Raw genomic sequence first — 141,620 nt, forward strand, 5'->3', positions numbered from 1 at the left:
CGGAGGGTGCGGGATGAGTGAGCTCTAATCCCAGACACACTCCTCCTGCCTGGAGCCCTGGAGGCCAGTGCTGGGAGGAGTCTTTCCCAGTATGTGGGGCAGGCACGGGCCAGCCCCAGGTGTCTGGGCTGAACCCCGGCACCTGGCTAACATCTCGTGTCCTCTGACCCAGGCTGCCGCAGCGGGCCCAGGCCTCATCTCCTGGGTCTTGCCGAACCGCTGCCCCATCCTGTTGGTCTCAGCAGGGCATCCGCAGGACAGTGGCCTGGACACCCCTCCCTCCAGCGATGCTGCCGTCAGTGGCCCTGTGCCACGTGCCTCAGGATTCGTGCCATACTACCGAACCCCCGAGGAGGGGCTCCACACTAGCCCTGGGCCTCCTGCCTCTCTGTCAGGAGCCGAGAACCCACAGGGGAGCTGCCCAGGCCTAGTGCAGCCACACTGTGAGGAGGCAGAAGGTGGCAGTAGCAAGAGCCACCAGGGTTCGGGCCCCCAGCACCCACTGACCATTGAGGGTAGAGGGGGCTGGGCTAAGGTTCCCAGATCTCAGTTGGCCCTGGGACCAGAGCTGCAGGCCTTGAGCCCCGCGCCACAGTGCCCACAACCTGCAGAGCTGGCAGGAGGTGCCCAGTCCCTGGCAGGCTCTGCCATCCCCTCCCAGGGCACTGAGCGGGCCTGGCGAGGAGATCCTGTGCCCTGCTAGTGCGTGGCTCCACGCTGGCATCTGGCTCAGCAGGCCTGGGGTTGGCCTTCCTCCTCAAGGAACAGAGGGAAGCAGCCCAACCACGCCCCCCAGAAAGTGACCCCTCTGCCCTGGCCTGCTGGCTGGAAACCTGCGCAATGGGACGTGGAGAGCAGCAGCCCCCAAAGTGGCTCTGCAGAGGGGATCCTGCCTGGTCCGGCACTCACACCTTCTCCTGTTCTTGCTGCCGCTTGTCCCGAACCCAGAGGGAGGAAGCGGGGCCCGCCGAACACCTAAGGGGTGCAGAGACAGGTTCTGTAAATAAATCGTTTTACTAGGAAGTCGGATTGGTGCACTAATTCGATGCCTTGGAGTAATACTTGCAGCTTCCATTTACTGAGTACTCACTGCCTTCCAGGCGCCTCACGGGGACCATCTCCATAACCTACCCTTAGGGGCGGGCCCTGATGTCGCCCCACTCTACAGACAAGAAGCAGCTCAGAGAGGCGGAGCAGTGTACCTGGGCTCACACAGGGAGCCGGACTCGGGCCCAGATCTGTCTGGCCCAGCCTGAATGCTCCAGCACTTCCCCCTGGGCCTGGCCCACCTCCTCTTTCCCACGGGCCCCTCCGCCTGCTCCCCCCAACCCCCCTCTCCCCCCCCCCCCCCCCCCGCAGGCACCCTGCCACCGTGTGGAGCAGCAGGCTGAGGACAGTGGTGGGCACGGTCTGCCCCGGCCCCGATAGACTCCGTGGGCATGTTTCCTGGTGCCCCAGCCCGACCCCCAGCCTCAGGCCCACCCCGCCCCACCCTGAGGCAGACAGCTGAGGCTGAAGCACGGGGGATGGAGACGGAGCACATGAGTGCTGGCTCCTGTTTGAAGCCAGTGACCTTTAGGTACAGTTAACACCCCCACTTTACAGCTGGGAGTGTCCAGGCGCGGGCCGATTAAAGAGCTGACCCGGAAGACAGGAAAGCCAGGGTTTGGACCCGAGTTCCTCTAGAGCCCACGCTCTAACCATTAGGCTTAGATTATTAGTAAACGCGATGCTCACATTAGCTTATACTGGCTTTCTGTTTCTGTGTAATCAATTAGCTCAGAACCCAGTGGCTTAAAATAACACTTTTTTCTTATGGTTTGGGGGTCAGGAATCTGGGAGCAGCTTAGCTGGATGGTTCTGGCTTGAGGTCTCTCGCGAGGTTGCCGTCAAGGTCTTGGCCGGGGCTGCGGTCATCTGGAAGCTTTCCCCGGGCCGGAGGATCTGCTTTCTCGCTCACGTGGCCGGCCAACCGGTGCTGGCTGTGGGAGGAGGGCTCCGTTCCTCAGGGCGGGCCTCTCCCCAGGGCCGCCGGGGCAGCCTGGCAGCATGGCGCCTGGCTTCCCCCAGGGCAGCTGGTCCCAGAGACCAAGACAGGCCGCAATGCTTCTTACGGCTGAGCGTCCAGGTCACTCAGGTTAGCTGTTGGTCACACAGATTAGGCGCAATTCGACGTGGACAGAGGCCTCACAAGGGCATGAGTGGGGCGGCCGTGGGGACTGGCCACCGCAGTGATGACTGGCTACTGTGGAGTCTAACACAAGCCGGAGTGCTAGTCCCTGGTGATTCTCAGGGACGGAGAACTCACCCACCAAGGCAGGCCCCGGAGCTGGGGCGGGGAGGGGGGCGGCAGCATTAACACTATGCTGGGGAGGAGGACTGCGCCCCCACACCCAGCTCTATGCCTAGTCCATAGTAGGTGCTCCGGCATTTATGGTTGGATGAACGTATGAGGCATCCATGAGGGCAGAAAAGGGGGAACATTCTGGTGATACGGAGCCTACAGTGAGGAAGGAGTGGGGGAAGGAGGATGAGGGGACAGTGAGCAAGCCTTGGTCACTGTGGAGACTCGAAGGAAGGGGCAAGCCTGGCTGGCAGGAGGGAGAAGGTGCGGCTGCCTCAGGCCATGTCCCTGGTACAGAGCAGCATCGGGAAGAAGTGACAGGCCAAGTAGAGCCGGAGCCTGCTGCTTTGCTGGGCTCCGACCGTGAGCGGCTTCTCCCTCACCGCGGGCTGGGGCCCCTGCGCCTCCTGCCCCACACGGCTGTTGTCACTTGGTAAACCTCTGCCTGTCTGGGAGAAAAGTGAATTCATATGGTTTGGGAATTTTGTTCTTTTACGTTTTTTTGTTGTTCTTGTATCAAAAGTGAGGTGTCTTTGAAGTCCTTTGGAATCTCCTGTCTCTTAAAAACAGGATGTTTGTTCTTTGCCATGTTCACACTGACCCCGAGCAGAGAGCAGTGGGGTTCAAGGGGTTCAGAGCTGAGGATCTGATCACACCCAGTCTCTTCTCAAGGTGCAGGGTCTTGGTCTGGCCTTTCTTTTAAAAGAAGGAGAAACTGAGGCCCAGAAGGGACAGTGTATCCGAAGACCCACGGCAAGTGGGAAGACCGGGGCTGCCCCTTGGAACAGAATGGATAGTTCCAGTCACCACCCCTACCCCGTGTCCCAGCCCATCCCCCACCCGCCCCCATAGGGCATTCAGAGACCATTGAGTGCGCGAGTGTGGGCTGCGGGTGGACTGCCCGTCCTCGGGCAGGTGCGGGGAGGGACATCACAGCCCTTCTGAGAGGCTGGACCAGCATGGGCCTAGGCTTCTCCTGAGGTCCCCACACAGTGCAAAGGCCTGTTTGCAAAGAGCCCAAGCCCACTGCAGTGGTCTAGGGAGGTGCATCCAGGTGAGACGTAGTTGGCCCTGGATGGCGCCCTGTCCACTCCCAGGGAGCAGCAGGAGGCTGAGGACCCCTACGACCAGCAGTAGCACTGCCCACAGAGTCATGTCCTAGCCGTCCCCCATGGGCCAAGGCCTCTGCCCCCAGACTCCCAGTCCCCGCATCCGCTCCCACAGCAGGGGCTTGGGTGGGGTGAAGCCCCTAGGCTCCCTTGCATTCTCATGCCAGGCGTCACTCAGCCCATGCCCTCCGTCCACCTGGCCCCCACCACCTCCACGGCCAAAATCCAGCTTGTCTTTTTAGGGTCAGTCCAAGGGCCACCTCCTTCCCCAGGCTGCCTCCAGCCTTTCTCTCTGCTGCCCCTTCTGGCCTCTGTTCTCTTCAGACCCGGAAGGTGTGAGGGCTCCTGGTCTCCCGCAGAGCCCTGCAGCTGACGCCCAATGAACACAAGGCGGAGGAGACCCGCCACAGGGCCAAGCCAGGCAGGGGTTCCGCACAAACTCCCCTCGCGCCGGCATCAGCCTGGCAGCTCTCTGCATCCCAGGCCGCTCAGGCCCACAGCAGGCTAAACTTAGCAGGGCCTTCTAGAAGTGACCTCAACAGCTGCAGTGGCTCCCCCCACTCCTCCACACCCCTCAGATCTCCGCAGCGCAGTCCCCTGACCTGCATGGCCTCCACTTGTCCTCAGCGCTGGCCGTTTTTGTCTGTCGGCTGAGAAGAAAAGGCTGAGGAGGGCCAGGCTCCCTTGTTCGCAGATGTGCCCAGAGCCAGCCTGGCCCACGGGAGCCGGCCAGAAAAGAGGACAGAAGCCATCCCGGGGCACTCCCCCTGACTACTGGGGCGTCGACTCCAGAAGACCTAAGAGTATGAGTGTAGGCCCTGGCTGGGTGGCTCAGCTGGTTGGGGCATCGTCCCATACACCAAAAGGCTGCAGGTCCGATTCCCAGGCAGGGCACATGCCTGGGTTGCGGGTTCAATCCCTGGTTGGGGTGCACATGTGAGGCAAGTGATCGATGTTTCTCTCTCTCGCTCAAATCAATAAACATGTCCTCAGCTGAGGATTAAAAATTAAAGTAAAAAGGATATGAGTGTAGTTGGCAAAGGTTAATACCATCTCACTGATGGTGGAGAGAGGGAGGCAAAGAAGTTAGGGCTTTTACACAGAGGGGTGGGGACAAGGGCTTTGGGGAAAGTCGCTTCTACTTCCTGAGTCTTGGCCAGGAGGCAGCGTCTTGGTTATGAGCTGGGCCCTAGAGTCAAGCAGCAGGTGGAAATGTGTAATCCTCCCTTTACTGGCTGTGTGGCTTTGGAGAAATTGCTTAACTTCCCTGAGCCTCATTCTTCTCATCTGTAAAATGGGGAATGGCCTCACAGAACATAATGAGTTGGTGTAGGTAGGGCACGTAGCACTGGGCCAGCTTGGTGCCCTGAAGTGGAAAAGAGCCTGGTGCATTGGAGGCCTTGATGAATCAAGGCAGATGAAGAGTTGGGGTGATACCTCTCTTTCCTGGGGGTGCTCTCCCTCTAAATACACAGCTCCCCAGAAGCTTCAGAGGGGCTCTCATCAAGCCTCTCAGAGGCCACTCTCTGGCACCCTCAGATTCCTAAGTCTCAGGTCAGCATTGCTTTCATAGCCCAAGTATATACTGGGTCTGACTCTGCCAGGCCAATGCTGGGGAACTGGGCCAGAAAACTCTCCCCACCACCGGGGCAGCCGTTCTGGCCTTTACTCCGGAGGGCCCCTTGCTCTGTGCAGCAGCGCCCTCTGCTGGTATGTTTTGACAAAACACCCACAGCAGGTGTCCATGGCCCTGAATTTCAGATTTCTTTGACACTGCCTAAGAGAGGACCCATATCTACCTTCCAAAAGACATAGGGGGAAACGGAGTCACGGACCTGCCCAAGGTGCCCAGTGACTCCGCAGCAGCACCAAAACCAGAGCCCAGGCAGCCCGGCCTCCCGGCAGCTGCTTTGCCCCCTTACTTCAACATCACTGGCCTTTGGCTGTTTCTTGACTCGGAGTGTCAAATCCAACGGGGGCTGGAACAGAACAATCTGCAAATAGGCTTTCTCAAGGAATTCTCAGTAAATAAAGGAGTCCTGCCCCAACAAGAGGCTTGAATAGCACCTTGAAAATCACCATAGGCTTTCCTTCCCGGGGGACTCAGGGAAGGGACCTCAGAGCTCCCTCTGTCTGTGGTCAGTGCAGGTGTGGTGCAGCAGGTACAAATGCCCGAAGAAGGAGGACAGCACGTGCCTGCGTCCCCCCTCATCCATCCATCTGCACTAGATCACCAGTAATCAGCATTGTCTGCTGTGTGGACCGGGCTGAGAATGCCGAGGGGCGGACAAGTCGGGCAGACCTACCCACCCTCCCGGGCCTCTTGGGCATTGCACAAGGACTGACCCACACAGCTAGGGCTGGAAGAAAAGGAGGGATGCCTTGACGGGGCCAAGGAGGTCTTAACCTTGACCAAGGGGATCTGGAGAAGCCTCTTTGCAAAGGCTTTGGCCTGAAGGGGGTAGAACAGGCCCTGAGAAAGGCAAGAGAGGGAGCCTCCCCTGGGTGATGTGCCTCCCGAGCAGAGTCATTTGAGAATGGAGCACAGTGGTTCATTCTGGAACGGCGCCCACGACCTCCTCTCGGTTCCAGCTCATTAGCAGTACAAGCAGCAGCTTTCTGGGCCCAGGATTCCACCCTGGGGTTGCCAGGACCACTGACTGCCAACTCAGGACCTTCCCAATTGGTCCCATGGTGACACGGGACTCAGGGAATGGCAATCCGCCTGGCACCCGTTAGGTGGTCCTTCAAAAGAGTGGGCCATGGAGAGCTGGCAAGCTTTCCACCAGTGGCCCTGCTCCAACAGTGAACTCACAAAAGGCCACTCTTTGGAGCCCTTTCATTTCTCCTAACTGTCCCAGCACATGCCCCAGCATGCAGGCAGGACAGAGCCTGGGCGTCAATGATGGTGATGACCGCTGCCCCCGTCACCTGCCAGCAGGCCTCTCAGCCCTTTTAGGATCAAGCCTCAGAGATCAGACCCCGCCTCGCTTTGGACGGAGGAAGCCTGGCTGGCTGCTGCTGCATGAGGCCTAGATGACGTGACGTGGACGTGACGGTGGGAGAAGAGCAGGCCCAGAAGAGGCCCTGGCTCCAGACCACACTGCTCACCATTCTCTACCATCCTGAGTGTCAGGGCGGGTCCCTGCTGGGGATGAGCAGGACACTGGAGGAATCCAGTCATCTTCCTTCTCAGAGGGAATCCAGGGAGCTCCCGGGGGCCCCAAAGTGCCTTCCCCCAGCCAGGCCACATCCCCGCAGTGAGCATGGACCTCCAGCTGGGGCCTGGCTGGGTGCCACGCAGAACCACCCCTCTTCCAGGCTGGCCCAGGGCAGACCATGTGGGCTGGGCTGGGCCAAGAGGAAGCTGGGCCCCTGGAGAACTGTACCTGAAAGTTAGACATGACCCTGCCCACCCCCACCCCAGGTGCTTGCCCTGGACCCAGAGCCCTGAGGGGGACATGGCTGGAGTGGCAATAAGCATCACCGCCTGAGGTTTGCGTGGGGAAGAGCGCCCCCGGCTCACTGGGGTCAGCAGCAACAGCACAGGCCCAGGGGAATGGGAGCACCCCTGCAGGTGCCCCTCCAGCAGGGGGAGCTGGTCCGGGGAGTGGGGGGAGGAGGAGGCGTGTGTGGGGAGAGATCAGAGGCCACAAGACGGAGCTCTAGGTTGTCCCCAGAACTCCTCCCCACGACACAGCTGCAGGGCTGATTCTTCTGATGGGTCGGAGCTCATCTGACCCCACTGAGCCTTGGGCTCCTCATAGCTGTTTCACAGCCGAACACAGTCAGGGTTCTGCCAGAGAAAGCGGACCTGGGGAGACAGAGGCACACCTCCTTTACTGCACTACTGCACAGGTGTTGCAGGGTGTATGTGTGTGGTGGGTACTGGCTGGGCAGGTCACTACAGTCCACAGGGGAGTTTCTCCTTTCTCAGGGAAATCTCCATGTGGCTCTTAAGGCCTTTCAGTGGATGGGATGAAGCCCAGGCAGAGTATCAGGGAGACGCTCCCTTACTTAACATCAGCTGGTTGTAGCTGTAAATCACATCTACAAACACCTTCACCGCAACACCTAGACTGCTGTTTGACTAAGTCACCAGGACTGTCACCCAGACAAGTGGACTCAGAAAAGTGACCGTCAGTGGGGTGACCCCAGTGCTTGCTCACAGCCACTGTGAGGGGGAGTGGGACAGTGTGAGGGGGAGTGGGACAGTGTGAGGGGGAGTGGGAGAGTATGGGGGGGCGTGGGAGAGTGTGAGGGGGAGTGGGACAATGTGGGGGGGGAGTGGGAGAGTGTGGGGGGAGTGGGAGAGTGTGGGGGGGAGTGGGAGAGTGTGGGGGGGAGTGGGAGAGTGTGAGGGGGAGTGGGAGAGTGTGGGGGGGAGTGGGAGAATGGGGGGGAGTGGGAGAGTGTGGGGGGGAGTGGGAGAGTGTGGGGGGGAGTGGGAGAGTGTGGGGGGGAGTGGGAGAGTGTGGGGGGGAGTGGGAGAGTGTGGGGGGAGTGGGAGAGTGTGGGGGGGAGTGGGAGAGTGTGGGGGGAGTGGGAGAGTGTGAGGGGGAGTGGGAGAGTGTGGGGGGGAGTGGGAGAATGGGGGGGAGTGGGAGAGTGTGGGGGGGAGTGGGAGAGTGTGGGGGGGAGTGGGAGAGTGTGGGGGGAGTGGGAGAGTGTGGGGGAGTGGGAGAGTGTGGGGGGGAGTGGGAGAGTGTGGGGGGGAGTGGGAGAGTGTGGGGGGAGTGGGAGAGTGTGCGGGGGGAGTGAGACAGTGTGGGGGGGAGTGGGACAGTGTCAGGGGGAGTGGGACAGTGTGTAAAGCCCTCAGCACAGATTTGGCTTGAAAACATCATCAGGGCGAGGCAGCTCCCGAGTTCATTTGCTGGTCTGGGTCATGCAGATAGAGGGGGGTGTTTGAGGTGGGTAAGAGGAGTTTCAGACGAGGTGGCAGAGCAGGTTTGGGGCCTGCTTGTCTGCAGGGGCAGGGGCTGACCCACAGAGCCCTAGGTCTCGGGGAGGGCATCTGTGGATTCTGGGACCTGCACGGCAGGCACTGGCAGAGGCACAGTGTGCTGTCTGGCCCCCCAGGATTCATGCCCAGGGGGCTACCACAGGGAAATTTTCAGCCCAGCCTCACCCTCCTGAAGGCCTGGCCAGGGTGAAACTGGGCAATTGTAGCAGTGAGGACTTCTAAGTCACCTCGCCGTTGTACTGACGCTGTTGCTGTGAGCGCTCACTCCGCTACGTGGCTTGTAGATGAACGGCATGTTTGTGTAAGATCCTAGGAGCCAGCTTCAAAGGATACTGACTCCGACCTTCAGGCGGTCCCTTTCCAGGGGATTTGCTGACCTTCAACCGTGGGTCAGGACGACGTGAGGCGAGGATGGTGTGAGGCCAGGATGCTGCACACTGGACCGTCACTTGCATGATCGGAATGGACGGTGCTGGTCTGCATGTAGAGAACTTTGCAACCCCCTCCCTTGGTTCCCCTCTCCCTCCTTATAAAAACCTCTGCCTCCAATGAGATGTGGAGATGGGCTTTGAGATGTGAGTCCCCCGTCTTCCCAGGAGATGGGCTTTAGACAAGTCCCCCATCTTCCAGGGTGCTGGCACCTGAAAACAAACCACTTTCCTTTACATCAGCACCTGCCTCTCGAGTACTGGCTTTCGTAGCGGCAGGTTACAAGGGACGGGCTGAGAGCTCTGGAAATTCCCACCTGTCAGTGTGCCCTTGGCAGGGGGTCGTGTACCCTGGGCAGGGGCTGCCACGGGACCTTCGGCTCTGGGGGTGGGTTCCCCTGGACTCTCTGCTGGGACAGCTGGGTGTTCGGGAAGAAGCTCAAAACTGTTCTTACACAGCTAAGCCTACAGCGCGGCTGGACGACTTTCCCCTCCTAATTTGCGTGTTGTCTGAGAGACTCAAATCTATATCACACATACGTTAAATACACTGAACACATGGGCATCTTCCTCACCTAGGAATAGCACCCACATCCCAGGCTGGGTGAGGACAGGAGAGGTGCAGTGAGTGGGGCGGGATTTAAATGCTCAGGAACTGCTGGACGTTCTTCACAGCTAATGCTTATTCAGAGCTGACGTGGAGACTCCACCTGGACTGGGTGCTTTCTGCATATTATTTCAGTTTTGCGTAAACAGATAGGCTTCTAAAACCTGGGAGCTATGGGGAGGTGCGGGGAGCAGGCAGGGGTAGAGTCCCTCACCTCTAAAAAGGCCTGGAGACCTGCATTTCCTGTCTATTTTGTAGCGAAACTGCCCGTAGCTTTCCAACAACTCCTAGAGAAGTAAGCACTTCTGGCTCAGTTGGACATTTAGTCAGAATTATTTCAGTGCTGTTTTAGCTGAAAAGAGAATGTGTCTTCACAGGTAAATAATCTACTTCCTGACCTTGGATAAAGCACCCTTCCCTCCCCTTTGTAAGGTACTTTGCAAAAATGTCCCCGAAATCATTTCCAGTGTCAGACGCTGTGTGAACAGTGACAGGCCCCAGCAGGCACTATCGCCTCAAGGCGTCGAGGTTCCACAGTTGGCAAGGGAGAGGGCGACGAGGTCAGGCTCAGGGAATCTCCCTGGTGGCCGTGGCATCTTCCAGCCTGCGGAGCGCGGCGGCGCGGGGCGCACCGTGGCCCCGCCTGCCTGCTGCTCCTTTAAGGTCCGCTGGGGGCGTGCTATCCTCTCGGCAGGGGACGGGAGACGAGGCTGGGCGTCGGACCCGCGGGCGCTCAGAGGATCTGGCAGTCCGCCCTCGCGTGCCCCTCCCGTGGACCACGCCCCGCACACGCTAAATGGGCACCCACCCGGACCCGGGCGGGCGCGGCGCCGCAGCCCCGGCCATGGGCAGCTTCCAGCTGGAAGACTTCGCGGCTGGCTGGATCGGAGGTGAGCTCACCCTGGAGGAGCGGGACCCCCAGAGGCGGGTGTGCTTTAGGGAGACCGCGGGGTCGGAGAGACTGAGGGGTGGGCCAGGCGCCGCGTGGGCCGAGTTCACGTCCCCAGCTGGGGACACGGCACTCAGTGCCGGCGCTTCTCGCCTGCGCCCGGGTAGAGCCCGCCGCCCGGCGCCTGGGGTCTTGCGGGTCCCCGGCGGCTGCCCGCGAGAACTCCGCGAGCCTCACAGAGGTTCACCCGAGCTCCGGATTTACCTCCAAGTTCGGAGACACCTAACCTGGGGCTCGGTCGGGTAATGATTAAGCCGCTGGTGCAAGCCTACAGCCAATGGAGCGCCCCGGCGCGTACACACCTTTCGGTGACCCGGTGCGCACTTTAATTTGGGGACGTGGCTCGCGGCTCGCAGGAACTTGTAGGTGAGGGTGGCGCTTGGTCGCTGGCCCCAGGAGCGGGATGCGGAGCCCGACTTCGTGATCAGACTGGTCTTAGAGGGCGCCCCGGGTGGAGGGAGCAGATAATAGGCACCCCTCCCGTCTTCAGCCGCTGTCAACTGCTCAGGACCCTGCTTCCCGCACTGTGGTCCCCTCGTAGCGCCCCGGCAGCCTCTCACTCTCTGCTGGCCCTGAGATGGGTTTGCTTGGTCAGGAGTTTCATACATTTCCTTGTCCATTCTTCTCTTTCCGATAGGTCTGTGCCTCCTCTGCTTAGATATAGGTGGGGGCATGGGGGGCGGGGTCAGAGGAACTTCACTTCCTGTCAAATAATATCTTTCTTTTGGCCCCATCTAAGAGGCTGTCAGCCAAGGGATGTTGGCAATGCAGCTCCTCCCCGAAGACCAGATAAAATAGTACTGAGGTGCTGAGGCAGAGGCTCTGGGGGGGCAGGGGGGAGGAGCAACAGGGCAGATCCAGGTCCTTCCCCTCTGGCATCCCCCTCCCAGCTGGCAGGAGTATGCTTCTGTCTCCCACAGATGGCTGCAGGGCACTGCCCTGCTTCCCCCTGTCCTGGGCAGAGGTCATTCCTTTCATGGTGGGCAAGTCTGTTGACACAGGCTCTTTTGGGTTTGGCTGGGGCATCCCCTCCTAATTTTCCTGCTCAGGGGCTGCACCTGGAGGCCCACCGTGCACACCCCCCTTCAGCCATTCCAAGGGAAAGCGTTCTCTCAGCTGCTTCCTTAAGTAGCCAGGCGACTTCAGCAGGGCTGTGGGTGGCTGGGTTTAGACCCCGAGTCGCCCCAGCACGGAGACCTTCCCCTGCCCAACAGTTCGTGGTGGGCTGTCCCTTATTCGGGAACCGTCTGTGCTTTGGGGACGTGAACATGTCCTTTTTTTGCTTCCGTGAAATGGTGGTGAGTGTAGCAACAGTGAGTGCGTAGTAGGTACCAGGTGCTGTTGAAGTGCTTTGTGCATATTTTAAAAACAACTCTATTAAGGTTATTTTACATGTTGTAAAATTCACCCATTTCCAGCGTACAGTCCCGTGATATTTTTAGTAACTTTGCCAAGTTGTGAAACCATTACCCTAAACTGTCGCTTCTCGGCCTTTGGGCTGAGATCAAGCATAGTGTCTGTTCTTACCAGCCCGTTACACTGCACTCGTTTTGGACCGTCTTCATCCCGCAGGACGATCCCTGTTAACCACCCCCCTCCCTCCTGGCAAACACCACGCACCCGCAATGTGGCTCTGTCTGGAGAGCCTCTTCTGGACAGTTTATGTAAATGGAACCATAAAACATGGGGTCTCTCGTATCTGTTTATTTATTTCTTTATGATTCCAGTGAGGTAGCTGCTGTGATTCCATCCCCCCTTTACAGGTGCGGAAGAGGACGCGCCGGAGGTGCCCTGTGCACCGTGAGCCCAGGCCGGCCAGCCTGGGCAGCCTGGCTCTGGGGGCACCCAGACCCCTGTACTTGGCTATAGCTGTTTTCTTTCTTTTTCCTTTCTTTTAAAAAAAGATTTTATTTATTTATTTATAGAGAGAGGGGAAGGGAGGGAGAAAGAGAGGGAGAGAAACATCGACCAGTTGCCTCTTGTAGGCACCCTGACTGGGGACTGAACCTGCAACCCAGGCATGTGCCCTGACCAGGAATCGAACCGGTAACCTTCCGCTTCATGGAAGAATGCCCAACCAACTGAGCTAGATCAGTTGGGGCTAGCTGTTTTCTCTCTTAATGACCTTGCATGATACAATTTTGCCATTATATCCCTCAAGTTTTGTTTGAAATTTCACTGGCCTGTGAAGTCCCAAGGCCTGGAAACCGGCTGACGTGATGGTCTGAGTTGCATCCCTGCTTTCTGATGGGGGGGCTAAAGGAGCGGGAGATGCTGGCCCAGGGCTGGACCCAGGGGGCTTCCCTGGGCTGAGGGATGCCCACAGTGAGGGATGCACTCACTGGGGGGCGGCAGCTGTAGCCTGAGGACCAGACTCCTTTGTTCCCCTGATGAGAGGGCTTCATGTGGAACGCATATGCCAGCTCCCCGCTGCCCATGACCTTCTGCCTCTGCCCAGTTCTGTGGGAGGGAGAGGCTGAGCAGGGTCTGGAGGTTCTGGACCCAGGAAATGTTTGCTCTGGGATTAGCTGGGTTCTCTTCCCCTGTAAAGATCTGAAATTTCAGGATCCCTTCCCCACCTTACCTGGTGAGCGGAGACACTGTGTTCCTCTCACTGTGATGGGGAACTTGTCTTAGAAGGATGGCCCTGCTCGAAGTCACTGACTTCCGGGGCCAGGGCTGCTTCCCCAGGTGGCCTCAGGGTGGCCTTCTCAACTCCAGAATGGTTCAGGTCTCCTGAATGTGTGCGGATGGGCATTCTTCTGTGGAAAGACCCAGAGTATTCATCACCTATTCAAAGAGGTGATGGATCACCTTCTTTTAAAAAATTAAAAAAAAAAAATCAGCCCTGGTTGGTGTGGCTCAGTGGACTGAGCACCAGCCTGAGAACCGAAAGGTTGCTGGTTCGATTCCCAGTCAGGGCACATGCCTGGGTTGTGGTCCAGGTCCCCAGGTGGGGGCGTGAGAGAGGCAGTCAGTCCAGGTATCTCTCACACATTGATGTTTCTCTCCCTCTCTTTCTCCCTCCCTTCCCCTCTCTCTAAAAGTAAATAAATAAATAAAAATCGATAGCAACAGCATCTCTTTCTGAATGTCCTTGAAGTGCCAGGCTCCCTCCTGGTACCTTACGTTCAGTTCCTCATGTACTCCTACCCTCAGGTGGGTGCTAAGATTACTCCCACCTACGCATGCTAACTGTGAGGTGTAGGAGAGTGAAGTAGCCTGCAGGCAACTGAAAAGTTTCTGGGTCTTCTCTTCACACCCTCCCCCTTTTTGGAGACGAAATTTACATAACACGGAATTAACCATTTTAAAGCGCACTTGCGTGACATTTGGGACATTCCCAATGTTGGGCATCCCTCGCCTCTGTCTAGTTCCGAAGCATTTTCCTTGTGCCCAGAAGAGTCCCTGGTCCCCTGCAGGCGCTCCACGGCCCCTGCCCAAGCCCTGGCGATCACTCGCCTGCTTCCTGTCCCTGAGGGGTTCTGCATTCTGGGTAAGTCATGTAAAAGGAATCAAATGGTATGAGACCTTTGGGGTCTGGCCTCCCTCATTTTCAGAATGTTTCCAACATTCATCCACACGGTGGCCCATAACCAGCCCTTCAACTCCTGGTATGTCTGATAATGCCCCGCCGCATGGAGAGGCCGCTCTTTGTTTATCCCTTAGTCCAGGGACGCGCCCGCCGCTGGGCTGTCCCCGCCGCCCGGCCTCGAGGGCAGTGCGGCTGCGCACATGCGTGTACGCGCACTAGTTTGAGTGCCTCTGTTCCCTTCTTTTGAATATTTACCTAGGAGTGGAATTCCTGGGTCATATGGTAATTCAACGCTTAACTTTTTGAGGAACCGCCAAACTGTTTTCCGCAGTGGCTGTACCATTTTACATTTCCACCAGCAGGGTCTGAGGGGTTCAGTTTCTCCGTATCCTCTCCAACACTTACTTTCCTCTTGTTTGGTTCACGATACAGCTGTCCTAGGGTGTGCAGGGAATCTCACGTGTTTTCATTGGCATTTCCCTAATGACTAATGATGCTGGGCATCTTTTCATGTACTTGTTTGGCCATTTGCGTATCTTCTTTGGCGAAATGTCTGTTCAAGTCCTTTCCCCACATTAAAAAAAGTTTTTTAGGTGTAAGAGTTTATATGTTCTGGATACTAGGTTTTCATCAAATATACGATTTGCAAGTATTTCCCCCCATCCTGCAGGTGGGCTTCACGTTCTCGATCATATCGTCTGGTGCGCAAAGGTTTAAAATTTGTGTGACGTTCGATTTGTCTGTGTTTTCATTTGTTACTTGTGCTTTTGGTCTCTTATCTAAGAATCTGTAGAAAATCTCAGATCAGGAAGGTTCCCCTGTGTTTTACTGTATGATTTTCATAGTTTTGGTGTTTCCATTTAGGTCTTTGTTCTACTTGGAACTGATTGTTTTATAAGGTATGAGGTGGGGGGGGGGGGTTGTCTAGCTCACTCCTTTGCAGGTAAATACCCAGTTGTCCCAGCACCTTCACCCCCCTTTCTTTGGGAGGAGGGGCTTGTTTCTTGATGCAGAGCCGGGGTTACTCCATTTTCTCTGCCGTCCTCCTTGCCGGGGCCGGGGCCGGGGCCAGGCACGCGGCAGATCCTCTCTGGTGACCGGGCTTTGACCAAATAGGCGAATGCCAGAGCCCAAGCCCTCTGTCCTGTGCCCAAGAGCCAGCAAGTGCAAGCGAGGAGTCCAGGGGCTAAGTGACCAGGTCATCTTTTTCAACCCACAGGCGCAGCCAGTGTCATTGTCGGCCACCCTCTGGACACGGTCAAGGTACAGTAGCTGTGTTTGTCATGTCCTCTTGCCTCAGGGCCTGGCGTGAGTCTGCCTCTAGGACCGGGCCGGCCGTGTCTGTGCCCCAGAGAGTCCCCAGCCCAGGGCAGGTCCTCTGCGCCAGCCAGTGGGCGTGTGGTGCCGGGGGGCCTGGTTTGGAATGGCTCTGCCCCCCTTACTTGGCAGTGATTTTGTTTTGGCGGATGTCTCATTCTGTCTCCAGGTTCTCATGAACTGTGGGGAGGGGGGGACACTGGTGAGCGACTTGTAGGCCCCCGTGGAGCTAAGGAGCCAGGAAAGGCTTCAAATGAGCCCAAAATTGAAGGCTGGGTTTCAGGTGATTAGAAAAGACACTTCAGGCACAGAGAACAGCTTGGGCAAAGGCACTGAGACAGGGCCGCTCTGCGGGGCCTCTGTGGAAAGGCCTGTGTGGGCAGCGTGTTGGCGCACCAGGCTTCTGACAGCAGCCGCGGGTCCGAATCCAGGAAGGGGAGGTCAGCACCCAGTGCTCGGAGGCCTTGGGTGTCAGATCAGGACTCTGGACCTGGGTCAGGAACAGGAAGCCTTTACAAGTCAAGGAAGCTCCCAGGTGTGAGGACTCTGAAGCCATCGGGGCCACCTGGCATGGGGTCATTAAGCCCCTCGGTCTGCAGGTATAGAAGCTGGCTCAGAACGGGGAAGGGGCTTGCTCAGGGCACACAACAAGTGAGAGCGTGAAGGAGTGAGATGCTACAAAGGGGCATTCTTGGGCTCCACTCCGCCCCTGCCACCGGTCCCCATGGTGAGCAGGACGCAGAGCCGTGCCCTGAGAGTGCGGCCTCCGGTAGGGACGCCCAGGTCTGCGTCTAAGGCTCTGCTGGGTTCGCACCCAGAGCAGCCTCGCAGGCCCTTCTCCTGCGGCTGCTGCCGTCTCCTCTCTCCCTTTCTTGCCCCCTGCGTGGCAGTGGCCCTGCCTGGGTCAGAGCCAGGCCTGCTCTCTGTGTGATGGGGAGGTCAGCCTACTTGTCTTAAATAGTTAGAGATATTTCCTGGCTCCTCTTGTCCCTCATACGGGCACTGCCTTTTGCTCACGCATCAACCGCTTACTGGACACTTTGGGGGGCGCAGTGGGTCTGGCAAGGCATTGGTGGTGAACCAAGCAGGTGCCATCCCTGTGCTACGGGCCTTGCAGCCACACTCCTAATGCAGGTGAGCTGCCACCACCTCCTCGCACAGGCAAGCCTGGCCACCCTGGGCCTGGCCACATGTTACCTAAAAACGCTGGAGCTCCCCTCCTTGTCTCCCCTCCGTCCCGGAGCCTCTGGAGGGAACCCTTGGTGACACATAAAATCCAGCCTCTGCTCAGCCTGAGAGCCTCCCTGCTGAGGCTCTGGGTCCTTGTGTCTCCCCAGAACATGCCCCTCCTTCCTTCCTCCTGGCTGACATTTTCTCTAGAGTCCCTGCCCACTGCAAAAGGTCCGGGCAAGAGCTTCAGATAACCTGGAGTGCAGGCCCAGGCTCCCCGCCTGCTCTCCCGTGGCCGGGACACAGCACTCCACCTCCCTGAGCCTGCAGGTCCGTGAAGCAGGCAAAGAGCACCTCCCCGGCGGGGCGGCCATGAGGATGCTCCTGTGACTCTGAGGACAGAGCCCTGAGCAGGCCGCTCTCGCCCTGATGCACTGGGGCGTGTCTGAGGCCCCAGGACTGGCCTGTGGGGGGGCCAAGCTAGGAGGAGCTGCCTGGACTGCTGAGGTGGGTCCAAGTTTCCTTCCCCAGCCCGCAGCTGCCTCGTCACAGGTGGGAGAGCAGCCCCTGGCTGCGTGGTGGCAGTGGGGCTGGGGTCAGGATTCTTCCCTGGCCTGAGGCACTGTGACCAGGGTTTCCAGTCAGGGCCTGGCTGCCTTTCCACCACCTAGCCAAGTAGGAGAGAAGAGATTTGCACTGTTTTAAGCCACTAAGTCCTTTATTATAGGCAGTTAGTTGCATCAGACAACTAATACACGGAGTCATCTTTCTTCATCTGTAAAACGGGCATAGTATCGATGCCGCATAGCGTTTCTGGGGTTCAGTGAAATACGTTCGGGGAGGTGCCCAGTGTCTCCCCAAGCATGCAGTTGGTGCACATTAAATGGCAGCTCCGGATATGATTGGAAATCCCAGAGGCTTGAGCGGTGAGGCTGGCCTCCGTGGGCGGCAGCCTCCCACGTGCTCCGCACGGCTGGCAGACCTTTGCTCTGTGGCCGTGATCTGGGTCTGGCTCTTTGCTTGAGTGACTTGACCACTCAGCCTTCCTAGTGGGGCCTTGACCCTGCTGCGGCCCGACCATTTTTGTGGACTCACCCCCCGGGCCGGCCCTGCGTGCTGGGGCCAGCGGGAAGAGCGGTCAGCCGCAAGCCAGCCCTACACGGGGCAGAGAGCGGCCTGCTCCCCCACATGCCCTGGCCTGCGTCCATGCCCCGGCTGGGGACACCCCAGCCCAAGGGGGACCTCTGTAGTTCTGTTTAACCAGAGGACGTGAAGACCCAGTTCTCACCTCGCGGCACCTTCCAGCGCTCTTCCCCACCACCCAGCCCTCCGACCCCCGGTCTATGTCCCGCATGGCACGTGTCCTCTGGCATATGTATTTACTTGGGAATTACTTTTTATCGACTGTCCCTTCCAGCCCCATTCGGTCTAAGTCCCACGAGGGTGGGAGTTTGTTTTCTCCACCGTTCCGTTCCCTGAGATCGGCCGGTGCCGGCTATAAAATAGGCGAATATTGGTGGAGTGAGTCAATCAGTGCATTTCTCTGATTGTGAAAGTAACATTTTTGAACGGCGTGACACCAGCAATGGATCACACCCATGGGAGTGCTGCGAGTTCCCTCCAGCCACCTGTCCGTGGAACTGTTCACACAGAGGCCTGTCTAACTCAGCCCGGCCGTCAGCCCGGCCTACTTGCTCGGGGTTGGGGGGGGGGGGGGCGGGATGAGTTGGAGGGGTGGGCCAAAGCAGACTTCAGCTTTGTATGTAACGCTGAAATTTTTTTTATTAAGAGAATGTAGTCCCATATAAGCTTTGTACTTAAAATTATTTTGTAATTACATACGCTAGAAATAACCAAAGTAACCCCTGCTTATTGTGGGAAAGTTGGGAAATGAAGCGAAGTTCAACGCAGCAAAACAGGACCCACAGTCTCCACCTCAGAGACTTCACTTCCAGGACTCTGTTCTCCCGGGGTCTCCTCCACTTGCCCACGTGTTGGGCTCAGGCTGTTAGTGTGCAGCGTCAGCGGCACCCTGGGCCTTAGCTCCTCCTGGGACTCTGGGTTCGGGGGCGGGGGCAGGGTCCGGATCTCCTCCTCTGTGGTTCTCACGGTCCCTTCCTCCCGGGCACAGCACGTGTGGGTGCTAAGGAAGTGCTTTGATGGAGAATGATAGGCCACACATCCTCAAAGAAGCGGATCCCTCCAAGGCCAGGGTAAAGGGCCCCTGGGCTCTTTCATGGACTTACTCAGACCCTCTGTGCCCTCATGGTGCCCCTGGCCACCACAGCCAGCCTTCATGGAGGACACCACAGTACAAAGGGGCTACATGAGCGTCCCATGTGGCTCCAGGGACAAGAGGGAAGTAGGAGACAGCCCTGCTTCCCTTGGAGGGGTACCCAAGGAAACCCTGAGTAAACAGGCAAACATGACACCATCGCAACATTTAAGATCAGACCAAAAAGATGAGCAGGTCCTGGAGGAAGAGCCCCCCAGGGGGAAGAGCAGAGGTGGAAAGTTCTGGAGGCTAGAAAGAACAGATGCTCCAGGGAATGTGCTGTGCGTGGGGGGAGGCTGAGAGGCAGGTGTGGACGCTCACGCAGGGCCTCCTGCGAGCGAGCTGGTGGAGGGTGTGGAGTGTATTCTGAGTTGATAGGACACTGGAGCGTTTCGCACAGCGGCGACTCAATTCATCAGACCATCGAAAGGCAGTCTTGGTCAGGGAGTGGGGCGGAAGCAGGAGGCCGTCGAGGAGGCCAGGCCGCTGCCCAGGTGAGAGGTGAAGGGGCTCTGCAGGCTAGGCAAGCAGGTCACCCCAGGGGGCATTTAGGAGGGCACAGCGACAGGCAAGATGGGACGGAACCACGCCACCAGTGAATTTTTTGTATGCAAGAGGCAGGGATCAGGCGTTCCCAGACCAGCATCGTTTTTGCTCAACAAACTGACCTTTGTTCTTCTTTGGGACCAAGAGGGCTCCTGCTGCATTTAGGAAGGACTGAATGGGAGACTGAGGGACGCGGTGCAGGTAGGGGACAGAGGGCCAGCCTGTCCAGGACTGAAGCCCAGGCCTCCCCCCTGCCTGGGTCCCTTCCGGCAGGGCCTCCCCTGCTCAGCGCCTCAGTGCAGGACGCTCCGCGTCTTGGGGACAGTGGGGATGTGAGTCACCTCCGGGCCTCATGCCCTTGCCTCTCTCCACAGACTCGTCTGCAGGCCGGCGTTGGCTACGGGAACACCCTCAGCTGCATCCGCATGGTGTACAGGAAGGAGAGCGTAAGTGCCCCTCGGGCAGGCTGCTGGAGCTCTACCCACCGGGGCCTCCCACAACACGGGGCGAAGCCCACCCAGGCACGTCGGGCAGGAGGCCAGGTTGTGCCCCATCACACTTGGCTCAGTTTCCCTGCTCACCCCGCACCGTGCCCCAGACAGCATGTGCTACCCGAGCCCCTAGTGCAGTGTTGTTGGAGAAAGAAACAGGTTTTGTGTAACCTCTCTGCAGAAATTCTGAGGAATTTAGAGCCACAGTGGAAAACTACTGCAAAAAAACAGGGTGACTTGTCAGGTTTTTCAAAACCAAGTGAGTGGCCAGGACCGCATGCCCACAGGCGTCCCTTCATCCCGGCGTGGCCAGGGCCAGGCACTCCGACGTCACGCGCCCACAGCCAGCTTGTACCACAGGTCGCTGGAGACCGTGGGACCCAAGGCTTTTCTTTGCAAAGGCGAAACCTGAGTGATATTTTATAGAAGATGCATCGGGGCCCTTCTCGAGCGTTGCCGTGTGCTTTAGAGGCCTCCCAAGGCCCCTTTTCGGGGAAGTTAAAACAAACTTTAAAATTTAGGATGACAAGACCTGTTGATTAAAACGATGCTCAGGTGCCAGCCCCATGGCAGTCCACGGCTTTGCGTGAGTCCCGGGGAACGTGGCCCCATTGTGGACCTGGAGCTCAGGAGCCTCCCGCCCGCACCTGGAGTTTCCCTGCAGACCCAGCCTGTCTGGTGTCGGGGTGTTGCCCTAACTGGGATCAGCTGCTTTAAACTCGGGGCCCACCGAGTCTGCCCACCCGCACTCGCTGTTCCGGGCTCGTGAACGCTTCCTCGGTGCCCTGAAAAGCTACTGTTGATTCTCCCGGTTGGCACACGTCCCCCAGTGTCTGCCAGCCGGTGGCGACCGTGGGCGTTCGTCTGAGACACAGAAGCTCAGGACTCTGCGATGTCCCAGGTTACCTGAGGGAGAGGCTGAAGCGGGGGGTGCGTGCGTGTCTCTGCTGCACGTGTGCGTGGTAACGAGCCCACGTGAGCTGCCCTGTCTCTGGCAGGTCAGGGTTAGCCTGTTTGCGTCTAGCCTGGGGTTTGTGCGGCAGCTTCTGGTGCCTTTTCCCCTTTGGCAAGGGGCTCGTGCACACCGCCCTGACTCCTCCGGGCCTGTGGAATTTTCCGGTGTCAGCACAGCCGCTGTGGTGTCCACTGGGAGTGCAGCGTGGACGGGACCCTGACCTCAGCCTCAGCGCCCTCTCCTCGGCCTCTTTTGCCCTCTGTGTGTGCAGAAGCCTCTAGCTGCTGTGTGTCGAGGGGTTCCTCCCTTGAGCTGTTCTTCCAAGACACTCATGCTCAGGGCACCCCTGGGGGGCGCTGTGGGACCCTCTTCTTAGCCCCTCACCACAAGCTTAGCGCATTATATATATTTTTAAATTTGTTATTTATTTATTTTGAGACACACACACACACAGAGAAACATCAACTTGTTCCCCTTGTTTATGCATTCATTTTATGTCCCCTGACTGGGGATCGAACCCACAACCTTGGTTTATTGGGACTATGCTCCAACCAGCTGAGCTCCCCCAGTGGGGCTCTTAGCAGGTTGTACTTTAATTTGTCCATCCAGGTTCACCCCTCCCCCACTCCGCCCCCAGACCGTGAACTTGGTGGAGGCTTTTCTTCCTTCCTGTTGTCCCCCAGGGCCGGGCACATGGCAAGTGCCCGGAGAATGCGTTTGTTGGAGTGGCCAATGAGGAGGGTGTGTGTGATGCTTGGCAAGCTTGCCACCCACGAGGGCTCCGCAGGCCCCCCTGGGCCACAGCCCAGGGGCACTGCCACTCTGTGACAAAAACACGCTCCAGGCCCAGGACACCACCTGGTCCAACAAGACTTCCCGCAGAAGCCGGTTCCTCCTTAGGGCAGGAAAGTCCCCACCCGCCCCTGTCTCTCCTTTCACAGCAGCACCCTGTTGTGTCCTCTTGGCTGGCACCTCGGTTTATTTTTGTGCTGTCTCCCCCTGGCCCGTAGGACCCAGCCCTCGGGAGGGCAGGGTCTGTGCCCAGGACTGCGAGGGGGGCTTGGCATGGGCCTGCAGTTCTCACGCTGCCTCCCCCGGGGTTCCCCACAGGTGTTCGGCTTCTTCAAGGGCATGTCCTTCCCTCTGGCCAGCATCGCCGTCTACAACTCCGTGGTGTTTGGGGTCTTCAGTAACACGCAGAGGTTCCTCAGCCAGCACCAGAGCAGGGAGCCCGAGGCCAGCCCGCCCCACACCCTGTCGAACCTGCTCCTGGCCAGCGTGGTGGCTGGTGTGGTGTCCGTCGGACTGGGCACGCCCGTGGACCTCATCAAGATCCGCCTGCAGATGCAAACACAGCCGTTTCAGGAAAGTAAGAGGCCGGGAAGGGCCTGGTGCCTGGGCGCCTGTGACCCTCTCTTGATTCACCACATCTGGGGTGTGGCTGTTAGCATCCTTCTTGCTGAGCGGGGCCTCCACTGGGTCACAGAGCAATCCTTACTTTATCTAGAGTGGTCATCTCATTGGTCAGTATGACTACGTGCCGGGCACCTGCTAAGACGTCTGCTTGTGTTCTTTTCCTTCGTCTTCTTAGCCGTTCTGTGAGGCAGGTGCTGTTATCCTCTCCATTTACAGAGGAGGAAACTGAGGCTCCCAGAGGTTAGGATAGTAATTCAGGGACACTCGGTGAATGACTGGTGAGTGAGGACCAGCTATGTAATTTGCAGCACCCAGTGAAAAATGAAAATGTGGGACTCTTGTTAAAAAATTATTAAGAATGTTAAAAGGGTAGAACATTAAGCCGGGCATGGGGACACAGGTCTCAAAGCCGTACCTGCCCCGGGTACCAGGGAGTGCGGCCAGGGAGGCCCTGCACCCACGCGGGCTGCAGGGCATGGAGGGGGCACTCCTCTCCTCGCCCTTGCTGCTCTGATTAAAGCTTCGTTTCTGGGTCCTCGGGGTGTTTTGCGGCCACTCCTGCACCACAGCTGGATCCATGATCCTCCCTGTCACCTCAGGTGGCCAATCGGGGCTGACTGCTCACGTGGATAAGACCCCTCTCCCCGGCCAGACTTCTGCATGTGACCCCTGAGTCCACAGAGGCGGGGGCTCCACTGTGCCCACAGGTGGAACTCGGAGAGTTCGCTCGGGGCCACCCTGGCCCAGCACTTCTCCTGCCGCAGCCCCGGTGCCTTGATTCAGTCCAGGACGGGCCTGCACACCCTCTCAGCCTGATGCCGGTGCTGCCCACGGGGGCGCGTGCAGGGCCTGGGGTCTCGCTGCCCGGAGGAGGCAGGTCACACCCACTGGACGCCAGTGCCCCAGGGCCCACGTCACTGTCAGCATCTTGGGGATGCAGGGCAGCAAACACGCTGGCTCATCTGTGGGGTCACCGAGCATAGCCCCACGGGGGCCAGCCCGGAATATACAGAGGGGGGGGCCCTACCTCCACCACTCAGCATACTGAGTCCTGTTCCAGGACAGTTTCATTTGACCAGAGGGTGGCCCCTCTGAGCAGTGTCGGAGGCTTGCCGATCTGGTCCCACCCCAGGTGAAAGCTGAGAGGTGGGGGAACGAAGGGCATCGTGACAGGCGTGGCCTCCACGCTGGCCTTCTGCTCTGTCCTGTCCACCTCAGAAAAGCTTCAGTTGTTCTCGGATGCAGAGCAAATCCCTCCATACATCTTAAAACTCTTTGAGGACCAGGTGTTGGAAAAGTCTCAGTGAGGAGGCTCCTTAGCTCCTGGGAGCCGCCCTGCTCCTTCACAGCCTGGGCGCCTCATTTCTGGAAGTGGAGGAAATAGGGGGAGGCATATGGGGGGGCAGCCGGCCTGGAGCCTGGGGGAGATGTTTCTCGGGTAACGCCTTCCTTCAGAAAGCCTGGGACATGTGGAGGGAGGTTAGTTGGTGAGTGTTCTTCTCCTCCTCCTTCTCCATTTAGCAAGAGGAAATAACCAAATTTAATGCACACATGTGTACGTGAGCCCCGCATACACGAGAGTCAGAGGCCCCACGTGCAGGAGCGATTCAGATACAGGAAGGAAGCATGGAGAGATGTGGAGGACATTCCGAGCCAGGGATGAGGTGAGGTGCCTTGGATGCTTCAAAAGGTCACTGCCGGATGACAAGAGCAGACCTTTACTAAAGAGAGGTTCGCCCTGCCCTAGTGATGGGTCAAAAGGGGTTGTCTCTGACCATCTCTTCTGGGCAAGACCTCTAATAATTGCTGAGCTTTCTCGACAGTGTTTGGATCTGTCCTCTGTCTGCCCTCACCCCCTGCACCTTCACTGAGGAAGGTGCTAGAACAGTGGATGACTTTACAAGCCAAGGCCTGAGCTATGTTGGTCCTGAGGCCAAGCTAGAAGCCTCTAGAGAGTGGAGGAAGAACGGGAGGCAGACAGCAAATAGCAGGGCCCAAGCAAGGCCCCAGAGCTGGGTGTGCAGTGCCTGAGTTTGAGGGAGCTGAGCAGCCGCTGCCAGCAGCTGCCGAATGGCCCGTGGTGTGTCTGACGCTGTGCCAAGTGCGGTGGTATTTGCATCATCTCATTGAGTATCCACCCTGACAGTGAGAGGTCAGTACGACTCTGCTCATTTACCCAGCACGCAATGGTTATGCACCTGCTGTATGCTGGGCACAGGGCTAGGTGATGGGAACACAGTGGTGAGCAAAAGAACCCGCCCTGCCCCTCTCGCAGTGCTCTGCCCACATCAAAAACACAGCGGGCGGAGGGAGCGGGTCAGGCTCTCAGCTGACTGGGGGTCAGGAAGGGCCCGGAGCAGCTGGTAGGAGGGGCAGCAGGAGAGGCTGGAGGTTGGGACTGTGCCCCTGGCCAGGGCAGCCCCGAAGGTCACCCATGCCTGCTCGCCTGGGGGTGGCCCAGCTGGGCTGGGACCATCCAGAGCTGCCCATCCTCAAAGTCGGGACTCTTCTTGAGCCTGGCTTCCTGGAGACGCCCGGGGAACAGTGAGAACATGGGGACCTCCCCGTGCCTCTCCACCGAAGGAGGCACTGACAGCATCTCCAAAGGATGGGGTTCCCTGACCCTGCCCTTGACCTCAGCTTGCCAGTTCATTGTGGTGCCAGAGGAGACTGGTTCTCCTAAGTAAACACCTCAAGGCAGTGACGGAGAATGCACACGCGTTTGTTCAGTCCTCCCGGTGTGCCAGAAACTGGCCTTTGGGAGCTCAGGGACGTTGTAGGCGGCCAAGAAGGTTCCCGCAGGCAAACATTTCTCAGCTCTGCACAGCTCTAAGTCATTAGTGCCTGGCCCCAGGGGCTGAGCTGTCGGTGCAAAGAGGAAGACAGTTTAGCTGAGTGGGTGGAGGAAAAGTAGAAACCAAGATTGGAGGGTCCACCTCTGCTGTGCCCCTCACCCCTCCGATCTGGGCCAAGCCAGACTGGGCAGAGCAGTGGGGGCTGGGGGTCCGGCGTTTCCTGAGCCCTGATCCTGTGCTGAGAGCCTGGCGTGTGTTCAGTCTTCACAACCCAACCCCTAGACAATTACAGAGGGGGACAGAGGCCCAGAGAGGTTCCACGGCTGCCTGAGGTCACTGCCCTAGTGGAGGTGGTGCCGGGAGGGGACCCAGGCCTGACTCGGAGCCCCTGCTGCTGTTTCTGCCTCTGGCCCAGGTCTTTGTAGAAGCTGAGGCGACCCTTTGCACAGAGTCGCCAAACCAGCTTTTAGCTTTAGGGAGGGATGTGGGCTGGGAACATGTCTCCAAAATGACACTGTTCAAGTAAATGGCACAGCTCATGGATTCCCAGGGGTGGGTCTGAGTTCTGTGGCTTTGGGCAGCTCCTCTCTGCATGGTGCAGTCTCCTCACTTCCCACCCCCGCTGCTTGGGCGAAGGGCTTGGTGGCCACAGGTGCTGAGGAGAGTCAACAATGGGGGGTGGAGCAGGGGAGACAGGTGAAGTGTCACTGGGCCATACTTTCTGCCAGGACTTGCTCCAGAACAGGAGGACGGAGGCTGTTTCCTTCCTTGTACTTGTTCCTCGGGACCGTCCAGGCCCGAGGAGAAAACTCAAAGACTCATTAGGACCAGGGAGGTGAAGAAGTGAGCAGAAGTGACTGGCCAGCGAAGCCTCTCGCACTTTTTGAGACCCTCAGGCCTCCCAGCCCACGTCCCGTTTTCCTCTGTTCCCTGAGACGTGGCCACAGAACAAATTTCACCTTCCGCATCACGGCGCTGTTAGAGACGCAGGAGTTCAAGCATGTGCGTCAGCGCTGGCGTCCGTCCGGGAGGCAGCAGGGAGTGGTGGGCCCACGTCCTGTCTGCGGGGGCCTCGACAGCCCCGCTCCTGCTCACTGTTGCCACATGGCCTGGACCTCCGGATTTTTAAGAGAAGGCAGAAAGCTAGATTTTTCTGTGGGGCCTTTCAATTGGAAATGATTAGATAATGCATTTAAAAATAAAGGCAAACAGAACCAAACCAACATAGCACTGCGCAGCCCAAAGCACCGTGTGGACTGCGCGGCGTGAGGCCGGGGAGGGAGGCAAGCTGTGGCCTCCGCTCTGGGTCCACCCTCGCTGCGCCGTGGCTCCGCCGACAGGGGCATTTCCATCAGCCTGGCTCTACCCCAGAACTGCCCGCCCATTCCCTGGGTGGTGACCATGAGCCACGAGAGATGACGCCCATGTGGCAGAGCCCCGTGCCAGACGCCTCTGGCTTCTCTGCTTTGGGACATTGACAGGTGGCTGGCAGGTCGAGCCCAGGTCCTGTGGTTGGCAGGTGTGCAAGTATGAAGCCTGGTTGTCCATCAGTGGTGACCTTGGTTGAAAGTGGGCAAAATACAGAACATTGACTCTCGAGGGAGAAAACACCCGTCCGCCCAAATGCAATCACTGTTAGTACGTAAATGTGTTTCCTTTTCTTCTTTATACACATAGATTAAACATCTTAGCAGATTGTACTCGTTATAGAGACAGCTTCATATCCTATTTTAACTCAACATTGTAACGGAAACATGTTTATGTTATTAAAATTGTGTATAAAATCACTTCAAATCGATGGGTAATATTTTTAAAAGACGTGCAGTGTTCCATCGAATTGCATCGAATGCGCACACACACACACACACACACACACACGCACACTGAGCGGGACGATGTTGTGTGGTCAGAATTCAGTTTCTGGAGTGAGACCACCCGCTTCTAATCCTCATCCGGTGCCAGGACACTGTGGACGGCTCACCTGACGTGGCCCAGCCGCAGTTTACTCATCTGCAAAGCAGGCACCTGGCACGCTGAAAACACGAAATCAGTGTTAGCTAGAATTCAGTAAACTTATTACCTACTTTTTTAGATCCTCATCTGAGGGTCTGTGTTTATTGATTTTTAGAGAGAAGGGAAGGGGGAGAGAGAGAGAAATATTTACGTGAGAAATGTTCATCGGCTGCCTCCTGTACACACCCTGACCAGGAATCAAACCCACAACCTAGGTGTGTGCCCTGACTGGGGATCGAACCCATGACCTTTTTTGGTGTACGGGATGATACTCCAACCAAGTGAGCCACCCAGCCAGGGCAGGAAACATCGTTTAACAGTTGCCCTAGTGATGAACAATATAGGTTGTTTACAGTTCCTCCTTTTTAAAAAATAGTGATATGATCAGCAAATTTGTCCATACAGAACCGCCTTCATTTAGGATTATTTCCCTAAATGTGTGGTCTCTTTGACTTGTGAGTGGGTCAGAGGCTACGGCCATTTTTAAGATTCTTGGTACAAATGTGAAATTGGTATACGGAAGGGCTTTACCCAATGATGTTGACAGCGGCTGGAGTTTAGAGGGAATTTCCGTTTGGCCTTGACCACGGTCACTTCCCCATGGCGGTCCCCCCTCCTATGCACGCTTCCACCTCGACTGAGGCTTTCTCCTGGGGCCTCTCCCACTTGGCAGACAGAGAGGAGTTGCCCTGAGTCCAGTTGGCTGTGGACTTGACAGTGAGGCCCCTGGAGAGAGACCCTCCCTTTTAAGGCTGTCATCACCCTCTGCCCAGGCATGCGCCTCACTGGGTGCCCTGGTAGGCCTGCGCTGCAAGCCCTGGCCCCTCCACTGCCCAGGGCAAGTCACATCCTGGAGGCTGCGGCCGATGCCACTCATCCTCCCCTACCCGGGGGCTCTCAGGTCTGGGTTTTCATGAAGAGCCTAACTACCGTGCGGAGCCAGCAGAGGGCAGAGTCTGAGGGCGCAGAGGAGCAGGCGCACTAACTCTGTGCTGGCCACCCTGGTGACTTCCCAGGCCCCGCAGGAGGCACAGGGCTGACCCGCACGCCTGTCAGAATTCGCTCTTGGACTCACTCAGACACGAGCGTTTCCAGAGCTCTGCTCCGAGTCCGACACGGCAGGCACATCAGAGGTTTCAAACCACAGCCCGTCTTCAGGCAGCACACAGTCTGGCAGGAATTCAGATGTGGAGGATGCGAAGGGCCCGTGGAAGGCTCCGGAACCTCAGAACCTGGCTCTGCAGATCGAAAGGTCTCCAAAAGGGGTGGAGAAGGGAAAAGTCTTTTCCAAGTTGGGAGAGGAGAAGGAAAGAGACAATTCAGAGAGCATTTTGAGGGCAAAGAGGAAGGAAATGTGGGAGCTTTTTGGCTCGCCCCTGTTCAAGATAAACTAAATAGAATAAGGGGGATAGGGAGAGGCCAGGATTGGAGGAGGAAAGGTCCTCTGGGCATGACGAGAGGAGACACACTGGGCTGGAGGGTCACAGCAGAGAGGTGGGTCTGGGCAGGCGAGGTCACCAGCTGTGCACCAGGACACAGAGCCTGTCTGAGCCCAGGAACCCCCGTGCTGGCAGCTGGAGTGAGACCATTTCTCCAGCTGCCCTGAATCTGTGAAAATGTCTGTCTGCAGATATCACCTACTCTGCCCTGGGGGCCTCCATCTATCAGTTGGTCTCCTTGGCAACAGTTTTATTGCTACTATAAAGATGTGTGACAGCCAAGTCTGGCCTTGGGGAGGAGCACCCTTCTGACTCAATGGATTGTCCAACAGTTCCCTAGTGCGGGGCAGGACTTTATCCTGGATGCCAACTTCCTGGAGGGAAGCCTGCACGGGAAGGCAAGAACCCTTGGAGCATGCCAAGGGGCACAGAGAACTGGAGACCAGCCAGGACCATACGGCCAGGGCCTTCTTCTACAGCAGGCTCTGGGCTGCTAAAGGAAGTGAGGGCTGGAGCAATGGCAGCCCAGAAGTGGAGGGAGAAGGTTTGTGGAGAGGCCAGGCATTCAGCCATGTAGTTCCAGAGGAGTCCTTGAATTCTGGACGGTGTAACTGAGTCATTTCCAAACGGTGGCCCCACACAGCTACCAGAGATTGATAAAGGTGCAACAGAACACACCGCTGTGAAGCTATGCCCACTGGGGACACATCTGTTTGTTCTTTGAATCAATGGACAAGAGCAAGTATTGTCCTGATTGGTGGACTTGACACCAGTGTTGGGATTCACTGTCTCCCACAGTACGCTTGGCAGCGGGCCACCACAGCCTCAGGTTGGCAGGCCCAGCACTTCAGGAATCCAGGATCCGGGGTCCGGGATCCGGGTCATCGCAGGACAGGACAATAAAATTAGGAATGATCACTATTTGCCTCGAGGAGAGAACATTTGCCCACTGTGCATTTTAGGAGAGTAACTTTGCCAACATTCTCACTTAGTTTTCACAAAAGCCAAATGAGGCGCACGGGCCACTACCCCTTCCCCTTGCACTGGGTCGTACACAAAATCACACTGAGCAGCAAAGCAAATCTCGGCTGCTCCTAACCCAGGGTTCTTTCTACAAAACTGTCTGGATACCTTGCACCCTGCAGGTCATGAGGAAACTGCTGGACTCGGCAAACAGGAGCTGGGCAAGAGTCTCCCAGTTGGTAATATGCTGGGGAAGCGAACTGAGGGGTTACACCAGCCTGCTCCAACCCAGGCCACTGAGATCACACCCAGCCTGTCTGCCGGAGGAGGCCTGCCCGTGCCTGGGTGTTCCATAGCACCTGAGACCAGTGCGGTAGCTGGGGCCACGGTTTGGAAGTTCCTTTTAGTATCTGCAGCCTCTGGCACAAGGACCAGACAGGGCCAGGCTTGGATGAACAAGGAGATGGGAGGTGGAAACTTGGGTGGCCCCAGTTCTGAGATCTGCCCGATCAGATGCTCCCGTGTTCATTGAATGGATGTTGAAGCACATATATGGGGCACAGTATCAGGCAAGCACAGGGCCACAGTGCTCTGGGACACACCACCGTGTGTGCTTCCTGCCATCCGGAAGTTCACCGATGGCAGGAAATACCAGTTCGGGCAAAATAGCAGCAATCAGGACAGACCATCATAGGGGTACAGCCTCTGGCCTGGGCTGGGGGCTCCCAGCTCCTTCTAAGAGTCCCTTTTCAATGTATAAAATGGGGTCCAGCCCACAGGGTGCCAGCCATCCTTCCAGCATTCGTGGGTTAAGAAAACCCATATGTCAAGAGACTATTATTAGTAATAACGTTTAATATTACTAACTATTATTATTAGAATATTCCGGGCTGGGACTGCCTTCTGGGTGGAGTTCGCATGTTCTTCCCATGCTTGTGTGGGTGTTCTCTGGGTGCTCAGATTTCCTTCCACACGTTAAAGATGTGCACGGGAGGTGAACTGGCGTGTCTAAGGTGTTTCAGTGTGAGCGAGTCTGTGCGTGTCCCTGCCACGGAGGGCATCCTGTCCGGGGTGGGTCCTGTCATACCCTGAGCTGCCGGGACAGGCTCCAGCCCCCCAAGACCCTGAACTGGAATAAGAGGGCTGGAAAATAATTCTCGTTCTTGTTTCTTATCATTGTTTCTTAAATGGGTGTGTAGCTCACATTTATTTTACTGTTTGATCTTAGAAGTGTTTGGGGTCTTTATTTAGAAGTTTGGTGGTGCTTTTGTGACCAGAAATATGCCACAGGAACCTAACTCTTGTTTCTATCAATTAGCTTGTGGTGAAAGTGGTTCCTTGACACGTCGTTTCACTTAAAGTCACAGGGTCCAGGAATCTACCTACGACGTTAAGTGGGGATGCACCATCCTGACCCGGCACCTGGGCTCCTTCCTGAGGGTCCTTGAGCGAACGACATGCAAAGCCGTGGATTTCAGTTGTTCGCATTTCCAAGAGCTGCTTGCCCGCAACCTCCCAAGCCAGTTTTTAGGGTACAACAAAATTTGTTTTTCGCAAACTAAAATTGGCCCGCTGCTGGAGTTGCCAGGAATCCTGATTCAATGCTTTTCTCAGTCCCCTGTCCTGGCTCCCAGGCCACACCTCTCAGGGCCACGCCCCCCAGCTGAGCCACGCCCCCGGCTGAGCCACGCCTCCTGGCTGAGCCACCCAGCCTCTGAACGGCTGAGAGCGCTTTCTGCTGTTTTCTGCTTTCGGGTCCCAGATGACTCGTCCATACCCCCATTGCTAAAGCAGATGGTAACAGCCATTGCATGAAAGAAAGATTTGCGTCTCATTGAGTGACCCATGATGTCGCAGTCCTTCACCCTGAAAAGCAGGGGGAGGTAGGTGGGCTTGAAACCTTCGCTCTGCCTGAGTGGTCTGGGACCAAAACGGTTTGCTTCAGGCATAAGATGTCGTTTTCTCCGTAGGGTGTGCTGAGGGTTGTCAGCACTCACCTGTTGCGCACTTGCTACCTGTATCTTTTATTGAAGGTAAATTCTACCCCAATTTAAAAAAAGCAAACTGAAAACAACAACAACAACAACGGCAGGTCTAGGAGGCCAGAGAAGGCTCTTGAGAGAGTGATGAGTCTTCGCGGGCAAAGAGGCGAGAACGGGGAGCAGGTCGCGCCAAGAGCGTGTAAGCTGAGTGCATCAAACACACCCCGGTGAGGAAAGTCCTGTTTGCTAGAAGGGGGGCAGCGCACCCTTAAAAATGTCAGAGTCATAACAGAACAAAGAGGCTGTGGAAAGGCTCCGGATTAGAGGAAGCTAAAGAGAGAGGACAACTAGAGACAAAACCGGCCTGGCCTGGATGCTGTCGGGAGAGGGGAGGAGCTCTGGAAAGGTCATCATGAGACCGGCGGCAGTGGGAGAATAGATGGCAGGTTAGAGTCCCTGTCTTCAGTGTGGGGTGAGTAACCGCTGAGTGCACGGAGGCAGGCAAGACGGCAAGGCGGGGCCCTGTTCTTAGCAAACACTCACCCTGATGTACTTCGGGGTGAACGGCCATGGTGCATGAAACTCCCCCTGAACTGGTGCAGAAAATAAAGTCATACATGTATTCACATGCACAAGAATGTCCTCACTGTTAACCTTGGAGGAAAAAAGAAGTACGGGGTTGGATCTGGTTCACACTGCTGGTTCAAGTTCGGCCGATTTTCTTTTTGCAGCAGTGAGACCTCCCACAAGGCGGGCCTTGCCCACACCGCCCTGTGGTGTGGAATTCCTGAAACGCACATCGCACCCACTGCCGGTGCTGGCTCGTGCAAACCCAGACTCCAGGCTGGGGCTCGCTTACCTGGAGAGGAACACAGCCTGGGGAGTGTGCGGGAGCGTTTCCTTATTGCTCACTCTAGAAAGAAAAGGAAGCAAACTCAGGTTCTTTGTTGTTGAACAGGACCAGTTGGAGGTTGGGCAAGTACTTTTTCAACCTCTGTGCCTTCAACAAGCAGAACGTTCCCAGGGACCCTCCTCCGTCAGTAACTCCTGGAAGCCACATCATCCCTGTAGGCGGCTCATGAATCTTTGACTCCTGGGTCAGATCACTGCACTTGGACAGGAGCCCGGCCCAGGCGAAGTTTGTCTGTTGGGGCATCTGTTTTGTCTAGTGCCAGAATTCCCCAGGATGGCCCCCGCAGTATCGTGGTAGATTTGGGAGAGGAAGGGGTGGCCAGCGACGTGTCACTAGGCTTTCAAGGACCACAGTGTCTGATCTCGCTCTGAGCTCAGGGGGCCCTGTGCGCCCTGCCCCAAACGCGGCTCACTTCCTGTGGGATCTGCTGTAGAATTGAATGGGACACAGTCTCCTGTCCACACAGCGCGGCTGTGATTACTCTCCCCTGCCACACACAGAGGGGAAATACAGGATTAATTTGTTCAATGATATTTCCTGGGAAAAGAGAAACCGCCTCCTTGACCCCACCTACTCCGGGATACGTGAAAGGTTGCACTTGACTCCCAAATCTCCAGTTTGGGCTGTGGCTTCACGAAGCTGAATAGTTTGTCCTCACCTTCCCTCTGATAAAGGTAAAACTACTTGGGGGCCTTGGAAGTTCAACTCTGTAATCAAGCTGATTTGCCAGCATGTATAAAACCAAACGGAGGTGGTGCATACTGGGAAGTAAAGCCCAGTGGCAGAATAGGTGCATGGTCGCAGCCAAACTTCTTCCTTGGGCATGTCGTGCTAGCTCTACAAGGAGGGAACAAGTTGAGAATAAGTGTCTTCTCTGTCTGCATGGGGACTGGGCCATTTCCCTGGCCATAGGTCGAAGCCGAGTGAAAGGGTCCACAGCAGGAGAGGTGAGCATTTGTGGTGCAGACGGGGGAGCAGGTGGCCGGGTTAAATCTGAGAGAGTCACTGCTTGCTGGCTACGCACACCCCTAGAAGAAGCTACAGACAGAGCAACCTGTGATCTGCCAGCAGAGTCCCAGCAGGTCAGACAAGGGGACAGCAGCCCTGTGCTCCTGGACTTCGAGAGGCCAGTGGCACCAGGGCTGGAGTGAGTCAGTGAGTGCAAGTCCAGCCCTCCAGCCCACTCATCCTGCACCCGATTTGTGCTGGCCAACCTGGGCCTTAGAACTAACCTCCGGATAGCGTGGTGCGTCTCTGAAGCATCCCTGGCTGAGCACGCTGCAGGTATTGCTTCTTTGTGCGCACAACAGACTGTTCTCTTATATTTTCAACATGTACTTTTTCAGCCTCGTTGAGACATAACTGACATAGAACACTGTGCACACTTAAGGTGTTCAGCGTGAGGATATATGTGTATACTGCGAAATGATTGCCAAGTCTGGGTTGGTTAACACATCCATCACCTCACACAGTTACCATCTTCTGGGTGCGTAAGTGGTGAGAACTTTTCAGCTCTACTCCCTTAGCAGCTTTCAAGTATACGATACAGTACTGGCCTGTGTTCTTCACAAAAATAAGGAAACAACGGCTGCAAAAGGTGGCCCGCCAAGGACAAAGTATTTGTAAGTGGGGGCCGGGGAGTGGAGCTGGGTCCAAAGCTCCTGGATTATGCTGTTCTACCACAAATGCACACACACGTGGAGTGTGCTGGATTGCATCTCTGCCTCAGGAAAGAGTTTGGTGTGGCTTTTCATATTAGATCCTAGGAGTTCCACAGCCGCACCCGCTTAGGAAGACACAGTGATGGTGGGCCAGGAGCCCCTGGGCATTCTCAGGCAACCGGCGCTTCGTCGCCTGGATGGGATTGTCTCCAGCCTGGCTGTACCTGTTGGCAGGGCCTCTCTGCTGGGACTCCAGAGCCCTGGTTCCAGCTGCCAAGGAGGTCATAAGATTTGGTAAAAACCAATGGGCCACGTGAGCAGGAACTGTCCATGGGCGAGCTGGCTCCAGTGCCAGAGAATGGCCAGTCTCTTGTCCCCTGGGTCACTTGTCATCTTCTGCCCCCTGTCTTTGCAGCCAACCTCAGCTTGAAGCCCAGGACTCTGGCTCTTGGGGAGCGGCCGGCCTACCAGGGGCCTGTGCATTGCATCGCCACCATCGTGCGGACGGAGGGCCTGGCCGGGCTGTACCGGGGCGCAGGCGCCATGCTGCTGAGGGACGTCCCGGGCTATTGCCTCTACTTTATCCCCTACGTGTTCGTGAGCAACTGGATCACACCCGAGGCCTGTGTGGACCCCAGCCCCTGTGCCGTGTGGCTGGCAGGTGGCATGGCAGGTAAGGCAGCAGCATCGATCCCCGTTTCTGTGCCGGCCACCGCAGTGGGACAGCTGGGGAGCTGACCATGCCCTGCTCAGCCCCGGGGCCAAGGGCAGGATTCACCCGGCACTCATCCAACAATCCATGTTAAATACCTTCCATGTGCCAGAGAAGGGGCTAGGAACGGGAACGGTCCTCCCTTTCTCCACTGGACCTGTGGGGGTAACGAGGACCTCTGAGCTCATTCAACTTTTTCAATCAGAAGATACACTTGGAGCACTTCCTCTGTGTCAGGTGTTTCTGAGCTTTGCAAAGGAAACCGGTCGCTGCGGCTCACCGCTTGGCATATGGGCACACTGTAAGCTTTTCTCACGTGAGCGTTTCATTGCCTCTAGCAGGTAGGCATCAGGCTCCCCATGTTTCAGAGGAGGAAGCTCATGTTCAGAGAGATTAGGTGACCAACCCGAGGTCACACAGCCAGTGCAGACAGTATAGCAGGGACTCTGCATCAGAAAGATCCAAGTTCAAATTCACACTTACTCATTTTGTGACCATGGACCCATTATGTAACCTCCCTGCTCAGAGCTCACACCGCATCCCCATGCCTCATAGGATCCGAGTCAGTGCCCTTGCAGGGGTGGTTCAGGCCCTCTGCAACCCAGCTGCCCGTTACCCACCTGCACTCACTTTCTGTTCCTGTGCCGACGGCTGAGCGGCAGCCCCACCACTCTCTCTGCTGCAGGCTGCCCATGCAGGGCTCTCTCCCCTCCCTGGGGCCTCTGTTGTAGCTGGAGGTCATCAGGGACTTTGACAAGACTCACTTTGGTCAAGAGAAGGTGTGATAACCTGATTGAAGTGGGACTGAGAGAGAGTAGGGTAAAGGAAATTGGAGAACCCTGGGGACGCCGGCTGCGCTGTGCTGGGGCAGAGAGAAACGCAGCAGTGGCGGGAGCGGCGCGACAGTCCAGAGAGGGTTGCTGTTTAAGGAGCTGGATACTGAGAGAAGACAATTGTCTTTCCTCCTCCTCCTTCTCCTCCTCCTCATCATCATTAGCTATGCTTGAAACTCAGCCAACACAGAATAAAGCTCACGTCTTAGCCTCAAAACACCAGTGTTTTCTCTCGCCCCCACCAGGCTGAGGCCTGGCCCATACTGGCTCCTAGTGCGTGCTCAGTAAGTGCTTGTGGGCTAAGAGGACAAACAACCCCCTCCCCCCCACACCCCCACAGCCCCACGCTCATCTCTCGTGAGAGCAGGTGTGAGTGGCACGGCGGGCCAACCTCCACCTGTGGTGCCCACGCCAAGGGCCGAGGGACGGGGCGTGTGCCTGTCATCCATCCCTACAGGAGGCAGAGGGAGGAGAGGCCCAGAGGGCTCCCGGGGGGCCACAGGCAGGGGGGCGCAGGGACTGGGTGCCGGGGTGGGCAGAGGGCTTGGGGCAGCAGACACCTCTCCGGGGAGTCTCCGGGCGGCAGTTACAAAACCTGGCAAACCAGCTGCCTTGAACTTTGGCATCGGTTTGTTTTTCTCTCCCTACCCGAGAGTGTGCCAGTTTTTGTGTTTACACAATAACCCAGAATTGCTTTCCTAGAGCCTCTTAAAGTCACAAAAGTGGTCAAACCAGGACACCTGAACTTACCCAACGAGGATGACCCAGGGGCACAGGGTCCTAAGGCCTCTGTTCCATGTATCTGGAAAAGATAAGAGGTTTTTAAAGACCTGCTCCTGCTCTTCTTTGTGAACCCCAGGCTGGCCCCTCCTTTCTGCAGGTGTTTGTTCAGGGTGAATCCTGCCTCTGGGAGCTGCCAGCCTTCAGCCTCAGGCCTCACCCTGGGCCCTCCCCTGCCCCCGGAAAGGCACTGCAGAGGACTGGCGGGGCCTCTTCTTATTTCTCCGCAAAAGCTGCCATTAAAGGCTCCCGCCTGTAAAGCACTGGCTGGGGGCCTGGCACTGGGCTGAACGCTTCACGTGCATCCGTTCATCCATCCTCACAGCAACCCCGTGAGGACTGGGACCGCGGCCCCATTTTACAGATGGCAGAGCTAAGGCCCACAAGGGGCCCCATGGCAAGTGGCAGGGGAGGCTCAGGAACAGCCTTTACAGGCCCTAACCCTGAGCGTCTTCACTTCCCTCGGCAGCTTATTAAACCTCTGAGGGGGGAAATTGCAAGGTCCCCTCCAGGCCCCAACCAGCCAGCCCCTGACACCGGTTTGTCTCTCTCTTCACAGGAGCAATTTCTTGGGGGACAGCGACTCCTATGGATGTTGTCAAAAGTCGACTCCAGGCAGACGGGGTTTATTTAAACAAATACAAAGGTGTCCTGGACTGTATTTCCCAGAGTTACCAGAAGGACGGTCTTAAAGTAAGCTCACAGCAGCCGTGCGGGGTCAGTGTCAGTCCCTGGAAGGTGGGTCAGACATTTGGGGGAACATGAGATCATAGAGAAGGGAAACTGAGGTGCCTGTGGTTACCGCTTAGCAAGCACTGTGAGAGGAACTTGTCTCGTCTCGTCCCTGCCCCCAGCTGGTGGAGGGGTGGGTGTGCCCCCCTGCCAGAGCCTCAGAGAGGACTGGTACCCACCTGAGGTCCAACAGCGGCGGCGTGGCAGAGCCAGGACCTGGGTCCACAGCTGTGTGTCACTGATGCTTGCCCTGTCGTTGAGACAGGCCCGGAGGTCCTTCCTCACTCCCTGCTCATGCCTCCCCTCCCCCTCCTCCACGTGGGAAGGCCCAGAACCACCTCAGTCATCACATCTCGCAGGTTCCAGCTCCCCGATCTGTCTCCTACTCTCCTGCCCACGTGAGTCCAGAGCCCGACACCTCTGGTCTCTGCTATTGAGGCAGCCTCCAACCAGGCTCACCTCCCTCCTCCTCTTTTCTCCTCCCTGCACCCAGGGATCTGGTCCTAAACCCAAGTTCCTTCTTGCCTCTACACTGTCCCGGAGTGAAGACCAGACTCCCATGCCTGGTTCCAGGGTTATAAATGAATTCATCCTTGTCTATCTTGCTTCCCATGACACCCTGAGCACCTTCCAGAGAAACCCTTGTTTGTTCTTCCTCGAGTAGGCCCCTGGTTTTCTTGCTATGCCTCTCAGAATTAGCAGGCCTGAGTTCAAGGCCAGGCCTGGCTAGTTGTGAGCTGGAGGAATCCAGACAAGTTGCTTCACCTCTCTGGGGCTCAGTTTGCCAAGGATAACCATGAACGACAGGGATATTCATGGGTTAAATTGAACTATGCATATAAAAAGTACCTACCTGACTGCATCGCACACAGAGAACGTTTAGGAAGAGTTATTCATTTGTCACTGGTACTAGTATCCATTTTACTCGTCTTAATGTTACTACTGATCTCTGGGCCCCCTCTCACTTGGCTGCCTTGTTCCAAGTCCTCCAATATTTATTAACTACCCATTCCAATGCCCCCAAAGTTGTATTTTTTTTTCTCCATTGGAGTGCTGGAACTTCTCCTCGGGAAATCTGGACTTCCACAAAGGCTCTGTCACCTGTGGGTGACTGCCCCAGTCAGTGTTCTCCAGGTGCTTGTGGACCATGGCCAAGAGGGGCTAAGGCCAGTTCTGCTGCCGTTGTGGAGGTCTGTCTGCCTGATAGATGGGAGACACTCCTGTTGGGTCCCTTGGCGTATGGTGCTGGATCCCACGACTCCCACAGGGGCACTTCCGTTTGGGGATGGATGCCAACTTTTTGTTGTGGAGGTGGGGACAACACAAGGAACATCTTGCGTTGCTGTGATGCTGGCATCATTCTCCCGATGAATTTGCCTTTACTGAGTCTTTAGTTCATCGCACAGCTGCAAGTTACTGCCCAGTGTCACTTCCCGTCACCCTGAAGGGTGCCCCTGAGCATTTCCTGCAGAGTAGGTCTAGTGGTTGTGAACTCCCTCAGCCTGTGTTTATCTGGGAATGTTTTAATGTCTCCCTCACTCTTGAAGGATAGTTTTGCTGGATATAGAACTCCTAATTGACTATTTTTTTCTTTCAGCACTTTGAATGGATTGTCCCCTTGTCTTCTGGCCTCTAAGGTATCTTACTGAGGATCCTTCGTGCAATGAGTTGCTTCTCTTTTGATACTTTCAAGGTTATTTCCTTGTCTTCATCTCTGAAAAGTTAATTGTGTGTCTTGGTGTGGTTTCTTTGAGTTCATCATACTTTGAATTTGTTAAGCTCCTTCAATGTTTATATTCATGTCTTTCATCAAATTTGGGAAGTGTTCAGCTTTGTTTCTTCAAATATTCTCTTTGCCCCATTTTCTCTTCTCCTCTGGGACTCCCACAGTGCGTATCGATCAGCTTGAGAGTTTCCCACAGGTCCCTTAGACTCTCTTCTCTTTTCTTCAATCTTGTTTCTTCCAATAACTTTTGGCCTGAATCATTTTCATTGTCTTATCTTCAAGTTTGCTGATTCTTTCTTCTGCCTGTTGAAATATGCCATTGAATCCTTCTAGAGAATTTCTCATTTCAGTTGTTATACTTCTCAGTTCCAGAATTCCTGTTCGGTTTCTTTCTGGGTTTTCTGTCTTCACCGATATATTCGTGTTGTTCATATGTCATTTTCCTGATCGTTGCACATCTTCCTTTAGTTCTTCAAGCATCTGTAAGACAGTTGTTTTAAGTCTTTGCTATCAGGTCTTCTTGGGGGACAGTTTCTGTTGATTTATTTATTTTTGAAAGGACCATACTTTCCTGTTTCTTTGTATGCCTTATGATTTTGTTGTTGAAAACTAGACATTTGAATCTACTAACGTGGTTACTTTGGAGATCAGGTTATTTTCTTTCCCAAGGGTCTCGTGCTTCTGGTTATTGCTTTTGTTCATTGTTTTCTTTTTCCAGTTGTTGCAGACCGTCTGTGTGCCAGGGATCAGGTGTGAGCTGGAGGTCATTTCAGGTCTTTTCTGAGACTTCGCCTTTCCCTGGGCATGTTCAGTCACTCCCTAGTTTCCCCCAAACACGCAGTCGCTTTTCAATGTCCTGGTCCTAAATGTCTGCCTCCCAAAGAGGAGAAAGAGAAAAACACAGGGAGAGGGGCATGAGGCCTTTAAATCCCCCGGAAGTCACTGCAGCCCAAGGGGGAGGGGCCTGAATCAATGGGAGTGGGGTGTGTGGAAAACAACGGCACCTCCGTGATCAGAAGCAGGTCTTCAGTGCTGGGAGGCAGGGTCCCGGTTGCCGATCCTGGCTCCCACACGCTGCGCGCACATGGCTCCGGGAACACGTGCGCAGCTCCCCGCCCTGCCATGGCCCAGGCAGAGGGTGGATGGCTGCCACTGCGCTAAGAACCGAAGTTCATCACAACTGACCCCCCGACCCTTTCCCTGGCAGTTGCAGGCCTTCAGTAAGCCCCAGAATTCCAAAACCAGACAGATTCTGCTCCTATAGTTGTCGTCTAGAGGGGAAGGCAGATTCCTGGTAGTTCCTGCTCGGCCATCTTCCCAGAATTCTCAACTCAACTGCCTTTTTTTTTTTTTTTGGCAGAGGCACAGTTTGTGACTGATGGATAAACACAGAGGGGCACACAGGAGAGATTCAAATGGGATGCTCCGTTTTTATTTGAGATATTTCTGTCTGTTATCTGGAATACTAATGCCATAATCTAAAAGTGCCTGTAGAGGGAGAATATATTGCTGATTTATTTCCTCCAAAAATTACAGTGCTCTGTGAAAAAAAAAGTCCTAGAGGGCAACAAGGCCAGATGAGAAATTTTTTAATCTCAATGGCATTTGTCCACGGTTTGTAGTCAGAGACAGGTTTTAAGCAGAGAGAGCAATATTCAGCCTGATGAATCAGCTCATGGAGATTAATTTTTAAATTCTTTTATTAGAAGATTAAAGATAGATTTTGTACAAACATAGGAAGCTTCAAAAGGTATAAGAGGATACACTGTCTAAATACCCCTCCTGTGGGTCTTCTCTCAGAGGCAGTCATTTCTGTGATATATTCCAAAAATATTCCAGCCTGTGCAAGCATATATGTGTGTATTTATTACTTTGCATGTGTGTTTGCATATAAATAACATATAGTAACAAAGAAACCCCCCACAGTCCTGGAAAGCTGGGCTGTCTCACGGTCTAGTTCTTGGCGGTACGCCTTGGAGGAACACCTTTTCCCAGGCCCGAGGGGCGGCTCAGCCACAGGCTTTGTGGGGCACCCGTTCTGAAGCACTTTTACTGCCACTCACTGAGGCAGGGCGCAAAGCCCCAGGCTGTTCCCACCATCCCATGGAGAAAGAGCTCAGTGGTAAGAGAGAATCGAAAAGCAGGGAAGTGATGGTAGTGGTGCCCAATTTCAGCAGCCCTTTTGGTAGTTCACGTAGCGAGTGCCTGTCAGGCAGCCTTCGTGATAGAAGCCCATGGGCTTTCAGGGCACTCCCAAGCCAGGAGAGAAGAAAGGCCTGGTCCATTCTCTGCGGGCTGGGAGGATCGCTGTGGGCCGCATGGGCCGCGGCTCCTACCTGGAGAGCTGTCTCCGAAATAAGGATGCTGGGGGAGTGACGAGGTGTCCTTTAGCTCCACAGGGGTGGCTGTTATGAAAGGGGTGGGGACAGCTGGATGAGACTGGATAACTCGAAGGAGAGCCAGGGAGGAACGTTTGTGGCAGACAAGCTTCCCCAGGCACCAGGGCTGCTTGCTCTTTGGTTCTGCACCTTGGGGGTTCAGGAGCCTTTTGTCACCACTGGGGCTGTTCCAGCTCGGAGGCCATTCTGTTTCGTATCACAGAGTTTTTCATTCATTTGTTCATTTGTTCATTCATCCATTCGTTTTTTCTTCCATCCATCCATCCGTCTCTCCATCCGTCCACTGGCTCGTTTCAGAAGACTTACCGAGGGTCCTCTAGGCCAAGCACAGTGCAGGTGCTGGGGACTCAGCGCAAAGCGCACACGCTGCCCTGCGCTCCCTACCCTTGCTGGGAATATTAGTGCGAGGACACACGAGCCATGGGCAGTCGGAAGATGGTGGGAGACGCGCTGTGTCGGCAGAGATTCTGAGTGCGCAGAAGGCAATGGGCCCGATTCCAAGCTGGGGTGGCCCTGGGAGGACTACTCAAGGGTGCAGCCAGGTCTGGGGGACATTCCAGCAGGGGCCCAGTGGTGGGGGGAGGTGGCCTGGTAGAGGAATGACAGGCTGTTAGCCTGCCCACAGTGACGGGAGTAAGGGGCAGCCAGAGAAAGTGCAGGACAGGGGGCGTAGATCCTGACAGGCCAGGGAAGGGTGTGCACTTGACCCTGGGCAGTGGGGAGCCATTGAGGCTTCATGAGGAACAACTCAGTCCAGTGTTCTGTGTTCTGGAAGCTGCAGCAAAAGCCAGAAGGTCTGCACTTTGTTCGCCACCTTTCGGCCTCATAGAGCAGAGGCCAAGCAGTCACGGCTACTGGGGGGCGGTCACATCTATCTCTCTGAAGTGCTGCCTGGCTCCTGCAGGGCCCAGTGCTGTGGGACAGGAGGATCACACTCCACGCTGGGTCCTGCTGGCTTCTTACCTCGCAGAGCCCAGCTCAGTTCCACAGGGGACCTCTGCGGGCACCTAGCAAGAAATTTTCCTCCAGGAGCCCAACCCAGTTCCTTGGGTGTGCCTGTGGAATTCCAGAAAGGTTGGACATGGGGTGGAGTGCTAACGGTACAAGAGTCCCGCTTGCCCCTCCAAATTCCTCCAGGGTTTGGAGGGGCCCACCTCTGGGATCCTGGTCCATCGGCCCCCTTCTCTGAGGCCAAGGCTTCCCCCAGTCCACAAGGCCCTTCTCTCCCCGTCCCAGTCAAGCTATGTCTCCCAGGCTGCCAATGTCAAGGTGCAGGCACCTCTCCTGAAGGAAGGTTGCCCAATGTCCTGGCCAATGACAGTGGCCTGTACCTACTCTGACATCACAGCACCCAACTACCAAGAAGAAAAGGGGAAATGCAAAGGGCTGGATTTCTGCTTTCTTAAAATTACAACACCAGCTCTATTTTATGAACTCAGCAAATCATACAGGGGTCAGTTCACAGATGCACCTCTGATGCCTGACTGTCACTGGTCATTTATGCTTGGGTAGAAGCTTGCCTTTACATGGTGTGTCCAGAGAGGGCCCTTAAGGACAGTTCCTCTCCACCCCACTGCTCACCAAAGCCCTTATCTGTTTTCAGCATGTTCTACGTGACATTTAGTTATTCCTGAATGGGGCTCAGCTCCGCTCGCAGGGTTAAACTTTCAAGGGCTGGAATTAGATTGCATTGATGAGTGTGTTCTTGTACCAGGCGAGAAGATCCAGGCAGGAAGGGAAGCATCTTATCATGTTCCCCAGGGGTGGGAGATACAGCCAGTGTCCTTGTATCAAAGGCCGAGGCTAGCAGCTCGTCCACACGGGCCCCGCAGATGATCCACGTTGATGCTCCTCTGTACGAAGCGTTGGCTTGGTGATCAGGATGGCGGTGTGACAGTCAGCGACAAGGAGCGCTCACGCGTGGCAGGCACCGTCAGGGCTTCCCAGCGTCGTCTCGTTTATTCCCTCAGCAGCTGCATCAGGCCGGCGATACGCTTCCCCCACGGCACAGCTGAAAAATCTGAGCGTGCCCACGTAGCACGGCTCCTAAATGGCACATCCGTGCCTCCACTCTGTGTCCGCCACCTCCAGCACAGCCTGGGTGCTCCCCGACCCGACCCCTCGGGGGATGTCCTGGGAAGCACCTGTCACAGTGGTAGCCGTGGCTGGGCACTCTGTCTGCCGTTGCCCAGTGGAGAGCTCTCACTCCCAGACTCCTGAGACCTGCGTGTGTGCACACGTATGCGTGTGCATCTTCACAAGAGAGAGCAGCGATTAAGCAAGTGTGCGTGGGTGTTCCCATGGCATTCAGTGCTTGTGGACCAGGGCCTGGAAGGAAAAGTGCCATCAGATGTCACCTGGGTCCGGGCAGGGGCATGGCTGGGGCATCCCGGGTGGTCCTCACCGGCACGGGTCCTTTGGGCTCTGTGGGCTCCAGCCTGAAAGGGGCCTGAGTGGGCATCACCACCAGCCCTCTCTCTGCGCTTCAGCGGTGGCCCCGCAGAAGGTGCGGGCCAGTCCCCTGTGGTAACACTGTCTCCTGTCGAAGGTGTTTTTCAGAGGCATCACTGTGAATGCAGTGCGGGGCTTCCCCATGAGTGCGGCCATGTTCCTGGGCTACGAGCTCTCGCTGCGAGCCATCCGCGGGGACCACACAGTGACCAGCCCCTGAGCTCCAGGTCAGTGTGCTTCCTCCCCAGCCAACGCTCCTCTCAGAGCTTCGACTCTCTTTGCCTTGAAAATGTCTCTCTGGCATTCATCTGCTCTCCAGCCTGTGTTAGTCCTGGGGCTGGGTCTGCCACCCTGCTCGTCATCCAAAAGCCCTTCTCAAATGCCTCCCTGAGACCGGTGGTGAGCGGGGAGCTCAGGACTTACCTCTGCAGAGTCAGCTCACCTGTCTGGCTTTCCACACAGAGAGAAGTGTGGCTTTACTGTACACCGTAATGACCTGGGCTCGGAAGTGAGGCCTCAAACCGGGGCGCCCACCCCCTGTCACACGGGCACCATCCCCCCATCTTCCTGCTGACTCAGAGCCCGAATCTGAGAGCCACCAGCAGGCTCCCAAAGCTCTAGGGGAGAACCTCTGCCCCATTTCCTTCCCCCCACACCCTTTCCTTCTCCCTGTCTCATTGCAGAAAGATCACGGTGGCCCAAAGGATCTAAAAACAGAAATCTGAGCTAGAGACCCCCTTGCTCAGATGCCTTCAATGGCTCCCCATTGCCCTCTAGGTAACACAGCCATCCTTGCCCACTTGTGCTCACCACCCTCCTAAGCCTACCACCCTCACTGTCATCTCTGGGTCTTTCTACATGTTGTCCCTGCCTGGCCTGCTGTCCCCACCCTGTTTTCACACCTTCCCCCTTGTCCTTGGCTTTATCAACTCCTCTTTGTCATCCAGGCCTTGGTCTAGAAGTCTCTTCCTCCAGGAAGCCTACTCTGATGCCTCTGACAGCAGGAGTTGTGTCTGCTGTAGGCTCCCTCCCACAGCCCCTGCTCAGTCCGTACCACATCTGCCTGCATTATAACTGCCTCTTGCTCCCCAGCCAGCGTGCAAGTCCCAGGAGAGCTGCAACTATTTCACTTCTGTGTGGCCTGTGCCTCTCCCAGAGCTTGGCACAAAAATAGCCAGAAACATCACGGAGTGGCTGGATGACCCACCTCCAGTGTCTCCTCAGCTCTCCCTCTTGCTGTCCTCTCTTGTTCCTCCCCTCACCCCAAACTGGTCACTCGCAGGGCCAGAACACAGAGTGGAGTGTGTCACTGCATTTTCTAGTTACCCAAAAACCATTTTGCTTGGCCATGGTGACTGCAAATTCTCCCAGGAAGGATGATTTTCATCAGCAAGGTTGAGCAAACCCCTGCTGCCTCCCTGAGGGAGCTGAGCCAGGACAGCCACCGCGGCCAGAGCCTGGAGCCGCAGCCAGGGGCAGGCCGGGCCAGGCTGGCTAGAGCAAGCCCAGGCTCGGCCCCAGACGTGGCTCTAAGTCAAATGCTGTTAGCTCTTTACTAAAGCACCCACATGCGCAGCTTTCCTGGCTTGCCGCCCTCTCGCATAGAAGGAAAGGGGTAGCAACACCGTGTGCATAGTCAAACACCTCGTGTGGCTAGTGACTGTGCGGGGTTACGTCCAGGGCAGGGAGGAGAGGATGGTTCTGAAAGCCGTGCGCAGATATTGGCCACTCCCCACTTTGAAGAGATAAAAAAAATCCTATAATGAAACCAATGCATTTTTATTGTAGAAAAATGGAAAAAAGAAATAAACTGAAAGAACGGGAACAAAAAATACCTGGAATTCCAAGACCTTCCTATTATTCCTCCAAGCGCTTTTCTATGTGCAGCCCCAGCGCGGGGTCCTGCTTCCCACGACATTGTGTAAGGCTCTGCTGCTTAGCAGTCCAGGACCGCTCTTCCCTGTCCTTAAGTCTTCAGCCACAAGGGGGTTTTAACGCCAAGACCTGGCAGATCCAGAGTGGCTGGACGCTGGCCGAGCGGCTGCACTCTGCCACTTGTGACCACCCTGGTGATTGGCTCCTGCTGGAGGAAGGAAGACGTTTCGAGCCAGCCAAGTGCTGATTGTTTTGGATTTGGCCATTCAGAACAGTGACCACCCCAACTGGAAGCTTTTCTTTCTGAAAGTGCTCTGAACGTACAAGGGCACAGATGTCTGTCTGTCTGGTTTGGCTGGCTTTCCTCTGCTGGCATGGGGAAGAGGCTGGTGCCTCTCAGCTGGGATGAGGGGGTTGCTGTGACTTTGGGGGACCCCTCATCTTAAACCAGCCTCACCCAAGGAGTTCAACTTCCTGCCCTAACCCAAGAACACCAAGGACCTCTAGCAAGTCCTGGATTTGAACCTGCTGCGGAGCTCCGAGGTGCTCGGGCAGGTCACCGTCCAGACCAGGGTAATAGCCACACTGTGACCACAGGGAAACCATGCCTCCCTTGTAGTCCAAACTGAGGACGGTGAGATGATGTCATTAGAGGACATCGGGAAGTGGTGGGGTGGTGCCCGTCGGCGGGAAGGACAGGGAACTGCATTCAGGTGCCTGCAGCAAACGGCCCTGCTCCAAGCAGCTGCAGCCTCCGTCCAACAACCAGACACAGAGCCTCCTGGCTCTCTTAAAGTCCCGGGAAGAAGAACACTTCCTTGTCATCTGCTTGCTCAGTTTTTTCTCTCCAGGTCAACATATGAGTGCCCCCCAGGACCATTTGTACCTGAGTGAACACAGCATAAGGTGGTGGTTTTGTGATGAGGTTAGTTTCCTCTGTTCAATGGAGGATCCAGAGTCAGACAATGCAAGGAAGGTGACCTTTGGTAATAGAAAGGGGGGTCACGACCAGTGGCCAGCAGTCAGTCGTTGGGCTTGTCTGAGGCCCGTGAATCCACGGCACGCATTCCTGCCTGTCCACCCGGGTCCCCTGCCTCCAGAACCTTCCTGGAATAATGCTGTCCTGCCCCCCCCGCCCTGACTTTCGTGCTCCAAACCTCATTGGCCTACTTTCAATTTCAGGAAAATCCATTTTCAAGGAAAGAAGATAGGTTCTTCCTGCATTTACAACTAACCTAGACAGCCTCGTGGCCTTTCCCCAGCCTGGTCTCACGGTGACACTTGGCCCATTGCTGCTTCACTGAAATAGCTCCAAATGGGTGGACTGCCAGATCTTGCTGACTGATAAGCCCAGAGAGATGAAAGCCTGATCTTTCCTCCTTTTTCCCCCAGGGCCAGGGCCAGTATCACCTGACCAGGGCCGTATTCCCGAGGCTGCAGGGAGGTGTGGCCACTCCAGAAGCTGTAAACCTCAAATCCCTGCTCTATGCCAAGCCCTCTGCTGTGGCCCTCCGGGCAGGACCCACAGAGCTGCTGCCTTGGAAGGACCAGTGCTCGATCACCGTCTCTTTCAGATCTGCCCTGGCATCTGGTAAAAAGTGGGGCGACATGGACCCTACTCCCCACAACTGCTGTAAACTCCCTGGGAATTCACAGAAGAGCTGGAGTTGTCTCTAAGTTTCCAAATAAAAACATTGAAAACTTCTCCAGGTCCTTTCTGTATCAGATGCTTCTGCCTGGAGAGAGACACCAGCCACTCTCGTTCCTCCCTCTGTTTAGATCCCCGTAGATGTCACCCAGAGAAGAGGCCGCTCCATGCAGGTGAGAAGTCTCACTTCGCTTTTCCCAGCTGCCCAAGGCGGACAGGGAGGGTGCAGTGGTGGAAAGCGCCCCGGAGGGAAAGGAAGCCCTGGAGGCGCTCTCCCCACCCTGCCAGCACCCATAGTGATCCAGCAGTAGTGAGGCCCTGAGTGCAGGTGGTGTGGGCGTCCTTTGGGCCTTATTCTCACTGGCACCGTGCAGGGAGGCCATTGCTCCCCTGCGGCCATGTGGCATGGGCCCCACTGTAGAGCCCACTACAGGCATCTTTACTCAGGCAGAGAGCCCTCTCCTGTAGAGCTGAGTGCAGTTTCAGAATCCTCCTCAGCACAGTGCCCTGAACAGCCACCACCAGCCAGTCACAAGGGACATACATACGAATCTCTTTGCCATTCCTGGCTTAAATCCCAGTGGGGAAAATACCCTTAAATTTCTTTTCTCTTTTTCCCCCCTAGATTTCCCCCACACCCTCCCATCTCCTGTGAGTGATTCAGAGCATGTCTCTGGAAATCCCCTGCCCTAACAGACCCAGCACCAGGACAAAGCATTGCTGGGCACAGAGAAATTGAAAGTGTCTGGTCTCATCAGTGTATCCTGATGTTTTAGCAAAGGGTTCCCTCCTTGAATAAAAGCCTCAGTATGTCCGCCTTGATCTCTCTGCTTCACGGCCCCTGGCAATGGGCGGGGGGGGCGGTTCCTGGACACATCTGCAGTCTAAACTCTCTATCCCTCACCCTGGCCGATGTAGCTCAGTTGGTCGGGATGTCCAGTAACTGAAAGGTTGCGGTCCAATCCCTGGTCTGGGCACAGACGATCCCCATCTGGCCGCATACAGGTGGCAACAATCAATGTTTCTCTCTCTCCCTTCCTCTGTCTCTCTCTCTAAAAGCAATGGGAAAACCATGTCCTTGGGTGAGGACTTAAAAAAATAAATAAGTGAACTTTCCCTCCCCCCAGCTGTGGGGCATTCTTTCATTTCTTCAGTCATCAAACATGTGTTGAGCGCCTGTTACATGCAGACACTGTCCTCTGGGTTGGGGATAGCAGTCCTTCCATTCTGGTGTATGGTCCTGTCCACAGGAGAAGTGGGTCTCCCTGCCCACCCCAGTGTCGCTGGTCCTGGGCGGGCACTGTGGATACCGGGAAAGAGAGGTTCACAGACATCGAGCCCATTCCTGGTGAACCTGGGGTCTTTTCTCTGACACGTCCTAGAATGTGTTATGGCTGCCTCGACTAGACCTTCTCCCGGTGCTGGTGCTGGTTGCCCAGTTAGTTTGGAAGTGGTGGTGTATTCACAAGGTCTGCGGGACGCCCCCGATAAGGCTGAGACCCAATGAACGACCTTCTGCAGGTGTCAGGACCCCTCCCAGTTTCTCCCGATCATCTCATGATCCACTCCACGATAGGAGGAGGCAAGCAAAAAGAAGCATTGCTGACAGTTTACAGATGGAGAAACTGAGGCTCCAGGGTACCTGCGCTCCAGCAAGCGCTTGGACTGCCATTTCTGGTTGATAATTTTCTTGAGGCTACACTGCCCCCTGCTGTTCAGCCCAAGGAGCAGTTTTTTCATGGTGTTCTAAAGAAAGTTGTTCAGAGATATAGTGTACAAAGTCCCTAACTGCCACTGAAGACCTTTGGGATTTCCCATCGTAGCTGCTTTTCCAGACTCACCTCCTATTTTTCTATTCCAGGTTCCCTGTACTACAACCAGTTTTTCCATCCTATCCAGTGCCAGGGGCGTAATGGGCATTTAAATGTTTGTTGAAGGAATGACTGAATGATCCAAGCATCGCAGGGGACCAGCTCCTATCTGCCCAGCACCTTCCCAGCTTTCCTGCTCTGTGCTTTTCTTTAGCCTGGATACCCTGATCTCTATGAACAGGGAACACTCCTGTTACTGGTGGGGGGAGGGGGGGAATTACCGTTACTCTTGTGAACCCTGAAAGTGGGAGGGGCAACACCTACTAAGAGGGGCTCCTGATGGCTAATTGGGCTTAATTAAAAAAAAAAAAAGTAAACAGAGCCCAGCAGCCATTTCTGTAAGGGGCCTCTCATGCAAACTGCACTTCCCAGAGAAGCCTGTGCTGAATTACTTACCTGCACTGTTTCTGCCAGCTGAACCAGCCCTTATAAAGGTTTCCTGGAACCCTATTTCAACCAAAAGAACTGAGACTTTCCCCATCCAATCACAGCTGTGTAGCTCTGATCAGAGTCTCTCTATTCTGACCAATCAGGACAGTGCCTTTTGGGCCCATCAAACTGTGAGGATTTTTGAGTTCTCATTTGCATGAGGACAGACCAATCAGGGATCAGGGGCAGGGACTTCTGACCATATAAGCCAGCTCCCCTCTGGCTTGAGGAGCACATTTTCCCTTTATGCCAAGGAGTGAAGCTGGGTCTCCCTAGTGGGTTGAAACTCTGAAGATGGGTGTGGAGTGGAGCTGAGCTGTGGGGCTGGAGAGGGGCGTGACCCCAAGGCTGTTCTACAGCTGCACTATTTTCACAACCCGCGCTGTGCCACAACTGAGCTGTTTGTCACTGAATAGCTTCCTTCTTCACCACACCCCAAAAGGGAGATTTTTGCTGGCGTTGAACGGGCCCCCAACAACCATTAGTTGACACTCTGTAAAAGCAGTTCTCAACAGCAGTCCCTCTCATTCTGCAAAGTTGCCAAGGGCCTCAAAGAACGTTTGTTTTTGTAGATTAGAACATTTACCAGAAATTAAAGCAGAATTTTAAAAATATTTACAGTATAATAACCCCACTACATGTTAACATAATAACATTTTAATGAAAATAGCTCTTCTTTCCAAAAATGAATAATGAAAGAATTGCACTGTTACGTTTTCGCAAATCTTCCCTGACCTCTGGCTTTCACAGCGGACGCGTGGATCCCCACAGGCTCCTGCTTTCACTCTGTCGTGCCGCCCTTGCCGAGCAGCCTTTGTAAAACTCCACTGTGCATTCCTGAGAAAATGAAAAGGGCAGGTACTATCTCAGTGTCCTCTGAAAACACTTTTGACCCAAGGGCCCCCTTTGAGACCACTGCTCTGCTCTACAGAACAATCTGCCACTCATAGGCTTTCCTGGCTGTTAAGCTGCAGGATCGCCACTTGGTGGCAGCAGAGGTGAACAACTCCGCAGGTGTCAGCTTCTGGTAGCTTGTGCCCTTGGCCTCTGTGGTGACAGCATCTGGGCCCTGTGACACTACTCTTCCTGTTTTCTGGGTCTGCTATCTCCCTTGTTATTGTCCTTTAACTTCTCTGCGATGGAAAGAGCCTCAGGCGAGGGAGACCTTCGCCTTGGGCTCTGGTTCCAGGCCTGTCACCAGCTACCTGCCTGACCTCAGCAAGCTCTGCCTCCGTTTCCTCATCTGTAAAATGGCCACGCGGCTGTCCCTTATTTACCTTCCAGGGCTTCGGTAAGAATCAAGGGCAAAAATGGTTTTGTAAACTGTAAGTGCAAAACAGAGGGGTTGGAGGAAGGCGGGGCGGGGACGGGGCGGGGGCGGGATGGGGGGGAGGGCTAGGTCGGTCACTGTGATTGTTTTGTTTCCGGTTTCAGCCTGCCTTCCTCTCTGAGTCTGGGTTGTTTGCATTTCTCCGCGGGCACGTGGGATGGCTGCAGCGGAGTCTCCTGGGACTTGTCCCTGCAGCTGAAACTCAGAGAGCTCCAGACACCTGACTCCTAGGCCTTTGGACCTGTAAGTGAGCATCTGAAACGCGTTCTGTGGTTGGAGTTGCTGCAGATGCTGAGGTGGCCCTTCCGTGGCCAGGGTGTCTGACAAGCCATTGATTTGAGCCCTTCAGGGTTCTGGCCCCTCCCTGCCAGGCTGACATCAGAGAAGTTTCCAGGAAACACTTGGTCCAGCAGAGGAGTCCAGCCCCACCAACACCTGGGAGCCGGAAAAGCCACCCAGAGAATCACTGCTTCCCTCCTCTGGCTGAGAGTGGCAGTCGGCCCTGCCAGCATAAGACCCACCCCCAGTGCCTGGCCCCTCCTAACTCCCCGGCAACATAGAGCAGGCCTCTCGGCTCCACACCTGCAGACCCTGAAGACGCTGCTGCCTGGTGTTGTCCTTCGGAGCTCCACACCTGGCACTCAGTGTGTGCTTTATTGGTTTGCTGAGTGATTCAACCACTTCCTCAGGTGTACACAAACAAATGAAGCTTTCTCTACATTAACTAACTTTTTTTCAAGCATCCGTTCTACCGGATGGCACAAAAAGTAATTTTGCCATTTCAGGGTGTGCCCCGGGCAAGTAATGTAACCTTTCTGGGCCTCGGTTTCCTCTTCTGTGCACTAGGAATGATTATATACAATATTACTTATCTATCTCAAAGGGTGGTTTTAAAGATCCAGCTAGATACTTAGCAAAACGTGCAGAGCCCAGGGCTTGGTGAGCGTAAACACTTGGTAAATGGGAGTTCTCTCTCACAGGTGCCTTCTGGATAAATCCCAGCTGCCCTGGCTCACAGAGGAGAGTGGTCATGGGGAGCCTCCCCCAGGCCCTGACAATCCCACCTTGAGCTTGCCTGTAGGGGTGTGTCCTGTGGGTTTCACGACCTTTGCAGAGAAGCTGTGGGAAACCACCCAGCTATGCTGGCGATGAGTCTGTGACAATGGGTTGCAGCTCCTTGTTCTGCCCGTCTCCTCTGGCAGCGATTGTGTCCCCAGGTTGTGTTCTGAAACCAGTCACCAGCATCTGCCCTCGCGATGATCTCCATGCAGGGTAAGCCTTGCTGAGCTGGCAGCTCTGAGGGTAAACCACATTGTATAACTCGACACAGTTGTGTCTGGGCACAGTCATCCAGAAAGCCCAGGCGGAGGAGAGGAGAAGAGAAGGCCCTGCAGCTGCGACCTGGGACCCCACGTGGCTGGCCATCCGGGTTGCTACAGAAACCTGTGTCCTTCCTGGAGACACCCGCCCAGCCCCAGGTAAGCCCTCGGGAGAGACAGCCCCCTCTGCCAGGGGGCTGGAGCTGGAGAAATGCTCCTGGGTCCCTCATCATAACCCTGAATTACAAACAGCTCCCAAAGCCCAAGATTTGTTGAGACTCATTTGGCCGCCAAACCTGATCACCTCATGTGACAGCTCATGCGTTTTGCTGCAGAATATTAATGTGTTTAATTACAAAGCCCTGCCCCAGGCCCTGCTGTGGGTGTTATGTAATTTATGGTGCCCGAACTGTGTGTATTTCCTCCCTAAAAGCTAAATGTTTTGAGTGCTGGAGACAATCTGGCCCCAGATGTCTGATACGGGAGTGTGGGGGCTGTTTCACCCTCAGCCCGCACTCAGTAAACACAACATCCGCGCTTGATATCCACAGATAAGAGCAGAAAAGGGTTTGGAGTCAGGGACAGTGGGGCTGGGAGCCCTGCTCTAACCCTCACCAGCTGTGGGCTTTGGGAAGTCTTTTAACCTTCCCGAGCCTCGATTTCCCTCTCTGCAAAACAGAAACAACCAGCCCTGGCTGGAGTATCTAGTGGGTTGAGCACGGGCCTGAGAGCCAAAGGGTCTCTGGTTCAACTCCCAGTCAGGGCACATACCTGGGTTGTGGGCCAGGTCCCCAGTTGGGGGCGCATGACAGGCAACCACAATTTGGTGTTTCTCTCCCTCTCTTTCTCCTCCTCTCTCTAAAAATAAATAAAATCTTTTTTTAAAAAAAGGGCAGAAGTAATCAGACCCTCCCTCTCTGCTTATAAGCAGATTAAATGAGATGATGATGCTTAGTACATAACAGAGCACGTGCATCAGCATTATGTGCTTAATATTAATACATAACAACAAATGTATTATTTGATAGATTTTTTTTCTCTGGGCTTTGTCCATGGGAATCCACAGACCAGCTGGGGAGACGGGCAGGACAGCCGCTGCCAGGCACGTGTTCAGTGCCCTGGTCAGGGCCCACTGTGCGTGAGGAGGGAGGGCACTGAGGATGCTCAACTCTCAGAGCTTCGAGTCTCAGGGAAGACACCATAGAGGAGGTGCTGGGAGAGCCTAGTGAACACAGCTGGGGAACGCACGGTCATGGGAGGTCCTCAGGGACTCTTGAGAGAACTTGGGTCGCACCGCCACCGCCCACCACTGCCACACAGAGTTCTCACTTGTCGAGAGAAGCAGAAGGGTCTCCAACTGTGACTATGGCCTATTTGTCTTAAGGTCTGTGTTCCCTGGAAGATGCTTGGTGGCCCTTAGCACTGAGGGAGGGCAAAGGTTAAATCAGGGGTCCCCTTCTGAAAGCCTCTAGACTTAGAATTCAATTTGTTACCTTTTTATATACACACCCCTATAAATAATTCACTGAGAAATTTGTCTCTTTCAGTCCAAACTAAGATTTAAAAAGTTGTGATCGAATATCATGGACCCACCACTCCTGTACCCAGCAAATGATAAAACACACCCCAGACATGGGCCCCGTTGGCTAAAACTCCTTCTCCATCTCTCCTATGTGGGAGGGGCATGGCTGCAGGTGGGGCCAAACCTGCGCCCACCCCCTTGCTAAGTGCTGCACAGCTCCGGGGACAGGGCTGCTTAGTGCCTTTGGCCAAGGGCTGTTTGCAGTGCTGGTCACATGGGACGTTGCTTGATGTTGTACTTGATCAAGAATAAAAGCCAAGCAAAGTCCTTTGAGAAATTCTGTCTCTCAGTGCTCTGGACTTTCCGTAATACTGGGATCGAAAGTACCCAAGGATGGCCCTGGCCTGGTGGCTCAGTTGGTTGGAGCGTCGTACCCTACACCAGACCGGTGCGAGTTCCATCCCCAGTCAGGGCACACATCTAGGTTAAGGGTTCAGTCCTCCGTCAGGGTGCATGAGGGAGGCAACCAATCAATGTTTCTCACATTGATGTTTCTTTCTCTCTCTCTCCTTTTCTCTCTTTCTAAAAATCAATAAAAACATTATCCTCGGGTGAAGACTAAAAAAAAAAAAATAATAATAATAATAATAATGTACCCAAGGATGGTCTAGGCCAATGGGGAAGGGAAGCTCCCCATTTCCCTAAGCCTTCAGGCAGCAGGAGAGAGGACCAACCTGATGGTCAGACCATCTAATGCCAAGACACTCACCTTCACTTGCCTCCACCCCACCCATCACAGAGAGTCAGGGCCGCCCACTCCCACAGGGCCAGGTCCTGTGAACCCCAGGCTTGGGGCCTGCCTGGAGGTGTTCGAAGGGACTTCACCTTTCTGAACATGTGTAGCATGTTCTGAGTACCATCCCTTCTCCAGGTGAGCACATTCCTGACCTACACACCAGTTTATACTTTGCTTTGGCATCTCACAGGGCTTTCATGCACTCGGTCAGTATTTATAGAGGGTCTGCTCTGGAACAGCAGCAGTGTGGGCTCAGGAGAGCATTTGGGATACAACAAAGCAACGTTCTTGGGTTGCCGGCATCTGAGCCAAAAGGGACGGCAGTGGACAACAAACATCGCGAGTTAACGGATGTGAGAGCGTCTCAGAAGGCCGCCCGTGAAGTGGGACAGAGGCCAAGAAACCCTGCCCCAAGGTGGGTGCTCGCCGAAGGTCGTTCTGGTGAACCAGTGACTGGATCCCAGGTGTCTCTGCTTTGTGCGCTGACCCAGAGCATCTGCCCCAGGCCCTGCGGCTGACTCAGTTCAAGCAATTTCCAAAGCATGAACACGCCCACATTCTTGAGTCATCTGCCACCTCCGGGGCTTGCCCAGCTGCTGCCCCCGCCCCCATTTCAGGTACAGGACATCCAAATCCTGGGCAGGGCCCTGGGCCCCCCCACCCCCCCCGCCCCCGCTGCAGCAGCCATGGCTAGGGCGTCTCAGGCATGCCCTTGATCTCCCCTAGTAGCAACCCTCAGACTCCCCACACCCTCATAACTGCACCCCCTTCCGCCCTTCAGCCCTTCCATGGAGTTTGTGGCTCTTTGTTCTGAGCGAGCAAGGTGGGAAATAAGCCTCTAGAGCCCGAATTTGTTCTCTTTTTCCCATCTAAATGTTTATTCCAAAATATATTTATTCCAAAATAAAGACAAAATTTTAAACAATTTTTTTTCAATTTTAAACAAATATTACAACTGACTTTGATTTAGCATGGCTTGCTTGATTTTTAAATGGCAACAACTTAAAGAAGAGGCTTTTAAAATACAATAAATAGAATAAATACTTCTTTATCTTCATACGCGGCCTCCATTCCTTTCTTTCTGGAAAACCCCCAGGAGACTGGTCAGAAACGTCAGTGTGTTGCCTGCGGTGGTCTGGTTGCATAGAGGGTCGCAGGAAAAGTGCTGTGGGGATACAAGTTAGCAAAGACAGGGTGGCTGAAACCATTTTGAGCCCAGCAGCCCCAAGAACCACCCGGCCCACAGCCCAGTGAGGGGTGGGGGTGCCGTGGTGGTGGTGGGGGGCGGGGTGTAGGCAGCAGGGGACTCAAGACGTAGAGCGCATGGGTGGGGAGGCCCAGGGCGAGCGTTTTGTGTAGGCACGAAGCTGGCTGGCTTTTTGGCAGGCTTTCAGGGAACACACACACTTAGACACCTGTCAAATGGTCCTAAATCTCCTCGTTAGAGGAAACCTTCCCTTGGAACTCTTTGAGGCCAAACATTTTGTTATTATCTATTTTGGTTGTCCTTTCAGAGTCATTTTATAGCACGACAGTGAGGAGCAGGGCTCTGAGGTCACATAAACCAGAATTCATATCTCAGCTTTGTCGCTTCAGCCCCAGGAAAAATGGGTTACCCTCGCTGAGCCTCAGTTTCCCCTTCTATAACGCGAGGGTGATACAGCTGCACTTGTCTGCAAGGCAGGTACGCAATGAAACGGTGCCTATGAAGCACTTGGAACTACACGCGGTGGACGACAGAAACGCGCGCAGTGAAGCCGCTGAGTGAGAGGCCCTCAGCCATCTGTGAACTCGGGTGGAGGCGCTCACATACCAGAAGCATGAGCTCCCCGGCCCTTCCCTCAGGGACAGCGCCTAGGCCAGAGAGGTAATGTGCTGCCGATGGGCGTTTGGGGCAAATGACAAGCTTTCACCTGCATCTGGGGGAGTTTTCCTTTAAACACCTCCTTAGGCGATCAAAAAAAAAAATCTTTAACTTGCAGGTCACAACTCCCACTCAGCAAGTTGAATCTCTAGGATAATTTAGTGTCCTGTGGGCGATAGCCCCAGTTCTCTAGATTTTAGCTTCTAATAACAATCAGATGAATTTGTTCCTTACTCAGTAGGTGAGAGAAGTCAGTGGCAGCCTTGGTGGGGGTGTTTTTTTAAAGCCAGGGAACATTGGGCTATCCGACGCAGATCTCACGTTAATTCTATTGTTCTGATTAATTTTCTGAGATGTCTCTCATCGACCTTGGACTACCAGTTCCAATGGTATCACCCATTTACGCTGAGGCAGACTCGGCATCACACGCACACAGAAAGAGCTAAGCAGAGTAGATGGCAGAGAAAAAACAAACTCACCGGACACTTGTTGTCCATCAGGATTCGAACCGTCCTCTTGACCCGGGTGAAAATCAGGGGGAAACTTGCTTTCACTGTGGTGTTGGCCATCTGCGCCAGACCCTCCTGGAAGCATGGTGTGGTGCAGTTGTCCTGGAGAGTAATAAGGGTTTATGAAGAGAACCACTCAGAGGACCACTTTGAGATGAAATAAGAAAAAGAACGCTTTTAGAGACTATTCTCATTTAACCAACATGACCAAAAGTGACATTGTTTTTAGACAGGTCCCTTTCCAGTCTAGGAAATGATCAGCATGTCAAGGTGAGGCCCTTTGTCCACAGTGATGCTCCCTGGAGGTCTTCGGCATGTCTCACCCAGGGACCCTGAGGCCCACGGCCCTGGAGCACAGCCAGTTCTGAGTCCCCTTTTCAAACAATGCTCCCCTGTTCCAAGTCTTGAAATAGTGAGTTCAAAAGTACAGAGAAGAAAAAGTCTTTTCACACCAGACCGATGGGATGTGCCAGTCAAATACAGCCAGGGTTTCTGTAGTAGCTAAAATCGCCGGCTGTAACCGAGGGGGCGGGGTGGGGCGTAACCGTGTGGTGCCGCCCCATCCTGCTCTCAGCTAATGGATGGGTCACGGTGGGGTGGGAGGTCCGACCTCAGCCAGGGCGGGAAGCTCAGATGCTCCCAGACTTTGCTTCAGAGAAGACAAAGCAGGGCCCCTTGGATAAGCTCTTCCTCCTCACCTTAGCCAGAAGAGTCCTGCCACACTACCTCTCAGCCCTAGTGGGTAATGGGCTTCCCCTCCTCCTCCTCCTCGGCCCGGAGGCCACCCGAAATCAGCTAAACAGACCAGAAGGGAGAGGGGAGGGAGTTGTCAACTTATTTTCATCGCTTCGCTTGGCAACCTTAGAGTTATCATCAAATGGATTAGAAAGGAACGCACTATGGGCTGATCCTTTGTTGTGATCTCAGTTCCAGTCTGATTTAACTGTGCACATGAACAACTAATCTAAAAAGACAATCGAGATTCTTTTTTAAATATTGGAAGTGGTCAAACTTCTCAAGTGGCATAGAGCTGACCAAAGGCAAAGAAATCTGTGTGATACAGAATTTCAAGAGCCTGGTGGTAAAAGGAAATGCCGATCTGTAACAATTAAAATTAAGTAGCACTTGCTTCTCTAAAATATCAAGTAAAGCAATTATTTTTCCTTAAACATTTAAAAAGCACAGGATCAAGATTATATTCTTTTATACTCACAGAAGGAATGGGCAGACACAAACAGTCAGTCACCTGCAAAAGAGAAATTTCAAAGTGAAGATTCCAGATGTGAGAGTTAAAATTCGTTTGGAAAGCTGGTCAGAAAGCATTTACTCACGTTGCCGCTACAGCTGCATTTTGACAGGGGGTCTTTCTAAAGTAGAGAGAGAGACAAAAGCCCGTAATGGGTGGTGTGGTTTTCGTCCTCCTAAAAAAATTCCCTTAGATTTTCAGTGGCTGCCTTTCCCACTGGCACCCGCCTCCACAGCTTACCTGCAGGTTGTCAATGAGGTACCTGATGTCCTTGATCCCTCCCAAGGTCAAGCACCCCTGGCCAGCCACGGAGCAGAGAAGGGCAGAGGCGAGGACCACAGTCGGGAGCATCTTGACACAGGGCTGGAGCTTGGCCTGTGGACACCTTCGCATCGAATTGTATTTAAAGGTCCCTTGCAAATGTGGAAAAACCCTGACATCAAACTGATACCAAGTGCCCACTTTTTCTCTGTAAATTCAGGCAATGTGATACTGAAAAAAAACAAAAGATAGGCATATTATATCAAACTGAGTCACTTGGCAAACACTGTTACATCATCTTCGGAAACATCATTCCTTAGAAAAGATGCTTTTGAAAAGGTGGGGTGCTGAGATGCTGCAGGAAAAGTTAAAGATCTCACACACACACTTACATAAGGTGCAGATGTATTTTTTAAGGCAGAGGTTCTGGTTGGGAGAGTTAAAACTCTTTCCATGAAAGCACAGGTCTGTATTTTCCCTTTTTCACTTCACTGGAAATGCTGATATATAACAGCTAGCCGCATGCGTTCCAGTGAAGGAGGGGCGGGGCAGGGCGGGGTGGGGACGAGGAGGTAGGACAGGGGCAGGGGAGTAAGAGATAGTGCAGTTTCCTGAGCTGCTCTGTCTGTAGGGTTTCTGTAACCTCAGTCTTCGCAGGCTCAGTCTAGTCATTTCCACCTCAATCTCACCTCAATCTTACTCTGCTTTATTTCCAAATCTTACCGACGTCTTTTATGCCTGGGACCAGATCTGCACGTCATACAAATGCCTCTTCATGCAAGAATTCCTTTGAACGAGGGTCACAAGAGGAACTCTTCAACTCTAAGAGCAAGAATGCAGCAAACTGCCCATTAGCACTTCCTTGAAGATTCCTTACTATTTTTAGAGAACTTACATAGCACTGTGCAACACAAGGTAAAAACTCCGTGCTTGAAATGGGATAGTAGCTACGATTTATTGAGCACTAACTACCTACCAGTCACAATTCTAAGCACTTCATGAGATCTAAGCCATGGAACACGTAAAGCCAACCAAATGAGGTGGCTGCGAATTTGTCATTCCATGGTTTACCTTTTAAGACACCGCCTGGACCTTGGCTTCCCAGCCCTTTGATGGGGCTGTTCTTACCACCAGGAGCGCAAAAGCAGTTTCACTGGGGCCCTATGAGCGAAGTATTATGATTAGCCCCATTATTTTGTAGGTGGGGAAACTGAGGCACCAAAAGCAAGTCATTTGCCCAAAGCCACACAGCCAGGAAGCAACCAAATGTGTATTTAAGGCCTGAAGCCCGGCTCCCGGAGGGGCTCTCGCCCCTCCAGCCATCAGCATCCCTGCTCCTCAGCTGTGCTTCTGGCCCACCCCTCCCACCAGGGTGCACACTGCGCAGGCCTGGGGGCCTGGTCCACCGCTGCGTCCTCCGCCCTTGGGAAGGCATCCAGGGAACAGTGGGCTATATGCATGGGAACTAAAGGAGTGTTTAATAAAAACTTCATTTTGAAAAATAGCTTTTGAAATTCTAAGAAAGGTACACATAAACAGATTTTAAAATAAGGTTTTAAATCTAGTTTCTAGGGTACGTGTTTGGAGGAATGTGCATTTACAAAGATGTTTGCTTTCCACACTAGAGACTGAAAAGGTAGGCTTCTTTCGTTTAGCACTCTGAGCTGTAGGAGCCAATGGGGACAAGCCCACAGGGTTTTTCTCACCACTACCGTAGCAGAGCGAGGCAACATTGCTTTTCTCACTGCATATTGTTCCTTAGGCGTGGTGAGGGGTCTCTGCGCTTTGGTTGCACTATGGGGAGAGGGGTATCTTGGTTCCAAACAAGGTAAAAGAAGCCACCCTTGGCTAAGTTCCCTAAATCCTCCTATCGTTCTGACTTCCGGGCCTGTGCTCTGCAGGCACCAAGAAGAAGGTCCCAAGGCTTCCCAGCCTATGACCGATACTTTAATCTGTAAATAAAGTACTACACCCTTTTCCTGCTGAGGGAACCCTGACTGGTTTAGGGTGACAACATGAGCAGTGCCCAGCAGTAATGTAGTTAGTGCTTAACACCCACTTTTTCAGCCTCTCTTGCTGCTACAGGTGGCCATGTGACATGTTCAGATCAAGGCAACATCTGTAGAGTTCTTTTCATTTCCTGGGCATAGGAGACGAAAGTAGCTGAAACCTGCCCTGACCCTTGATTTCGATTGGGCCATGAATGTGATGGCAGGAGCTTCAGCAGCAATCTTACATGTGTGAAGGAACAGACAAGAGAATTGCAGCAACAGCAACACCAACACTTTGCACAAATAGAAAATCATAACAAACAACACAAATAAAGCCATGAATGCAACAATGGAAAGTATGCTAAATTCTAGCTAGATTTCAGTGCCTACTAAAGACCCTGGGCCTTGAAGCTCAGTAAAAATGGAAAGCGCTTATAAAAATAAGTTAACAGGTACTGGAAAGATGTTAAAGATATGCTAATATCAGATTGGAACTTTTGCCCTGACATCGTTGGAAGGCTTGTCAGAGACCTGAAAAGGTGATCATCTTCTCGCCCTATGAATCAATGTAACTTAATGCTGTTTGTGTGAACCATGGGAATGGTTTCACATGCCACCAGGTATGCCTCTTACTGTACCAATGGGGGCCACACCCAGGAAGAAAACTGGGCTTGTCCAAGGCCGTATCTCTGGTTGCTAGTGGGGGATAATATAGGGCACTGGTGAAGAGCGGTGGCCCTGGAGTCAGACGGCCTGGGTTCAAATTTTCCTTCTATCACTTGTCCACCTCATGAACTTGGGCAGTTTGCGTGACCTCTCCAGGCTTCCATATCCTGACTATTGAACAAGAATGAGGGTGTAGAAATCAGGGGTGGGGGTGGGGGGATGCAGTATAAGGCCTACCTCGGAGGATTCTCGTAAATATTAAAGGAAATGTTCACTCGGTGCTTCACATGGATTAGGTAGCCTCAGTCGGAAGTGCGGCAGGGCAAAGGAGTCTCGTTTGGGGATCAAAAAATCATAACTTACTTGGCCAGATCCAGTCAAGGCCTGCAAGCTAAGAATAGTCGTTCATCTTTTTGAAGGGTTATAAAAAATAATTAGCAAATAAAAACAAAGGAGAATGTGTGACAGAGACTGTAGGTAGCCTGAGAAATCTACTATCTGGTCCCGTATAGAGGGCGTCTGCCCACGTCTGGTCCGGTTCCCACACTGCCTTCCTCATCTTCAGAAGACATCATCCCTTGTCTCACCCTCCTGGGAAGGGCAGAGCTAGGAGACCGTGGCCCAAGTGGCCCTGCTCCCATTGCCATTCTGGTTACTCAGCTCAGGCCTCTGTGTGGAGGGGAGGGGCACTGCAATCCCGGGCTGCCAGGCTCTCAGAAGTGCTGGAGGCCCTCATTTCCCGCAGCTGTCTGCGGAGTGAGCTTGCTGGCTGTGTGAGCCAAAGGTCTGGTCTTGCAGTAGCCAGGGGCCTGGCATCAGCGGTACCTTGGGTAGGCCCTGGGCTGCTAGGAAGAGCCCCACATATTAAAGTCAGAAACAGTGGGCAAACTGACATATTTTTCTCCCCGGGCCATACACTGGCCTAACCAGCTGGGCTTGGGTCACCCAGCCTCCTACCTACCCCCAAGACCACCTTCTACGCACCTCCATTGGACACTGGAGCTCCTTGGACAGGTTCCCCAGCCTTTCCAAGCATCAATGCAGCAGCAGCCCTCACCCACACAGGAACCCGGGGTGGATCACCCAGCCCTACCTGGGGGAAGGACTGAAGCATTCCATTTGGGATGCTTCCTCAGGAATGAACCAAGTTCCCACTTGGAAATGTGGTCTGGTCCATCCCGTGCTCTGTTCGTGCTCTGCTCCCTGCCCCCCTTACCTCCCACCCTCCAGTCACGTTGGTTTCTTCCTATTTCCAGCCTCCAGGCCTTTGTTCTTGCTAAGCTCCGAGTGGAGTGTTCTTCCTCAATTCTTCCATGTGCAGCCCATACTCATCCTTGAGGTCTCAACCCAAATGCCTCCTCCTCCATGAAGCCCTCCCTGACCATAGTAATCATTGGAATCTGCATGATCCTGTCTCAGTATCTGTTCCCCCTAGTGGGGTGTAAGGTCTGTGAGAGTCGACCCGACAGCCGATTCTTCTTCATCACCGTATTCCCAGGGCTTGATCTACAGTAAATGCTCAGGAATTACTCTTTCAATGAATAAATGACAGATTTCATTTTGTAAAATATTCTGAAATTTATATGATTTATGAAATGACCAATATGCAATGTTCCCAGTGGATCAGTAACAAAGAGTAGATATAACATTTTAAAAACCTGAGTCAAGCGCCCTAACTGTGTGGCTCAGTGGTTGAGCATCATCCTGCAAACCGAAAGGCTCCTGGTTTGCTCCCGGTCAGGGCACACGCCTGGGTTGTGTGCCAGGTCCCTGGCTGGTTGTGCGCCAGAGGCAACAGATGGATGTTTCTCCTACACATCGGTGTTTCTCTCCCTCCCTTCCCATCTCTCTAAAAATAAGTAAAATCTTTTTTTAAAAAATACCTGAGTAAGGAAGGCATTTCACACATCAGTAAGCAGTGAGCAACATATACCCACTTGCTTGTTGTGTAGACTTTTGAGAATTTTAAAGGGCTTTTCAACCTCTTCCCCCTTTCAATTCTTATAGTAACTGTGAGGAAGGCATGAGTGTGTGAGAACTCCAGCTCTGCAAAGGATGAGAGAGAGAGTTGGGTCACTACGCTTTGTTGGCCAATTCCCCACCCACTAGTTATAAAAAAAAAAAAAAGAAAAGAATTAAGAATATTTAAATGGCAGTTCAGCAGTTCAAAACACCATTAGAACAGCAGATGTTTATCTAGGCAGCCAACAACTTCTGAGGGTTAGCTTCTAGGGTTTCTTTCAATATCATGTAAGTATGCAAATGATCTCCTGCAGAAAAAATACGCCAAGCTCAGAAATTAATTACTCACTACTTTAAATATCAAGAAGATTGGAGAGTGGGATGCTCACCAAGATTTTGTGTAGATAACATAGTTTACAATAAATGACAATACTCAACCATTTATTTCGTTCCAAAGATAAAGTGTGACATTTTTATTTTGTGATAAAAGAAACCACATGTCATGAATTATTTCTCTAGGAATAAAACAAAATAGTTCTTTGTTCTGGGAAGCCACGGCATAAATGGAATGCACAAAATGGCACTAAATTTCTAAGTAAAACCCATTCTGCCTTTTTCTCTAAACAGCCAAGAGACAACTAATTATGAGAATCCTCAAGCACTAATTTCTTCATCAAATAGTTGTTTCTAGGTCGGTATTTCCCACCCAAGTGGGATGGGGCAAGCTCTATCGGATGTACGGTCCTCCCTACAGGTTCTTCTTCCCCAGGGAGCGTGGCTTCCAGCTGGGGGTCCTGCGCCTCCCTCCTGGCAGCCCTCCTAAGCAAACTCGGGCTCCGCTTGGCTCCCATGCCGTTTCTAGAGCTCCAGACCTAGGACCCTGTCCTCTTCCCATCCCAGTCCCCCTACTCCTCGTGTTGTGAATACCAACCCAGGCCATTCTTGTAAGTGGATTTTTTTATCTTCACTGGAGGACATGCTTACTGACTTAAGAGAGAGGGAGAGAGAAGCATCGACGTGAGAAAGAAACATCCATCTGCCGGAGTTCTCTGACCCCAGAGCCTGTGCTCTTGTCTGCTGTGCCATACATCTACCTCCACTGCTGCTGGCTCAACTGCAGAGCCTGGAGTCCAAGTCCACTGAACACCGGCAGATAGTCAAACTACAGTTGGGGCTGGGGGAGGCAGATTCTAGAGGTCAGCTGTATTAAACTGGCTTAAACAATGAGGAAATTTACAATGTCATGAGACACTGAATCTGCGGATCAAGTGGCCCCTGGGGGCCGGGGGGACCAGGACTCTGGCTCCTCTGTCTCTCTGTGTGTTGGCTTTGCCCCCAGGTTGCTCCTCTGGTGGCTGCAAGATGACTTGTCTCAGGTCCAGGTCTTACATCCAGACATGGTGTAAATTCTAGATTTCAAATTGATGTCAAGCAATTTTAACGTTTTCACTTTAAACATACATTACTTAACTGTCCCCTAGAAAGTTGTTCTAACGTATAACTATATAGTTTATATCCATAATAATCTTAGTGGTCAGGTCTAAGAATGTCCCTTTCTGCCACCCCTGCCAGCAAGGTTTCATTAACTTTGGCCAGTGTGCTTGGCATACGAAAGATGCTAATATATATTTGTTGAAGTAATGAATTATTGTTCATTCATATTTCTTCATTTGTGAATTACCTGTCTGGGCTCGCTTTTCTCTTGGTGTCTTGATTTTTTTTTACTCCCTGGGTTCTAAGAGCTCCTTACAGATCTTTGTTTTTCAGATATATTATTTTCCTCTACTTGGTCTGCTTATAGTATTTTTGGCTGTGTAGATATTTTTATATGTAATAGTTTATAACATATTTATCTCTATTTTTCTAGACTTAATTATTCCATTTCAAGCAATTAAATCTGCAGAATTGGAGTTTAATTGAGGTCATACAAGAAATCCAATTTTTTTCTTTGCTAAGTGTGGCGAATGCCATTATTGGTTAAATATTTCTTTTACCTACTGATCTGAAGTACCGATTCCTGGGGCAACAATGCAAGGCAGTGGAGGTCTGCCTTTACTGAGTACCAAATTTCTGTTCTAACAGGTATGTTTCTGACTCTCTGATTGGTCTCAGCGAGCTGTCTCTTTATATCGGGGCCATGGTATGGTGATCTTCAGTTTCTATAGCTCTTTTGTATGTCTAACTATATATGGCTGGGCATGACTTCCTGCCTCTTATTACTTGTCATTTGCAAAAGTGGGTAATTTCAAACATTCGTAGGTCTAGATTGTCTCTAGAATCCTTTTGATAAGTCCCCCCCCCAAAAAAAAACCTTATTGGAATTTTAGTTGTGATTATGTTTGACTGAAATTGAATTTGGGAAAAATTGATACTTTAAAAAATTGAATCTCTCCATCCAAGATAATAACATGGCTCTATATAGTCAAGCCTTTTTTATTTCTCTCAATTCAATTTTATAGTTTTTTTTTGTCATACAGGTTTTGCATAGTTGTGTGCAGCTTATTCCTAGGTTTAACTATTTCTTCAACAATATTTACTGAGGATTTATTGTAGCCTGGCCATTGTTCTAGGCTTTGGGGATGAAGCAGTGAACATAACGAAGTCCCGGGGCTTGTGAAGCCTACATTCTAGAGAGCAGAGAAAGACAATAAACCAATAAATATGTTGGTATTGTGTCATGTGGTAACAAGTGCCATAAAAACCAAAAGCATGTAGGAAACAGTGAGGGGGGGTTGTTCTTTAAGGTGGCCAATGAAGGCCTCTCTGATACAGTGATTTGAGTAGAGCCCCAAAGAACGTAAGTGAGTCAGGAAGATATCTTGGGGAAGAACATTTCAGGCAGAGGGAAAGAAAGTGCAAAGGCCCTGTGTGTGACTAGAGTATGTTCTCCATGCAGAAGGAGCAGCATGGAGGTTAGCCTTTCTACAGCAGAGTGACTGAAGAAAAGAAGGAAAACGGGGGCCAGAGAAGGGGCAAGAAGGCAAATCATATAGAGCCTTCTAGGCAGTGAGGAGGACTTAAGATTTTATTAGGTGGGGTGGGAGCTGTCGGGGGACTTTGAGCAGAGGAATAACATGAGTAATGAGAAGGATTGCTTTGGCGGCATGGACAATAGCTGGGGCACAAGAGTGGGCGATTTGATCCCTCTTTACATTTAGGAGATCAGTTAGGGTTCTGCTGAGACAGTCTGTGTAAGAGCTGATTGGACCAAGGTGGTGTCAATAATGGTAGTAAGATTATCGGAATCAAGATATATATTTAAGGTAGAGCCAATAAATATGCTGATGGGCTGGATAAATGATGTGAGAGAATGACAGGAGCCAAAGATGACTCAAGGGGTTGGGCCCAGGCAGCTGGTAGAACAGAGTGGTCATTAACTGAGATAGGGAGATCGCAGGAGAAGCAGGTGTTGATGAGAAGGAGTTGGGGCCGCTGCATTTTGTTTTGGGACATGTTTGGTTTGAGCATCCATGGGACATGTTGAGCAGACAGTGGGATATAAAAATGTACAGTGAAAAAAGAGGGGAGGTGTTACCTATTTTGATAGCTATTGTGTACAGGTTGTATTTTCTAACTGGTTATTACTGGTGTACAGATAAAATACACCAGTGAGCTTCTGCTGTGTAACCAGTAATCACAACTCCTTAGAGGCATGCCACGATAGTCACTAATCTGCCGGCCTGCGCGCCCCAGAGAGGGCCCGTGGGGCGCTGTTCTGGATTCCTGTTGTAACTTAAAGGGAAACTTTCATGGTGCCTGGAGCCCTTGATGTCCCACAGATGAAGGAGGAGGATATCCTCAAACTCCTTGCAGCAGAAACCCACTAAGGTGGCACCAACCTTGACTTCCAAATGGAGCAGTACATCTACAAAAGGGAGCGTGATGGCACCTACGTCATAAATCTGAAGAGAACCTGGGAGAAGCTTCCAACGCCTGCTCATGCCATTGTTGCCTTTGAAAATCTGGCTGCTGCGAGTGCCGTACCTTCCAGGAGCACTGGCCAGCGGGCTGTGCTGAAGTTCGCTGCTGCCACTGGAGCCAGTCCTGTTGCCGGCAGCCTCACTCTCAGAGCCTTCACTGACCAGATGCAGGCCACCTTCCAGGAGCCACGATGTCTGGTGGTTACTGACCCCAGGGCTGACCACCAGCCTCTCACAGGGGCGTCTTGTGTGGACCTGCCGACCACTGTTCTGTGTATCGGACTCCCCTCTGTGCCACATGGACGTTGCCATCTGGCACAACAAGGGAGCTCATTCTGCGGGTCAGTGTTTTGGATGCACCATGTGCTGGACGCACAAATCCCGGGAAGTACTGCGCACGCGCGGCACGATCCTCTGTGAGCATGCGCAGAAAGCAGGCTCTGTACTTCTACAGAGACCCTGAAGGAGGAACCACTGCTGGTGAGAAGGCATCGACCCGGAAGGAATTTCACGGTGGATGGGCTGCTTCAACTCCCCAGTTTACTGCTATTCAGCCTGAGGTCACAGGCTGGCCTGAAGGTGCAGGTGCCCGCCGAGCCCTTTCAGCGGTTTTCCCCACTGAAGGCTCTGCGTCTGAACTGGCCCGCAGCTAGCGCTAGGAACGACCCGCTTGGTCTCCGGCTGTGCCCGCATAGCCTGTTACGCAGAAAGCGGCAAGCAGGCTGACATAAAGTCCCTTTAAAAATGTGTTGCTAAATGAAATAAGTTCTGACAGAACTTGTGCGTGCAGTCTGGGTCTGATGACTTTCGGAGGTTAATTGCTTGGCATTTTCTGTTTAGAAGAAACAGGCTTCGTAAGAAGTCTTTGTAGCACAGCGGTTAGGAGCACAGACGCAAACTGGACAGATCCTGCCATCTGTAATCCGACCTTGTGCCAGTGACCTCTCTGATCTTTGGTTTCCTTGTCTGTGAAATGGGAAAATCATATAATCTACATCAGGGGGCTGTTATGGGAAATAAATAAACCCAGCACACACTAAGCCCCTCGAACAGTGGCTGGTGCATAATTAGACCATGAACGTAGTTGCTGTTATCATTATTTAAAGATGAGAACTCGAAGCTTTAAAAAATTAAATGTCTTGCCCAGGATCACAGCAATTTATTAGTAGGTAGGGAGCCATTTTCCTCTTAACACAGCCTGGACAGCATCGCGTGGATTTTGGTATGTAGTTTGCTCACTCATAATTTCTTAATAGTCTGTAATTTCAGCTTTGGTTTCTTCTTTGATGAAGTTCCTGTTGTTTTTGCCTTTGTGGGAAACCTATTTGTTTCTTCCTATCTGCACGGTCTTTATCCTTGAAACTTGGGAACTTTTTCATAATTTGTCTGGTTGTGGTTATTCTTTCTTTATGCTCACACATGGCCCGTGTGACCTTAACATACTCTTCCTCCAGGACAAAGCTTTCCTAGTCATTCTTTGATTTTCCACTCTTCTTTTTCCCCTTCCATGATTCCTATGGCACATATTTCAAATCTACTAAACTTATTTTTCATACCTTTGCTTTTCCCTTAAACTTCTTATTGCTTTATTTCTGATTTCTGGGGGACCTTCTGGACTGGATTTTTTTTATCCTCACCTGAAGACATGCTTATTGATTTGAGAGAGAGGGAAAGGGAGAGGGAGAGGAGAGGGAGAGAAATATCAATGTGAGAGAGATACAGTAATTGGTTGCCTCTCACATATGCCCCAACTGGGGACTGAAACCACCACCTAGGTGTGTGCCCTGACTGGGAATCGAACCCGTGATCTTTCAGAGTATGGGATGATGCTCCAACCAACTGAGCCACACTGGCCTGGGTTGGACTGGATCTTTTAGTTCCTGATTCAATTATCTGAAGAATTCAATCTATTGTTTCACTGTTCCTATTGAGGTATTTTTTTCACCCATGAATATTGTAATTTTAATGTTTTTTTAAGTTTAATATGCATTCCAAAAAGTATAAACAAGCTTATAAAGCCCACCTTACACTATTTTTATAAAAATGAGGAAGAAAGATAATAGACAAATGACAAAGCCACATCAAAAGGCCTTTAAATTTTCTACTAAAATTAAATTAATTAAAAATTCCACTAACACTTTTATTTCCATCAACGTTCTACCCTAGATAAAGTCATCTAGTACTTCTTTCTCCAGAATCTGATACCCACCGGCAAACCCTAAAACCAATTGTTTTGTTCTGGCCTATTCTCCTCACACTTCACCTCAGCATCTTTCCATTTTTTAAAATTTTTGATAAAGCTTTTATTTAAACAGTTTAAGATTTACAAAACAATTGTAACTATAGTACAGTAAGTTCTCATATACCTCACATTTAATTTCCCCTATTATTAACATCTTAACATTTGTTACAATACATCTATGCTTCGTGTGTTACAATTAATAACCCAGTATTGGTACCGTATTATTAGCTAAAGTCATTATTTTGTTCTGATTTCCTTAGTTTTTCCTTATTGTGCTCATTCTGTTCCCGGATCCCATCCAGGACAGCACACCGCGTTCAAGTGGTCGTGTCTCATCAGGCACCTCTGGGCTGTGACAGTTTCTCAGACTCTCTTGGTTTCTGACGACCTCGACGGTTTCGAGGCACGCCGGTCAGGTATTTCATAGAATGTTTCTCGGTTGAGATTTGCCTGGTGTTTTTCTCAAGAACAGACTGGGGTTTTGTGTTTGGGGAGGAAGACCACAGAAATAAAGTGCTGGTTTCATCGTAAAATGCCAAAGGTACGTACGTCAGTGTAACTTATCCCTGTTGATGGTGACCTTGAAAGCTGAGGTCGTGTTTGTCCGGGGTCTACACTGTCGAGTTCCTCTTTTCCCCTCCATCCACACTGTGCTCTTTGGCTGGGAGTCCCCATACACAGCGCACACATAAGAAGCAGAGAGTTATGTCCCATTTCTTCAAGTGCTGAGTGTCTACAGGAGTCTGCAAGTCTGCACTTGTCTTCCCGTTTACTCACTTACATTAACATGGACTCACAGATACTTATCACATACTTTGGGTTGCAATCCAGTCCTGCTGTATTTATTTTATTGCTCAAATTATTCCAATTTTGGCCATATGGAAACTGTTTCCATTGTCCCCTCTGTCCCTTTTGATCTCATCGTTGTGGCTTCTTTGTTTTTGTTTTTTGAGCACTGAATTACTTTCTGGCACTCTAAGGTGCTCTAGGCTCATCTTGCCTACTTCCTGTGCCGGTCCTAGAACCAGCCATTTCTCCAAAGCGTGCTGATTCCTTTTATTGGAGAATGGCATTAGACGGCAAGATTAAAGCTGGTTGTGCTTATTGTTAGTGGGGTTCTGTTTTCTTTCAGTTTTGCAATTACATTTTTATCTTCAAGAATTGTTCAATATTGCTTCCTTTCCATGACAACCTGCTCTTACTGTATCAATGCAATGTAAGTATAAGAATTATAAGGTATATTGTATATCATATGTACAGATACACACACATACCTACATACAGGAAACAAGTGAGGGAGAAGCTCTTTTGTTAAGTGCTCTTTCACTCAAGGCTATTTGCCCTGAATTTTCCATTTAAACTGCTGAGAATTCGTCTGGTAATTTTTTGCTCCGCTGATGTGTAGGAATAGTTGTTCAGAAAGATAATCAGGACTGGTAGCAGAGATGGGTCCCAACAGAGACTTGTTTTAGCCAATACAATTTCTTTCCATTCTTAACAAAAGTAGAAGCCAAATTAAGATGTATACTTTTTCTTTAGCAGCTTAGAGATCCCATAGTTGGCTCACAGGGACCTGGGAGCTACGTGGGTGGAATTTCACCTTAGCTCAGTTACGGTCTCTACATCAAAGGGGCCAGGGCCCCCTGGACCAGCAGTTTAGAACGGTAGTGGGATCCACTTCCTGTGCACCCACTCAGATCTGTTAACTTTCATTGGTCCCAAATGCAAACTCTTGGCCTGTGTCTCAGTGTCCACCTCTCTGCCCTGTTCCTCTGGAGGGAATGCATTCAAAGGACTCTTTCCTTAGTTCCTGGCTCAGTCTTCTCCCAACCACGGCAAATGCTACTCCTCCTCAATGCCCAACGACAGGTCCTAGAAACCCAACCGAACTTAGAGACCAGATTTCTCACTACCCACGTTCCGGTGTACCAGATTACTTAGATCCCCGAGGACACTCAGCTAGAGGCACTCGGTGAGAGGCAGAGCCAGGATTCAACCTATTCTGTTCATATTATCTCATTCTGCCTCACAGGTTGACCATTAGTGTAAACGGATAATTCAAACTCTGAACCACACTATTCACCAACTATTATTTCTAGTCTAGATACTATCAATTTGGTTAAATAGGTAAAGTGGAACAGAGAAAATGAGTAATGTAAAGGTCGGGGGGGTAGTAGGCACCCAGAGCTCAGAGGAATGGTGAGGGGAGGCAGCAGGACATGGCGCTGTGCATATCCCAAGCATCGGTTCCCCTGCTCCTTTTGGTGTAAAAGGAGACACCCGCTCTGGGTACGTGTCTACCATCTCCAGAACACCCGGGACACCAAGCCTAGGGTCCCTGCAGAGGCCTCCCCCACAAAACCATGTGCTTTAGTATCTGCCCGAAAGAGTGAAAGACTAATGTGTTTCCCAAGTTGATTTCAGAAAAAGATAAGCAAAGAAGAGAAAGAAACAGTCATGATGCTTCGTGCGAGGCGGGCTGGGAGGCCTGAGGAGTACCTCTAAAAGTTCCCAGTAACGACGGGGGATCTCCAGTGGCCGGTGCTCACTACTTCAGTCACCCCAGTGGGGTTTCAGTTTGGCTCAAAGAGCACAGCATTCCCTGAATGGAGCATCATCTTAATTAAAAATGGTGACATGACTTTATGAAGTTTTGTTACCAACGGTCCTTTTAGATAAGGTATTATTTTATTCATTTCAACTTGTCCTCATCCTTCTAAGGAAGAATTGAGGGCCAGGGTCAGGGTCAGGGTCGGCGTGTGGGTTAAGATCCTTTTATAGGCTTGACTCTTGAGAACATTTGATCAAGTGATCCCTTCCTCTGGAAACTAGCTCCTCTTGTGGCCCCAGTGATACCACACTTGCTCTTAACTTTGTTTTTACCACACACACGATGTCTCAGTGTCCCTTGCTGGCTCCTTGTCCCCTGTCCGGCCTCTCCATACAGGATCACCCCAGTACTCTGTTCTGGGCTCCCAGATTTCTCTGTCATAAGTTAGATGTTCTTACTCAGTCCTGGCTTTGCCCCATCCACTTGCTGATCACCCGCAAGTTGTATCTCCAGCCATGACAGCGTCACTGAGCTACAAACTCACATTATCACTGTAAAATATTTAAATATGTCCCGATTTTGTTTCTCTCATGAATAATCATAGCAGCATTTCCCATACTCCCTCAGCCATCAAGGTGTGGCAGTGAGACAGAAAAGAATTTTTACATCCTTCAGTATCCTGAGATCCAGTAGGTAAGGAAAAGATTGCCCTCCAGACTCTGCTGCCTGAGCTGTGATAGTTGCTGCCCCAGGCAGAATGAAGGTAGGAAGCCCATCTCTTCTGATACCAAGGAACCGTGGGGGACAGAAAGTGGGGCAGAAGCAGAGGGAGACATGTGGTGTGATCTTCCCTCTCTGAACTTCCATCCAGGCAGGGCACGTGTGTTACAGCTCTTGGGGGCAATGTTGAGAGTTTTTGCCCAGTTTCCCTAGGAGCCTTTGAAAGGAGATCATCACCCAGCTGGCCGCCATGCCAGCCAGGGCAGCGAGGAGGATGCAGTGGACATATCAGAGTTAAAGCAGTGGTACAGCACGGTCAGGCAGAGACAGGGCTGGATGGCAGTTCTCTGAAGCTGTCGCCAGTGCCCAGGTAGTAATGGTGGGACTCAGAAATTCCCACACGTGCCCGAAGTGACCGTGGGCAAGGCTGGGTAGAAAGCTGATAAACATCCACAGGACCGAGGGAGGTCTGTGGGCCGGGAGCTGGGTGGAGAGTGTGGCAGGTAAGGTACCCACGGGGGTACAGGGACAGCTGGCATGAGGCTGAGTACCCAGGGAGTCCCAGAGCCTTTACCAAGCTTTCACCAAGCCACACTAGATGCCAGCATCAGCAGTGAACAGCAGCAGGGCAGGCGGTGACCAGAGACCGGTGAATAAGATGCATTGCTGTAGAGCACAGAGGAGGTAACAGACACCAAAATGTAAGAACTCCTCCTGGTACTGTGAGGAGGGCACCCTGAGCTCCTACCACCTTGGGGGAGAGGGGAGTGATGGGGTGGAGATCTGGAAGACTGCAAACCTGTTTAAATTCTTCCTTCAGATAAAGAATACCAGCCTGGACTCATTTTAGTTCCCTCCCTCCACCTGCCCCCATCCCCCAGGGTGGATCAGGAATCATGAGGAAGACCTAAGAGGCTATGATTTCTTTGTACGTCTAAGCTATATCAAATAGCATCATAAATTTCCTCAGTCCATAAACCCATTGGACATTTAACCTATACCTTAGGCTAAACCTAGCCACACTGAATTCTTGACCCTCTCCTAAAAAAAAAATAAATAAATATATATATAGAGAGAGAGAGAGAAAGAGAGAAAGAAACCTGGTCCCCTCCCAACTTTCCTCACCTCAGTCAGTGACAGCACCACACCCTGTGGATTTAAGGGTCACCCCTTACATCTAATCGATCATTAAGTCCTGTCAGCTCTACCTCTAGATGTCTCCTGAACCCACTTCTCGCCTTCTGCACCAAGTTATTGCCATGTCCTCCCCCTCCCCCGAGGCTGCTTCCTGCCCATATGGCACATCGTGTGTGCTGGGAAAAGATGCCGCTCGCTGCAGGTGAGCGCAGGTCCATGCTGGTGAACAGCACAAAGGCTGGAGTTCCATCCCCGCTCACCCATTCTGCCTGGCACCCTGGTGTGGGATCCAACCTACAAAAACACAGCCAGCAGCCCTCCTCGCGCTGTGCTTCTCCCCATGATCCATTATCCACCAGAAGCCAGAGTGACCTTTATAAACCATGAATCATATATCACTGCCCCTCTCAGAGACCCTCAATGCCTTGCCTACATCCTACGAAGTTTCAACCTCCGGCCACGGCCTGCGGTGCTCTGCATGCTGGGACCCTGCCTCCTTCTCTGGCCTCATCACACTCCCTCACAACCCCTTTCTCTCTTGACCTCCTGCACGGTGGCAGTCCGTTCTTTGTGCTCTTGCCGGTCTCTCGGACCGCCAGATGCACACTGGCTCCTTTTTGTCATTGGGTTTGGGGTCAAATGTTACCTCCTCACTCAGGATTTCTTTAAATGACCCCATTCATATTGCCCTCCTCCCACACCCTCTATCATATTATCTATTTTGTTTTCTTGATAGCATTTTTCCATGTCTAAAATCATCTTTTTCATTTACCCATCCGTTTGTTCCTTGTCTCCTCTGTCTCACACGAGAATGACAGTTCCAAAAACGGGGGCCATTTCTGTTTGGCCCACCTCCATTTCCATAGTCTTGAAGAGTGAATGGCACATATTTGTTGAATGAACACTTGAATGAAAGAATCAATGGTGAAAATTGCGTGTGGTGCTATTGTAAGTGTTTCATAAAAAGACTGGAAATTGCTGACCGGAAAAGCCAAGACTTCAGTACTTCTCCAGGCGACAGTGATGGGGCCCCAGAGACATAGAGATGGAAAAATAAACATAAGCCAATTAACACTGTGCTGTACGGTGAACCATGCAGCTTATTGTTAATGGTTTAAATGTCATAAATTTTTCAATGATAAATGACATGGCTAGTTAATATCAGTGCCATCGGTGAATCTTACCCAAATTCACACTGCAGTTAAGTTTTTAAAATGTGTAAGCAGTTCAAAAACAATTATTATAATGTACTCTGCTTGAAATGTAAAAGATTGATGAAAACCATCTATAACTGAAACTAGATTATCTGGGTTGCTGTATGAGTTAGGCTGGAGATTTCTTAGCTACAGAAAACCTTAGTTAATAAGTAATTCCCGTACTATGCTATCCATACATTTTGCTAATTTGATGAGGGTGATAGTGGAATATCTCCCCCTTTCCTTCTTATAATGTCTAGACTTTAACTAAATATAACATGGTAAACAGCGCCCTTAGCTGAGTGATGGTGATGCTCAGAAATCTTCTGGGGTGGGGTCTTTCGTTACTGAATTTAAAACTAGGAAAGAGCAAGTTTTAAAGTGGTGAGTACTTTTACAAAGCTATGCCAAACAGATTCTCTTGATGACCATCTCATTTTCTGACTCCGAAACTTTTTTTTTTCACCATTTGTCTACATCCTGTTTGTGGTTTAAAAATTCTGATCACAAAGAATGATAATAACATTACTAAACAATAATTCAAATAGAATAATCTTAACACTGTTCATCATCAGTGCTCAGGTTTTCTAAAACATTATTCATTGTGTGACTAAGTCCAGGAACTTCCCACTTTCACACAATTTAATATTCGGCCCTTGTAAATGAGTGTCACCGATCGTGCCTGAGCCCGGTTGTAAATAGTTCACGGAACTACAACAAGTAGGACATTTATCAAGTGTCACATCTCCTGTTGCCTCATTTGCTCCTAATGTGGTCTAAGGCTCTGACTTGGAGTTTCTCTTCTCACAGTTTCTTCCGTTCAGTTTAGGAAAAGCAGTAATTTCATAGTAGACTAGATTTCATGGACGTATTTTAAGGTCACCATAAGATACTGGTTATTAATATAAACTCTATTGAACAATAGAAAAGACAATTAATTTTTACTTGAAACCAACGCTACTTTTCATCCTTCTTCTTTCTCTCCCTTTTCTTTTCATCTTCATTCTCTTCCTTCCTTTCTTCCTTCATCTGCTGAGTTTCCACTACGCGTGAAGCCCAGTGCGAGGCAACCGCATATGACCACATGTACGAAAGACCCTATTGCTGTGCCTAGAACACATCAGACATTCCATTGGTGCATGCGTGCACACACGTGCAGGCACACGAACACACAAAGAATCAAGTCTATGGTTTCTACCTTTGACCCTGTCATAATTGAACCTTTTATTTGGACTTAACCTACACACAAATCAGTTAGTCAAAGTTCTATTATTATATCACAGACTCCTTAATAAATGGTCCTCCATATTTTGCTTAAATGAGTGAATTGTGCCCTGATTCAACATGGTAGGGAAGGAGACCTGTACTATCATTCAGAAAAAAATTGAATAATTACAAGATATAGTACATGAAGCTCAGTGTAGAAGAAAATTCATTGAAACGAAAATCAGTAGATCTGATTTCAAGTCCAGATTTTGTCTCCAGTGTGCTGTGTAACCTTGAGTCAGTCACTCCCTCCATATGAGCCTGACTTTCCTCATTTGAAAAATTAGAGAATGTATTACTCAGGATTTTTTCAATCAAAAATGACATATCTAGCTAAAGCTAGTTCAGGCAAAAAGAAAAACGTCTTCAGGCCTGGCTGGATCCAGGAATCAGACAGCATCACTGGAGCACCGTCTTTCTCTTGGCTCTGATGATCTCTGTTAGCCTTTTCTCTCCTCCTATAGCTGGGCTTCCACTATGGGCCCAAGAGAAGTAGCCTCTTTAACTTCAAGCTTGCATCCCTCAGCTTATTTACTTTATAGGAAAGGACTTGTATTTCCCAAGATCTGTGTACCAATCTGAGGGAAGAACTTAGATCAGGTCTGCTTGGTCACATGACTGTCCTTTGCACCTATTTCTGTTGCTTGGGGGGTAGGTACTATCATTGGCCAGGTGTGGATCACAAGTCTACCACTGAAAGTGGTTTGGAGGAGTGATCTTCTAGGTTCCTGCCCTGGTGTCCATTTTTCTGGCTACAGAAAGAAGCTAGAAAGACTTGGGATGGCACAAGGAAGCTCTTAGCTTTTCCAGACTATTTCTCCAAACCTCTGAGAGATGAGGAGACACTGAGCCCAAGAGGCACGTTACCTTTAAGCAAAACTATTGCCCACTTGCTTTGCTCATCTATTTGCCCTGTCCCGCCAGATGATAGTAAGTTTGGTTACTTACTAGGAGGGCTCCTAGGTCCCAACGAGAAGAAGTGCTTGCCCAACGTAAAATGGCTGGATTGTGATGAAGCCCGGGCTAAAACTCACTCCTTCCTCCTCCCAACCAGGGCCCTGTCCACACCGCCATGAGTTTTCTTTGGTCAAGCAGAGAACACTTATTCACCGCTCGGTGCCTGTGGTCGTGGTGTCGACTCCATTTTAGAGGCAGATAACAAGTTAGTTCCTCCTGGGCCCAACTCAAAACTCTCCTTATGAGTTTATCTGATTTGTATTCCTAGAACGTGGGCATGTATCCGGACTGCCAAGCTCAGTCAAATACCACCGCCTCAGACTGAGAGGGTGTGCAGAATGACTATGCCGAATGACAAGACCTTTTGCAGGAAATGCAGTCGGTCATTTCCAAGCACACACAAAAGCAAGACATGGAATGGGCACTGAGGAGCTGACAGGACAGTAGTTAACTTTTTGGAACCTTAATTTCCTCACCTATAAAACGAGAGAGTTAGACTAAATGAGTTCTGAGATCCTCCAGAAGATGGTAAATATATTACTTCAGACCTGTCAGAGTTTCTTTCAGACTTTAAGACTGATGGGTCGGTTTGTTTTAGTAAGTCGAGCACTTGGGTGCCGGCTATGCTTGGGGCATGGGGTTCTGAGTGTCTGTCTGACTCGACTTCATCTCCGGGGCCTTGGCTGTCAGAGTCCTGCCCCCTCACACACAGCGGGTGGGCCTGGCTGATTGATTCCTGAAACTTTACCACTGACACGTCAGTGGTTTTGCTTCTGGCTTTATTTTCTCCAAAGGACGTATAACAACCCTGGAAGAGGCAGCTTGTTTAAGCTGTCATCAGAGGCCTTCCTGTGTGCCAGTTTCAGAAGGAAGAAGAATGAGGGTTCTGGGCATTTAAAGAGGGCATTTAAGGTGCTAAGGGGCACGCTTTCAGGAGACCAGGGCACCCAAGCCATACTCTAAACGTTTGGCAACTTTGCAGGAGCTCAGTCTCAGAAAGAACACTTGCCTTTACCTTGGAAGTGTGGTTGACACACAGCGCATGTGTCACTCACACTTTGACCTCAGGAAAGCACTTTTGGTTAACCGCCAAGAGTGAGCCCCACTTCCTTTTCAGAGCTTTCCTGAGTAATATGTTCAGTCGTGATATGCAGTGTAAACAGGAAGAACCAAGCAAAGTTAACTGAGGTGACTACAGGCCTAGGACACCACGACACGCTGTCGACAGTCCACAAGTCATTTCACTTTTTTCTTATGCTAACAAGCCAGACAATAATAGACTTTCTAAGGTTTAAATGGCACACTGTAAATGTCAAGCTGTTCCTCGGACTCTTCTTGCATTTTCTGTTCCAGTACAAAGGTGTCAAAAGCCAGTGAGATCTTGAATGCATTAAGCCTTCTACTGCTAGCTGATGTATAACAGTGATGCGTAACTACATGTAATTATGGTATTCCTTTTTTAAAAACACCTTTTAAAATGTTCAAATGAAAGGTACCATTTAATACATAACTTCTGAGGATTATAAAATGTATAATGATTATATGCTGTCCTTAGCTTAGAATGGGAGAATTCTGTCTGTAACTCTGTGTTGGTGCTGCGCTCATATTGGTATCGTGCTGTTCCTGGAGTGGGGGGGGTCAGGTAGTGATCAGTTATACCAACCTATCTATAGGCTTGTTCGTTCTTTCTATCCATCCATCCATCCATCCATCCATCCATCCATCCATCCATCTATCCATCTGTCTATCCATCCATCCATCCATCCATCCATCCATCCATCCATCCATCTATCCATCTGTCTATCTGTCCATCCATCCATCCATCCATCCATCCATCCATCCATCCATCCATCTATCTATCTATCCATCCATCCATCCATCCATCCATCTATCCATCTATCCATCTGTCTATCTGTCCATCCATCCATCCATCCATCCATCTATCCATCTATCTGTCCATCCATCCATCCATCCATCCATCCATCCATCCATCCATCTGTCTATCTGTCCATCCATCCATCCACCCATCCATCCATCTATCCATCTGTCTATCTGTCCATCCATCCATCCACCCATCCATCTTTGACTACTGGACCGTTTTCGTGAGATGACAAGACATTCATTTACTCATTCCTTCTATAATTCGGCATCGAGTACCCACTATGTGCCAGGCACTATTCTAAGTGATGAGGATATAGCAGTGAACGTCACCAACCAAAAATCTCTGCCTGTCTGAGATTTTACATTCAAGTGGGAGAGAAGCAAAACGTATTATATATTATATAGTGGTTAGTACTAAGGAGAAAAAAAGCAGGTAGCATTTGAGTACAGCCCTGAAGGAGAATAGAGAGTAAGCCTTGTAGATGTCTATGGAAAGAACCTTCTAGATTAAGGGAAACGTGTACCTGGAGGGTCTGAGAAGGAGAGGAGAGGAGCCCCCTGTGATTAGAGCAGAGGGAGGGAGAGAGGGAAGAGGTAACAGAAGATGAAGTGACAGAATGGAGTGGGGGATAAAAAGACTGGAAGGGGGAGGTTTCATAGGTCCTTACAAGGGATGGCTTTTACTCTGAGTAAGGACATAGTTGGAAGGTTTCAGGCAGAGGAGGGACGTGAGCTGACAGCCTAACAGGGCTACTCTGGCCCCTGCATTAAGAGTACAATGTAGGCATGGCGATAGTGGTTGATAGACTCGTCGTGGTGACCACATCATAAGGTGTACAAGCGTCAGTTAGCTGTGTTATACACCCGAAACTCATACAGTACTGTATGCCAACTACACTTTAATTTTAAATAGCTTTTTTAAGGAATACACTGTAGAGCCCTGGCTGGCTGCTCAGTTGGTTGGGACATCATCCCAGCAAAAGGTTGAGGGTTCGGTCTCCGATCAGGGCACATACGGGAGGCACCCGATCGATGTTTCTCCCTCACATCATGTCTCTCTCTCTCTCCTTCTCCCTTCCTCTTGCTCTAAAGCCAGTAAACATGTCCTCGGGTGGGGATTTTTAGGAAAAAGGATATTGTCAAAGCAAGAGCAGAGGCAGGGAGGGCTGTGAGGAGGCCACCGCACGCTGCAGGTGAGAGATGCCGGTGGCGCGAAGCAGGATGGTGGTACTCCGAGTGGTGAGAGGCGTTCCGAGTCTGGACACGTTTTAAGGATGACTCGCTGACAGGAGGCATGTAGAGCGTGAACCAATACAGAGGAGTCGATGACGATTCCGACGGTTTGGGCCTGAGCGACTGAAAACATGCTATGTCTGTTTCCTGACATAGGAAGAACAAGAGAAGCAGGTATTGAAGGAAAAGATCTGGAAGTTACTTAGGGCATAAGTTGGAGATGAGTATTGGAAATCCAAGGGAAGTCAAATAGAGAATTGGATATAAAAGTCTGGAGCTCAAGAGAGATGTGAAGCCTGGAAACACGGATTTGGGAGTCAGTAACATACAGATTGAGCCTAAAACCATGAGGAGGGCTAACATCACCAAGGAACCAGCACAGACACAGAGGAGACGTGCCCCTAGAACTGGGCCGTGGGCACGCTGATGTTGAGAGGTCGAGGAGACGAGGCTGAACCAGCCATGAAAAGGAGCCACTGGGGAAAAACCAGAGACCGCATCCGTAGTCTTTCAGCATGGAATAGCACATAGTTAAATCGTGGATTCAAAAATCACTTTACATTATTGTCCTCGGTGTAGAAAAATGTCTGATCGGGGCTGTGAGTCGGACAAACCAGAGCTAAGAGAACAGGATAATGTGAGGTCGCCTGGTTGGCGAGCTCTAACAGGGATGCCTTCCCATTACCTTTCCTACTTTACGGGAGGCTGCGCATCAAAGTTTAAACTATGAAGCATTTGATTTAAAACTATTTGGACATATTTTTCTGCATAATTCAGGGGTATAGTCATTATAATTTTCAACATATGTCTATGAAACAATAGCAAAAATAAGTCAGTTAAATTTAGGCGATTTGAAAATAGGTTTTATATAATTTCCACAATGCAGAGGAATCTGAATTTATGAAAAGGACCTTTTGCTCAAATCTATTACATGTTATGGTTGGATAATGGTTAAACTCTATACTGGGAACAATTAGGAAAAGTGCTAGGATGCTATGAATGTTGTATAAGAAATGCTGTAATTTATTTTTTAATGTTTCTAGCACAATTTTCCAGGTAGCTCATTCAAAGAAATGCAACTAAATTATACTCAGGAATCCATGCGGTACATTGCCCATCACCAACAGCGCTTGTGAGTGGCAACTTGTGTTTGTAATTCTACAAGTTTAATATTAGTGAATTTTTCTGGGTTGAAAATGAAAGCCGTTCCGCAGAGAAATACATCGATAAAATAAGAGCTTGATTGGGTTCTCTTCTGAAGCACCTGTGTAATTATTCTGCTAAAAGTAACAACTCACTTTCAGGATATGACTCACCAGCCATTTGCTCTTAATGAGACACACTTCATTCAATAGTGGATGGTGTCGTGATTTCCTTTCAAAGGTTTGAAAAGTTCCCTAAAGGTAAGAAGGTGTGATCAATGTTGGTGAAAGAAAATGAGTAACAAAATTTTCTCTGAAGAGAAAACCTCTTTCTTTAAATAGAAAGGCAAAATTGCTCAACAAGGATTTGGGGGTGTAAAAAACCCTCGTTTACGTGACGCAGCCAAAACTGAAAATTCACTGCAAGTCACGAAAGAAAACAACTCCGGCTCTTGAGCGTGAGATCTGCTCCCTCCTGCTGGAGGAGAACCGTCCCTCCTACATGCAGAGCTTTCTGCATTGTCAAAAGTGTGAGCTTTTCTTCAAAGCCTGTCTTAGACCCCACACCCCTCCAAGTGCTGGGTGTGCATGTGGTCAGCTACGTGGTTTCATTGAGATTGTTATTTGTACATGTTTCGAGTACCTCACCCCATTTTTTTGTAAGGCTCCAATAAGAAGACGCATAGGAAAGATTTGAAAATGTAACTGTCCTATAGTAAATGCTGAGCTTTATAATTCTACTCAATACTTGGAGTCCATACAGGAAAATGTAAAAACCAGATAAGCTGTGCTCTGTGTTAATTTCTGCTGTTGGAGTAACTTTAATTAACACCGCCATCCAGGAGCCTCGCTATAGGGGTGTGTGTGTGTGTGAGTTCAGCGGCAGTGTGGGCTGCAGTGAACGGTATTGTCACGAGTACCTAGCTGCGTTGCACAGATGACTGTGTGGCTCACAGCTTGTACTTCTGCCCGTTCTCTGTCCTGGATTGGTTACCATTGTCATTGGCAAACGATGCTGATGTGTGTGAGCCTGTTTTTCCAGTGTCTCCTTAATGACTTGTAACAAAGAGCTGCCTTATTTCTGTTTGGGTTCTTGATTGGCGTGTTTGCTGCGGTGCTGTGGCATCTTAGATATTACTTCCACTAAATATTACAGTATTTTTCTACTTCCTCTGACAACTGTTCTAGTTTATGATCTCAGTACAAGGACTGGCAACACAGCATATTCCTTAAGATGATGAATAATAATCATTACAAAAACTCCCTTTGGATGTCTAAACCAGTAAGTTAAATTAAACTACTCTGTACTTAATTTTCAATCTTAAGATAGATCACTTTTACAAGATTTGGATTTAACATAGGGAAACTTGCCATAAATGAGGAAATTGAAATTTAATAACTTGAAAGCATTTACTGCTCTTTATAAAGAAAATATTTCAGTGTTAATTTTTTCTTTTTATTCAAAAAACTAAGCAATTTTCATTTTTGCTAATGACTACTTTTTGAAATGCCCTTAAAAATGGTAGATCAGCCCTGGCTGGTGTGGCTCAGTGGACTGAGTGCCAGCCTGTGAACCAAAGGGTCTCCAGTTTGATCCCAGTCAGGGCACATGCCTGGGTTATAGGCCAGGTCCCCAGTGGGGGGCATGTGAGAGGCAACCACATTTTGATGTTTTTCTCCCTCTCTTTCTCCCTCCCTTCCGCTCTCTCTAAAACCAAATAAATAAAATCTTTTTAAAAAATCTTAAAAAAATGGTAGATCACCAGGACAGCTATAAAATATGACCTACTAACCCACTTTTATTACACAATTTAGAATGACTGACCCTGTTTCTCTCAATGATCCCTGGCTTCTGCTGACAATCAAAGTAATAACACAGGGTTTTGCCTTTCATAAATAAAGGGCTGGAGAAAACTATCTCTAGGTTAACAGTGTATTTCTGTGAAGTGTTTAGTTAAACATGGCAATACATTCATTTTTCTTTTTAAAACAAAGTACATTTACAGAATGATTTTATTCGAGTTACAGCTTTTAAAACCAGGTAATCTACAAAGTCGGAAAACATAATTCAGTGTTACATTTTATTTTAATGACTGCGCACTAAAAAAGCACAAGTGAAAAGCAACAGATGAAAAATCATTTTTCTTCTCTAATTTAAGAAATACTAAGCTCAGATCCACAAGTTATGCAAGACAAGGTACCTTCCATCAGATGGCACCTGGTGTTAATGAAATCTTGAGCTCTACGTGATCCCCTTGACTTTATTCACTCTTCAAAACAGGGCAAGGGCCTTGAATCGATGTTGCCAGTGATGACTAACGCTGACCCATTTAGGAACGCTCGTTTCATAACGCACCCCTACTTACAGGGGCTTCATACTGCGTTTGAATACGGTGCGAACAGCATTAAGTTCTTCCACCTCTAGAGACACACTAGTTGGCATTTGTGATTGGAAAATGAATAGCCTTAATTTTTTAGTAAAGTTAAATAGTTCCTTTACTCATTTCCTTTGGGAAAAGTTTAATCTAAAAAAAAAATGAAGTGAAGGCTGAATCTCAAAAATCTCTTGAGTAGGCAGAAAAAATCTTAACCTATTTAACATGCATAGTCCATGGACAGAGACAGCCGTGTGGCGAAGGCCAGGGAAGGGGGGTGGGGCTGGGTGGAGGTGGGCAAAGGGGGGGAAGTGGGAACATCTGTAGTAGTGTCGACAATAAAAAAAATCTTAGCCTATTTAGAAAATAGATCACATACCTTTTTAAATATTAAAACCCCAATGTTTTAAAGGAAAGCAGGATAGATCTTCAGAGCACAATTTAATTCATTTTAGGCCTCATAGGGAGCAAATGATAACAAATCAAACCTTTGAGTGTCTTTTTATGTGAGTTGTGCATTTGGTAACGTGCAAGGGAAACAAAAGTGGGAAGTGGACAGTTTATATAGTAAGGCAAACGTGGCATTGATTGTTCTCATCACACTGTTAAACACTTTCTACTAGGTAGCAAATATTACTGATATAGTACAAATGTATGTTTCTTTCAGATAGAATCCATAGATAACTGTAGCGCTATGAAATGATGTCAGATCAAATGCGATTTAACCCCTTTGAAGTAAAGAATTCATCTTACCTAAAGCGACACGTAGTCTTTGCCCTCAACTCCTTCAGTGTGATCTCTAAGGCCTTGGAAGGTTCTGCCTGATAAGACAGATGGTCTTTGTTTACTTGGGGCTCTGGGCCTCACCAAACGTCTGAGAATGTGATTTATGGTGAGGGCTTTGGGCCACGCAGTTACCAACTGGACCTGCGGGGGGCTGAAGACTAAAGGTCAGCCATCAAGGCAGCCAACCATGCCTGTGTGACTCAGCCCCAGGAGAATCCTGGACACCGAGGCTCAAGTGGGTTTCCCCGGTTGGCAGGCGATACCCCACACGTACTGTCTCGCGTTTTTGCAGGGAGAACTGAGTGCTGTTTATGACTCCACTGGGGGATGGCAACCGGTAGCTCCCATGTGGAACTTCCTAGACTCTGTCCCATGCACATCTTCCCTTGGCTGACTTTAATCTGTATTTTTCCACTGTAAGAAAGCATAGCCATGAATATGGCAGCATCCAGTCAGTTCTGTGAGTCCTTCTAGGGAATTATCAATCTATCTAAGGGTGGTCTTGGAGACCTCCCAAACTTACAGTTGTTAGAAGCAGGGCAGTCTCGAAGATCCCTGGTACCTGCAGTTGGTATCAGAAGTGACTGCTGCCTTGAGGACTTCCCCTCCCCAAACTTTATAAAAGTGAGACCTTTTTTTAATGCTTAAAAGTATTCTTCACCCTGACTGATATGGCTCATTTAGTTGGAGCATCATCCCGTAACTGAATGGTTGCGGTTTCCATTCCCAGTCAGGGCACATGCCTGGGTGGTGGGTTCAATCTGCAATCCGGGTACATGTGACCCCTGGTGCAGGCACATACTGGAGGTAACCAGTCTGAGTTTCTCTCTCACATTGATGTTTCTCCCTTCCTCTCTCTCTAAAAGCAAAGAAAAAATGTCCTCGGGTGAGGATGAATATATATATATATTTCATGAAGTTCTGATTACACGGTCTTACTAATGTGACAGTCATTATGGCTACTTCCAAACACTCCAGGTTTCTCCTTCTGGCATATGGTAAGATTGGATTACTCACCCGCCTGAAGTTAGGAGTGGCCAGTTGACAGCTTTGGCCCGTGAAATGAGAATGGAATTGATAAACGGTTGGAAGCATAAGATGCAATGCATGTGTCCAACTGTCTCTTTCCCTCTGTTGCAGACTGACAACTTTTATATAGTAACTGTCCCATCATCTTTGGTCTCAGAATGCAGACAGCAGGGAGCAGGACTTCTAGCTGAACTGTGTGTAGCCTGACCGAGAAATAAACCTTTCTGTGTCAAACCCCTGGACTTTGCAGTATGGTGCTGCATGACCTAGGCTGTCCTGGCTCTAACCATCCGAATCACTACTTTCTGCAAGTGTGACAATGACCCCCTGCAAAACAACTATACGGAGATGCTTTATTAAAAAATTACTGGCATCACTGTGTGCTCCTTAGTTTGAAATCAAGTACATTACTATTATCTAACCAACATTTATTTTAGATATGACCATAGCTATTAAAATTTAAAATATTTGAACCAGTTCTGGGAATAGTCTTCAGTGAGATTCACAGAAGTATACCAAATATATGATCTTCACTGCATACTTCTGAAAGTAAAAACTCAGTCTAGCAATAGGAGAGTAGTTAAAGGACTTGTGATGTTTCCATATAAGGGAAACTTCTCACTCAGCCATTGCTAAGTGTGAAATCTCTCATTCCAACCCAGATGGAGAAACAGGGACTGGGTATGCCCTCTGCAGAAACAACTCCTCCCACCCACCCCCCCATAAGGGATAAAACATGTGAAGCAGTAGCTTTTGAGGCAACAGAGAAGTCTTATGAGTGCCCGCATTTCACTGCCTTAAAAGAGTTTTTTGACTGCTGTAGAGGAAGGGGGAACCCATTCTGAATTTAATAGATGCCCTTAATCCAGATGCTGGTGATATGCCACTAAAGCAGTACTTAGGGGGATACGTACAGCACTGAAAGAAGGTCTCAATCAATGAATTCCATTCCAACCATTAGAAACTAGAGAAAAATATCAAATTAAACCAAAAGGAAAGAAAGTGAAATAAAAATCAGAGTAGAAATCAATGAGATAGAAGACAAACAAAAAAATCAATTCAAAAAATCAATAAAACCAAAAGCTGGTTCCTGGAAAAGACCAATAAAACTGGTAACCTTTAGCCAGACTGGTCCGGTAAAATAGATGGTAGACACAAATTACCAATATTAGAGATGAGAGAGGTGACATCATTACAGACATTACAGACATTAAAAAAATACAAGAGACTATTATGGACAATACTATGCCAATCAATTTAACAACTTAGGTGAAAAAGACAAATTTCTTGAAGGACAAATTTCCAAAGCTCATTCAGGAAGAAATAGATAAACTGAGTAGCCCTATATCCACTAAAGCAATTGAACTTGTGATAAAAAAACTTCTCACAAAGTAAACTCCAGGCTCAGATGACTTCATTAGTGAATTCTACCAAACATTTAAGTAATAGTTAATACCATTTTTACATAAGCTTTTCTAGAATATTGAAGAGAAGGAAGCACTTCCCAGCATGTTCTAAGGCCAGTGTTACTTGAGAGAAAAATCTCACAAGGCTATTATAATAAATTACAAACCAATATTCCCAATGAACATAGAATCAGAAATTCTAAACAATATTTTAGCAAATTGATTTTAACAATAGGTAAAAAGATAAAAAATTATGACCAAGTGAGGTTTATGCCAGGAATGCAAACTTAGGTTAGCATTTGAAAAGCGATCAATGTAAGTCACCATTTTAACAAACCGAGGAATAAAACCCTAAGACCATCTCATAGATACAGAAAAGCATTTGACAAAATCTAACATCCACTATTTAAAAAATATCAAAACAAAACAGAGTAAAAACCTCTCAGCAAAGTAGGAATAGAAGGGAACTTCTTAAACATGTTTAAAGGCATCTGTGAAAAGCCTACAGGTAACAACATACTGGTTAAACATTAAATGCTTTTGCCCTAAGATCAAGAAGCAGCCCAGGGTGTCTGCTCTCACCACTATTATTCAACATTGTACTGTAAGTACAATGCAATTAGGCAAGGAAAACAAATAAAAAGCATTTATGTTGGAAAGGAAGAAGTACAACTGTCTTTATTCACAGATCACATGATTGTCCACATAGTAAACCCAATGGAATGTACTGGACTCCAAAGGCGGTCCCTAGAACTAATAAATGATTCTATCAAGGCTGAAAGATACAATTTCAATATGCAAAAATCAATTGTATTTCTGTACACTGGCAACAAATATTTGAAATTAAAATTTGAGAACCAATACTATTTACAATGGTATTTTTTAAATGGTGAACTTCCTAGATATATCTCTGGAAAAAAAAAGTTACAACATCTATATGAAAACTCAAAAATTGCTGAGAGAAATTAAAGAAGACCTATATAAATGGAGAGATACACTGTGTTGTTGGGTCTGAAAAACCAATATTTTTGAGAGAGGAATTCTCTCAAAATTGATTTCTAGACTCAAGGCAATTCATAGCAAAATCCCAGTACAATTTTTTGTAAGTATTGAAAAATTGAATCTAAAATTTATATTAAAATGCAAAGAATATAGGAGAGCAAAAACACATTTGAAAAAGAACCAGTTGAAGGATTAAAATTACCTGATTTTAATAATTATTATAAAGTTACAGAAGTCAAGACTGATGTTGGCATAAAGATGGGCAAATATATCAACCAGCCAGAATAGAGAGTTTAAAAATAGACCCACACATACACGGACAACTGATCTTCTGCAAAGATGCAAAGGCAGTTCAGTGGAGAAAAACAATAGTCTCTTCAAAAGCTGCTGATAGAATAGTTGGATATACATTTACAAAAAAAAGTGAACTTTGGTTCACACCTTGATCTATACACAAAAGTTAAATGAGTATAAACCTACATGTAACATCTAAAATTATAAGCCGTATAGGAGAAAATCTTTGTGAACATGGCTTAGGCAGTGATTTCCTCGATTTGACATCACAATCCATCAAAGAACACACTGATAAACTGAATTTTGTCAAAAATGGAAACGTCTGCTCTTCAGAAGGAGAGCAGGAAAACAAGCCACAGACTGGGAAAAAGCAGTTTTAAGTCATAGCTGATAAAAGACTCGTGTCCAGAATATATGAAATATTCTCCAAATTCAGCAATGAGAAAGCAAACAACCCAACTAAAATTAGGAAAAGACGTGAATAAAGGCTGTACCAAAGAAGACGCACAGACGGTAAATAAACACGTGAAAAAATGCATTAGGCAAATGTAAATTAAAGCTGCATTGTAATACCTCTAGTCACCTATTAGATTAAAACAAGCCAGTGAGGATGTGGAGGGATAGAGCTCTAGAACACTGCTGGTGGGAATGTAAAATAGCCCCTTTGAAAAGCACACTGGCAGTCTTTTCTAGGAGTTAAACATACACCTACCATAGAATGCAGCCATTCCACCCCTAGGATTTATCCAAGAGAAACGAAAGCATATGTCTGTACAAAGATGTATACAGATGTTCATCACAGCGTTATTTGTAATGGCCACTGCCGGTGAATGTATACACAAACTGTGGTTTCTCCATGCGATCGAATATTCCTCAGCAACAAAAAGAACTATGATACAAGCAACGACATGGCTGAGTCTCAACACAGTTATGCTCAGTGCAAATAGCCAGACAACAAAGAGTACGCACTCTGTGATTCGGTTCATATAAAATTCTAGAAAATGAGAACTAAGTCATAGTGTCAGAAAGTGTTGAAGGGGGGAATTGCAAAAGAGCATAAGGAAATTTGGGGGAGATAAGCGTATGTTCATTATTTTCAATCCAGTGATGGTTTCAAGGGTGTCAGAACTTATCAAAATTGTATGCTTTAAGTATGTGCAGTTTATTTTGTCAATCATGTCTCAATACAGCTGTGTATATACGTGTGTGTATATATATGTGTGTGTGTATATATATATATATATATGTTTCTTGTGTGTCAATATGGAACTAAGTCCATGATGTAGTGAGCGAAAGAGTAAGTTCCAGAACATTATGTATAATTTGACCTCAGCTTTTTTTTTAAAAAACTAATGAATAAGAAAGAGTCGTGACATTCTTACCTCTGACTGTATATTTTGTGTGTGTGTGTGTGTGTAGGTCTGGTAGTTTACGACGAATAGTGGTTACCCCAAGAAATGAGACGTGGTACAGGACAGAGAGGTGATACCTATTTAACACTGAGCTGTTACCACTTTTGATATTTAAAATGTCCTTCCAAGTATTTATATATTAATAAAGTGGTGCGCTTTCTGGGCAGAAACTGGAATCGCTGGTGCATAGCCATTTAGAGAGGCTGGCCGACTGTTTCACGTCGCGGCGGGGGGGGGGGGGCGGTAAGAGCGCGTTTGTAGAGGACCAACAGGCAGACACCTTGCCCTGATTCGCCAAGGGGCGGGTCCCTGGCCTTTGGAGCTGGTGTGAGCGGGCGCGCGCGGGTCTCCCGCGAAAAGTGGAGCAGTGCGCACGCGCGGCGGCCGGGGGCGGGGCGGGCCGGTGAGACGCCCGCTGCCTCTGGGGTCTTCGCCGCCGGCGGAGCGCCGCCAGCTGCGGGGCAGCCACCAGAGCCCCGACCCCACGGGTCGGCTCCCGCCGCCGCAGCCCGCCAGCGAACGCCGTGGCACGCGCGGAGACACGCGCGGTTGTGCGCTTAAAGGTAGCATTTCCTTCTGGGGGTCGCGGCGGTCTTCGAGGAGTTCGCCTCCGCGGACTTGGAGGAAGCTGCGGGCCAGCACCCGGGTCCAGCCTCGTTCACGCAGGTGGTGACTGTGCCCTCGGGCAGCGCGCTCTTGGGGAACGAGGAGGCGTGACCTGGCATTCTCAGCCGCCGGAGACGAGGTGCGGGGTCCCCTGAGATGCGACCCCATCCCCGGCGCTGAGGCCGCAGCCGCCTCGTAAACTCCCCACCTCCCCAGCCCCGCGTTTGCTCTGCTCCGAGGTCGGGGGCTCTGTGGGTCTCTACAGCTCCACTTTGTGTTCCCTCCGTGGTGTTTTCCTGCAGGGCGAGCACGGGACCGGGGGTCCCCGGATTCAGGCTTTTGCTCGCGGTGTGCGGCGGGTGAGCCCCGGAAGGGCTGGCCGCCTCCGGTCGGCGCTCTCAGACGCGCATTCGCGGGCGGCCGGAGCGGGGGCGGTGCGGGCGGTGCGGCGGGACCGCTGGGACGCGCGGTGGCTTTCGCTGCACCCCGCGAGTAGTTTGCAGGACGGCAGTGTGAGCGTTGATGCCGGCCACGGAGGAGTAAATGTCCGAGAGGAAAGTAGCAAAAGACCTGCCTGAGAGTTGGAAGAATCTAGACTCTTAAGAGGGATTGGTTTTATCTTTGGCAGGTGTGTCCAGAAACGGTCCCCCAAATATGGAGCGGTATAAATTATGATTATTTTTTCCTAACAGAATATTGCAAAACGCTGTCGTGAGCCATCTGTACTGGTTGTTAGACCCCTTAGTCTGTCCTCGCCCCCGCTCTCTTCCAGAGCCCGGGAAGAGAGAGCGAGCCACCGGCAGGGACTTTGTAACAGATCGCCCAATTCAAGTTCTGTGCAACTCCCTCTTGCATCTCAAAAGGTGTTTTGAATCCACATATATTCTGAAAACTTCAGTTTCTCATATGAGTCCTTGAATTTTTTCAAAAATTTTATTGAATTTTAGAGAGAGGGAAAGGGAAGGAGAAAGGGAGAGAAACATCAGTGTGTCGTTGCGTCTTGAGCGCCCCCTACTGGGGACCTGGCCGGCAACCCAGGCATGTACCATGACTGGGAATTGAACCGGTGACTCCTTGGTTCACAGGCCAGCACTCAATGCACTGAGCCACACCAGCCGGGGCGTCATATGAGTTGTTTAAAAGAAAACATACCTATTCTAAACTTAAAGGATTTAAAAAAAAAGTCAATATCGCATGGAGGCTTTGAGGGAGTAGAGAAAATTGCTAAATCACTGATAAAAAGTAAGAACACCAAAAAGCTGGCAATGACTGCTTTCAGAAAAATTTGTTTGACATAAATACTTACCTTTTGTCTGTGTTGAAACCTTGATGATATCATCATTTGACTTCCACATTTAAAAAATGGTAGATTTTAGATTTAGAAAGGAACTTAGAGGTGATGTGGGATGCAGAGAACATAAATATGTTTGACACCATTCCTAAAAAATCATGTTTTGTTCTCTGTTTGGGTTATACTTAGTGGGAGGAGTTATATTTGAAGGCTTTGTGTTTTAAGGCTGGATTTTGGAACAAATCTTCAGCGTTCCTGTCCAGGCCACACCTCTGATAACTGGGGTTTCAGACCCCATAGCGGAGACCATCAGCCTGTGGTGGCAGCAATCTTGATTTCTCAAGTGGGGCCCTTTAGAAAGTAACTTAAATAAAGGACATTGGCTGATTTCTTCCTGTTCATTTTCATTTTGCTGCTTCCAACAGATTTGTCTAGCCTTTTAGATACTTTGGAATCTTTATTATGCCATCCGTGGTATTTATGCAGCATTTCTAGTGTTGTGGTGATGGAACACTTGACACTTTTGAAAGTCCTTTCTGTGTTCATTTAAGCCATCTGGAAGAACCTTGTGATGGTGCAGAAGGTAGTTGCTCCCATTGCTGCCACCAGCTTGGCTTTGGATGTTTAGTCTTCCATCTAATGTCTTTGATTGTCTTTTCCTCAAGGATACTGTGGGAGATTTCTTACTTTTAAAAGATTTTATTTATTTATTTTTAGAGAGAGGGAAAGGGAGGGAGAAAGAGGAGAGAAACATCAATGTGCGGTTGCCTCTCACGTGGCCCCCACTGGGAACCTGGTCCGCAACCCACGCATGTGCCCTGACTGGGAATTGGACTGGCGACCCTTTGGTTCGCAGCCCATACTCAATCCACTGGGCTACACCATTGATGGTGGATTTCTTACTTTTAGAGGATCTGATTCACATGGTCACCTGATCCACCAAATTAATAAACATATCAAAAAAAGGAAATTGGGTTAGGGTTGTTAGCAAAGCCACTAAGTGGACTTTGACATCATCATTCCACTCTTTCTCAAATGCTGGTAAACCTGTTCTGTATTCTAGAATTGTGCTAACGATCACTGTTAGCTTGCTCATCTCTCCCTTTTTGGAAGTATGGCTTATCACTTGATGGGACCCTGTATTCTGGTTTTGTCTTTTAGCAGCCCTCACAATTCCTGACAGTGACTCTGAAACAGCGATCAAGTTCCTTCAGCAATCAGGTAAGTAATTCATCTGATCCTGAAAACTCCAGTGAACTAATTTGAGAAAGATACTTGCTTTGCTGTCATCTTAGGGATCTTAGGCAGTGACTCCTTATTTATATATCCTTACTAGGTTACTTCTTTATTTTCTAGCATAAAGAATGGCCTGCAAACACAAAGGTAGCCAGACTGATAACTTGGTATAGGACAGATTCTGCAGTAAATAAATTTGTGTGTCATCTGATTTGGGGAATACAAGTCACCCGATGTCTTTCTCTTACTTGTGGTGTTCCTCTGAATGTGTGCCTGGTAGCTCCTTTCTCCTGCTTCTGCAGTGGCATGTGAAGGAGAGAGAGCCAGCCTTGCTGTTGTCTGGAAGATAGTGGCTTGGATAGTAGGAGAGCAGATGGCAGTGGAGGATATTAAATTGTAGGTACTGGTCTCTAATACGTTCTCCCTGTCTGTCCTTCAAAGCTCTGTTTTGGGAATAGGGTTCAGAAAGAGGTTGAGAGCGGGCAGGTGGTAGTCAGTAGAAATTTAAAAGAAGCTATTAGTTGCTTAATAGGTTGCTTCTTCCACCTCCTCTGTGTAATTTAATTTGGCTTACAAAAGTCATAGAATGCATTTATTTTTTTACTTTATGACATTCATTCATGATGCCACGGCAGTGAGTTTTATCATGATGTAGACGAGTTATTATTTTCTTCCATGTCCGTAAACTGCTCCTAACTCTAACAAGTAGCTGTGCCTAAAACTGGTCAAACTTCAAAGAGAATATGAATAGATCAAGTAAGAATGAATCAATTCTGTCAATATAAGTGAAAAATTTAAAAACCACAGAAACATATGTCCTGTTAATAGAAGACTAGTTAAACAAACTTTATTCCTATGGGAATGTTAAGTAATAAAAGTTTGATCTGCTTATTTAATTATTAGGTTGGCCAAAAAGTCTGTATGGCTTTTTCTGTAAAATAAAAGACACATTTTTCATTTTCACCAATAACTTCATTGATTTGGATATTTTGAGTATGTCGGCTATCTCCCATGTGGTGTAACGTTGATTGTTCTCAATTTATGTCTCGATTTGATCGCTATTAACTTCAGTTGGTCTATCTGACCGTGGAGCATCGTCCCGAGAGAAATCTCCAGCACAGAACTTTGCAAACCACTTTGACTCACTTGATCAGTCACAGCATCTTCTCCATACACTGCATAAGTCTTTTTTTTTTTTTTTGCATTTCAGTTGCGTTTTTACCTTTCTCGAAATAATAAAGCATAAGATGCTGAAAGTATTGCTTATTCCACTGTCAATATGAAAATGGTTACACAAAAATTCACCAATTTTGATAAGTTCTCTGATATGAAAGCTGTCACAATGCAACCTAACACAATTATTTAAAATGAAGTTAAATACAACTAAGTACTACTAGAGCTATCTTACGGGAAAAACCAAAAAATTTTTTGGCCAACCCAGTATTACGTGCTGCTAAAAGCTGGAACTAAATGATTTACATGGCCTATTAACAAGTGAATGTAATCATGGACGACCTTAAATTTTTTGTAGTATTTCTCCGTGTGTGTTCATTAAAATGTAAATTTTCAGAGCCATTTGGCTGTTTGATCTACTGTCTTCTATTTTATTTTATTTTATTTTAAAGCATCTTTTTAAAGTTATATTTTAATTATTTTCAGAATTTTAATATAATTTAACGTCTTTCTATATTTTTTCACATTTTGTTATTGTTGTTCAAGTACAGTTGTCTCCATTTCCCCTCCACAACTCCCCTTTAACATTATATTTTATTCTTATGCTATTACAGTTGTCCTGATTTTTTCCCCTTTGCCCCAACTCTACCCATCACCCCCCACTCCCTCAGGCAATCCCCCCACCCTTGTTCATGTCCACAGGTCATGTATATAAGTTCTTTGGCTGCTCCATTTCCTATACTGTACTTTACATCCCCATGGCTATTCTGTGACTACCTATTTGTACTTCTTCATCCCCTCACCTCTTCACCCCCCACACTCCCCCACATCCCCTTCCCATCTGGCAACCATCAAAACGCTCTCTGTGTCCATGATTCTGTCTCTGTTCTTCTTGTTTGCTTAGTTTGTTTTGAGATTCAATTATTGATAGATTTGCATCTTTAAACATTTTCTACATAGTTTTGAACTTTTTTAAATCAGCCCCTTTAACATTTCATATAATAATAGTTTGGTGATGATGAACTCCTTTCTTTTCTGGGAAGCTCTTTATCTGCCCTTTGATTCTAAATGATATCTGTGCTGGACAGAGCAATCTTGGCTGTAGGTTCCTGCATTTCATGACTTTGAATATTTCTTGCCAATCCCTTCTAGCCTGCAGATTTTCTTTTGAGAAATCAGCTGACAGTCTTATGGGAACTCCCCTGTAGGTAACTAACTCCTTTTGTTTTGCTTTTAAGATCCTCTCTTTATCTTTAACATTTGGCATTTTAATTATAATGTGTCATGGAGTGGGCCTCTTTGCATCCATCTTGTTTGGGACTCTCTGTGCTTCCTGGACTTGCATGTCTATTTCCTTCACCAAATTAGGGAAGTTTTCTTTCACTATTTTTTCAAATAGATTTCCAATTTCTTGCACTTTTTTTTCTCCTTTTGGCACTCCTATGATGCAAATGTTGGACCTCTTGAAGTTGTCCCAGAGACTGCTTATACTATCCTATTTCTTTTGGATTCTTTTTTTCTTCTTGTTGTTCTAATTGGTTGTTCTTGGTTCTTTATGTTCCAAATCATTGATTTGATTCTCAGTTTCATCCACTCTACTGTTCTTTCCCTGTAAATTGTTCTTCCTTCATTTCTGACTGGATCTTTTTTACGCTGTTGAGGTCCTCATTAAGTTCCTTGAGCATCCTTATATTCAGTGCATATGATAGATTGCTTACCTCCATTTTGTTTAGCTCTTTTTCTGGAGTCTTCATCTGTTCTTTCATTGGGGCCATGCTTCTTTGTCTCATTTTGGCAGCCTCCCTGTGTTTGTTTCTATGTATTAAGTAGAGCTGTTTTGACTCCCTGTCTTAGTAGTGTGGCCTAATATTGTAGGTGTCCTTTAGGGTCCACTGGCACAGCCTCCTCTATCACTCAAGCTGGGAACTCGAGGTGCACCCTTTGTGTGGGCTGAGTACACCCTTCTCCTGTACGTGAGGCTTGGTTGCTGTTGGAAGATCGACAGGAGGTATTTACCCAGGCCAGTCCGCTGCAAGGATTGGCTGTGACCACTGACCACCACCCTCTACCCTCCATGGAGTATCAGCTGTGCAGGGGCAGGGTGTTGGTGCTCCGACGTGGTCTGTAGCTGTCCACTGAGTGCACTGGCCCTGGGGTATCCTGAGTGTTGCAGGCCAGTATCAGCCCCCGCCTGTGTTTTGCCCGGGCCCCCTGCCTGAGCCCTAAAGCAATCTAAGAAGACTGCTGCTTGTGCTGGGCTTGGAGATTCCCAGGTGAAGGCAAACTGTGAATCTAGGCTGTCTGCTGCTAGTGCTGGACCTGGAGCTCACTGAGGACAACTGTTACCTGTTTGATAGGATTTAGGAAGTTGTGAAACAGGAGCCAAGAGCAGCCATTCATATGGAAAAGCAGCTTGGGTGGGCCCGTAAGTTGGAGGAGGTAGAGTCTCTGGGGATCTCCAAGGCCGGTTAAACAGCTTGCCTGCTCTGTGGAGGGAGGGTTAGAAAAAGGACAATGGCCTCTGCTCACCTTGATGGCAGACACTCCAGTTTCTCCCTGTATGCCACTGGTGACTTTCAAACTGCTACCCTGGTGCTGGAGCTCAGAGGGAGTGAGGCTGAGTAGGTGAGTTTGTGTGTGGGTTCTTTAAGAGGAACTGCTTGGGACTCCAAAAGTTTCTTCCACCAACTCAATCCCCACTAGTTTCTGCAGCTGGAAGTTGTGGGGACTTATCTTCCTGGCACTGGAAACCTGCTCTGAGGGGCCTGGTTTGGATCTGGGACTCCTCGCTCCTGAGATATACCTTCCAAATTTTTATCCACCACACGTGGGTTAGGGGCCAGCCTACCAGTCTGGATGGATGTGGTTCCTTCAACTCTGTAGTTGTTAGACTTCCATTCAACTCAGTTTCTGATGACTCTGACTGATGGCGGTTCTACATTGTAATTGTAATTTTGAGGTGGTTGTGCGAAGAGACGAGTCAGTCTGCCTGCAGCACCATCTTGACCGAAAGTTCCCTGCCTTCTATTTTAGTGGAGTTTCAAGTATAATTTCTGGCAAGCGTTGCAATATTTCCACTAACCAGGTTAGATTTTTTTTTTTGGACAGGTTTACTTCTGAATAGGAAAAAAAAATACTTTGGTGATCGATAATTTCCTAACAAAAAGTTTCAGTATACACAGTGATACATCTAAATATCCTAGGTTTCAAAATTATTGGGTTTTTACGTATACATTCTGATGAATGTGGTTTGTGGTATGTTGCCGGCCTAGGGAGTGGAATCAAATGGATGTTGGTGAGTACTCCATGGTGGCAGTTACTTCATTCGTTCATTCCGTGTGAACTATAACCTGGAAGCCTTCTTTAGGCAGGAAGTTGGTAGTTTGATAAAGAAACGATCAATTTCTAAAAATGATCATATATGTTTAGGCCGGAGTTTTTGTATATTTTCCAGCTAAGAAAGATCAATCTGTCTTGCATTCTAAAATGTAGTTTACTAATGCTCACTTGCTATAAAATTATTTTATATGAAATTTGTGATTTCTTGATGAGTTTTATGGTCTGAAAGCTACCATATCTTGCCCTGTATAATGTGTGCTTTTTTGCCCAAATTTTTGAGGGAAAAATAAGCATATGCATTATCCATGGGTAGTACTAATTCTGTATCTACATAAATGTTTTTAATTCTTTTATTTATGCTTATGCATTAAAAGTGTAACTCTAGAAAGCAATTAGAATACCCGTATGCAAAATAATATGCTGGAATACAATAATCAGTTTTGTTTCTAAATATAAATAAATAATTGAATTAAAAAATTAAAATGAAAGATTTTTTTTCCTGAAAGTTTGGGCTAAAAATGTGGGTGCACATTATACCTGGCAAAATATGGTAATTGTATGTAAGAAGCAGGGAAATTAAAATGGTATTTTTAATAGAATTCTTGGTACATAAAGTCCTTTAGTTATGGTGATTATATCAATTAACTGGCAATTAACGACCTTACTAAATAGACAATTTTAACAATCAATTCATATTATATATAGTCAGATTTAATATATAGCACAATTGCTGTGTGTAGAATTGCAATGCAGTTTTTTTAACCTGGTATTTGGAAGAAGTCTTTATTTTTGGCTTCACTGTTTTTCTAGTGAGGGATTATATTCGGGATAACTTTTTTTGTGATACCTTAGTGAAATTTTAACTGTCCATTCTATAGGCTGCCAGATAAAGCAATTACAAGCAAAATGTCAATGAACACACTCCACATCAGAGGTTAGAATTCAGTGTCCATCCCTTTACTTTCCCCGGGCCATCGTACTGTGTTTTAGGGAGTGAGCATTACAGAATAAATCCGCTTTTTCAAAATAGCATCTGCTTTGAATTATTGACATCAGCGGTTTCACATATCCTATATTGTATCGGTGGACCAGTTCTCCGTCATGCATGTCATTTTAGTCAGATTAAAATGTATGTGGTAGCTCTTTTGCCTGATGCTTGAGACACAGCTTTGCAACTGTTTTTGCTTTCCATTCAGTTCTCCAAACCCTAAAGATGACCTTTCATTTTGTTCAGTGACTAGGTCGGTCCTGCTTCTGGGATCCAACTCTATGTTGTGATTAAGAAATGTTTCACACCAGAGTGACTCACACGACAGAAACATTACATATTAAATAAATATTTCATTAGATTTAAAGGTATTTTTTAATTATGACACTGAATCTCCCACATATACATTCCTAGCATTCAAGGGTGAAATGAAGATTGAACAGTCAACCAATGTTAAAGTTCAGAACTATTTTTACCATTATTTTGCTTCTCAAATAATCGTACGCTTAAAATGCGTTGCATTCTTCTGTAGGAATGTGTGTAAGATAACCCAATATATTTAGGTATATCTGGACCTGAAATTTGTTGAAACTTAGTTGTGTTTCAGGCTGACTAATACCTGGAGATTTATCATTTCTCTTTGTTGGGGAAGAATGCTCTTTCCTTTGGTATTTACGTTGGTGAGTAGTGGCCAGGTGTGTTGCTTACACAGACTTTGTCCCTGCTATATCCATTTTCTCTAGCGCTCCTGTGCCTTGTGTATCATCTGAAAATTGTAACATGTCATTTGACATTTTGTTAGAATTGTGTTTCAACTTAATGAAATTTGTTCAGAAAAATGCATTGGAGAATTTAAAATAACAGCAACTGCAACATTTATTGAGCACTTACTATGTGCTGGCACTTAAGGTATTTTCATTCTCACAACAACCTTATGAGATGGTACTACTGTTCTCCCTGCATTTCAGATGCAGAAACTGAGGCTTCAAGTAATTTGCTCAAACGAGATCACATGGCTAGTAAATGGCAGAGCTGGCACTCACTGAAACCTATGCTTTTAATTGTGGTTTACTGTTCCCTAGCCCCCCCAGGAGTTCTTGGCACAATTGCAGTGTAATGCTTCCTTCTGTGTAGGAGGAGAGAGTAAGAATACAGTAATTGACCAGGAGTAAACCTGGGACATCCACAGCTTTCTTGGACATTTCCTCTTCGAAGCCTGCCCAATCATCCCTCCCACATACAAACTCAGTTATATAGCATTGCCTTCTTTTTCCACTGCAACTTGTCCCAGTTTCAGTGATGGCATTTACCACTGCATTTCACCATTTGGCCACAGCTCTTTGAGAACAGGTTCCCTTTTATTTATTTCTGTATCCCCAGCACCTAGAGGCAATAGTGGAAGATTACTTTTGTCTTTCACTGTGTTTTATTGTCTAATGTTGTTATTCTGTACAATTAGAGCACAAATGTATGATGACATGTGGGAAAGTGACCATTTAACATTTTTTTAATGTTTACAGAATGAAGAGGAACAATTTATCTGCTGTGAATAAAATCGTCCTGTCTTCACCAGCAGTGAAACAGCCAAAACTTGGATTCTGCTCTTCTCTCACCCAGACTCATATGTACACCGTTCTTCTAGACTGGGGGAGTTTGCCTCACCATGTAGTGCTACGCATTTTTCAGTACCTTCCTTTAATAGATCGGGCCCGGGCATCTTCTGTATGTAGGAGATGGAATGAAGTTTTTCATATTCCCGATCTTTGGAGAAAGTTTGAGTTTGAACTGAACCAGTCCGCTACTTCATATTTTAAGTCCACTCATCCTGATCTCATTCAGCAGATTATTAAAAAGCATGCTGCCCACCTTCAGTATGTCAGCTTTAAGGTAAGAAAAATAAGCATTAACTAGAAATCATGACTTATAGTTTAACAACAATTTTAATATCCATCTCCTCGTGTTGAAGCAGTCAGTGAATTTTGCAGAATTTTTATCTCAAATATTTCCTGGTTTTCTGTAGTTATTTGCCTAGATTGAGATGTAGAGTGAGTTATAATAGAATAACTTAAGCTTTAGTTTCCTTCATGCGGGTGCTATTGTTAAAATTCAGGTAATTGTAAAAGATTTGAAAGTAGGAAGTGCTTAGAAAGTTAATTTGTCATCATCTTTCTCATTTTTTTTATCTGAGACATTTTGTATAAAGAAAAAATACTAATGTATTTTATAGCTTGAGGGATAAGTATAATTTTGCAAATGACTCTATTAAGTAAGTATTTGCCAGTTACTTTCTAGTAAGTTACCTTCATTAAATTAAGATTTAAAATTGTCTTTATAGGTTGATAGTAGTACTGAATCGGCAGAAGCTGCCTGTGATATACTTTCTCAGCTGGTAAATTGTTCTATCCAGACCTTGGGCTTGATTTCAACAGCGAAGCCAAGTTTTATGAATATGTCAAAGGTAAGTATGGTATGCTTTTTTTGGTGTAATTCTTAAACATGTAAAACTCTTCTGTAAAATTCTTAAATATTGTCAAACTAGCAGAAAAGATTCTTTTCTTAAAAACAGACAATATTCTGCTTGTACTCAATGAAGTATTTAAAGCAGTTTTCTGTTGACTTAGCACTTACTTTTGCTGAAATAGCTTATGCATGGTTTCATTCTTTAGATAAATTTTAGTAAATGTTTGCCCAGTAAATGTCATTCATATAAACTTTAGATGTATGATTTTCAAGTGCTGATTTACTTAATCACTTCGAATATGTGTAAATGGATGTCTTTCCTGTAATTCTAAACGCTCTTCATTGGAGGTGGAACAGCATAATATTTAACTAAATAAACTACATTTGTTAGGATGATGTTTCAGTCCATGTAGTAGAAATTCCAAAATAACAATGGCTTAAAACTCAGGACTAAAGTTTATCTCTCTTACGTTAAAGGAATCCCTAGGTGAGACAGTCCATAGCTGGTGTAAAGGTGTTTGGAACCCAGGCTTCCTCCAGGTCTCCCCAAGATGTTTTCTTCATTTTCATGGTCAAAGATGGCTTTCTGAGCTCCAGCCGTCACGTCCTTATTGTAGACATCTGGATGGAAGCGATGGGGGAAGAAGGATATGCCCTATCCTTTTCAGGGAGACTAGCCTTAAGTATCACGTAATGCTGCTGTGTGTCTCCTTGGCCAGAATTTAGCCCTATGGCCACACAGATGTCTTTTAGCTGGGTGCAATGTGCCCAGCTAAATATTGGGACTAGATTACCAAAGAAGAAAGTATGAATGGTTATTCATACTTTCAGAAACAACCAGCAGTCTCTGCCACAGAAACTAATAACTGACTTCTCTTCATTCAGGCTTCAGCTTGAATGCCACCTCCCCAGGGAGGCCTTCTTTGACTGCTTGTGCTGAAACAGTGCCCACTCTTACAGTGACCCTCTATTACAGTGTTTCAGTTTCTTCATATTTGTCATCAGTACTTCAAAATACCTCATTGATTTAACATGTTTATTCTCCTTTTCCCAGACCAAATCATAAACTCCTTGGAGGGAGATATTCTAATTTGTTTATTTACCATTATAAATCCAGAATTAGAATAGTGACTGATATATAATGAGCACTAAGTTATGGTTGTCAGTGAAACAGGCTAATGGAAACTTTCCTGTAGAAGAGGGTAGAGGAATGGTAACATCTCTCTCATAAACTGTGTCGTGGCTCTCTCTTAGCAAGCATTTCTGCTCGCTTGTTTATCTTTTTAAGAGATGGCCTAAAAAATGGGTCATTTGGGGATTAGAGTAATATAAGTAATCAGATGGAAGCTTACTAGTTCTAAGTGGTTATTTCCTTATTGATAAGCTGTGGAATTAGACTGACCTAAAATTTTCAGATATAAGCTGTGTCTCATGTTGCACATCAGCTTCGAGAGCCGGCTTCTAGGTTAGCCGCTGCAGACACCAGAGCCAGGCAGCAGCGACTGGCAGGCTTCGTTTCCAGCTCTGCCTCCACAGGAAAATGAACTCTGTGGCTTCTGGTGAAGTTGTGGGTCTCTCTAAGCCTCATTTTTTTTTCATTGTAAACTAAGGGGAAGTAAGATAAAAGTACAGCATTTTGCTAGGCATAAAAAGTGCTCAAAAGAATATATTGTTACTATAATAAAATTTGTACAGGTTTCCCCTTCTATCCAAAAGCAGAACTTTCCTATAAAACCTTTTGTAAGCCAAAACGGCATAAAGCACAGAAGCCATTATCTTAGGACGCATCTTACCAATGGATACACAAAACAAATTAATACGAAACACAATGTTCACAGGCACAGCGCGAAGCTATGGCAGCCTGTTGCGGAGAGGCTGAGTGTGGCTCCTGGAGCAGGAGCCCGACGGGGCCACTCTCACCGCTCCACTGCTCAAGGCGCGTGCTGCCTCTGCAACAGCTCGCTGCAAAACAAATGCTGAATGTTAGTTTTGCTTTCTGCCTTTCTTCATAAAAATTAAATCCTCTTTGGGTTTCTGGTTCATGAAAACAAGTAGTAATATAGGTCTTTTGTAAAAGTAAAGTGATGTAAAGCAAAACTTTCAAAAAGTAGGGGATACGTGCGTTCTGATGCGTAACCATGTCCTTCAGGATCAAGAGAGTCCACTGAGAGTTGATTAGCGGGGAAAAAACCCTTACATTTCTTAAAGAAAAAGAGTGATGTATTTATATTTCTCTAACAATTTTTGGCATCATAAAATTAAGTAAAGAGGCTAGCCATCTGCTATATAAAAATTTGTGTAAATCAGTTAGCAATTAGTATATGCCAATAGGTTTTCTTATAGATTAATTTAGATTTGTAACCAATTTGGTCATTCTAATAGGGACAATAGAACCTTTGGTAGGATCCAAATAGATTTTGAAAAAGGCAAAATGATCATGCATGGATTTGGTTCCATACTTTCTGTGTGTGTCCAAAAACACTGCATCTGAAAACTTATGAAACCCCACCCATTTTGAAGTCAAACTATAAATAAGCTTTAGTCTGTCAATCTTCAAAACAAAGTTTTCAAAACATATTTTTGTTTAATTTGCTAGCAAAAAGCATGTCACCAAAGAATGACATCATTTGTTCACTTACTCATCAGCAAATATTTATTGATCTACTCTGTGCCAGATAGTGTTTTAGGTGCCGGGAATACAGGAGTGAATAAACCAGATGAGAATTCTGTTTCCTCCGAGGCAGGGTTTGAACAGGTACAGAGAGTAAGTGCTTTGGGCTTTGCGGCCCAGGCAGCGTTGCTGCAGCCCCGTCAGCTCCATGGAGCACAGTGTCGCAGTCGACATAGACAACACATACTGAAGCAACGTGGCTGCGTTACAGTACCTTTAATTACGTGCACTGAAGGAGTTCCCTTTAATGCTCACATATCATGAAATAGTCTTCAGAACGTTTTTTGCAATTATTTAAAAATGTAAAAACCATTCTTAGCTCATGAGCTATATAATAACAGACTGGATTGGATTTGGCTGGCAGACCATAACTTGCCAACTTCTATTCTAGGAAATAAATATAATCATATCCTTTTAATATTGAAAACAAAATCCTTAAGATTGAAAATAATTGAAAGACATACTTATGAAATTTTTGAAACTTCTCTTCTCTCCATTCCATTTGTGAATTGTAAAAGTATTTAAAAAACTATACTTTGTTATAAAATTGTCTTCTACTAGCTAATGGTGCTATGAAGAACAGTAATATGTTGATTGCTTTTACTATGTTTTTGTAAGCATATGTTGATATATTAGTTTTAATGAATTATTTGATTGAATCTGTAGATATTTAAATAATATTTTCATATTTTTTTTCTTATTGCCATGTAAGTCTCATTTTGTGTCAGCACTTACGGTTGTTTTTATCAACTCAAAATCATTGTCATCAATCAAAATTGAAGACACACCAGTGGATGATCCCTCACTGAAGATTCTCGTGGCAAATAACAGTGATACTCTAAGACTCCTAAAAATGAGTAGCTGTCCTCACGTTTCATCTGATGGTAGGTTATGTTTTTCTAAGCTTGCATGATATTTTTTTTACTATAGTGATAGTAAGAATGCAGTTTCTTGTAGAAAACTACATGCTTTTGAAACATAATTTATTACTCTTTTTTTTCAAAAGAAGTCTTAATCTGTGAGCTAGAGATAATTTAAATTGCTTCTCCTAAGAGTATTTTAGTTACATATACAGGGTCCAGCACAAATAACTCCTCTTTTTTATTACATAAAAATCTTTTATTACGAAATCATAAACATGGAATTCTGTAACATAGCAACATCACACTGAAGTACAACATATGAAATTGTAGGTGAAATGCTCAAATTGCTGTTTGTCTCATGCGAGACATTCACGTACCCTGCCAACCACACTCGGTGGCATTACTTCTGCCGGATCCTGTATATTAGTATACGTAATTATGTATATCTTGGCATCTGTCTCCTCAAAAATCGTTAGATGTCTATTTTAGTAAATAATGAACGACTAATATCAAATGTAGATTGACAGAACGTTATTGTCAGGATGATCTTCGTTCTGAAGAATTTTTCCTCATTTCCCACAGGAATCCTTTGTATAGCTGATCACTGTCAAGGCCTTAGAGAACTGGCATTGAATTATTACATGCTGAGTGATGAGCTTCTCCTGGCACTTTCAAGTGAGACTCATGTTAACCTTGAACATCTTCGAATTGATGTTGTGAGTGAAAATCCTGGACAAATTGAATTTCATTCTATTAAAAAACAAAGTTGGGATGCACTTATCAAACACTCCCCTGGAGTTAATGTTGTTATGTACTTCTTTTTATACGAAGAGGAATTTGAGACATTCTTCCAAGAAAACACCCCCGTTACTCACCTTTATTTTGGCCGCTCAGTAAGCAAAGCAGTTCTTGGACGGATAGGTCTTAACTGTCCAAGACTGATCGAGTTGGTGGTATGTGCCAATGGTCTCCAGACTCTTGATGATGAACTTATTTGTATTGCTAAGCACTGTAAAAGCTTCACAGCCTTGGGCCTGAGTGAATGTGAAGTTAGCTGCAGTGCATTCGTAGAGTTTGTGAGACTCTGTGGGGCACGGCTAACCCAGCTCTCTGTAATGGAGGAAGTTTTGATCTCCGATGACAATTATAGCCTAGATGAAATTCACACTGAAGTTTCCAAATACCTGGGGAGACTCTGGTTCCCTGATGTCATGCCTGTGTGGTAATTGACTACCAAAGATTCTTAACTTTTTTTTTTTAATCAAAAAATTAGCTTCTTTCAGTCTATGCAAATGTAAAATTTAAGATGCATTGCTGAAATATTTAGGTAAAGTATTTCATCACTTGCAAACTGTCTTAGTAGGTTGCAGCAGAAACATTTGAAAAAATATGAGAAATTTGAAAAGCCAGAAATTTTCCTAAATACAGCACAGAGACCGTGTTGTGGTTAGATAGTTGATATGCCAAAAACTACCAATAGTTTCCAGATAAGTTGCTTAGCCTTTTTTGAAGGCATATTTTACCTTGCTAAATATATTTGTAATATTGATCTTGGATCCCTTAAATTATGCCATTTACAACTTTATATTGTTTTAATTTTTTCTGTATCATCTTAATATATTTTACAAAGTATTTAGTATTAAAAACTAAGTAAAATCAAAATATAGATACAAATGCTGACTTAATTATACTTCTTTTTTAGCACTATATAATAATACCATGTTCTGATTTAATAAACAACTTCTAATTTCTAGTACTTGGAATTCTACTTTATTACATTAACTTGAGAGTAAATTGACATTAGACTAAAATAAAATAATGCTAATTCATTTTATGAAGATACTATGATTGTTAATTGGTTAAATATACTACTGAGATAAAAAAGTAAATTTTGCAGAGTGTGTTTGGGAGGGAATCAGTATTTACTGACCCATTACTACTATGCATCTGAAATGATGCCAAATACTTTGCAGAGCGATCTTACAATTTAATCAGTAGTAAGCAAAATTCCTTAATGGCTATGTATTGACTTTAGGATGAAGGTATATCTTTAAAATGATCCACAAGATCCTGCAAGGTCTGGCTTCACCCTGCTTTGCTCTCATTTTCTTTCCACCAAGCTGCCCTGTGCCCTTTTGCTCCCATTCTCTTTCAGGTCCTGGACTGCCGCCCCTCTAGTCAGAAGGCATTTGTACATATTATTCATTCTACTTTGATTACTCTCTTTGTTCCCCCAGATCTTTCCTTTAGATTCTTTTCCCCAGGGAAGCCTCCGTGCCTCTCAGCACTCTGTGACTGCTCTTTGGGGCCCGTGTCATTATCGTAATTTGCCCTTTACTCTGATGATTATCTGCGGCTTCTAGTGCACAGTGTCAGATCACTGTTGGGTTTTACTCACTGTTGTGTTCCCAGCATCTACCATGGTGTGGAGCACCATAGTAGGCACTCAGTAAGTTTTACTCAAATACTTTCTTTTTGTTTCCTATAACCTTCCTGTAGCTTTTATTTTATTTTTTTTTCTTGTTGTTCAAGTACACTTGTCTGCATTTCCTCCCACCCCAGCCATCCCCACCACCCTCCCCCGATCCCACCAACCTTGTTCCCTCCAATATCTTAAATTTCTTCCTAAGATAATCAGTTTAAAAATAAAAAGAAAGTTAAAAATATGTTTCTCATTTTCCAGTTTTTGAGTATTTTTGAAGAACAGGCATCTCATTTCATTCACCTTTGAGTCCAAACCTTTCAAAACAGTGTGTAGTACATTAGTACACACTAAATAAATGCCAGTGGAGCTGATGTTACTGGTTGAAAAAAACCAATTTCTTAAAGACAGTTAATACTGTTGCAGGTTATGTCAGCTATACCTGTACTCTCCTAGAGTGCAGAAGCAGCAAGTGACAGGGAACTTAGAGTCTGTTTGGAGTAACAGGACAGACAGACAGAAAGGAAGTGGTATAACTGAGATGGAAGAGTCGGACTGCTTGGAGATCAGAGTAACTAGTGGTGGAAAAACTGAAGACATAAACCTCCAGTCTCACCTGGTATGAAGGTACAAATACCCGAGTGGTAAGGTGACAGAGTGCCAGTGGTGGTTGCACTAGAGGACAACAAAGCAAAACAGAAAGGGACTAGAAGAGGGGAGTGGTCCAGGGGAGTTCATTCCTGTAGCCCACCAGCACAGAGACATAATGATGGTAAGTGGCCTCTTTTACACTGAGTGAGAGATTGCTGCTCTAAATAGTGGTCTTTGGTAGTCAAACCTAGTGAACTGAGCACTGTAATATGCTTTTTTTTCTTAGAAAAAAAGTTAGACTGAAACTCACCAGCTCAATTAAATGAGACCATGGTTGATCTTACTGGGCTGATAAATTGAAGAACAAACAAAAACAAGATGAGGAAATACAAAGTAATGATGTTTCGTTTAATGAAAATGTCTCCTCATTTACTGTGGAAGTCAATGGAAAGCACGATTTACCTAAGATTCGAGGATTCTAGGTAAATGAAAGAGTTTGATATTAGATGGATTTTGAGCTTTAGGCTTTTAAAAATATTTTAGTTCTGTAAGCAAACTTGTTCATGTTAAATTTGTGTTTCAGCATGTGTTGAAGAGTTCTGGAAGAGTTAGGATTATTTTGTAGGCAAAATGTAAATGGAGAGAATGGGAGAAACAGTTCTATTGTTGGTATACTGGAGACACACAAAAATCGGATTCTCAAGTTTTTGTTTTTTCTTCCTTATGAACCTTCCTGGGCTCGTTTGTATTGTACTAAATACTGGGGAGATGGACAGATTTTAAAATTACACGCATTGCTGTTGATATGCCACTCAATGTGATAAATGTCACAAGGATATAAGGGTTCTTCCCTATATAGACCTAGCTCTAAATTGGCCACTTAACTTTTATTTCCATGAAGTTACTTTCCTGCAGAAAACTGAAAAAAACATTTCCAAAATAAAAACTGATTTGTTCATATTATTCATAGTCAATGAGACTAAAACCTGATACCACATTTTTAAGTATGTATTATAACCACTTTCACTAAGGAAAAGTAAGTTACTCAGTACTGTTACTTCTCTGTCATTTGAACCTTAACAAGACTTTAAGCTGAACATTTTGACATTCAAACCTAAAAGGAAATTAAAAAAAAACCAACCAACCAAACAAAAAAAAACCACAACTCTAATATAATGCACCAGAGGGCGCTGTATTCTAGTTCTTCCCAAGAAAGATGTCCTTTAGTCTAAAGTTTGCATTTCCATTCAACAGATGTGAGAGTTCTTGTGGAATGCTAGGCAGAAGGAAACCTTGCTCTACCTTGGGGAAGCTCTCCATTGCAGGTAATGAGTCTGGTTTTTAAAACAGTCACTTCAGGAGGTTGATTATTTAGAAGGCTATGCACATATTTCATTGTTGAAACATTTTAGAGCTCTTTAAAAATTGCCTTTTAAGTCTGTCTGTTATTTCCTTTTTTTCTGTTCTCAAGGAAACACAGCCTTTGCCCTTTGAAAACAGTGTAATTTTTGGAAACAATCTAAAGTTACTTGGCACTGAGGAGATGAAAAGATAGATTATTAAACCAGATAGTGCTGATTATAGTTTTTTTATAACCAAAACTTCTTAATTTGCTAGCCTTGTATAAGACGTTATAATGTAGTAGAGAATAGTATCTAACTGGGTATGAGAAACTACTAATTGTGTTGTATAGACTCTAAACCATCTGAGAACCATCATTACCTCTCTTTTCTGGCCACCTACCTGCAAGTCCTATTACATTTGTAACATATACAGTGGTACCTCGGTACTCGTCAGCTTCGGAACTCGTCAAACCCTGTACTCATCAAAAATTGAGGAGAAAAACGTGTTTCAGCGCTTGGCACTTGCTCACCACTTGCACTGGCTAGAACTTGTATGAGTCACAATGGCAACCCGCAAGAGAAAATGCTTCACCGATGCTCGCTTGCTCAGCATTCATCAGAATGAAGTCATGACAAGTTCTGAGGTACCACTGTAATTCATAATGATAAATACTTATGAAATCACCTCCTACCTGTAAAACTGCTGCATTGGTAGTAACTTAAATTTCTCTGAGTGGTCCTTTCCTATCAAATCCTTAGGTTACTAGTGTTTATTATTTGTTTGATTTTCTTTTTATATATTTTTATCACATACTTACGTGTTCCAAAAAATTATGTTTTGGCTTTAATTGTTTTAACTTTTTAAAAAGAGTATCATACTATATTTGATCTTTTGGACTATTATTTTACTCTATTATATTGCTATGATTGATTCATTGTGTTATGTTAGCTAAGAATTATTTATTATGAGTGCTATGTAATATTCCATTCTATAACCACAATTGATTTGTCCATCTCACTGTCGATGGTCATTTAAGTTGTTCCAGGTTTTGCTGTGACAAATGAATAATGATGTCATGAATGTTCTTGTACCTATGTCTTAGTGTACAACCGCAGCCACTTCTCACCAGTAGTAGAGTTCACTGAGTTACATTTTCCTCTGACACCTACACTAAGAGTGGAGTCATTCTGCTGCGGTTTCCTACATTCCAAAAGGATTTAAGCAAAAGTTTATGAAGGCGGTTTCCAGAATGACAAATTCAACTTCCTCATTTCTTACTGACTGACTAAAATCTAGGGGCCATATTATTTCTGGTCCTTTGAACATTTGTATGGTTTTAGTTCACACTGGTGCCTGTGGGAAAGAGTAATATAGATATAGAGTGTTGTGTGGAAATAAGTAGCTGTGATATGACTACGTGAGGCTGACTGACTTGGTCCCATGAGATATTTCGGGTTAGGATGGACCTCTTTCCTTTCTAGTACTCCTTGTCGTGCAATAATACTGAAATCTAGAATGTTACGTATTTTCTTAGACTACAGTTATTCATTTCCTAGAACTACCACTTACATGCAATGTGGGAATGTGTAGATATAAAGACACGTGGATTCTGTTTTGTCCGTGCAAGTAGCTCATGATCCAACCAATTTGACAAACCTAAGGAAATTGCTGAAATTCTCCAGAAGCTTAACTCAAAAGGAGCCTCCAGTTTATTCAGTCAATATTTATTAAGTGCGTATGTGTGTCCAATATTGTACAACCCACTATTCTTACACCGTAAAAACAGTTTCAGGCTTTTTAAAGCAGAAACCTATTTTTAGAATCATTAAAAATGCAGTCTGAACCAGCTTTAATTTATATGTTCATTTATTCTATGTATTTAGAACTAAGAAATCTTAGACACACACACACACACACACCCATCCCAGATATCATAGGTTACAGAGAGATCAGCGAGCCCTGAGAAATGAGTTGACATGCAAAAACATGAAAGTGGCAATGGGGTGAAATCAACATACTGTTTTCTTCCATGCATTTATTCTGTTTCTGCTTGAATGTGAATTTCTTGGAAAGCAGGATATACATTCACGTTCTAAGATGATGGCTTTCTATCTAGAAGATCTAGTCATTTGTCTTTCATTCATAGGTACACGGTGGGATCACTCAAGTCGCAGTTTTCAATGTGTACGTGGGATTGGATGCCAGGATGAACTTTCTGCAACGGCAGTACAGTTCCCAGTTTCTCTCCTTTCTTGATAGAACCTTTATATTTAATTGGCTTAATGTAGAACATTTTAATACAGAAGCCTAAAAGAAAAGAAGAAGTAAAATTATTCACTATCTGAATTTTAATTGTCTTCAATCAGAAATTTAAAAAAGAACAGAAATGAGGGAAAAAAACAAAAAGAGTTGATTGAACTCAATGAGGGAAGAGTAAAATGACAAAATCATGTCAGGAATAAAGACAAAAATTGCAAGATGCCCAAGGAAGAATAGATTTAAATGAAAATTAATAAAGACATTAAACAATAGCAGAAAAACACTAGTACCTGAGAAAATTGACCTAGAACAATGTTAGATCTAAGACAAATTCTAATTAAACTGTTGGACTTTAAAGACAAGGAAAAATGGAAATAACTGGCACAAGAATACAAATGATTCTAAATACCAAAAAAGAAAAAATTTAAAGATCCAGCAAATAGAGAAATTAAGTTAATATAATACTATAATTATAATATGACAATGTTGGGCCCAAATACATGTTATATCTATAAATGTTAACTCATTTATTAAATAGATTTTCTTACTGACTTGAAAAGGAACACTCAGTTCTATACTGTGTAGAAAAAAACCACAATCATTAAAAAAGGTTAAAAATTAAGGTCTGGACAAATATTGCCAAGAAAATGGAAGCCAAAGGGAAAGCAAGAGTTATGATCCTGTTACCAGAGATTGGAATTCAGGCCAAAAAGCCCTGAAACAAGACAAAGGAGGACAATTTACAATGCTAAATCCAATGAAGATGCAACAGTGTCAGTTACCCATGTGCTAAATAACGCAGGAACCATGTATGTAAAACAGAGGCTTCAGGAGGTACAAGGAGAAATAGATGGAAACCCAGCAGTAGTAGAAGACTTCGACACATTCATGTCATTGCGGACACTGCAAGTGGACAGAAAACGTACCGTATTTTGGGGGCTATAAGACGTACGGGACCATAAGACGCACCTAGGTTTTAGAGGAGGAAAATAGGGAAAAAAACCTCTTTCACCGCCACCAGTCCCTCTCGCCCCCGCGGTGAGCCAGGTACGCTACATTCGGACTACAAAATGCACCCCTATTTTCCTCCCAAATTTGCGGAGGGGCACATCTTACAGTCCGAAACATACAGTAAGTAAGGCTGTAGAGCTGTGCCATCCAAACGGTAGCCACAAGCCACATGTGGCTCGTTAGCACTTACCATGCAGCCAATCTGCATTAGATGTGCTCCAAGTACAAGGTACACACTGGATTTTGAAGACAGTACCCAAAAATGTAAAATAATAATCTTTGTATTAATTGCATTTTGAAATGAAAATATTCTGGAGATAGTGGGCTAAGTAAAATATATTATTAAAATTAATTTCACATGTTTCTTTTTACTTTATGTGACTCCTAGAAAATTTTAAAGAACTTCTGTGGCTCTTATTATATTCCTATTGTATAGGACTGCCATAGAAGATCTAAACAAAATTGATTAATAAATTGTGTCTTATGTACCTACAGGGTCTGGCACAAATAACATCTTTTTTTTATTACAAAGTCTCTTATTACAAAATCATAAGCATGTAATTCTGTAACGTAACAATATCCCACTCAAGCACAACATACGACATTTTAGCTAAAATGTTCAAATTAACTCTATAAATTATCACACCCCTATTATCGGCCTACCAACCACACTCGAGCAAGCATCACTTCCGCCAGACTCTGTACATACACAGAATATGGGCAAGACATCTACACTGAAAGCAACGCAAGACCTAAATACATGGAGGGTACAACATACTGGTTGATTGGAGGATTCACACTCTTAGGATAGCAGTTCTTTTCAATATGATGCATATAATCAATGAAAATCCAATCAAAGTCCCAGCAGGCTTTTTGGTGGAAATGGACAAACTGATTCTATAATTGGAAATGCAAATGACCAAGAACTGCCAAAGCAACCTGAAAGAACAAAGTTGGAAGGTTTATAGTACCAGATATCGAGGTGTATTTTAAAGCTGTAGCAGGTAAGTCAGTGTGGTGTTTGCGAAAGATGGACAGCTGACTGGTGGAAAGATCAGAAGCTGAGCCATGTGTGTGCACACCCGCATTTATAACAAAAGATACTGAAATGTAGTGGGAAAAATGGTCTTGTCAAGGTAATGGTACTGAGTCAATTACATCACTATGAAGAAAAATTTGACCCCATCTCAAATTTTGTAAGTCTATATAAATCTATAAAATCAAATTATATCTAAATATGAAAGATGAAGCAATGGAGCTTGTAGATGAGAACATAGAATATCTTTATGGCTTCAGGGTGGAAATATGTGTTAACAATAAAGGAAAATATTACTAAATTGGGCTGCATTAAAAACAAGAATTTTTATTTATTGAAAGAAACATTATGAAAGTGAAGAACACTCTGGCCAGGTGCTCAGTTGGTTGGGGTATCGTCCCATACACCAAAAGGTTGTAGGTTCGATCCCTGGTCAGGGTAAATACCTAGGTTACAGGTTCAATCCCTGGTTGGGGCACATACAGGAAGCAACCAATCAATGTTTCAAATCGATGTTTCTTTCTCTGTCTCTCTCTCTCTTTAAAGATCAATAAACATATCCTCTTGTGAGGATTTAAAAAAATGAGAACCCATAAAGTGGGAGAAAATATTTACAATACATGTATCTGACAAAGGACTCATATCTAGAAGACATTGCATTGGCCATTTAATTTTTTCCATAATATAATAGACATGGTTTTCATTTTCACCAATAACTTTATTGATCTGGATATTTTGAGTATGCTGGCTGTCTCCTGTTGTTGGCTTCTAGTGAGCAGAGGCCAGGGGCGCTGCCAAACACCTTCCAGTCCATACGACAGCCCCGCAGCAAAGGATTATTTGACCAAATGTCAATAGTACCGAGAAACGTCACAAACCACTTTTGACACGTTCAGTCAGTCCCAGCACCTTCTCCATATACTGCACAGATCTTTTTGCATTTCAGTTGCATTTTTACCTTTCTTGGAATCATAAAGCTTAATACACCAAAAATGTTGCTTGTCTTCTATCTTCAATATTAAAATGGTTGCACAAAAATTCACCAACTTTGATAAGTGTTTTTAAATGACAGCTGATCTGACAGCTGTCACAAAACAGTGTAACAAAATTGTTTCAAATAAAGTTAAAGACAACTAAGTACTACTAGAGCCATCAAATGGAAAAAACTAAATGCACATTTTGGCCAACCCAGTACAAAAAAAACTACATACCAATAAGAAAAAGGCAGGCAAGAAAGACAGGGTAAAATACTTGAATAGGTACCTCACAAAAGGCAGTATCCATGTTATCAATAAATATGAAAGGATGCTCAATTTTATTAGCCATTAGGGAAATGCAAAAGAAAGCTAAATGAGATACTACTACACACCCATCAGAATGGTTGACACGAGAAAGGTAGATAAGTAATGCCAAGAGCTGTGTATAAAGCAACTGGAACTTTCATATACCCTTAGTAGGAGTGTAAGTTGGTACTCCTACTTTGGAAAACTGGGCCAGTATCCATAATACTAAAGTTGAAGGTACACATACACCAAGTGATCCGGCGCTTCCTCTCCTACAGCATTCTGCCAGTTGCTGAGTATATCGATTCTAATTATGCAACTGGGAAAATTATGATACCACAGGGTGGATTTGTGGCTGCACTGGGCCCACTGTAAGATGGACCCTAGTGAAAGAGTGCGTTGATTACCTGCCCCCAGAAGCCCCTGGTCTGACGGGTGGACCACAGTGGTCTTTTTAGTCCCCAGGAATTAGTGTCAGTTTTGAGTGAGTGTCCAGTAATCTCTGAAAAGCCTAATTCTTCCTCCCCAATGTACAGTCATTCTGCTAAATGGCCACAGGTCCCTTTGGGGATAGCTACAGGTCAGGTTTACAGTATAAATTTTTGGCTGTGTGACAGAGCCCTTTCTCAAAAAGAGTCAGCCTCCCTTTCATTCAAGGGGCTCTGGGACTGAACTGGCTCAAGTCTGGGAATTGGGATGGGGTGGTTTGCGACCCATAATTGTGATGGTTGAAGTCAGAATTCTGTTCATCAGACCTAGAGTGTTTCCATTATACAAATCAAATAAGGTATTGGTAGGCTGCCCATTTCTTTCATTCTAGGGTCACCATGATCAACTGGACAATGTCACAGATCTCTGTGTTTCAGATGAAGCTGATTACTGCTTCATCTCTGCTGCCTGTTAGGTAACCATGCCAACCTTGGCCTTGGCTACTAACTGGCCTCCATTCAATGGCAGCAGCTTCGCTTGTCTTTCAGGCCTAAGCTACCCTATAGCTCCTCAAGGATGTGGGCTCTCTCACAAAGTGCTGCCTGCTTGGAGAAGGGATTGACCTCTGGACTCACTCCCAACAGAAATGCATATTTATGTTCATTAAAAGACATGTGCAAGAAAGTTCATAGCAGCATTTTCATAATCACCTAAAGCTGGATGCTACCTAAATGTCCGTCTAAAGAATGATTACATAGATGAAGATATATGCATGTAATGGAATACTCTCTAAAGCAATAAGAATGAAAGAGCTACAACATGAAAAATATGGATGAATCTCACAAACATGATGTGGAGTGAAAGAGACTGCATGCTGTTTAATTCTATTTATATCATCTTCAAAAACAGGCAAAACTAAGCTACGGTGGGAAAGGGATGGCACTTGCTGGGAATAATGACTAAAAGGTGGCACAAAGGATCTCTCGGGTGCTGCTCGTGGTCTTTCTCTTGATCTGAGTGCATGTTACCTGGGTGTGTTTACTTTGTGAAAGTTCACGGAGCTGTAAAATGCTCTGTGCACTTTTCTGTGTGTATACCTCAAACAAATTAAAACAACCAAACAACAAGCCCAGTACCTGGCGTACCAGGAGACCCAGCTTTACCTAGAATATAGAGGCCTTTGTAAATATTTCACAGTCAATTCTTGCAGAAAGGCCAACATTTTCCAATTGTGGGATTCTGGTAAAGCTATTCATGATAGTTAATATTGCTGAAAGTGGTTTTGTTTATAGATTGTTAAGCAAAACCACATGGGCCAGAGGAAGAAAGCTCTCAGCCAGCTGGATAGTTAGGTGGAGTGTGTGCATGAAGAAGACGATTCCACGGAAACCAGGGGAACATCTTTGGACGTGCATTAGCTGTTTTAGTTTGGTACTCTGTGTCCTTTATGTTACGGGTTTTATCATCTTGAAGGAAGTGTGAAACTTCTATTATAGAACATGCGTTCAATAAGTAAACATCGAGCATCCGTATGTGTCCCATACATACACAAGTACACACCACCTCTTACCTCTTCCGGATATCCGAACACCATTATTGACGGCATTTTTGGTTTTATAAGGTTTCTCCTGGCCCACAATCATTCCGGTGAAAGGTGCGTACACAGTAGATCCATCGGAACACAAGACATCCACACCCTGGTGAGGCCTATGGTTTCTAGGATGTAGATAAGAATGAACAGACTGAGGAACTTCCCTGGGAGCTCTGTCACCCAGCAACGTGGTGTCAGCCCTCTGTTCTCAGACCAGGGTATCAAAAAATTGAAGCTGCTAGAACATTGGGGATGTCCCAGGTTTCCTCACTCTGTTTTGTCCATTTTTAACCTCCTTCCCCGAAGATAGTAATAACCATGTTGTAAAGATTAAAGCATTTAAGATAGTATTTGGCACTTGGGAAGCCTTGAAAAATATTAGTTATTATTTTTATACTGCATTTTGGGGGAATGAGGCAATCCATGTAAGTACATTTTATAGACCACTTAGGAAAGAGTTGTCTTCTTATGGGAGTCTGTCATAAAAGAATCTTATGTTACCCTCCGTCTTATTTTCTCTCAGTGATCCAGAAGTTATCATAAACATCATTGACTGTATATGCTATTTTGATGTTGTGAGTGATACTGCCTGGGCTTGCTAAAGTATATATGGCACAAACACAGCATGTCCCAGATTGTGAGGTTTCTTGAGGTTGTCTCACAATCCTCACTGTTGGCACTGTGCCCACTCTTACTTACCAGCCTGTTCTCCTTTCTAATAGGCTACCACCCGAAAAATCAGATTCACCAGATTGGTCGATTATGTAAAGCAACACTGAGCAGGTTCCAAGGGAAGAGCCAATAAGTTATTGCATACGTCAAGTGCGTAAACTTTAGGGTACGAACTAATTGAGTCTTAATATTGGCAGTTCAGAGGTCATTTTTCCATATTTCCCATCTCTTAGGTATATCTCCCGTGTGCCTAAGTGCTCGTGATCGTGTACCCTTGAGGTGTTTGAGGTTACTTTGTAAATAGTGTCTGTATAAGTGAGAGTTCCACTGTAATTAGGATGGAGGTCAGTAGTGCAATTGGACACACAGCTACTTCATGAGAGAGTGGTACTCCCAACATGACACTGTACATTACTGAAAATTCGCAAGTGTGTCCCTCATTGTCTGGAAGAAGTTGCCTGCTCAGGGCCAGCCCCTGGTGGTCAGCTCCCAGAGCCTGGGTCAGTAACAGTGGTTTCATGGCAAGAAGATCCTAAAGCTCAAATCTTAGTCCAGCCTTCACCACTTCCAATTATTTGGCAGGTTCCTTAGCCCTTTGGTACCTCCATTTAAGTTCCTCATCTATAAAATGAGATAGTAATGTTTGATTTTCACCTTGGAAAAACCCGGTGAAACAAGTCACTGTGTGAAAACATTTGAGGGAAAACAGTGTGTTTGCTCCTCTTCCTCTTTTCCTTATTCCAAGCTCTGTTTCCACTTCTGAGCCCCTAGTTGAAGCAGAGTTCTTGGAAGTTGAAGACAAGAACTTGTTCCAGAGACAGTAAGGTGACCGGTTTCCTCTCCGAGTTTTCCTGCCGTCAGAGGGAGATGATCACGAGCACTGGGGGAAACGCAGGGCGAGGGCACTAAGCGAAGAGGTTAAGAGCCCACAGAGCTTGTGGTTATTCGGGAAACCGCATACATACCTTTGAGCAGTGTACTGGCCGCAGCCGTGGCTGTCACACGTCCTGATCTCGTTGGAAGACTTGCCAGCACATATATTAGCCCATGGTCCAGCCAGTGCTAAAAAAGGAGAGACATGGGAAGCCGATTTCCTGATCTCACATGGTTCCAGTCTCCATTTGCCTTGTAAGTCTTTCAGTGGATTCTGGAAACCTTGTTTTCACTACAGTTTTCCCCTAACTTTCTGTAGTTTATGGTAAGGTCTTCCTTAACTCCTGATTCAGATGTAAAATTGGCTTTTTCCATGGCCCCAGAAGTCCATTCTATGACATATAAAGTATTTGTGTGTTTCTTTATAAGTATTAACCTCCATCATTATAGTTTCAGATTATCCACTAAGAAATGGCATAGATTATGCTTTTCAAATTTTCTTTGTTCATTGTTTGACATAGGGTTAAGAAAAATAAACAGCAGAACTCAAAGAAATAACTCCAGAAATTCTAAAGTAACACTGAAATGTGTTCCCTTATTAGTCCTAATAATCAAATCAAAGAAAATAATAATCAAAGAAAATACTTGAATTAAAGGAAAAACAAACTTCAAACTAGCAAAGTTTATTTAACACTAAATAAGTCTCATGTTTGCAAACATGGAAGAGAGAGATTCTTAGAAATAGGAACATGCAAACCAATTTAGCTTAGAGAGGAGTGAGAAGATGGGAAAGAGAGTAGAAAAATTATATTAAAATTATGAAGCAGTAAAACATGGAGGAGGGGGCTGGCTCTATGCATTTTGTGCAAACTTTGTTTTAAGTGCAACTTCCCTTTAATATAGTAAGCACTTGATAAATGTTCGAGTGAATTCAATTTCTAGGATTTCCAGCGTTAATGTTCACAGAGATGTGCAGTTTGCAGACTCATTCTTTCACAAAACTAACAAAAACAAGCAAAAACAAGTACCTGTTAACTTGATCACTGATTTTATTTAACAATATTTTACTATTAATATATGTGCTATGAAGAGAAGGTACAGAATATGGCCATTATGTATATTCCTTAATATTCTTTCAAAGGTCTTATATCTTGAAGTCAACACCTTGACCAAGATACAATGCCATCACTTTGGCGACTAATATTTATCCTTGGGAACTGGGGCGTACACTAGGCGATGTGCTACTTTATTCACTTTCCTCTCACGCTGTGACTAGTAAGGGAGCATTCCCTTTGTCCTAGTCCACACCAGGCTCTGTATCAGGAATTTTCTAAGTCCTATTCGTACTCAAACTTTTTATTTTCTAGTTATGTTCCAGTCAACTTCTAGACCAAGATCGAAAGACTTGCCTTAAAGTCCTCCCATTTCCCCTTTATGTTTCTCTCGTTAAAGACCCAGAACATCCAGGTGCAAATCACTGAGAACTCCCCCATTCTTCTTATTCCATTTTTAATAACCAAGTGCACAAGTTTCTGTTGTGGTTGTGCTATTAATGACTTTTAAATCTGTCCTTGAAATAAGCTTTGACAACTTAGCCAAGATTCTAAAATTGTATCTTTGACTTACCAGTTGAAATCAAAACAGCCAAAAGGAGGACTCTTGAGGAAAACATTTGTCTTTTATTTCCCTGTGACGTTTCTTCCTCTGATTATTATAATTGCTCCACACTCTCTTTGAAGAATATTCAAGTCTGAATAAATATTTTTAGCTATTTAGCCTCAGAATTCTGCATCTTTCATTTCTTTAATATGAGACTGGAGCAAGTCAAATTCTAATATTCTGCGGATAGCTATTTGGTTCACATGTAGGACCCATATGAAAGCTTTTGAGCTGAAGAAGCTAATTGTATTGGAAATGCTGACTAAATATTAACAGAAAGCAATAAGACTGGGTGAAGAGTGACTCAGGGCTGTGACTCACGAATAACTGCAGATACAGTAAAAATACAAAAGTATGCACAGACTAACTTCAGGATAATAGTTACCTCAGAGCAGGGAAGAAAACAGAACTGGGGAGCGATATGCAGGGTACCTAAATTCTAAAATACTTTATGACAAAGGAAAAGATCAGAAGCAAATACAAAAAATATTAATTATTAATTATTGGAGGTGGATACATGAGTACTTGTTATATTGTCCTCTGAACTTCTCTGTATATTTCTAACATGTATTAGCATCTCCTTCATTTTATGCTTAATAGCAGACGAGGCCCTGGAATTTTCTGTGGAAACAGTCCCATTTAAGTCATTTGTCAGTAGCTGTGGGAGACTGAGATTGTGTCCCCTACTCTTCCCCTTCCCTGCACCCACACCCTTGCCAAACTCCTAGAGGCAAAGGGACTTTCTCAACCTTTGATTTGTGGTTCCGTTATGTGATGTACTTTGGCCAATACAGCGAGGCAGACGTGACAGTGTATCCATACAGCCTGACCCCTAAGGGGCCTTATGTCTTTCCTTTTGCCTTGTATTCTGCCATCTCCATGAGGAGGACATTCCCAGACTAACCTACTGGCCCATGGGAGGAGTGACAGTCAAGTGGAGCAGACTCACCCTACCTAACCAAGCCTCCCCAGCTGAAGCCAGCCTAGCATAACATACCCCTTAACTTAGATTAGAAAATCCCCAGCTCTCAGAATTATTGAATACAATTAACTCCATTGTGTTTAAGGAAAAATGAAGGGAATTAAAGCAAATGTAAGCTAGCTAGCTGAACATGGGCTCTGATCGAGGCTGGCTTCTGTCCATTTTGAAGTGGCATCCAGGGCCAGAGGCACTGTCCTTGTTCTTTGTGTATAGTCGGTGATTGTGAGGAATGTTCAGGTGATTGCTGACTGTTAGAGATCTTTGGATAAGAAACACTGGTCTGTCAGTAGACATCTCTGAATGAGACCTTTATCCTGCCTGAGCGCTACTTCCTCATAAGTAAATACACGTGGATGTACAGTTACTGGTTGGGCTGCTGTTACTGAAGGGCGTTAGCTTTGCAAGATATCCTCAACCAGCAGCATTACAACTTGACCTCATTTCTCCCCATGTCTTGTGCCTTGACCATTTTATTTTTCTTGGCACTTTTGCCAAAGATAGAGCCTGGAGGAGGCAGAGAGATTCCAATTAGCTATAATTCAAGTTGGACGGCAGTGGTGATAAAAACTGTTTTACCTACACGGAGACTAACTAAAAGTTACTTGCCTCGTTCAGCACATCATTCTCATCTCTGTAGAAAAGCTTGAGTTACATTATTGCGGTAGAGCTCACCCAATTGCAAGGCTCAGTTGTTCCCCCCGTCTTACCTCTGGTTCTCTGTACCTGTGTCTTCTGCTTCCCACGAGGTAGGCCATGAGCTCGTGCTGACCTATCAAAGTGAGAAGACTGGCCCTATTCTAGGAGTTTATGAACAAATTGATTTTTATGTGTTGATATGTTGTGTTTGTCTTGGTCCATTCAGGCTGCTATAACAGAATACCATTAACTGGGGGGCTTATAAACTGAAGAATGTATTTCTTACCGTTCTGAAGGCTGGAAGTCGAAGGTCAGGCTGTCAGCATGGTCAGGGTCCAGCGAGGGCTCTCAGCCGGGTTGCAGACTGCTGACTTCCCCTCCACACGTGGTGAAGGAGGCGACGGAGCTCTGGGGTCTCTTTTGCAAGGGCACTAATCCCACTCACGAGGGCTCCATACTCACTACCTAAAGCACTTCCCAAAGGCCCCACCTCCTAGTACCGTCACACTGGCACTGAGATTTCAACATATGGTCTTTGGGAGGGACACAAACATTCAGACCATAACAGTGTTGGTTAATGTTAAATCAAACACAGAAAACAATGGAGAGAAACTATTTCATAGAGAGGGCAAAATCATAAATTCGGAGGTGACGTCCTAGCACAGAGTCTTATTCTCCCCCAGGTTAAAAATACAAATTTACAGGAAAACATTTTTAGAGATATAATAAAGTTTGAATTAGCTGGAAGAAGAAAAGGCTGGGGGAACCCTGCCAATGTACGTGGCTATACACATATTGTGTGGAATATACAGTATATTGTTTGGGGTCATTGAATTTGTGTGGCTAACTAGTCTTAACTTTTCTTGAGTCTAAAAACAGGCTCAAGATAAGTTAAACTACTGCTACCACGTATATGCTACAAGTTTAAGTGCATGCCCTCAGCGTAAGGAATATAAGATAAAGAAAAATTAGGCTCAATACTGAGATGGTGAGAAAGCTTCTGAGGCCGAACCCCAACACAAAGCCTCAATAAGTGTTCACAGAATTGATTTGAACCAAACTATATCACCACCAATGAGGAAATAGCCTCCTTGCTGTCCACTCTAATAGAGATGGACAAGCTCCAAACTCTTGGCGTGTGTTAGAATGAGGACTAGCAAATTCCTAGACTTTTGGTAGGTTAGTGGCTCCTGTGCATAAGTACAACATGGGGTGGCCCTTCCTGAAAGCCAGCCATTGGGAGCGTCTTTCTGTTAAAATCAGAGCTCATGTTTGTTTTGTCTGGCTGTTTCTTTCATTTAGTGAGGGCAGTGAACTAATGAGACTGGTGTCATAATGGTGACCTCTGTGTGGGCCAGTTCCCTCTTCCTGTCCTAGCACCCCAGGCAGAGCCCTTGACCCTGGCCTAACATCTCATGGATGGAGATGGCAGGGGCTTGTCCACTGAGGGGCTGAACTAGAGCACGTACAGGAATCAGAACAAGTTTATTCCTACTCATGGGCTGATATCTCCCTTCTCATCCACTGGAAAGTGGAATTGGACGTAAGCCTTAGTCTGTTTCCACTGTCTGGTGGCTGGAATAGGTAAATGAAGCCCCGAGAGGGTCTCATTAAAGATGACCTTGTTTGTGGGCGAATTCTGGCAGCCCGTGTATCCTGCTTATATGTGGGATGTGTACTTCAAAGGGACTCTGAGTTCTCTGTTCTGATTCTGAGCCCCGTGCTCTGCTGTAGATAAATGTTAAAGATGTTTGTACCCCTGGCATGCGTAGGCAGACATCTTTCCTTGCCAATTTTCTCCTCTGCTACTTCTCTCTGATAAGCTACAAGCCAAAGTAAACACTTGATTTTCTTCTCTTGAGGCTAATTGTGTTCTTTTGTTGATAATTTCCTTATTGGTTTTTAAGAAGTAGCTATATCATTGTTCTGATTATATAATACCTTCTTCTTGCAAAAATTACCCAAAACTTAAAAAAACTATAAAACCAATTTCTCACAGACACTTGGGGTATATGTGTTTCTCTGTTTTTATCTAGTGTCTCTTCCCAGGAAAACATCAATGTTCTATTACATAGGTACTGTCTTCAACCAAGCGTCGCTCTCAAAGTTACATGCAAAACCAAGGGTTTTAACGGAACACCAAATAACAGAAGAGTTCAAGTGCTGGGCATGTGCGAGGGCTGCCATGTGGGTAAAGTGTAAATGAGGCCCTTTTGGGTTTCCCAGCTGTGGGAAACATGGGCGAGAGGGCATGGGAATTCTTTTTTGGTCTCTCGGATCTTTGTGTGGATCTGCAGTGTGGCGGCCTTTGTGAGAGGCATGTGGCCACTGTGCTTTGCAGAGGGACGGCCTGGGTGACCTGACCAGGTACATGGGCTCCCTGCCTCCCTCCCTCCTGTGCTTCACTGGAAGGAACCTGCCTAGAAACACCAGGCTGTGCCCAGCTGCTGATTCATTAACCAAATGCATTCAGACAGCGGGGCAACACCCAGAGCGGCTCTGTGAAAGTCGGCCTCGTTGTGATGACAGTGAAGAAGGCTTAAATACACATGTCTTGGCTGGTGGAAGCCATGGTTTAATGTGAGTCCCCACTAGGTATCTTCCATGGTTTGAAAATGCTAAGTCAACATTTACATTGCACATTCTACCTGCCCTAACCCCCACCCAAATCCTCTGTGTCGACAGAGAATGGAAATAATTATAAATATGAGTCGTTAGTCACCACTGCTTTGGGATATAAAATAAGCAAGGGAATGGGATTTGATTACACAAATAATTTTAATATGAAGACTTGTTTTTAAGTTTTCTAAGGTATAGGATCATTGACTGATCTTAGAAGACAGGAACCTAAAGAAGCGTTTTCTAATAAGCCATTTCCTTTTTCATGGATGGAATAAGGGAGGGGACAGACTGTGGTCCTTACAGTGGAGTATTAGGTTTGATTTGTTTTAAATTAGGTTGTAGACTACCGAGGTAGAAAGCTCTCTTTTTCAGAGGACACACGTTACGACCTCGTGTCGTGTCTAACGCAGCGCCGCAAGGTCAGAGGGACGTGGCCGGCAGGTTTTCCGGCTTAGAGGCGCTGGAGGAAGCAGCAGCTAGGTCAGGGTGCAAATGTGCAGTGCACATACTGTCCTTCCCTCCCTGTGTCCAAGGGGACAGTCCTTGTCAAGCACGCTGTCCTGCCCTCCCACACTCAGCCATGTCCTCACGATCTTGCTCATCTTAGAGTCTTTCCCAATTGTTGGAGTATTGAAATGAGCATACGGATGAAAATCTACTTGTACTTAATCGAGGTGAATTTACCTTAATCCAGAGTCTGGCCCTTAGTGTTTTTTTTTTTAGTGTCCTAGACTCAGAATCAGGGAGAGTGATTCAAGTTTATCAAGTCACTAAAAGCCAAATAAATAAACACAGAGATAGGCGGAGAGATATATAGGTGAGAGAGAGAGAGATAGGGAAGAGGAGAAGAAAGAAAACTGATTTTCAGTGGACATGATTCCTCTCTAATGGTGGGGATGTGATCCCTTCTTGTTGTTAGAACCCTTGGAGAAGAGGCTTAATGTATGTGGAATGAAAGCAAAAAGAGATGAATAATTTTCTGGGCATTTCCAACCAACTGTGTGACCCAGCCTGAAATCTGCCTTTCCCACGATAAAACAGACTAGAAAATGTTTCCTGGTTGGGTGACCCCATAGGGGCCCCTGGACCTCTGGCTCCTTGATTGCCCTTTTGGCTCCTCAGGCTCATGTTCTTCAACTGGGGGTACTGGAGGTAGGCCAGGTGACATAAAAAGCCCCAGAATAAACACGGTGACAAGGCGTCAGTGTTTCTTTAGGACTTGGAAGTGAAGGAACTGTTATATATGTTAATTATGTGTGTGTCTTACATCTGCTAACATAATCATTTTTTAAACTGAAATTTAATTCACATACCATAAAATTCACTCTTTCAAGTCTGTGATTCAGTGCTTTTTTAGTATAGTAAAAAATAACACAATCATTACCACTATTTAACTCCAGGACATTGTCATCAAGCTAAGATGAAAAACCGTACACATTAACAGTCGCTCACCACTCCCTACTTCTCCCAACTGCTGGCAACTATTAATCTACCTTTTGTCTCTATGGATTTGCTTATTCTGGGCATTTCACATAAATGAAATCATGCAATAGTGGCCTTTTGTGTCTGGCTTCCTTCCCTTAGCATACCATTTTCAAGGTTCACCCCCGTGGTAAGGTCTGTGAGTGCTTCGGTCCTTTCTGTGACCGGACGATGTCTCACTGAGTGGCCCTACTGCATGTTGCTTGCCTGTTCCTCAGTAGGTGGACAGTTGGGTGATCTCCACTTTTGGCACTACCTTTCGTGTGCAAGTTTTTGTGCAGACATACGTTTTCAGTTCTCTTGGGTATATGTTTACGAGTGGAACTGGTGGGTCCCAGGCTAACTGTGTTTAACTTTCTGAGGAACCGCTGAATTGTTTTCTGAAGTAGCTGCATCAGTTCATTCCCACCAGCCATGGATGAGTTCCAGTTTCTCCAAATTCTCACCAGCACTCGTTACTATCTGTCTTTTTAATTATAGCTATCCTAGTGGATAAAAGGGGTATCTCATTGTGGTTTTGATTTGAATTTCTCTCAACAGCTTCTCTTGTACGTATTGCCCATTTGTCTATCTGCTTTGGAGAAATGTCTGTGTAATCCTGTGCCCCGTTTGTAATTGTATGACTTACCTTTTTATTGTTGAGTTGTGGAAGTTCCCTGTGTACTCTGGGTACGAGATCTTTGTGAGATGTATGACTTGCTGTATTTTGTCCCATTACGTGGGTTTTCTTTTCGCTTTCTTGATAGTGTCCTTTGAGGCACAGTTTTTAATTCACATGAAGTTTAATGTACCTGTTTTTCCTTCAGGCTCTTTGTGCTTTAGGTGTCATATCTAAGAAGCCATTGTCTAATCCAAGGTCGTGAAGATTTAAACCTATGTTTTTTTCAAAGAGTTAAAATTTTATCTCTTGCATTTAGGTCTTTGATTCATCTTGAGTTAGTTTTTGTATATGTTGTGAAACAGAGGGTCCAAATTCATTTTTTTAATGTAGATACTGTTTTCCCTTTTTCATTTGTTAATGATTATTATTTCCCGTATTTAATTTTCTTGGCACTCTTGTCAAAATTGAGTTGACCAATCTGTTTCAATTCTGGACTCTCAGCTCTCTTTCATAGATATGCGTGTGCTTTGCCAATAGCGTGCAAACCTGATTACTGTAACTTCATCGCAAATTTCGATATCAGGAAGTGTGAATCGTCCAACTTGTTCTTCTTTTTCAAAATTGTTTTTAGTTATTCTGGATCCTTTGCATTTCCATGTGAATTTTAAAATCAGCTTTCCATTTTCTGAGAAAAAGCTGAAAGGCACCTTAAATTTTAATAAGGATTGAGCTGAACCTGTAAATCAGTTTGGAGATTATTGCCATCTAAACAATATTAAGTCTTCCAATCCTGAGCACGGGATGTCTTTCCGTTTATTTAGGTTCATTTTAATTTCTTTCATGAAGTTTTGTAGTTTTCAGGGTACAAATCTTGCACTTAATTTCTTAAAGGTATTACTAAGTATTTTATTCTTTTTGATGCTGTTATAAATGGAATTGTTTCCCTAATTGCATTTCCAGAAATGAAAAGTAGTAGCTCTAATAGTTTTTATTTTTTGATTGACTCCCTACGATTTTTACTATACAAGGTTGTGTCATCTGCAAATAGGTTTTTTCATTCTTCAATTCCTCTATTACTTCCTTCTTTTGTGTTCAGTGAATTGTTCAAATGTGTTCATTTTCTAACATACTTTTAATTTCTTTTACTACATATGTTTTAGTTATTTTCTTAATGCTTGTCCTGGTGATTACAACTTAACTTATAATAATCTAATTCAAATAAATTTCAACATAACCGAAACAGTGTACAAAAAACTCCGCTCATACATAGCTCCATTCTTTTCTTCCTCTTTTGTGCTTTGTTGCACAGTTACACCTTTTACACAGTGTGCTCATCACATAGAGATTTATAATTGTTGCTTTAATTACCTATGTAGTTACCTTTACCAATGCTCTATATTTTTTATGTAGATTTAAGTTATTATTTAGTGGTTTTCTCATTTCATCCTGAAAGAGTTTCTTAGCATCTCCTGTAGAGAAGTATGCTAGGAATAAATTCTCTTAGTTTTTATTTATCTGGGAATGTCTTAGCTTCTCCCTCATTCTTGAAGGATAATTTCCCCAGATACAGAACTCCAGGTTGGCAGTCTGTACATGGAGCTGCGTGGCTGTCTCTGGCCATCAGAGCCATGACCCCACAGGGGTGATTGTACCTTTGCAGAATGTAAATGTCCTCTGTCTTTCTGTGTACTGCGTGCTAGTGACAGAGGTCAAAATCGCTTTCACAGTTCGCAACCACTAATATTTTATCTAAGGTTGCTCTCAAGAACTCGTGTGAACCGATTAACTCTGTCTCTGGCATACCTTTGTAGCTAAATGACATCGGTGATCATTACACAAAATAAGGTCACTGTAGCCTGTGAGATTTAAATTAGACATAAACTTTCCCAGTAAAGGTTTTCTGTATCCCACTAGGTACAAATATACAACCAAGGAAAACTAAATCTACTCTATATTTAAAGTCATCATTTTCAAGCGAGAGTCTCTTGGTTTTAAAATTCCTGCCTGACTTCTGGTCAAGATGGAGGCATAGGTAAACATGCCTTGCCTCCGCACACAACTATAGCAAAAAATACAACTAGACTACAAACAAATGTCACCCAGAATTAGGAAACCAAACTGTGTGGAAATGTGACAACCAAGGATCTAAAGAAGCCACATTCATCCGGGTGGGTAGGAGGGGCAGAGACACGGTGAGATGCTGAGAGGAGTGGAGAGGGACAGAGATGGGAATGGGCAGTCCCACCACATCCATGTGTGGTAGGTAAAAACCGGGAGGGATACCTTGGGATCAAGGGATCCCAGCCCCAGTCCAGACCACCAGCCCAGGGTTCCAGCGCCAGGAAGATAAGTCTCCATAACTTCTGGCTGTGAAACCAACTGGGGGTTGGGGCAGTGGAAGAAACTGTGGGATTCTCAGGAGACTCCTCTTAACGGGCCTGCAATGGACTTAGGACCCACCCCCTCTGGGATTCAGCACCAGGGCAACAGCTGGAAGGGCACCAGTGGCATATGGGGAGAATGTGAAGTGTGAGTGCTGAGAGATTCTTCTTGGGCAAAACTCCAGAGGCCAGGCAGTGGCATTGCCCGCTCTGTGAGCCCTCCCCCCCACAGAACAACAGAGCAGTGACACAGGTTGCCTGCCCGGTGATTAGCGAAGGCTCCACCCCATACAACTTAGCAGGTGCACCTTTCTACAATCGGCCACACTACTAAGGGAGTCAAAGCAGCTCTACCTAATACACAGAAACAAACACAGGGAGGCTACCAAAATGAGGAGACAAATAAATATGGCCCAAATGAAAGAACAGAACAAAACTCCAGGAAAAGAACTAAATGAAATGGAGCTAAGCAACCTGTCAGATGCACAGTTCAAAACACCGGTTATCAGGATGCTCCAGGAACTCATTGGGTACTTCAACAGCATAAAAAAAGACCCAGGCAGAAATGAAGGTTGCAATAAGTGAAATAAAGAATAACATACCTGGACCAACAGTGGAGAGGAGGAAGGTGAGAATCAAATCAACAATTTGGAACACAAGGAAAGGAAGAGCATTCAATCAGAATAGCAGGAAGGAAAAAAATCAAAAAAACGAGGATATGCTAAGGAGCCTCTGGGACATCTTTAAACATACCAATATCTGTATCATAGGGTTGCCAGAAGAAGAGAAAGAACAAGAAACTGAAAACTCATTTGAAAAAAAAATGAAAGAAAACTTGCCTAATTTGGTGAAGGAAATAGACGTGTAAGTCTAGGAAGCACAGAGAGTCCCAAACAAGATGGATGCAGAGAGGGCCACACCAAGACACAGCATAATTAAAATGCCAAAGGTTAATGATAAAGAGAGAAAAAAGTAGCAAGAGAAAAGCAGATAGTTACCTACAGGGGAGTTCCCATGAGACTATCAGCTGGTTTCTCAAAAGAAACTTTGCAGGCTGGAAGGGACTGGCAAGAAGCATTCAAAGTGATGAAAAGTAAGGACCTACAACCAAGATTGCTCTGTTCAACAAAGCTATTGTTTAGAACTGAAGGGCAGATAAAGTGCTTCCCAGACCAGGCAAAACTAAAGGACTTCATCAATACCAAGTCATTATTATATGAAATGCTAAATGGAGTTATATAAGAAAATGAAGATTTAAAGAACATTAAAATGGCAATAAATTCACAACTATGAATAATTGAATCCAAATAACAAACTAAGCAAACAAGCAGAACAGGAACAGAATCATAGATGTGGGGATCATTTGGAGGGATATCAGTAGGGAGGGGGAAGGGGGGAAAAAGGGGGTAAGATGTAGGGATTAAGAAGCACAAATTGGTAGGTATAAAATAGCAGGATGTTAAGAACAGTATAGGAAATGGAGAAACCAAGAACTTTTTTGCATGACCCATGGACATGAACTAAGGGAGGGATTGCTCGAGGGAATGGGGGTACTGGGTAGAGGGAGGCAAATGGGAAAAATAGGGACAACTGTAATAGCATAATCAATAAAATATATTAAATAAATCCTGCCTGATGAGTTTGTGTGGGAAATGACCATTTGATTCCAAGGTTCCAGAATGCACTAAGCCCCAGTCAATAGACAGCCCTCACTCTGTCAAATACTTACAGGCCCACAGTGGGCATATTTCCTCACCCAGTTTCACCATCTGCTAGTACTTTGACCAACACAAAGTAAACAGCCCAGGGCCACCTAGGGAAACACAGATGACCCCAAATCACGGTAAACAGATGTGATTGGCCCACTGAGCTTTGAACCCTGAAATTTCACCACACACAGACATGGTCTGAGCATTGCCAGAGGTTACAACACACACATTCTTGGCACTATTGTTCTGATGGACTCAGACCAGCTGAACAGCTTAAACCGAGTGATAAATGAACTACGATTATGGAAGAAATGGTGCTCTCCTATTCAGGGATTAAACTGCCTCTTCTAGCCGCTGACTTTACCTAAAAAAGAAGCTGTCAACATGAGTGACTTTCAAAGTTACAGCCATGAACATGGTTCAGCACAGCAAGCCATCACCCAGTCAGTGGGCAGTGTGTGCAAATAAGCACTGTGAGAATGTGAAGGCAGGAGGAAGGCAAGCAAGCCAGGAAATACTGAGAACTTGGGAGGGCCCTGGATGGAGAATGAGGACGAGTGTGGGCCCAAGAGGAATGAAACAGGTGGAGGGAGTGTTGGTTGTCCTCTGTGAAGCATTAGATTTTATTTATTTCTTTTTAGAGAGCAGGGAAAGGAGGGAGAAAGAGGGAGAGAAACATCAATGTGTGGTTGCCTCTCACACACCCCACACTGGGGACTTGGCCTGCAACCCAGGCATGTGCCCTGACTGGGAGTCGAACTGGCGACCTTTTGGTTTGCAGGCTGGTGCTCAATCCACTGAGCTCTGTGAGGCATTTTGAGGGCCTTGAACATCAAGCCTCATCGCTGGTTTCCAACACTAAAGATGGAATTTTTGAAGTTCCTTTGACTCTGGGGAGAGCTGGAACTGCTCCAGGAATATTTGTGTTGGATGCTCTGAGAGAGGATAGGGGCCATTACTGGATATTTAAATATGTTTTTGCAGGACTCGTACATTTGTGTGTTTATCTGTTTTCAAAGTCTACTTTAAATGTTTTCCTATTATTGCTACATAGGAACTATGAAGAAAAGGAATTTGGTTGGACCTGTTGGACATAAAAGATGGAGAATGTGATTTTTGGAATAGATCACCTCACCTAAACTGTACCCTCCCCAGACAACCGGGGAAACGGAAGTTTCCAGGGAAAACGTAATACTCTTAGCCTGGAAGCATCTTTTGTGATTCCAAATTTAGAAAATTTCTTTCTACTGGAGATGTTTCCTGTCTGCAGTTAACAAAAGAGTACCCATCCGCATCAGTCAGGGTTCTCCAGAGAAACAGAACCATCCACGTGTCTGTATGTGTCCTCAAAATAACTGTAAATTCTGGATAGAGAGAGAGGGTTATTTTGTGTGTGTGTGTGTGTGTGTGTGTGTATGCAGGGAGGATGAATGGGAATAAGAATTAATTATTTTGAGGAATTTGCTCCTGCAAATGTGGGTGCTGGTTAGGGGGGCAGGATGGAGATCCAGGGAGAAGCTGATGTGGAAGCTTAGAGTCTGAAGTCAGTCTGGAGGCAAACTTCCCTCTTCTTTGGTCTTTTTTCTCTGAAGACCTTTAACTGATTGAGTCTCATCCACATTATGGAGGGTAATCTGCTTTACTCAGTCTACAGATTTAAATGCTAATCTAAAAAAGGAGAGTACCTGAACAGAGACATTTAACTGGTGTTTGACCAAATATCTGGCTTAGCCAAGTTGACACATAAAACTAACCACTACACCGTCCTAGCACCTTTGCACAGGAATAAGAATTTAACTCTGTGTGTTGACTTTGAGAGCTGAACTTGAACAGAAAGGAAGCTTGGCATGCTGCGGAGCCTTTGGCTGTGGGAGCCTTCATGGGATTTCAAGAAATTTTATTTTGTTTAATTTATGGAAGCTTTGCATGCCTGATTACAATCTCATTGACAACTTTCCTTATGGTCTGACCAATTTTAAACTTTTAATGAGGACTTAGAGGAGAAATAAGACATATTGAAAATGACTGTGCCCACATTTTGTGAGCACTCTCCACACGGCTGTGTATTTTACCACCAAACCATACAGAAACAGATGGGCTTCAGAGAAGAGCAAAGGGTGGGTGGTGTGCGAGAGCGAACGGAGAATCCCACGAGGAATTGTGCGTTCAAGTTAGCCAGAGGCCCCCACCTTTTCAATCGCAAATAAGAGGCCGTTCCAACTTACTGATTAAAAACAATGTTAGTTGGAAGAGGGATTTCTGGCCCATGGTTTTTGAAACAAAATCACCTACCAAATGACTTTGTGTTTTTGTTGATCATTATCAAATATTTTGAAATATCTTTTCATTATTCAAAGTTACAGTTTGTCCCTTTTTCCCAAAATCTTGTTACAAAAAAAAATTGAAAATGCTACCTCGCCAAAATTATAGAAGGGTTACATATAAACCATGCATTTAAGACTTCAGGAGATTTTATTCCTTGGTGTGTTTCTTTTAAAGAGAACAAAGCACCTCTTTGTATTTGCATTTACTACCTCATTTGTTCCTGCTCCTTGTTTGTGCCCAAACTGCAGCTCAGACAGGTTAAATGATGACCGTCTGACCTTGATTCCTGGGAAGCACTCTTCGACATCCACTGTCCTGTCTCCAAGAATAACACTACTTCCCAGTCTCTTGGAACCATGGGAGCTCCAGGTCCAAATAGGTAGGAGAGGGCTTTTCCCTTATATGTCTCACATTCCCCTAAAGCTCAGGATGCCCCAAGACTGAGTGCACAGAGACTAAGAATGTGTGAGTCAAGGGACCTAGTTGCAGAGTCTTCCCTAGAGAGGAGTTGTATGAAGGTGGAGCAAGAATAAGTGACAATAAGCATTTTTAACTGGGGACAATGTATATTGGGGAGCTCATGTAGAAAGGCCCCAATCTTCTGAGATGGGATAAGTAGAAAATATGAAGCTTGTGAGGAAATGGCCATGAGCTTGACATTAAGCATTGTTTGGGCTGGCCACTGCAACTGAGAAATGGGAAGTGAAGAAAAGGATTGCCGAGTAGCCGGGACCCAGGAAGCCAGGCTCTGTGATTCTCCAGCAGCGTCTGGCTGCCGGGGGAATGGAAGCAGAGGACATGACAAGCAAGATCGTAAAAGCCCAGGTTGACAAGCTTGATTGGAAGGGCTGACCTTGAGTTCTAAGCTAGACTAGGCAAAAAGAAGCCAGCTGGGAACATGGGAGGAGTTTGAGAATCTAAAGTTGTAAGGAGATAAGCTGTGGCCGGACCACTCTGAACACTTTCCCCCTCTGTGGAGGTCCTTCCTGCATCAACCGCCCCTGCCTCCTTGTGGGCATGCCTTCCGAACGCTCTTGTCTTCCTTCTGCCTAAACGCCCTTCTCATCCTTAAGGGTCAAGTCAGGTCCCCCCTGCTCCATGAAGCTCTCCTAGCTGTTTCTAGATCTGTCAGCACCCTGTCCTGGAACTACCTCCGAACTAGTTTTCTGGGACACTTAAATTATTTCAGAATCACAGTCATATCGCATGCATTGTACTGGGGTGGGCAGAAGTAGGTTTACAGTTGTGCTGTACTAATACAATAATTAATAAATAATAATACAAGAATAAACTCTTGTGTGTCACATACTCACAACCGTAAGCCTACTGTTGCCCACCCTGTGTACGTCTCATCTCCTTGTGAAGGTGTGCGACGTCTTCCGGGGTCAGGCCGAGTCATATGCTGGTTTTATTTTCCTAACATGGTTAAACACTATTTGAACACACATATGCTTAATGTTAAAAGTATTGGTTGATTATACAGTAAATGGCATTACTGCACACACTTATTTTGAAGCTGTTTGGTGGATTTTGTCAGATTTTTTATATTTTGAGAATTTGCAATATGCTGTTCTGGTTACTCATGAGAAGTTCCAAGTATGTGTCTATAACTCTTATTTCCAATATTATTTATTTCTATGAACCATTTGATTCCAATAAAATATTCATGAGAGATCCCAAAGATTTATTTGCAGTTATTAAATTATGAAGGAATCAAAGACATTTTATATTGGATTAAATGTAGAGTAAATTTGCACTTGTTTTAATATGGTGACCAGAATCTAGCAACAAGTAAATAGTAAATAATAGGTTATGGTGAAGGAGAACAATTAGTCTACTGTACAGAAGTAACTTCCCTGCCAACAAGTCACTCTGACTCTAACTAGCTGGGCGCCTTGGATGAGGCACTTCCTCTTTCTCCTTCATTTTCCTGGCCCTGGAGGTGCATGAGTGGACTTATGCCTTAAGCAGTGTAGACCAGTTGGAAGCCTGGCAACCGGCAAGTCCACATGGTCACTTTGTAGCCTGCCACTAGTGGGCGCCATTGAGAAGACTTTGGAGCCTCTGCCCTCCACAACAGCCTGCCTGCATTTCCCATCCTGACTGACACATTTGGGTCTGAAATGGCACAGGCTTATGAAAGTCATTGGCATAATTCAATTCCATCAGCTCTTCTAAAGGTCTTTCCTGGCCCTCCGGTTTTGAGTCATGCCCACACTGGAAGCTTGCAGTTTTGCCCCCACAGGCAGTTGCCATCGAAACAGAGCTCATCTGTTGTGGAAAATGCTGATCCTTACAGTGCGTTGCTCTCCTCCTCAGGGGGGCAATTAATCTGTCTACATGGTGAAGGCAGGTGTCAGCCTCCCTGGGCTCCTGGACTGCTTTTCACAGGCAAAGTCTCAGACAACCTAAGTTGTAGAAGTTCAGAACAGTGAGAAAGCTTAGGAATCGGTCTAGCTAAATCCTCCTGTTTTATAGAAGAAAGTCCAGTCTGGAGAGAAGTGATTGGCCCAAAGCCACCCCGTCCCTGAGGGAGCGAGGCAGGGCTGGAACCCAGGAATAACTGTGAGGCAGAGGTCGAACCAAAAAGGGACCTTCACCAACCACATGGTTCCAGTTATCTTCATTACCTTAAATGTCCTCTCTGCCCCTTCAGCGATGTGGAAGGTATGTGAATTGCTGCTTGCATTAGCCTGTTTGCGTGTAAACGTCCTTCAGTTTGCCTTAATTGGCAGCTCATTATGTGCCAAATGCTGGGCTAAATTCCCATTACATCTTGTGTCTCATTTAATCCGGGCTGTGCAGTCCAGGCTTACAAGGATGGGCTCTGGACCCAGTGGCCTGGGTTTAAGTCCCAGCTCCACTCCTCAAGAGCCACATGGGTTGGGGCAAGTGATTTACCTCCCTGCACCTCACTTCCCTCTGCTGAATCTGGGGATAATAACAGAACCTTTTTTTTCTGATCAGTGAGATGAAGCATACAAGCCACTTAGCAGAGGACCTGGCCCATAGGAAGCACCCCTGAATGTTAGCTATTGTTTTAATCAGTCTTAGGCGTAGTTTTCTTCATATGGATATTCACTATAAGAACCATCTAAATGGTCTGTTTCACGTTTGTAATGTGAGTGAACTATTGAAAGCATATATAGCTATCAGTGTGTTAATAACTATTGCTTTTGCTTCATATAGAAATAATGTTTTGTGAAATGAATGCATAAAACCAAAGTACTATATTACAGTTTATTTTCTCATGATGCCTCTCTTTACCCTGACACTTAAAAAGATCAAACAAAAACAAGAAAATACTCCAAATAAAAGACATCATCACACTTCTTTCTGATAGTCTGTCTCCCCTACCACCCACCCCCCTTCAATCTCCCTCTCTCTCTCTCTCTTTCTTTTAAGACCAGATCGGGCACGTTCAGAGTGGTGTGGCTGTAGACGTTTTTCCTTTTACGGATTGGCACTCTGTTTATGGCTTTGACCAAAAATCAGAGTAGTGATTTGGGATTATATGCTTTTTAGTCTGTAGAAGATAATTAATTGCTGCTAGCTTTGACCTTGATTTTCCATATTGGCTAATGTGAATGGAGGTGTTGTCCAAACTATGCATTAGAGCCCCATAAAAATATAGTCACATGTTTACAAGTTACATAAGTTCTTGCTTTCTGGACAGCCATCAAAGTTAGTGCACCACAGCCCAAGGATTCTGCTTGACTTCTCTGACAGGCTTAGCATTCAAAGCAATAGCTGCTTACAGTTTGTTGCATTTTAAACCTGAAAGCCAGGGTTCTAGATATAAATAGTGTGCACAGTTGGACAATAGCATTACCATCGGGGTGAGATCACTTCCAGGAAAACACTGAAGTGTAGCAATGGGAATAACATCTGGCCTTGCAGCAGTTGCATTTGATTTAGACTTGGACATCCTACATGAAATAGAGGCTGTATTTATTAATAACTTCAGTTTCTATGCAATCCACTCATTTGAACTTGAGAAGCAAGACTTCCACAGCCTATTCATTAAATCTGCTATGCTTAGGGTATGGATGCAAAGCTTACTTGACTTAATAATCATTTGCTTGTCTGTGCCTCTCTGGCCTGTCCATGTCTACCTCATACCACACCAAAGGAATATAAGCAAAGAGGACCGTAGGGAGCAAAGTTTGTCTATTTTTTTTTGTGGTAGTGGTGAGGATAGGCTAGGGCTGGAGAAAAGGCCCGTTAGATAAGATCACAATGTGAATCTTTTTCTTTCTCTCTGTTTCAGTATCTGGATATCACTTTATTTTTCTCTGTGTAGTAGTGAAACCCGCAATGTTTTTTTGCTGGGTACATGGCCAACCAAAATAGGGACTCCATTCCCAGCCGTACGTGCGACTAGATACAAAACCAGGTTGTGGCCAACAGTATATAAGCAGAAACAGTACTTGCGAATTCTGGAGTGTTTTTAAAAGGAGGGTTTGAAGCCTTTTTTGTCCTTCCTGTGTTTGGAATGTGGTTCCAATGGCTGGAATGTCCACTGTCATTTTGGACCGGGGGAGGGGAGGCTTTCAAATGGAAGATACGTATAGTGAAACAATGAGGTAGAAAGAGCCTCAGACACCATGGAAGGTTTAATAATCCTAGACAGAGAGCCTGCCAATTATTGTGGAAAAAATAGCACAGAAACAGTCATGTAAATAAAATAAATACAGCTCAACAATTTATCAAAAAGGAAAGCTTCATGGTATTTTGGTCAATTTTTGTAAATATTCTATGCACGCTTGAGAAACAAATGTATCTTTTGCAACTTGAAGTGTAGAAAATGTGTCCACACTGTCAATTTACTAATCATATTGTTTACGTTTTCTATATTCGGCTGGCTTTTTGTCTGCTTGTTCTTTCAGTTACTGAAATAGGCCGGCAACAGTCTCCACCACGATTGCACATGTCTGGTTCTCCTGGCGTTTGGAACTTGACCCGTGCATCAGTATCTTGGTATGGAGTGGGCTTACAGTTTCTAATCAGCTCTCATCACCTTGGTCTTTTCATTATAGCATGCGAACTGTTTCAGCCAGCCTGAAGAAGCAGGATAGTCGCCTGCCCAAAACCTGGTTTTGGCGTGGAGGCTGACGACACAGTACGTACAGGGTCCGGCACAAATAACCCCTTTTTTATCACAACAGTCTCTTATTACAAAATCATAAGCATGTAATTCTGTGACATAACAATATCACACTCAAGCACACCACAGGACATTTTAGGTGAAATGTTCCAGTTAAAACTATAAATTCTTACACCCATATTATTACCCTGCCAATCACACTCAAGCAAGGTGTTACTTCTGCAGGAGGCTGTACACAGCAAGAGGCTATGAAAAGTTTCTGACACATAATTGAGGCCGGGTAAACCGGTCAGGCTGCCCGTGCAGGCCTGAATGGCTCGAGAGAGACTGTTGGCTGGGGGGCTGGGCTGGGATGAAGAGCCCCTCCTGCAGGAAGGGATTTGGGTTGTTTGAATTTCCCACTGGTGCCAAAGGACGGAGCACCCAGGTTTTTCCTATCAGCTTTCCCAGATGTGGGGCAGAGCTGGGTGAGAAGGGGTGAGACTTAAGAACAGTCGGTAGTTAAATGTCCAGAAATGGAATCAGACTGCTACCCAGACAAATTCATTCCATGTAAAAACGGATGCATTTTCATTTAAATTTACCTTCTGAGTGCTTTCTATTTTCCTTGTTCTATACTCCCCTTTTCCCCATTTTTGCCACCCATTTGACTAATTATTTTTATATTTACATTTATCCCTCTATTAAGATTTTTATGTGATTTTTAATGTTTATTTTAGTATGTATTCCAGAGATTATAGCATGCATTTTGACTTTTCAAATTCCAGCGCTTATTGGTGTTTCTGTTTCTTTCTGGACAGTGCAGTGATTTTTTTTAATACTTTAACTCTCTGCTATTGTTTGTATTTTAATTTTTATATCTTTCAAATTCAAAATGTAGTATTGTTATTTTATGCAGTTGAAAGTCGTTTAGATTTATCCACGTAGTTTCCACTTTCATTGTTCTTTGTTTCTTGCTGCATCTCCAGAGCTCCATCTGGAATCGTTTCCCTTCTAGCCGAAAGATACTTTTGAATATTTATTTTAGTACAAGCCTGCTGGAGAAAATTATGTTCTATTTGCCCAAATTTCATCATCTCACCACTTCTGAATAATTTTTTTGTGGGTATAGAATTCTAGATTAGCAGTTACCTATTTTCAGCATTCTGAAGATAGCATTTCTTCCATTTCTGTGTAGAAGTCAGCTGTGAGTCCTACAGTTACCCCTTTGCAAGTAACCACTTTTTATTTGATTGCTTTGGGCTGCTCTTATCATTGTTTTTGTCTTTGGTTCTGAACAGTTTTGTTATGATGTACCTACGTGTAGATTTCTTTTTATTCCTAATTAGATGTCCTGCAGCTTCCGGAATACCTTTCATCAGTTTTGGAGAGCTGTCAGCCGCGGTCTCTTACAGTATTGCTTCTGACTCATTCTCTCTGTAATCTCCTTTGGAGACTACAGTTATGCTTATGTAAGACCTGCATCTCATTGTCTCCACTCTGCCTCTTACAGTCTCTTTTATATTTGTCTTTTTTTATTCCATGCTTTTTTCTGAAGTTTTTCCTTTTTCTAACCAACACTTTTCAAATTTCGATGTCTTTAAAGTCATTGGGAGAGCTTATTAAAAATATATATTCTGATTCACTAGGTCTGTAGTAGGCCTAATATTCTGCATTATAAAAAGCTCCCAAACATAAAAAGGACATTAAGTAAAAACAGGCTCCAGTTAATAAGAATGTATCAGTACTGGTTCATTAATTGTGGCAAATACACCACCTTCATGGAAGATGTTAATAATAGAGGAAATTGGTTGTGGTTATGAGAGGTTTCTGTATTATTTTTCCAAATTTTCAATAAATCTTTAACTATTTAATATAAAAATTTATTTTAAAAAACCACTCCCAAGATTATGTCAATGCATCTTGTCTCCAAATCAGTTTAAGCATGATACTCTGCCTGTCTTCCCGGTGTCTCTTCAGTTATAGCTAATCTACTATCAAACCCATTCACTGGGTGTTTCATTTCAGTGATCGTATTTTTAATTTTCAACACTTACATTTCATTCTTTTTTATACTGTTAATTCTCTGACAAAGTTCTCAGGCTTGTCTTTTAGCTCTTCGAATGTAAATAGCATAGTTACCCAAAGTCTACGTGGTAACTAACATCTAAGGAAGCCCTGGTGTGCCTGTGTCTTCTCTTTGTTGCTTTCTTATTTTGTTTATTTTGTCAATGCAGAAATTTTTATAGAAATAACTAGAAGACTAAGATGAGGTAATACTTCTAGAGAGAAATTATGTTTGCTTTTGCCAGATCCCTCAGCATCCCAACAAGCCAGTCTGAACTCAGAAAAACTTACAAGACTGAGAGGAGCTGTAGTGGTTGCAAAGGCCTGTCTACTTCTTACTCCCTCCACTCGCTGTTCAGTGCATTGACCCAAAACAAGAGGAATCACTTCTCCCTCCAGCCGACAGGCCCTGCCTTTCACCACTTAATCCCCTTGGGTGTAGAATGAGTGAGTCTCTTAGAGTCTCCTTAGACTCTAAGCAGTTAGTTGGATCCGTTCCACCAGAGGCCCCTGGGAGGAATGCCTTCCCCATTCAAAATGATTCCCCCAACGTTAGCAGTACCATTCCTCTCTCCCAAGTCTCCCTAATGTGTAAGTCTCTCTGTAAGCCCAAGTACCACTGACTTCAAATGGGAGATCTAGGAAAACCACGGGCTTTACTCTACAACCTTCCTTCTCGCTATAATAAAAAGGCACAGATTTAGTCGGAAGAATGAATTGGAAAATATGTGAGCTTTCAAGGTAGAAACGTGGTCCTCAAATGTCTGTGCCCCTCGGAACCCTGGGTGAGGCTGTGAACACGCTCACAGCCGGGTCTCACCCCCAGGGGTGTTTGTGTGTGTTTCCTGCCAACACTCCGGAGCAGTTTGGATGCAGGCAGTCCCTGGACCCACCTGTGAAAACCCTTCCGTAGCCGTGGACTGAACAGAAGAGCCCTGAACTGGCTGCAGTGAGAGAAGGTTCTTTGGCTTGCTCTGAGGACATGGGCGATTGACCGTATGTATGCGTTTTCAAATTAACCAAAAGATGGGATCCTGACTCCCCCCCACCGCGTCCCCAGTGCTGTGTGTGTGAATATCCAAAGTCCACAACACTCCCTATGACCAATCCCTGCACAGAAATACCTGCTGTTTCAGTGTGCTGATCCGCTAGGCAGGGTCTCAGCAGCGACCCTCTGGGAATCCTTCGCTCAGGAATACCGACTAGGGCTGTTTACAGTGATGCTCTTTGTGGCCAGGTACGGCTTTCCGCCTCGTAGTCCCCAGCTGTGATTAGGAGGGTCTGCATTGTCGCAGCAGCTCTGGGGAAGTGGATTGCAGGGGAGCTGCACCGCGGGGCCCAGTCGCTTGTGCTCAGTCTGGACTTGTATGGATACCTCTCACTGTCCAGGCAAAGAGGAGAGTCAGTGCTGGGTGGCTCGTGGGAAGAGGGAGCTTAGTCCACTCGGTTCCGGTTCCTAACCAGGGCCCATTTTGAATTTCCTATGGTCCGGTATGGCCAAGCAGCCTCAGCCTGCCAACCAGTGCAAAGTCAGCCAGAAATCATGGTCAATTCAGAGATGGCGAATAGAGATAAAGAAATAAAACCACGTTTCCTCTTTCTACTCTATGTTCTAAGCACAATTTATCATTAGCAAGTCATTTCTAAAAGAGCATTTATGTTGTTTTTGACAAAGCTCTTTAGAGATGAAATATAAAAGGAGAAAGAAAAGGGTAGCAAAGGTCAACGTCATCTGCTCATCACAGCTGGTATGGGGTGGGAAGTTGGTGTATGACTAGGTAGGAGGCATAAGGTGAAAGCACATAAGCATTTACCAAGCACCTACTGGGTGCCAAGCCCTGTCCTAGGGGCTAAAGATCAAGTGGTGACTCAAAAGCAGTTCCTGCCTTTATGGAGTTTATATTCCAGGGGAAGAGCCATAGCCCCTGGAGTGTAATTGTTTTTGCTTAATGTCTCCTTCCAAACTGTAGAAAGTGTCATAAAGGAAAAGAGCGAGGTTCTGTTATGGTGAATAATAAAGGAGCCAGGCCTAGACTGAGGCTCAGCAAGGCTTCCCCGAGGAGGTAATGTCTGTGCCAAGGTCTGAGAGAGGGGTGGGGGTGGGTGGGAAGGGCTGGCATGGGGCGATGCCAAGGAGGAGAGAGGAGGAGGCACTGCCGGCACAGGGCGGAGCACGTGCCATGCATGGCTGGGCAGGAAGATGACCTGGGCCTCCTGAGGGAGGAGGAGAGAGGGAAATGTGAGACAGGAGCCCCCAGGTGGGGGTGGCGGGCAGGAGAGGAGAAACCCACTGCTCAGCCTTCCTAGGCCCCACGAGAGACTTTGGGTTCTGTCTTAGAATAAAAGAGGAAGCCACTGAAGGTGTTTACGCAGAGTGAAGCCAGGATCACATCTGTGTTTGAGAAGAGGGCCCCGGCTGCAGTGAGGAGAACCGGTCAGAGGGCAGCAAACAAGCCCCAGGGAAGGACAGTGAGGAGGATACAGCGGTATCACTGGCTGGGTCTTAGCTGGCCATGGAGCTGGAGGGAAGCAAACCGATTTCAGGGACATTTAGGAGGGCACAGGGACAGCCAAACAGTCACACTTG

The 141,620-nt window shown here is 47.2% G+C and overlaps 4 protein-coding genes, 1 long non-coding RNA gene and 1 pseudogene across 9 annotated transcripts; 4 read left to right on the forward strand and 2 right to left on the reverse strand.

Annotated features, from left to right (window-relative positions):
- Window positions 1-10,153: 10,153 nt before the first annotated feature.
- Window positions 10,154-47,087, forward strand: SLC25A48 (solute carrier family 25 member 48). 2 transcript variants are annotated; one of them, XM_024575114.3, is made up of 8 exons: window positions 10,154-10,344; window positions 15,158-15,201; window positions 19,621-19,692; window positions 21,803-22,061; window positions 34,290-34,547; window positions 36,759-36,892; window positions 43,605-43,734; window positions 46,775-47,087. In XM_024575114.3, exons 1-7 carry the CDS (start codon window positions 10,251-10,253, stop codon window positions 43,725-43,727), a joined length of 984 nt encoding a protein of 327 aa, XP_024430882.2. In that variant the 5' UTR covers window positions 10,154-10,250; the 3' UTR covers window positions 43,728-43,734; window positions 46,775-47,087. The 2 variants fall into 2 exon arrangements, with proteins under 2 accessions (XP_024430882.2, XP_045039841.2); XM_045183906.2 differs by lacking the exon at window positions 46,775-47,087 and adding an exon at window positions 45,296-46,763.
- Window positions 47,088-48,501: 1,414 nt separating this feature from the next.
- On the forward strand, window positions 48,502-54,921 carry LOC123478146 (uncharacterized). The gene is made up of 4 exons (XR_006653278.2): window positions 48,502-50,621; window positions 50,765-50,903; window positions 51,641-52,138; window positions 54,488-54,921. It is a non-coding gene; the product is annotated as an uncharacterized lncRNA (long non-coding RNA).
- Window positions 54,922-55,085: 164 nt separating this feature from the next.
- Window positions 55,086-58,267, reverse strand: IL9 (interleukin 9). The gene is made up of 5 exons (XM_024575033.3): window positions 58,157-58,267; window positions 58,002-58,037; window positions 57,884-57,916; window positions 56,641-56,772; window positions 55,086-55,462 (listed from the first exon to the last, which is right to left on the reverse strand). The coding sequence occupies exons 1-5, from the start codon at window positions 58,265-58,267 to the stop codon at window positions 55,352-55,354; spliced, it is 423 nt and encodes a 140-aa protein (XP_024430801.2). The 3' UTR covers window positions 55,086-55,351.
- An 8,278-nt stretch (window positions 58,268-66,545) lies between these two features.
- Window positions 66,546-67,369, forward strand: LOC123478139 (small ribosomal subunit protein uS2 pseudogene; annotated as a pseudogene).
- A 22,368-nt stretch (window positions 67,370-89,737) lies between these two features.
- LOC112318200 (F-box/LRR-repeat protein 21) lies at window positions 89,738-105,674 on the forward strand. Of its 4 annotated transcripts, none has more exons than XM_045184026.2 (6): window positions 89,738-89,908; window positions 92,404-92,463; window positions 99,499-99,865; window positions 100,314-100,436; window positions 103,822-103,993; window positions 104,555-105,674. In XM_045184026.2, exons 3-6 carry the CDS (start codon window positions 99,500-99,502, stop codon window positions 105,196-105,198), a joined length of 1,305 nt encoding a protein of 434 aa, XP_045039961.2. In that variant the 5' UTR covers window positions 89,738-89,908; window positions 92,404-92,463; window position 99,499; the 3' UTR covers window positions 105,199-105,674. The 4 variants fall into 4 exon arrangements, with proteins under 4 accessions (XP_045039961.2, XP_045039960.2, XP_045039962.2 ...); XM_045184025.2 differs by lacking the exon at window positions 89,738-89,908 and adding an exon at window positions 90,021-90,090; XM_045184027.2 differs by lacking the exon at window positions 89,738-89,908 and adding an exon at window positions 90,021-90,090 and having other exon boundaries at window positions 92,407-92,463.
- A 4,503-nt stretch (window positions 105,675-110,177) lies between these two features.
- Window positions 110,178-119,348, reverse strand: LECT2 (leukocyte cell derived chemotaxin 2). Its single transcript, XM_024575017.3, has 4 exons — window positions 119,110-119,348; window positions 117,576-117,672; window positions 115,918-116,063; window positions 110,178-110,636 (listed from the first exon to the last, which is right to left on the reverse strand). Exons 1-4 carry the CDS (start codon window positions 119,153-119,155, stop codon window positions 110,470-110,472), a joined length of 456 nt encoding a protein of 151 aa, XP_024430785.2. The 5' UTR covers window positions 119,156-119,348; the 3' UTR covers window positions 110,178-110,469.
- Between the last annotated feature and the right edge of the window lie 22,272 nt (window positions 119,349-141,620).

This window comes from Desmodus rotundus, chromosome 10 (assembly GCF_022682495.2).
Source record: "Desmodus rotundus isolate HL8 chromosome 10, HLdesRot8A.1, whole genome shotgun sequence".
In the NCBI taxonomy this organism is placed as follows: domain Eukaryota; kingdom Metazoa; phylum Chordata; class Mammalia; order Chiroptera; family Phyllostomidae; genus Desmodus; species Desmodus rotundus.

Bases quoted from the DNA above. Each gene is read 5' to 3' on its own strand.
- LECT2 (XM_024575017.3), bottom strand. From the start codon at position 119,155: ATGTTTTCCTCAAGAGTCCTCCTTTTGGCTGTTTTGATTTCAACTG. The intron at 117,673-119,109 runs GTAAGTCAAAGA...CTCCTTTTTTAG, and splicing joins GGCTGTTTTGATTTCAACTG to CACTGGCTGGACCATGGGCT. The intron at 116,064-117,575 runs GTATGTATGCGG...TCTACATCCTAG, and splicing joins GGCCAGTACACTGCTCAAAG to AAACCATAGGCCTCACCAGG.
- IL9 (XM_024575033.3), bottom strand. From the start codon at position 58,267: ATGCTCCCGACTGTGGTCCTCGCCTCTGCCCTTCTCTGCTCCGTGGCT. The intron at 58,038-58,156 runs GTAAGCTGTGGA...TCTCTACTTTAG, and splicing joins ACCTCATTGACAACCTGCAG to AAAGACCCCCTGTCAAAATG. The intron at 56,773-57,883 runs GTGAGTATAAAA...ATTACTCTCCAG, and splicing joins TGTGTCTGCCCATTCCTTCT to GACAACTGCACCACACCATG.
- LOC112318200 (XM_045184026.2), top strand. From the start codon at position 99,500: ATGAAGAGGAACAATTTATCTGCTGTGAATAAAATCGTCCTGTCTTCA. The intron at 100,437-103,821 runs GTAAGTATGGTA...TTGCCATGTAAG, and splicing joins GTTTTATGAATATGTCAAAG to TCTCATTTTGTGTCAGCACT. The intron at 103,994-104,554 runs GTAGGTTATGTT...CATTTCCCACAG, and splicing joins TCCTCACGTTTCATCTGATG to GAATCCTTTGTATAGCTGAT.
- SLC25A48 (XM_024575114.3), top strand. From the start codon at position 10,251: ATGGGCACCCACCCGGACCCGGGCGGGCGCGGCGCCGCAGCCCCGGCC. The intron at 10,345-15,157 runs GTGAGCTCACCC...TTCAACCCACAG, and splicing joins CGCGGCTGGCTGGATCGGAG to GCGCAGCCAGTGTCATTGTC. The intron at 15,202-19,620 runs GTACAGTAGCTG...CTCTCTCCACAG, and splicing joins ACCCTCTGGACACGGTCAAG to ACTCGTCTGCAGGCCGGCGT.